This window comes from Spermophilus citellus, assembly GCF_964194105.1.
Source record: "Spermophilus citellus genome assembly, chromosome: 4".
Taxonomy (NCBI): domain Eukaryota; kingdom Metazoa; phylum Chordata; class Mammalia; order Rodentia; family Sciuridae; genus Spermophilus; species Spermophilus citellus.
Genome location: NC_138185.1, coordinates 96,377,940 through 96,522,118, shown reverse-complemented (window position 1 = coordinate 96,522,118; position 144,179 = coordinate 96,377,940). Strand labels below are relative to the sequence as shown.

The 144,179-nt window shown below is 34.6% G+C and overlaps 1 protein-coding gene and 1 long non-coding RNA gene across 9 annotated transcripts; one reads left to right on the top strand and one right to left on the bottom strand.

Moving 5' to 3' along the window:
* Positions 1-30,304: 30,304 nt before the first annotated feature.
* Positions 30,305-31,115, bottom strand: LOC308647507. Its single transcript, XR_014021640.1, has 2 exons — positions 30,977-31,115; positions 30,305-30,390 (listed from the first exon to the last, which is right to left on the bottom strand). It is a non-coding gene; the product is annotated as an uncharacterized lncRNA (long non-coding RNA).
* An 857-nt stretch (positions 31,116-31,972) lies between these two features.
* On the top strand, positions 31,973-126,035 carry UBE3A (ubiquitin protein ligase E3A). Of its 8 annotated transcripts, none has more exons than XM_081291601.1 (13): positions 31,979-32,111; positions 56,656-56,720; positions 59,159-59,278; positions 61,952-61,996; positions 95,388-95,689; positions 96,668-97,914; positions 104,476-104,620; positions 107,790-107,995; positions 108,838-109,002; positions 110,216-110,371; positions 110,478-110,551; positions 122,980-123,123; positions 124,106-126,035. In XM_081291601.1, exons 3-13 carry the CDS (start codon positions 59,259-59,261, stop codon positions 124,224-124,226), a joined length of 2,625 nt encoding a protein of 874 aa, XP_081147727.1. In that variant the 5' UTR covers positions 31,979-32,111; positions 56,656-56,720; positions 59,159-59,258; the 3' UTR covers positions 124,227-126,035. The 8 variants fall into 8 exon arrangements, with proteins under 8 accessions (XP_081147729.1, XP_081147728.1, XP_081147733.1 ...); XM_081291604.1 differs by lacking the exons at positions 56,656-56,720; positions 59,159-59,278 and adding exons at positions 48,598-48,667; positions 73,131-73,277 and having other exon boundaries at positions 31,997-32,111; XM_081291603.1 differs by lacking the exons at positions 56,656-56,720; positions 59,159-59,278 and adding an exon at positions 73,131-73,277 and having other exon boundaries at positions 31,973-32,111.
* The last annotated feature ends 18,144 nt before the right edge of the window (positions 126,036-144,179 follow it).

Genomic DNA, 144,179 nt, shown 5'->3' with positions numbered 1-144,179 from the left:
CTTCATCAGTTGAGCTTAAAATTCTAACTTGATCTCTGACTTCCTTCCTGCATTTTGTCCAGCTATCTGATCAATCACCTACACTGGTGTTTCTTCCATCAAAGTGATCTTTGTGTCTTTTTCTTCAATCATAGAGCTCCCTCCCTAATTTGGAACCACACTGTTTTACTCCAGTGTCATTCCCTGAGTAGCATTAACTCTAGGCTCTCCTTTAAAATGATTGCTGTTATTTTCCTCACACCCTACATCAAATATCTGAGCTTAGTTTCCACTCTTTAAATGTACATTCTTCTGCTTAAACCAATCCTACCCTGCTATAGTTTGGATGATTGTCGTCGGGTTTTTTTTGTTGTTGTTTTTGTTTTTGTTTTTTTCGGTACCAGGTATTGAACCCACAGCTCTTAACCACTGAGTCACATCCCCAGCCTCTTTTTATTTTTTTATTTAGAAACAAGACCTCAGGTGTCACTAAGTTGCTTAGGGCTTCACTAAGTTGCCAAGGCTGGCTTTGAATTTGCAATTCTCCTTCCTCAGCCTCCTAAACTGCTGGGATTATAGGTATGTGCCATCACATTCAGCTGTAGTTTGCAATTTGAATGTCCTTCTAAGGCTCATGTGTTAAAGGATTGGTTTGCAGCTCACAGTGCTAACAAGAGGTGGTGGAACCTTAAGGAGGGAGGAACTTAGAGGTCATTGGGCTGTGCTCTTGAGGGGAATATTGGTACCCTGTCCCTCCCAATTGCTTCCTGGCTGCCGTGTGCTCCTGGGATGATGTGCTGCTTTTTCATAGGCCCAAGGCAATCAGACCAATTGATCATGGACTGAAATAAAATAAACCTTTCTCTTTTAAATTGATTCATCTCACATATTTGTTACAGTAGCAGAAAGTTGACTAACAACACATACCTCAGTCTGATACAACTACTTAATATTATTTCTTTCCTACTCTGCAACATGCATGCTCTGTTGTAATCAGTCTAGTCACAATCAGTGCTCATTTTGCTTCCTCCTCAATACCTCATATGTTTGCATAGCCTCTGCCTTCATTTTAACCACTGCTGGCCTGAAATTCTCCATCTGATCCAGGGACAATTGTGTCTCTCCCTGAGAAATTAAAGGAGTTCTCAGTCACTGCCCAGCAGATTATCTTTAGTCCACCCTGCTGCTCACTCTTGTCTCATCTTTCACTTCCTCCCTGTCTGTTTGAACTCTTTCTTGTCTTTAACCCAAAGCTGTTTCGTATTTCAATTCTAAAAATCACATCCTTCTCCTGTCTTCCCCCAGAATTTCAGTTTTATTTTCTTTCCATTCTACTGTCACTTCCAGCCCTTAACGGTTTGGACAGCTGCAAATTGAGGCAGCCACAGAGGCAGATAGATCCAAGTTCTGCTCCCTGAGCCATGAGTCTCTGCCCTCCACATGCTAACAGAACCTCTTGGATCACCTGCCCAGCTCTTGGACCTGTCAGTTCTCTTGGCGGAGTGATTCCCCTTACCTGGGATGAGTTTCCCTTCCTTCATCCATATCCCAGTTGCATCCACCCTGCCACAAGTCCGACCTCCTCCAGATGCCTGTCCTCTACACCTAGCCTCCAGGGAATTCCTTTCCCTCAAAACTGGTATTTATAAGTGGTGCTTATCACCTTATTTATTATAGAAGATGTAGCAAGTGTATTTATTACATATGTATTTGAGATGAGTCACCATGTAAATCACCAAAGGAGGGGGAAAAGGCCAATGCTACTTTGTGAAACTATAATTCTGTAAGAGAAACTGAAGTCCACAATCATGGCTTGAATGACAAGATAATGGAAGTTTGTATCATGTTAACCTTCCTGAGCTACCATCCACACCAAGACCAGAACCTGAATCAACAGAGCCTGCCCCATATACCACAACAGCGTCACAACCACTTCAACACATTTTCTTAGAATTTCTGGCCACCCCCAAAATCTAAATTCTTCACCTGTAAGGCCTTTCATATTGGTCCCAGCCTGTGTTCTAGCATTATCTTTTGCACCTGCCCTCACACATCTGCATCCCCCTAAACCACTGAAACATACCACTTTCCATACGCAGAACTGTGTGACTCTGTACCTTTGCATATGCTTTGCCCAAAGCAGAACTTCTTGCACTATCCTTCAAGACCCAAGTTAAACATCTGCTCCTTGTAAAACTTCCCCAAATACTCCAGCAGAACTTCCTTCTTTGTGCCTCCAACATGATACTTGCTCATTTGTGTTGCTGCTTACCTGTGGAAATAGTTCTCTATCACTGGGCTGTGAGCTCTTTGGGGACCAAGGATATGGTGCTTATTACAGTTCTGGAAATCTAGATAGTGTTTAATAGGTTAGGCCATGTGAGAAAGAAATAGAACCTGGAAAAAATATGTGTCCACTCTAGCTGTGATCAGTGTTTCTGAAGTGTTCTTATAGCTATTCACTATGAAACAGGCTCTCATTTTCAAGTATGGGAATAGTACTTATCTGTAGTTCTGGTCTTAGAACACTTCAATGCACAAGAATATGTTAAAAGCTCTAGAAAGTCTCATCTAAAGAAATATACTTAAACATAGCTACACATCTCCCATATTCATTTAATCACCCCCTGCCAAGTACCTAGTAACATTCTGGAATTGTGTTTGAGAACCCTGGATTATATAATTTAAAGTGGCCTGGCTTTGGAGGATTGAGGGCAAGATACTGGGTATGGAAAGTCTGACATAAAGTAGATGGTGGTTCTGGCAGCTGGTCCATGCACTGGAGGTCAAGGACAGTCCTTAAAAGCAGGCAAACAGGGTCATGGGGAGATTGGACATAGGCATTTATGCAGCTGCTCAAGCAGGTGCATGAGGCAGCATTCTCAGCTGCTGTTCTATGGTTCTGGCAGAGAATTTCAGACTCTGAGAGAGAGCTGCCAAAAGGAACTGGGTGCCAGTCCCTGAAGAAGTCCATAAGAGGGAGAGGTTAGTCACCAAGACATGACAGGAAACCAGGTACAGGACCTGCAGCACAAAGTTAAAGGAAAACCGCAACAAGGTCTTGCCAAGGATCGCAAGGGGTTGGACAGTCTAGATTCTGAGCCAGAGTAGGACCTGATTGGACACATAGGAAGCCAGATAGATTATTCAAATCTCCAAGGATGATCATAAATTCCTTTGGTGGGTCTGTAGAAAACCATTCTTCCTGAGGGGTCATTTGGCTGCTGTTCAAGACAAGTTGAGAAAAGCTGGAACTAATAATGAAATAGTAGGCTGAAGCCACTTCATGGGAACATGGATTTTCATCTGTCCTCTGGAGGTGGAGGACAGAAGCTGTAGTTGTCTATAGAATCATCTTGTAGTGCATGAGGACTTGAAGTGAGGAAAATAGTGATTCGCAGATCAACAAGCTGAAGGTAGGTGAACTTTAGTTAGGTGATAAGAAGAAACAATAGAAAGTTTTGGGGAGATAGAATTGGCAGAATATGCCAACTTTTAAAATGTGGAATTAAGGTTTTAAACTAGAAAGTTGTAAGAAGCATTATCGAGTAAAGGAAGTCTACTGACTTAGGCATCAGATGACCAGTCTCAGCCACTATGAGTTGTGTGACCTTGGAAAATCACTCCTTAGGCTTCTTCCTCATCTGTAAAATGATAGTAATAAGATACACATGACAGAACTGCTGTGAGAATCAAAAATATAAAGCTCTTGGCACAGTCCCTGGAACACGGTAAACCCCTGATGCTGAAAGTTTAGAATAATCCATTGACCAAAGCATCTCCATCATAAGTACAGCCTACAGAGAGATTTAAAAAAAAAAGTGTGTGTGTGTGTGGGGGGTGCAATTCTGAGTTTGGTCATTTTGAATAGGAGGTAGTGGCTGTATGGAGCACACATCTGGAAGTACAGGCTCAATACCCAGTAGAGAAATTAGAGGGAAAATATAGGCTGGAAGGTTATCTTCACCAATGAAATTGCTAAAACCTCAAAAGGAATGCCAACCCTAGAGCAGAGATATAATAAAAAAATCTAATAAGCAGATGATAAAAAATCTAATAGCAAAAAATGGTGTCTAAATTTAAGGGTGATAAAAGACACTAGGAATCAGAGATGATTTCCATGATTAGCATAGAATCTGCATAGAAATCAAATTACACGAGGAACTGAGACTGAGACACTGTCCCAATGAAGAGAGGCATTCAAGAGTATTAAAATATGGATCAGTTACAAGAAGATGAGGGCTGGAGAGGATAATTAAGATTTAATTACTAAGATGCTACTGGTAAGCTTTGGAAAAGCATTTTTGCTAAAGTGTCTGAAAAGTAAAGGATTAAGGAACAATTATTTGGCAGAGAACAAGAGGCTTCAATTAGTGTGTAATCTTGAGAAGTCTGCTGCCGTAGGAAAGAAGGAAGATCAAGTAGCAGTAGCTCAAGAAGGTTAAACAACAAGTCCCACCCAGGAAATTGTGCTTATACTTTATTGGTCAAAGCCATGTCGTAAGGCTATACCTAGTTGGAAGGGAAGCTGGGAAATGGTGGTTTAAAAAAAAAATTTGGCACAATACTGCCGTAATTAAAATTGGAGTTCTGAAAATAAGAAAGGGTAAAATTGACATTGGGTAATTACTATGCAACTATGTTTCACTGTAGAACCTAGCATGTGCTGTGATTACAATTCATGCTATAAAATTTTAATACTTAATTCCTATATTTCTAAAAAAAAAAGAAAAGAAAAAGAAAAAACTATTCTAACATTAGGTAAAATGGATTCAAATTCCTTTCATTCTACCAGTTGGTCCAGATCACGCTACATTTAATTACTTATTTTCATAGTATGATCTATAGTTTTTGTTTCCCTGGAATCTGTTATTGTCTTCTCTTTTTCTTGTTTCGAAGACTTCTGATAACTCTTAACATTTTCCTTGTTTCACTTGTTTCCATCGTTTCTCTATACATTCTTCTGGGATCTAATTAAATCTCAATGTGGCCTGATACCTTCTTCCTTCCTCTCTCCCCTCTTTCCTTTATTTCCTATTTATAATTCTCTACTCTCTTCTCTCTCTCTCCCTGCCCCTCATGTTCTCTCATATTTAGAAGGATCTCAGAGCCACAGAGTTGGGGAAATCTTGGTTTATGACAACTTGGCTTATTTATTTATTTGGTTGTTTGTTATTTTTAATAATAATCATCTACAAACTCATCACTCAGAACAGAAACTACCACCTTGAAATATTATTCATTCGTCCATTTGGACACTTCTCATTGTCCCCATGTAAGGTAACCTAGAACCTGAATTCCTGTGCATAATTCCCATCCATTCCATTTAATATATTTTCATTTCATTTCAACACATTCCTTATCCAAAGAATATACTGCCTTCATTTGGTTTTCCCAATCTGTGGAACAAAGGTTGAAGTGAATATAGATTATTAGATAAGTGAAGTAGTATAAATCAGGGATTATAGTAAATAAAGGGTGTGCAATTGTTCCAGCTCTTCCAGTGGATGAATGAAGCTTAATCCTATGGAAGGCTGAGAAATGTTTGTATAAACACTATCTTTGAATTATTCTATTCAAAGAGTGGAGACAGTTGATATATTTAAGCACTAACTCCAAGAAGTTTCTGTTGGGGCAAATGGTGCTGGGAAAAACTGGAAATTCATTTGTAGTAAGTTGAAGTAGAACCCCTATCTCTTATCTTGCACAAAACTCAACTCAAAGTGGATCAAGGACCTATGCATTAGACCAGAGATCTTGTGCCTACCCAAGTAGGCCAAATTCTTCATCACGTTGGCTCAGGAATCAACTTCCTCAGTAAGACTCCTCAATCACAAGAAGTAAAATAAGAATCAATAAATGGGATTGTATGAAACTAAAAAGTTTCTTCACAGCAAAGGAAACAATCAAGAACATGGACAGCCAACAGAATGGGAGAAAATCTTTGCCACCTGCACCACAGATAAAGGATTAATCTCCAGGACACAAAAGAACTCAAAAAACTTAACACCAAAAAGCTAAATAACCCAATCAATAAATGGGAAGAATAACTGTACAGGCACTTCACAGAAGAAATATGAATGGTCAACAAATACATAAAAAAATTTTCAATATCTCTAGCAATTATAGAAATGCAAATTAATAACTATACTGAGATTCCATCTCATTCCTGTCAGAATGGCAATTATCAAGAATACAAGTAACAATAAATGTTGGCAAGGATGTGGGGGAAAAGGGACATTTATACATTGCTGGTGAGACTGCAAATTGGTGCAATCATTATTGAAAACAGTATGGGAATTCCTTAGAAAACTTGGAATGAATCCACCATTTGACCCAGTTATCTCACTCCTTAGTTTATACCTAAAAGACTTAAAATCAGCTTACTACAGTGACGCAGCCACGTCAATGTTTATAGCAGTTCAATTCACAATAGCGAAGCTATGGAACCAAACTAGGTGCCATTCAAGAGATTAATGGATAAATAAAATGTGGTATATATACAAAATAGAGTATTACTCAGCCATAAACAAGAATGAAATCATGGCATTTGCCAGTAAGTGGATGAAACTGGAAAATACCATGCTAAGTGAAATAAGCTAGTCCCAAAGGACCAAAAGCTGAATGTTCTCTCTGACATGTAGATGCTAACCCACAACAAGGGAGGGTAGGAAAGGAAGAATATAAGTTCATTGGATTAGACAATGGGGAAGAAAGGGAAAGGAGGGGGGACGGTAATAGGAAAGTCAATAGAATGAATTGGACATAACTTTCATTTGCTCACAAATAAATATATGCCCAGAGTAACTCCACATTATGTACAACTACAAGAATGGATCCTAATTGGAATGGGTTGTACTCCATGTATGTTTAATATATCAAAATACATTTTACTGTCATGTATATCTAAAAATAACAAACACAAACTGATTCTCAGGATTTAAAATTGTAATAGCAATAACACTATTAATATGTTTATAATATATATAATATATAATATAATTGTAATATTATTGATAGTATTCATATGAAAATATAATATTACAATATTAATGTAATAATAGTCTTAATAATACTGGTCATAGGAGTTTCACTTAATGGTGTTGATAAGAAGGTACCAGGCTATAAACTAAGTGCTATGGCATAAAACAAACATATCTCAGGGATATATTATCCTCTATTTCCACATCGGGAAAAAATATTTATTGTAAGATAATATTCCCAAAGTAGCACAACTCTCAAGTAAAAAACAATTAACACCCCCTCAAAAAAGAAATTTCTGTTGAGGGTTGCTCCTATAGAAAGATAATTCTTCAGCAGTTTTGGCCTCATTGTGTGAGGAAAATAGTATTTCACCATGTCCTTACTTTGCATGTTTTCTCACCTCACTATAATGTCAATATTTATTGTCTGTTTTGAGTGCTCCTATGTGTTTCCCTTTTTTTAAAAAAAAAAAAACATGTCACCTATTTTTCCTCTTGGGTTGTTTATATTTTTCTTATTGATAAGTAGAAGCTCTTTAATACCAATTATTTACTAATTATGTATGCTGCAGATATCTCCCAGTTTATTAACTTTTAGTTCCTTTATGTGATATTTTTTAATATTTAATTTTTAGCTTTAGGTGGACACAATATCTTTATTTTATTTTTATGTGGTGCTAAGAAACAAACCCAGTGCCTCACACATGCTAGGCGAGCGCGCTACCACTTGAGCCACATCCCCAGCCCGCTTTATGTGGTATTTTGATGAATAGAGTTCCTATTTTACTTTAGACTGCATTATCAATACCTTGTTTTAGCTAAAAATTTTGTTTTTCATTTAAGAAATCTTTACTACCCCCAAGATGTAAAAGAAACTGACCTATATATTTCCCATGTGTATTTTAAAGTTTTGTTTTTACATTAAAGTCTTTAATGCAAATGAAGATTATGTTATAATGAGGTGAGATAGAGATATTCATTCATTAAGATGACCACTGCTTTCAGCTCCTGTACCTACTGTTCATATGCTGCCTTCTTTTCACATCCCAAAGTTCCAAACATACCAGGGATCTATTTCTGGGTTCTGTGTGTACTCTCATTTATCACTGTATCTACCTCATACTCCACTGTGGTGTTAAACGCCCTAGTTTCACAGGGAATCCTGAAAATTGATAGAATAACTCCCTTCCTTTGAAGAAATATCTAGGTACTTTTAGCTCTTAATGCTTCCAAATAAAATCATCAAGTGACATGAAAAACCCTATCATAGTTTTGGTTGAAATTATTGTCAATTTACAGATCAATTTGAGAAGAATTAAAATATTATTCTATCAAAACTCCTTTTGAAGAACAGAATAGTTACCTATTTACTTGGGCCTTCTTTTAGAGTCCATAATCGAGCTTTATAATTTTCTTTATTAACAGAGCCACATTAATAAAGTTTGCTCTATGATCTTGAAATTTCAGTGACTTATATAGCAGTAAGTATTTATTTGTATGCAAAGTTCTCTGATGCTGTTACAATAATAATTTACCTATTCTAAAGAGTATTTCTCTTTAATTACATTCTCTAGTTGTTTGTTATTTGTGCATAGAAATGCAACTGAAATGTGTATTTTGAATAACATCCATAGATTATTTTAGACTGATTATGTAAGTGACCATATCATCTGCAAATAATAACAATTTTATTTCCTCCTGCAGTCACTCCCTCAATCAGATCTTTACCCTTGTCCCCAGGAAGAAATACTATTGGTTTTCTTGTAATCATTTTGTGTGAGTGTGTGTGTGTGTCTTCTTTGGGTGCTTATTAAAAACCCAGTTTTCTAGTCTCTGGCTCCCATTGATTCAGACTATCTGAGTGGAGCTGGAGAAGCTGAATGTTAAACTACCTAAGAGACTCATATACCTATTAGCAATTCAAAGTCATTGCTAGTTCTTACAGTTACTCTTTCCTCTATAACAGTTTTATTAAGGAAATTCCAGAATTTATAACATATGACTAAATTGTATGACTTACAAGAGATCTTAATGTGTCATTGATATGACAGATCTGTGATATGCTTGGATCCTGTTACTATAAATATGCAGAGACAATCTAGTGCAGTTCTCCAAAGGGGCTCAAAGGACTTCAAAAATCTTAAATCTTATTAATCCTCCTAAGATTATCTCTTGGTAAACATGTATTGATAGAACAAGAAGGAAAGCGAAGATTGTTTTTGCATTGATGGATCATACTGTCTAGTAAAAGAATATTGTCAATCAAATGGTCAAGGTCATATGACAGTTCAGTAATTAGAAAACCTGGAGAACTTGGGAAGCTGTTTCTGTGTTAGAAGAGTACTTTGTTCACAATTCAGAAAGCAGCAAGTACATTCACTTCAAGAATTTTCCTAGTAGTATAACTTGTTATGTCCAAAAAAATAGGAAAGAATGCAAATGCCCATCATCAGCAGATGGATTGCTAAATTGTAGTGGATTAGCATTACATAACAATGAAATGAACTTCACATACATGCTACACCATGGATAAATCTCACAAACGTAATTTTAAATGAAAGAAGGCAGACACAATAGAATACATGCTATATGATGTCTTTTACATAAAGTTCAAAAAGTAAGGAAAACTAAAGTACAGTACAGTATTTAGGAATTCAAACTTAGATGGTAAAAGTATAAAGAAATGCAAGGAGAACTTTTCCACGAATGTCTCCTTTAAAGAAGAGAGAGAGGAATAAATCAAGCTCATCCATTACTCCACATTAGCCTTTCCTGACCAGTGATTTTGCCTGCGTATGCTAACAAGAGAGCTGGGAATATAGTTGGGGCTGTATCAACAATTCTCAGAGAGTGGGAAGGCAATTTGAATCCTCTCTTTCTTGTTTAAAGAACAGCACAGGTTTAAAGTAAGCAGTCAAAGATCTGCCGGGGCTTACTCATCATGTCCCACATCTGATCCCATTATGCCACAGGAATTGATTGACTGTGATTATGGGTAACTCATCATGCACATAACTTAATATCACTTATGGAACTTAGGGATTTTTGACTTTGAGTCCTCTTCCCTATCGCCCATTTATAAGAAATAATTATGAGCACTTACTTTATGCCAGGCAGTGTTCTGGGTGCTGAAGAAGATACAGCTCTATAGAATTTGCAATTTAGTAGGTGAAATGGAAAGATATTTTTTAAAGTAAATAATAAAAATTTTAATATAATTTAAAACAATGGTTGGTAAGTACTAGAAAAAATATACCATGGAAAAGAAATGAAAGCCATATTATTTTGATATATAGAGGACAGAGAAGGACTCTTTGAGGAGGCAATGTTCAAATAAATACTTGAGGGATATATACCATCACAGAGAAATGAAAGTTTTCCACAATTTTCTTGCATAGACTATGATGTGATTTCATGCATATTTTCATCATAGTCTGTGTAGCATTGCTTAGATGAACTACTTTTTTTTTACCAGATCTAAGGAGCATATATTATTTATAGTCAGTGGATATGTGAGTGAGTCGTATTCAGTCTTGGTTACTGAGTATCGCTCCTTTTTCCTGTCTCACTCAAGGCACATGGGCCAGTCATCTGTTTACTGAATGTCTATGGATGCTTTCACTCTACCCTGGCAGAGGTGAGTAGCTGGGACAGAAACTGTATAATCCCCAAAGCTAAAACATTTACTATCGGACCTTTCATAGAAAAATTCTGTTGATCTCTGGTTTAAATTCATTTTCTTTTCTTTTCTTTTTTTAATTTATATATGACAGCGGAATGCATTACAATTCTTATTACACATACAGAGCACAATTTTTCACATCTCTGGCTGTATACACAGTATATTCACACCGATTCGTGTCTTCATACCTGTACTTCGGATAATAATGAAGTATTATTATCCCCCCTCCCTTCCCCTTCAACACCTTTGCCCTATCACATGAAAAAATGTTCACCATCACTATCAATTAGAGAAATGCAAATCAAAACCACTCTAAGATTTCATCTTACTCCAGTCAGAATGACAGCTATTTTATATACAAACAACAATAAGTATTGGTGAGGATATAGGGGAAAAAGTATACTCATTCACTGCTGATGGAACTGCAAATCAGTGCAGCCAATATGGAAAGAAGTGTGGAGATTTCTTGGAAATTGGGAATGGAACCACTTGACCCAGCTATCCCACTCCTTAGTCTATACCCAAAGGACTTAAAAACAGCATACTACAGGGACACGGCCACATCAATGTTTATAGCAGCCCAATTCACAATAGCTAAACTGTGGAACCAACCTAGATGCCCTTCAATAGATGAATGGATAAAAAAATGTGGCATATATACACAATGGAATATTATTCAGCAATAAAAGAGAATAAAAGCATGGCATTTGCAGGTAAGTGGATGGAGTTAGAGAAGATAATGCTAAGTGAAGTTAACCAATCCCCAAAAACCAAATGCCGAATGTTTTCTTTGATATAAAGAGGCTGATTCATAGAGGCATAGGGAGTGGGAGCATGGGAGGAATTAAACTCATTTTCAAACTTCATCATATTTAAAGCCAAGTTTCCCTTTAAGCATTTCTTTAGGTCTGTATAAATGGGTTTGATTGGATGTTCTACATTACCAGTCAGTTTAAACTATTTTTTAACATTAATTATACTTTCTTCTTTTTACCAAAAGGCTATTTAGAAGTGTGTTGGTTAAATTATTGGAGATCTGTCCATTTATCCTTCTGTTCTTGATTTTTGGTTTAAGTTCATTGTGCTCAAACTTTTTTCAATTATTTAAAATTTTTTTGATACTTTAATTAGGGACTAACATATGGTATGCTTTGGTAGCTGTTCATGTACACATAAAAAGGAAATTTGGTCTCAATTGTTAAGTGTGGCATTTTACATGTATCAAATAGATTAACTTGATTAATCATGTTGTTCAAGTATTTCATATTCTTGATATTTTGATTGCTGTTGTAATACTTAAACATAGGTATGAAAATCTTTCTACATAATACATGATTTTAGATCAGTTTCCTCTTATAATTCTGCTACATTCTGAATTATATATTTTGAAGTTATTTGATTCTCATATGAGTAATATTAGAAAAAATTTTATAATTTTTATTTGTTTAATTGACAATATATTTTATAAAATGTACCTATTTGCTTCTAATGATTTTTGTCTTAAAGTCTATTAATATGATATTTTATATTAATAATCAAGGACTGAGGGTGGAGCTCAGTAGCAGAGCACTGAGCCTAAAATACATAAAGCCTTGGGTTCAATCTCCAGCAATGAAAAATAAAACCAAACCTTTCTTTTGAACATTGTGTGCATGCTGTAACTTCTTCTTTTACTTTTCATTTAATGTTGTTTTTACATTGAAACCACTTCTCTTATAAATAGCATACACTCAAGTCCCACTCTTGTATCCAGTGTGACAACCTCTGTTTTTAATTGAAGTGATTAGTTATATGTGTGTGTGTGTGTGTGTGTGTGTGTATATATATATTATATGTTTATATACATATATATGTATACATATGGATATTCATAACCAATAAAAAGTAGATGCAATTAGATCTCTAGTCTTGTTATTGAGTTTATATTTGTCCTGTCTTTTCTTTATTCTAATTTTCTCTCCCTACCTTCTTTTGGATATATCAACTTTTTTGTTATTTTATTATTCTCTTCTGTTAATTATTCTTAAATATTTTAATAGTTACTTAGAGACTCAAAACAAAAGCCTCAATCACTGCAAACTACCTTAAGTTTTTCTTACCACCTCCTGATCAATGAAAGAACATTACAATATATTTAATCCATTTAATGTCCTCATTCTTTGTGCTATTGCTGATGTGTGTGTATATATACACCCAGGGGTGCTCTACCTCTGAGCTACATTCCCAGCCCTTTTTATTTTCAAAACAAGGTCTTGCTAAGTTGCTCAGGCTGACCTCAAATTTGCAATCCTCTGGTCTCAGTCACTGGTATTACAGGTGTGTGTCACCTTGCCCAGAACAATTGATGGCATATATTTTATTCCTATATGTCATAAATCTCACAGTACAATTTTTCTTCTTCTTCCTCATCCTTCCCCTCCTGCCCCTCTTCCTCTTCTTTTTGGTACTACGGATTGAACCCAGGGGAACTTTACCAGTGACCCACGTCCCTAGGCCTTTTTCATTTTATTATTTTGAGACAGGGTCTTGCTATGTTGAGTAGGGCCTCGATATGCTGCTGAATCTGGCTTTGAACTTATGATTCTCTTGCCTCAGTCTCCAGAGTCACTGCAATTTCAAGCATGTGCCACTATGCACAGCACAATAGAATTATTTTTAACAGTTATTATCTGTTTGTAGTTTTTTACATATATTTATTCTTTGTAGTGCTCTTTATTCCTTCCTGCAGTTCTATGTTTCATCTGGGATGATTTCTTACAGCCCAAAGTATTTATTTTAGATCTTCTTTTAGAAAATACCTCCTATCTCTAAATATTTTTAACTTTCTGCTCCAAAACATGTAAATTTTACACTTATTTATGAAAAATATTCTGATGGTAGATTTTTAGACTGGCTTCATTTTTTTTTCTTTCAGCTTTCAAAAATGTCATTATATTGTCCTCTTGTACTCACAATTTCTTATAAAATGTCAGCTATCAGTCTTATGGTTGATTCTTTAAAGAAAATGTATTACATTTTTCTGGCTACTTTTAGGATCATCTCATGACCTTAGTTTCTGATGCACTTCAAGTGGGGTTTTCTTTGCATTTATTCTGCCTGAGGTTCAGCAATCTTCAGTTTGTGGGTCAATAGTGTTCAACAGTTTGATGAAATTGCTATTATTTTATTTTAAAATATTCTTTCTGCCTCAGCTCCTCCTCCTCTTTTGCTGGAATTCAATTTACACATTAGATTATCTGATTATTTAGATAATTTAGTAATTTATTTTACATATCTTTTATGCTCTCATCTTTCTTTCACTCTTTTTTTCCTTGTGTTCTTCAGTTTGGATATTTTGTATTGAACTTTTTTTATGTTCAGTTTTCTTGTCTTCTGCTATGTCTGTTCTGTTGTCAAATCCATACAATTAGTTCTTCATTTTAGGCATGGAATTTCTCATTCCTTAGAGAATTCATATTTTAGAGTTCTAGGTCTCAGGTGGAGTTATTTATTTTATCATTTCAGTTCATTTTGAACATTTCCATTTCTATGTATTTAATTAATCTTTTCATATCTCTTTAAAAACATACTAATCATAGATAGTTCTCCTAGACCTTTGAATAAGAGAATAAAATAATAAATATTTTACATTTTCTCAAACCTGGAGGTTTCACACTTGGAGATTTTGAATGCACTATTTATCTACTACATGCAAGTTTAAAATCCAGTAAATGTTTTTAGAGTAAAACGGTCACCTGCTTGTAGCAATCTCTAACTGAAATTTCATACCATGTGATCATGTAAGACTTTACTCTTCCTTTCATGCTCAGCTTTCCAACCTCACACATTTTTTCAGAATTCCCCAATGTCCTGTGAGGAAAACTAACACATATATCAGTTAGGCCTTGTTTGTTAATTGTGTTATTCAAATATTTCATGATTTAACCATTTTTTGTTACTCGTTTTATGAATTACTGGGAGAAGCACATTAATGTGTTCATTTTATATATAATATATAATCTCATTTTATATATAAGGCAAACTCCTAACTATGTGTGTGTGTGTGTGTAAGTATATATAAAGAGAGTTTATTTTGTAAACTTTCTATTAATAGACAAATTACTATGTGTATTAATATGAAGTTATTATGGACTATGTAATATATAAGTTATTATGTAAGTTTACTTTGTAAAATCTGTATGAATATGATAATTTTAGCTTTGTTTTGATTAGTATATATAATTTTTATCCTTTAACTTTCTCCTTCTTCTTTATACTTCCCTGTATGTTTGTGTGTTTGTTTTGGTTCCGGGGATTGAACTCGGGACACTTGACCACATTCCTAGCCCTATTTTATATTTTATTTAGGGGGGGTCTCGCTGAGGCGGCTTTGAACTCTCAGTCCTCCTGCCTCAACCTTCCGAGCCTCTGGGATTACAGGCATGTACCACCACACCTGGCTCTACTTCCCTGTGTTATTATATTTAAATAATAGCATGTAGTCTACTTTCATTTTATCACCTGAACTCTTTTTCCTTATCTGAAATATTTATGTCATTTTATTTAATGTATTTCCAATAAAATTATTCTTGTTCTTCTTTCTTATGTGCATTTTATTTTTGCATCTTTGCTGTTTTTAACCTTTCAGTTTTCCTTGTGTTGCACTAATTATTTTTACTATTGCATTTCTCACTCTACAATTTTGAAATATTTTAAAACTGTAAGTAGTTATACTGAAAGCTTATCTTTCATCTTTGTCTTACAACTTTTTAGAAACTTTAATCTTCTTGGATTACACAGGGATTATGGAACACTTTAATACATTAACTCCTCCCCTCCCAAACTATAGAAAATTATTACGATATATTTTAATTCCACGTGTTAAATCCTACTAGATAGTACCAATGTTTTATTTGTTCATCGCTCATTTAAATTTTCCATTTGCTTTGTATTAAAGATTTCCCCCCAGGGGGGGGCTATCAGTAATCTAATGTCACTAAACTAAATTTCAAGCTTATAATTTTTGTGTGAATTGCCTTGTTTTAACCTTTTTTTTTTTTTTTTGTACCAGGGATTGAACTCAGAGGCACTCAACATTGAGCCACATCCCCAGCCATATTTTGCATTTTATTTAGAGAGAGGGTCTCACTGAGTTGCTTAGTGTCTCGCTTTTGCTGAGACTGGTTTTGAACTCATGATCCTCCTGCCTCACCCTCCTGAGCCCCTGGGATTACAGGCATGTGCCTGCTCCTGGATTTCTGTTTGATCTTATTTGTAAGATTTCATCATTCAGAGCCTGAAAGCATGAAGTTTTGCCAAGGACCCTCCTCACTTAGGCCAAGGATCCCAAATTTTGTCTCCTTAGCCTATTAGTATTTTTGAAGCATCAGTTACTTCTTCTGATATCTATAAAGTCTTCTATAAGAAGATCCATGTGCTGGTTTCGCCTATCTAGATTTATGTTTTCTGTCAGCTATTTCTTAGCTTTCTGATACTTTCAAGAATATGCTCTTCCACTATTAAAGAGTTTGAGGAGACTGATACAAGGGTTAAAGATTATTAGAGGAATTTTGAGGTGGGTGCTGGTAAGCTAGGGTTGTTGCTTTCCATTTTTCCTCAAGTCAGGATATAGAACTTTGGGTGATCATTTGGGGATCTTAATGTATATCTTTGTAGTCTTTTATAATGAACTGGTAGCTGATTATTTGTGGGTTAAGATGTCATTGCCCCCCCCCCAGTCTTTCAGAAAGATATCTTGAAGTCCTAACCCCAATTACCACAGAATGTGATCTTATTTGGAAATAGGGACATTGCTGATGTAATTAAGATAAGGTCACACTGGAGTAGAGCAGGCCCTATCTACATGAAGGTGGTCTTATAAAGATAAAGAAAACAGAGGCAGTAATTAGATTATGTTGCCAAGAACCAAGGAACTGCTAGGGCTACCAAAAACTGAAAGAAACAAGGAAGGATCTTTCTCCAGAGTACTTGGAGAGAGGATAACCAAGCCAACACTGGATTTCAGACTTCTAACCCCCTAGAACTGTAAGAGAATAAAATTGTTATTTTGAACCATAGTTTGTGGTCTTTCATTATGACATCCCTAGAAACTGTGGGTTCATACCCAACATCTTAAAAGGGAAATGGTGACAGTTGACTGTGTTGGATAACCTTCAGTTCCACATTTGTCAATGCAAATAATGCACTAACATTATTAGAGATGGGCCATATCTGAGAATGAGCCAGCATGGAATTCTCTCAGATCCTATCTAACAGAGCCACCAAGGTGTGAGGAAGATGCAACAACAGGGAAAAATTCTAAAATTTCAGAGGCCAAGAAAGAAACCCAACCCAACAAGTCAGAAAAAAATGCAGTTACCTATACTGAGGGCAGTAGAGCGAATAGATCCTCAATAATGGATAAACGGAGGTTTCAAGACAACTCATTAAAATGCCCCCAAAAAGGGTCACCTTTTAACACATATCCAGAAAACACACATGGCTTCTCATAACACCATTATTTGGGTAAGAATTTTCTGTCCCTTTTCTTCCAAAGAAATTAAAAGAACTGGGATTTATGAGATACAAGGAGGAACAGTAGAAGTTCAACAGAGGACATACAAATCATAATTCTTTTCCCTTTATAGTTGGTCAGTTTGCAATAGACCAAAGTCAAAGACGAAGGAGAAAAATGCATGAACATTAAAGTTTAAATTTTCTAATTATTTTCCTGTGTCTTAGTACATTTTGTGCTGCTATAACAGTATACCTAGACTGGTAACTTATAAAGAACAGAAATGTATTTTCTCATAGTCCTAAAGGTTGGGAAGTCCAAGATCAAGGGTACCTGGTATGGGTTTTCTTGCTGCAATGGCTGAAACAATAAAGAATCAACTCCCTCTGTCAGATGACTTTATGGGTGCACCTACTGCCATTCACAAATAAGGAGCCCACATGACATAACCTTAACTCTTCACTTCTTAATACTTTCACATTGGTAACTATTGAATTTTGAAGGAAACACATCCAAACCATAGCACATTGGATCAGACATTTTAATTCCTGAGCAGAAATGTTTGGGAACTGGAGCAATCAAGGTCTATTTTCTTACATAAGAACCAAAAAATTGAAATGAAAAATTGTGCTCTATATGTATAATATGAATTGTAATGCATCCCACTGTCGTAATAAATAAATAAATAAGCAAAACATAATTCTAACTTAAAATAAATAAATATAGAAGTTTAAAAAAGTCATTGACTCTTCTGAAAGGTTATCCAGAATCAATCCTACCCTTTAAAAAATTGTGAGGAGAGGGAACAGGGACTAAAGTTGCCTGCTTCTTTGTTTAACAGTACTTGAAACAAACAATCTTCAGTAGAAAATACTATAATCAGTCTATAGAGAGAAGCAGGTGAAAGATTTCAGCAGGATGTTTGAGTCACTGACTCGTTCTGGTTGTTTCTCTTTTCACCTTGTGCCCCAACCACATTACATTCAAGAGACCCTGTCAGCTAACAATAATTGTATAAGAGGGTTACAAATAATCTATATCTCTACCTCTTTGGGAAAAGATTCTTTTTATGTTATGGGATAAAATATTGTGAATTTTTGTTATGTATCTGTGGCTGATTCATGGGCAGGGACCAACCATTTTACTGCACATCATGAGCTTGAAAGAATAAAAACTGGATTGGTGTCATGGAGACTTGCAGGGAAAACATACAGAATGACTTTTTAAAAGGGCCAAATAAAAGAATGAATGTGATTACTTAGGAAGTAGGTGAGAAAAAAATACATATATATATGTGTGTTTGAAACATCAAAATATTTTTCATATGCAAAACTAAAAATTAATAAAGATGAAAGAATCAAGCCCTAAAATTTCTACAGACAGAAACAAATAGACCTAACTATATATCAAGCTGATATGAATCAACTCAAGAAACTTCTGAACATAATACTCTAAATACTTTTATGGAAATTTAGTTTACGGGCAAAAAGAACTACAAAGAAATCTTGAACTTAGTAAAATTTGTGGATAGTGATGATTTCTGTGTATAGATCAAATGATAAATATGTTAGTGTGGGAGAAAGGAAAATAAACATTGAATTGGAGGATATGAGAAAGAACTCAGCAGTGTTGAATATGAAATATCATTATAAACAAGTGATTTTAAAATGTTATTTATTCATTCATTCATTATTTACTCTACAAATGTAGCCATTGAAACAATGATAACTTGTATGAAATTACTACTGCCCAGATTTATTGGAAGGTACCAGATCTCTGAGAAATGGCAGAGTTCAGGTCTATGACAGAATGAGCCTAAACATATTATTGTGCCAAAAAGCAAAGCAAACTGAAGGGGACATATCAAGAAAGCAAAAACCGACCAACAAACAAAAAACTGACTTGAAAGAGCCCCAACTGGGGCTAGGGTTGTAGCTCAGCGGTAGTGTTCTCTCCTCAAATGCAGGAGACCTTGGGTTCGATCCTCAGCACCACATAAAAATAAAATAAAGGTATTGTGTCCATCTACAACTAAAAAAAAAATTTAAAAATGAAAGAGCCCCAACTGACCAAATCTGAACAATTTAAGCCCTGAAACAAATAATGATATATTATGATATGTTGAATAAAAATTGAAACTATATTAAGGAAAGTGGTGGGTAGGAGGAAAAGTTCTTCTTTATTAAATATATATATATATATAGTTATTGATGGACTTTTATTTTATTCATTTATTTACATGTAGTGCTGAGAATCCAACCCATTGCCTCACACATGCTAGGCAAGTGCTCTTCCAATGAGCCACAACCCCAGCACAGCTCTTCTTTATTAAAGAACACAGCTAGTACATATAGAAAGAATGGGGGAAAAATATCATTGTGCAACCACCAATATAAAGTTAATTCAGACAATGTTTGTCAATGGGTGTCAAAAAATATTAGGTAAATTCTTGAAATGTTCACTCAGTTCTCAAAGTATCACCACTCAGATTACTTACTAATTAAAATGTACATTTATAATGGAGCAATCTAACAGACACATGTTAACCAAGCAGCCTAACCAATGATAGAACAAACTATCGCATGAGACTTTTCATGCAATGCAATGATCAATACATAATATCACCTCAGTAATGCCAATTCCAAACAATGTTCTACATGGATATAATCACAGAGAAACAATCAGATTAATCAGACTGTGGGAACTTCTATAAAACTACTGCCCTGGAATCTTTTTTAAAAAGTAGCATGATTGTATAACAACAAAAAAAATATTCTGGAGATATTTCTAGGTAAATGAAGACTATAGAAATAAGACAAAGATATTTGTGATATTTCATTGGATCCTAGATGAGAAAAATATGTAAAGAACATTATTCAGCTCTTACTCTCTTTCTCGTACCCTCTTGCTCTCCCTCTCTCTCTTACTCTCCCCTCTCTCTCTCCCCTCCTCCCCTCTTTCTCTCCCCCCCTCCTCTCTCTCTCTTCCCCCTCTCTCTCTCTCTCTCTCTCTCTCTCTCTCTCTCTCTCTCTCTCTCTCTCGGCCCCCTTCTCTTCTGCAACTGGCCGCTATGGTCCTGCTAATAAAATCTCGGACAGGTAAAAATAAATAAAGAAAGAAAGAAAGAACATTATTCAAATGATTGGGGAAAATGACCAGATATTTTATTAGGTAATGTTATTGAATCAATGTGAAATATCAAATGGTATTATGGTTTGGAAGCTCACATGTGAGACAATGCAAGAAGGTTTGGAAAAAAAATGATTGGGCTATAGCCTTATCCTAATGAGTGAATTAATCCCTGATAGGATTAACTGAGTGGTAACTGGAGGCAGGTGGGGTGTGGCTGGAGGAAGTGGTTCATTGGGGGTGTGGCTATGAGGTATATATTTTGCATCTTGCCAGTGCAGTGCATGTGTGTCTCTCTCTCTTTTTCTCTCTCTACTTCGAGCCCTCAAATAAACTCTTCTTCTATCATTGTGCTGGCCAAATCTTTCAGTCACGGCAGCAAAAAAGCTTACTAAAATAATAGTTGTGTTAATCAGCTTTACTTTGTTGTGACCAAAATACCTGTCAAGAACGTCTTAGAGGAGAAAAAGTTTATTTAGGCTCATGGTTTCAGAGTTTTAATCTATGGTTAGTTGTGTTCATTACTCTGAGCCCCAAATAAGGCAGAACATCATGGTGGAAGAGTAAGGTGGAGAAGTGCTGCTGCTCCATTTATGATGGCAAGGAAGGAGGGGCGGTGGTGGAAAGGGGCTGCAGAGAAGATGAACCCTTCCAGGGAATGCCCCAGTGACCCACCTCCTCCAGTCATGTCCCACCTACCTATAGTTACCACTCTGTCCATTTCTCAGGAAAACATGCCAAGGTGTTTAGGAATAAAGTGTTAAGAAATCAGTAATTGGGGCTGGTGATGTGTGGCTCCGGTTGGATCCTCAGCACCACATACAAACAAGGATGTTGTGTCCGCCAAAAACTGAAAAATAAATATTAAAAAATTTCTCTCTCTCTCTCTTTAAAAAAGATCAGTAATTTATGCTAGATAATTCTATAGTTGGAAATAACAGAGGGATGACTATAAATATGGCAAAATAAGAACTATCAGGAAATCTAGGTGAGAAATATGTGTGGTTATTATGTTATTATAATTTTTTTTTTTTTTGGTACCAGGAATTGGTGCTTAACTGTTAAGCCACATCCTCAGTCCTTTTTTATTTTTATTTTTTTCATTTTGAGACAGGGTCTCACTAAGTTGTTTAGGGCCTCACTAAGTTGCTGAGGCTGGTTTTGAAATTCTGATTCTCCTGTCTCAGCCTCCTGAGCCTGTATTGTGCTATTTCCTTTGGGTTAAATAATGACTTGGAAATGGAAAGGTAAGAATAAATATGTTTCATATGAGAAATAATTGACATGAAAGAGTAATAGAAAATCTGAGGAGCTAGTTGGTAGTTTTCATAGATTTGAGGGGCTCAAAGTTCAGAATCAGCAGAAAAGACTTCTGGATGAGAAGAGAATACAATCATTCAGGTAATAAAGTATAATATTGTTGGTTCTTGGCCTCTACAATGAAAAGCTCCAAAAACCAAAACAAACAAACAGAAAAAAGAAAAACAAAAAGAAGATTGCCTTTTGGATGGTAACCTTTCAGATTAGTAACATAATGCCACAGAACAGAGGTTGACATAAAGTCACTTTAAAAACAGAGAATTGGCTTCCAGGCTTGCCAGGTATAATTGAAACCTGACATTTCTCAATGAAAGGGCTAGTCACCAGTGGATACAGTGGATAAAGTTAGATCAGGAAATACTGACTGTGACTCTCCCAGAGAATGTTGGCCAAAAAGTGTCAAAATTTTCTCTCTCCACTCTCTTCCCTCTCTCTCCCTCTCTGTCTCTCTCTCTCCCTCTCTTTTTGTGTGTGTGGTGCTTGGGATTGAACTCATGGCTTTGTGCATGCAAATGCAAGTACTCTACCAACTAAGCTATATCCTCAGCCCAAAATTTTCATTCTTTTATCAAGACAATTCTTAATGGAAGTTGGATGCATAGGGATGAAAGGGTAATCCCGTAATTCTCAGAAGTTTCTTTTTGCTTCTGTATGCTTTGTCTTTTGCAGATAAACTGCACACTCAAATCATATAGAAATTCGTAAAAACCCTCCCTTCCTAGCACTCCTTAGTCCCAAGTCATGGGAGAAGGTCACATCTGGAAGTATGTTTGCCAGGAACACTGACCACAACTAAGACCAGTCATAGTCTATTGTAATCAACACAGAAACTTTCATTATTTATGCCTTCTGTAGAACCACAGGATTGCAACTCTAGCTAACCTATGTGAAAAAGATAAGATGTACACAGCGCACTCTCCAGAGAGGTTACTTTTTGAAATAGTGAACAAAGTGCACCCACCTGTCCAGGACCCTGAAAAATCATATAAAAGATTCTCCCTTAGGGCAAGGGAAAGATGGTCATTGAAGGCAAAAGCAATCATCTTCCAACACTACTGGTTTGTTGCTAATGAAACTTTTTCTCTGTGACTCTGCTTTTCCATACATTGTTTACTGACTATAGCTAACTGAACCTCATGCAGTTACAAGTTATTTAAGCTTACTGTCATCAAAAAGTCAGTTCCTTTAAATTCTTTTCTCTACATTTCAATCTTCATGAGGAAACAACTGCTAATTGGGGGTCCTGTTTATCTTCTTATAAGACTGCTTTGATCACATATCGTCCAGCTCTTATGACAGTTCTCAATTTTAATAAATTGGTCTTTTGAATTATAATTCCACCTCTTGAGCATGGTTAATGTGCATTACATTGTTGGGATAGCTAAAATAGGTTTCTAAGTCTGGAAGCATGAAGTCTAGACCTAAACTATAGTACATTCAACAAGTGTGACTGGTTTGATCATTATTTTCTGTGCAGGGCAAATGTTCTTGCCTCCCTAGATCTTACCAATGTACTGCATGCCAATTCTAGATCCAGTGGCCAGAATTTCTCTTAGGGCTTTTTCTGACCAGATGAAGCTTCCATGATCCAATTGCAGCAAGCCAGTAGGATTAGATTACTGTGTTGTACACTCAGGATAACCTTAAAGTGAGTGTTCTGCACTGGCTTCCAGAATTTCTCAGCAGAAGTAAATTCCAGTTATTCACAGTGGGCACTTGATTGGTAAGACACTTGTTTGTTGTTGTCTCTCTGCCCGAAATCACTTTTTTTACTAATTTTTTGAGGGGGGGCTATTTCCCAAATAATCTTGTGTTAAAGCATTATCTCAAGATCTGTTGTGGAACTTGAACAAAAGACAATCTCATTCATTTATTCATCAAAATTTATTGGGCATCTATTATGTTCCAGGCACTGAGTTAAGTTCTTAGCAATGCATTATCTCTTTAACAGTTATATTGTCTACTTAATCATCACAAAATCATCCTCTTGTTGAAGAAATCAAGGTTTAAAGAAGTCAAGCAGCTGTTCTAACATTATATGATTAAGGCAGGGTACTGGAAAGGGGTTATGGCAGATCAGGCAGGTTAGGTGTCCCAAATACCACTGAACTAAACAGTATGAAAAAAGAGCAATTTGAAAGTATTATTATGGTATAGTACATGAAGCGATGAAAAAGATAATATTCAATGATTAATAAAATATTTCAGTGGTGGTGTACACCTGTAATTCCATTGGCTCTGGAGATGGAGGCAGGAAAATTGTAAGTTCGAAATCAGCCTCAGCAACTTAGCAAGGCCCTAAGGAACTTAGTGAGACCCTGTCTCTAAACATATTTTAAAAAGAGTTGGGGATGTGGTTCAGTGGTTAAACACCCTTGGGTTCTATCTCCAGTATGAGAGAAGAAAAAAAAAACATTTAATTTCATTGAAACATTTTTGAAATTAAAAAAATTATCTTAATTAAATTTATTCAAGAAACTTTTAGGTGAAGCAACATGCTACAACAAGAACACATATGTATATATGTGAACATGAGTACACATATGAACATACACAGGTATTTGTAGGCTTAAATTCTAGCCCTATTAGTTTTTAGCTGTGAGACAGGTATGTTACTTACCTATTATTCTAAGCTCAGTTTTTTTTTTTTAAGAGAGAGAGAGAGAGAGAGAGAGAGAGAGGAGGGAGAGAGGGAGGGAGGGAGGGAGAGAGAGAGAGAGAAAGAGAAACTTTAATATTTAATTATTTATTTTTTAGTTTTCGGCGGACACAACATCTTTGTTCGTATGTGGTGTTGAGGATTGAACCCAGGCCACAGGCCTGCCAGGCGAGCGTGCTACCGCCTGAGCCACATCCTCAGCCCTAAGCTCAGTTTTCTAACCCATAAAATTTATAATAGCTAAGATTGTTGTAATAATTAATTAAACTTATTCAAGAAACTGGCATTTAATGAGTACACAAATTTAATCTGTGGAAATATACTATAATTTCAGGAACTTTGTGTTAAATACTGACAGGTAGATGCAGTGATTATTATGCTTAGCAGGAACTTAAAAACAAAGAGGTAACAAAATATTTTGTTATAAATAATATCCATATCATTATCTTTAAAGATCTTGGTATTTAAAATTTAAAAGCAAGGTTGTTCTTAAAATTCTGTTTGAAGCAGTGTCAAAGAATCTACATAGTAAAATTTATTCTGATAATAGAATTTTGTATTTTATATGTCATCGTCAAGCAAGACTAAAAAAATTTATTAAATACAAATGATATTCATGATTCTTCCATAGCTAGATGTCTTTTTTAGTTGAGAGACCATGAAAAAAATCCCAATAGTAATAGTTGTTGCACTATCTTTAATACCAAGATTTTATTAAGTCAGTGCCCTTCCTTAGGTTAAAAAATATTTTGTTACAATCCTGTTAGAATCAACAAATGCATTTAAAATATTATTAGACATATGGATACAGCATGAATGAATTTAAAAATCTCAAATGATGCACTTGTCAAAAGGAAAACTATTTCTAAGTGTTGCTTCATCTATTTGAGTGGAACTTTTGTATCCAGAAAGCTCAGAAAACTGTAGCAACAACTGATGTTCAATGAAATGCTTCCTTTTTCACCTTTTCTCCAGCTGAGTTAAGGCAGGCACAAAGAGAGAGAGAGAGGAGGGAGAGATTTGATAGAAAGCAAATCAAAGCATGATTTGATAGAACTTCCAGGTTTTTGCTTCAATAACTTTGTATGTAGTCTGGGATGTAGGAGCAATTAGTGGTTGAATTCATTATAGGTGAATTGGTAGTTGAGTAAATCATAGATTCACAAGTACTTTCTCTTAATTTTATACATGATATACTAAGGTTCCAAAAGATTATTCATTGTTGCTTACCTTGTTACTGGAATTCATGAGAATTTTTTACAGTAAATTAATTTGCCTGGTTTTTCTGTCCCCAACTGAATTCCATAAGCAAGCACCTGTCCACCTTATATAACTTGACATAGATGAAATGTGAAATATCTAAAGATACACTACTTTGTCACATGGTAGCTTAGTAAAGGGTCCTTTGTTTGACACACTGGTCTCAGTTCTTAACTTTCTCCTTTTCTTTTACCCCTTTTACATTCACAAGGGCTGATTCACTCATTCATTTGAACATTTTTTGAGGAGCTACCCACTTTCATCCATTTGCATGCAGAATGACTCAAGTGTGTAAGTACTGCTTGGGCAATGAGTTCATGTTGATATGGGGAGATGGAACTGGAAGGGAGGCAGGGGCCACATTTAATAAGCCTTGTTCTTGGATTTTAGACCATATTCAGAAGCCATGGAGAGCCATTGATAAAGAAAAGAAGTAATATAGTCATAGTTGTTTCTTTAAAAAAAGATTCTGTGTTAAGAACATACAGTAGTAAAGTAGTATAATATAGACAAGAATTTGCTGAGTGTTGAGTATAAAACAGTGAATGAAATATTATGGCCTTGCCCTTGTAGATCTTACAGTCTAGTTCTGAAACATTAAGGGTCTAAATTAAGTGAGTAACAAAGCCATTATAGAGGAGAAAATAAATGTTACAATAATGGTGATAAAAATAATGATAAAATCAGGAATCGTCATGATAGTGCTTATTACCATTTACCGGATACTTCCCATTTGTCAGATATCAAACACTTTATATGCTCTATTTTTGATTCTTCACACTGTAGCTATGTAATTTCTACAGGCTATATTTTTTAAAACTTTCTCAAACTCTTCCAGAGTCTTCCCACATAATTTAGTGGCTATACCCACGTTCTTAGAATAATCATCAAAGCGCTCCAGGCTGTGACCCAAGGTGACTTCTTAACTTCTGCTTTCTCTGCTCCAGCCATAGTGTATTCCTACGTTGTCTGAGGTGGCTCTAGGCACCTTTTTGTCTCAGTGCTCTTTATGTCCAGAATGTTATTTTTCCCATTATATTCCCCGCAGCTCATTCTCTCACTTATGTCAAATCTCTGCTTGAATGTCATATTTTCAATGACACCTTCACTGGCCACCCTTCATGATATAACTCCTATAACGGTCTCTATTCCCTTTTTATTGCTTTATGGTTGTCCTTGACATTTATCATATTCTGACACACCACATATATGTTGATTTTCTTTCTCTGTTAGATCATAAACTTCATGAAGGTAGTCTCTTTGTCTTGTTGATTGCTCTATTCTTGGCACCTAGAATAGTGTTACTACATAAGATCTGCTCAAAAGTAATACTGAATGGAAGAACGAAGGCTTATGAAATCATTACTATTATTTTTCCTACTTTACTGGTAAGGAAACATATCAATTGAAATACCAAAGATTCTGTATCTGGCAGAACTGAGATTTGGGATTTAAAAAAATTTACATTTTTGTACTATGCGCTGGGCATTCTTCTGAGTGCTTTATGTACATTAATATCTAATCCTCAAAACAACTCTTTTTATACATGAGGAAACTAAACTGAGGAGGGATTATGATCTTGCTTGGCATCTTGTCACATGCAGGTAAATTGGGGGCCTGTGCTCTTAACTATTTTGCTACATTACCTGACATGAATTCTGGAAGAAATATGTGACTTTGCCTCTTGGAAGAAAGAACTCTAGGATTTCTAAGATTTATTTTGATTGGGAACTTCCACAGATGGTAGAGTAATCAAGTAAGTCAAGGATGGTAGGATGATTTGGTTTCATTCTCCCCTAACTCCATACTCTTATATTAGGATACAAGTTCAGCTGCAGTAAAAGGGATCTAAAATAATCATGGCAGATTACAAATGTTAGCAGCTGATTCAAATTGAAGTTCAAACTGATACACAGACTTTGCCTAATGAAGGCCTCAGGACCCTCCTTATTGCTCTGTGATAATGGGAGTGCCTTCCCCATCTTAATTTGTGCTGCTATAACAAAACACCTGATATTGGGTAATTTACAAAGAATAGAAATTTATTTTCTCACAGTTCTAAAAAGTCTAAGATCAAGATACTTCATTGGTCCAGTGTCCAATGAAGGCTTCTCTCTGCTTCCAAGATGATACCTTGTTGCATTCTCTGCAAGAGATGAATGCTATTCACATGATGGAAGTGAGGAAGGGCAAAGGAGGGTCTAAAGTAGTTCTTTCCAGGACTTTTATAGGCGCAGTAATCCACATGCATAAGGGCGGAGCTCTCATGACTTAATCACTTCTCCATAAGGTTTTACCTCTTAGTACCACCATTAATGGGTGGTAAGTTTCAACATAAATTTTGGTGAGAATACCATCATTCAAACCTTCCAACAAAACAGCTCACCACATTTCAATCCTCAGAGGGATGAAGGGAAACAGCATGTGAAATCCCTTTTTCTTCTTCTTCTTTTTTAAACAGAGGGTCTCATTATGTTATGCAGGCAGGCCTTGGAATCCTGGGCTCAAGTGATTCTCTTCCTTCAATTTCCTGTGTAGCTGGGATTACATGCATGCACCACTGCACTCTAGCATCATTTCTTTCAATAGTGTGATCCAGAAGGTACAAATATCATTTTTATTCACAGTCTATTGGCCAGAATTTAGTGACATGACACACTAAGGGGTCTGTATGTGTAAACTGATATGCACATTAGGGATCAACGAGCAAGCAGTCTCTACTACAGCTGTCCAATAAGCTTTTCAAATTTATCATTGTCAAAACCGAATTCCTTCTTGTTATTCTAAAATCTGCTCCTCTGCACAGATATCCCCATCTCAGTTAATGGTGGAAAATGGGACAGTGCTTGGGGTGTTATAGAAATCTAGTTCAAATTCCCTACAAAGGGTTGAAAACTTAAGTGTCTTAAGTTTCCAAGTGAGGTCTATGTTCAATATTCAGACTTGAACTCTGACCAAAATGACAGAGAAAGAGTACATGTAAATTGTAATATGGAGGGCAAAGAGAACCAAGGATGGAGAGGAAGAGTGGCCCAAAACACTCGGGAAAAAAAGCCAGAGAACTTAAGGTGATGGAACCAAAGAGCAGTTTCCAGGAGGCATTGGTTATCATGTTGAAGGTTGCAGAAAGATAAGATACTATGAAAAGTGAGAAGCAACCTTTGATTTAGCTATTATGTTATAGTGACATTGATACAAGGAATGTATAAAGTAAAATGGAGGTAGGTGCTAAATTTTAGTAGTTGAAGAAGGTTTTGGAAGGAAATGGTAATCTGAGTAGAGATACCTTTTAAAACACAAAAGACAAAGTCAATAGAGGGAGAATTTATGAACAGGAGAGGGGAAAAACAGAGGGAGTTAATTTTTTTAAAGGGGTCTTGAGGTGACCCCTTTTAAAAAATGTCTGTATAAAGGAGGAAGGATGATTCATACTTGACAGGTCAGGAAGAAGGCAAATTTAGCCCTGTATGAATGAAAGCAGGGCACTAAGGAGTTCATACTGGATATATGTAACAGTAAATAACAATATTAATAATACTAATATTACTATTGTTAGTAAGCACTAACATTTATTGTGTTCTTTATTTATTGAAACTAACATTTATTGGGTACTTATCACATGCTTCTTGGAGTTAATTTTGCTTCAGAAGTACTTGTTAAATATTGGGACCTACTCATACACCAAAATCTTAGAATCTTTCAAGAGATGAGTGTGTTATATTTTGATGCAGCCTAAAAATAGCAATTGTGAATATCACCACATCTGAACTTTCTCCTTCATGCCCTCAGATTATTTCTGATTGTGGGGCATGCTGTATACTAAAAAATTGTGGTTTTGTTTTTTAACTCATCTGTTGTAATTCACATCAATAAGAAATTTTGAGCACTGAAATAGCCCTGTCAAAAACTCCCACTTCACTGGCAGATTAGGGAAAAATATTTCATTTTCAAAAAGTATATTAGTATTAGTACATATTAATAGACAACTCTACTCCACAATTACACAACCAGTGTTGTGTTACTATGAAAAAGTGTTCAGTTTTTACAGGTGTGATATCCTCCTGAACTGCCTTCTAGAGGGGAGGATAGAGATTGTTGATCTTTTATTGATTCCCAAGGCCTGGCACAGTTCTGGGTAAACACAAGTTCAAAGTTTGCACATAGCATTGATATATACACTTATAAAATTATACTGCTTTTTACTTTTTACCTGAAATGGGAAAATTATTAGAAACTACTGGTTCTCATTTGGACTAGAATAGTCTAAAGAATTTACTGCAAACTTAGATATGAAGTTTTTTCTGAGAAAACATACTTGAAGAGAAATAAGGGTCTGGTTTCAGATAAACATTTTCTTTTTCATCAAAACTTGTATGTATGGAAATGGAACACTACTGGTAATCTGAGGACTCCTGATAATATTCATTGCTGACAATTTCTATCAATCAACATTTCTTAATTTAAAAATGGGTAAACCAAAAAATAGAGTTCCTGTGTCAAGTTTAACACTGTAGTCACACACAAGAATATATATATGTAACTCGAAGAATTAAAAGGATAAGGGTAATTTTTTCAGATTCCCAGGAAGAATTAGGTTTTTTGTTGGTCTTACTTAAAACCAGAATAGTCATTTCAACATCTAAAAGTAGATTTACTTCCCTCAGTCTTGAAACTCTTTTAGAACTCATGGATTTCAGCCACATTTGAAACTTCAGTCTATTATAAAATTAATTTCACTTACTCAGACAATTCCTATTTAAGAGAAAATAAAATAGCTAAAAGTATCTTCATATGATAAATCTAGTAGTAAAATTTTGCTTTATTTATTCTAATAAAGTAATCAAAGATTTTCATTCTCAGTTGCCAGTAGCTTCCAAATGTGAATCTGTAACGGGGGAGAAATGGAAAATGAATAAAGATATTTTAAAAATATCTTACAATCAGATATAGCTTAATACTTTCATTTATCATCAACTGTCCTAGAATAACTTACTCTTGCTTTTTTTTTATAGTTAATTTAATAATTGATTATAGGTGGGAGGTGGATTATTTCTATCCATATATACACATTTATGTATAAAAATGTCAATTACCTGATTTTTTATAAAAAAGATGATGTTAAGAATTGCAATGTAAAAATTCACTGCTGATTAATGACATTAACATTTTCTGAATACTAGATGACTGGTGTATCACATAGTACTTAAAGGCTTATCCAAAAAGTGGAAAACCTTAAGACTGAATTAGTGATTTTTAAAATAACTTCGCTAGCAAAATCCCCCTTAAGCAAAACAAAAAAAACAACAAACAATCCTTTTTAAGTCGCCCTAGTACCAAGTATGACACATGGATTTAAAAAGGCTAGGCTGTTATACAGATTAAAATTACCCTCTACCCCCGTGGAGTCAACTAAGTGACCACTTACTTTGACAACCCACTAAATGTCAACACTATGGGAGGTGGGCTTTTACCTTCTAATCACATCCTGTGTTGTCAAGTGGCCTAAGCAGATGACCTTGGTCCTTGAACACTGGCCCACACTCTCGGGACATCCCTGAAATGTTTACAAGGGCAGCTCTGGGAGAAAAGGAATTCGGGTCGGAACCTAGTATCTGTCGGTTCTGCCTTGCCTCGGGCCTGGGGGCTATCAACACTGCCCAAGCTGACATACGGAATCAACATTCCCCAATAAAATCGGAGGCGTTTCTTGGTTGGGTAGGCCCGGGACTCCAACCCTTCTGGGGATCGCTGGGGTTTCCAGAGTGTACCCAATTCTATTAGACGACAGAGAGCAGGGGCTTAAAAGGGAGATTATTCTTTTTGCCCAGTCTCAAGATGGCGACCAACCCTAAACAGACTCCGCGGGACCGCGGGCCATCTCCCCTTCCCACGGGCCCCTGCGCCGGCGGCGACGGTAAGCGGGAGGTGAGGGCAGAGTCGCACGGAATTTCGCCCCGCCCTCCCGCGCTCATCCTAGCACCGCCCCGCGTCCCCGCGTCCGGCTTGGAGTCCTCGCCTGGCTGGGAGGCGCGCGCTGCCTGCCGGGATACTCGGCCCGCCCAGCTAGTCCTCCCGTCTTGCGCCGCGGTCGCGAGATCCGCGTTTCTCCCAAGATGGTGGCGCTGGGCTCGGGGTGACTACAGGAGACGACAGGGCCTTTTACCCATCGCCAGGATCCCGTCGCATCACACTTCCCTCGCTCGCGCACCCTGCCACCGCGTAGTTATCTGCCGACCCGGGCGCCTGCCACCCGCTCCGACTTACGCTTCACCTCTACCGACCCCGGTCGCGGGCAGCGGCGCCACCCTCAGCTCCTCCTCTCAGTAGCTCGCGGCCTGTAGCCCCTGCCAGGAGGGCCTCGCAGCCCCCCAGTGTGGACAGACAGCGGCGGCTAGCGACGAGTGCCGGGTTTTCGGCGGCCTAGGCGCCCCGTTTCCCGGCCTCGGTTTCCAGAGAAGGAAGCGCGGGTCCCGCATGAGCCCCGGCGGTGGCGGCAGCGAAAGGGAACGAGGCGGTGGCGGGCGGAGGCGGTGGGCGAGGGCGACGACGACCAGTGAAGCGGCCGCAGCTGCGAGGGCCGCAGCCCAGGCGCGGGGGCGACGACAGGTTAGTGTTGCTGCGGACGCGGTCTGGGCCCGGAGGCGCGTTCTCCCCTCGGTCTCCTTTTTTGCCCTCGCCATCCTTCGGGACCCTTCTGGCAAGGATAGGCATCCCTTCCCCCACCCCCACCTCTGCCGAATAGAGTGTTTGGGGGCGCGTGGTATTGAGGGGCCGGTGCCAGGAGTAGGCCCCTGGTGGCCGTGGCTGCTGCAGCCTTAACTGTCAGTCCTGGATATACGCTGGTTTTGTCGTCCAAGGGGACTCGAGAGGGCCCGGGGCGGGGCGGACGTGCTGGGCGTCGAGATGGGGCCCTATTGGAGCTAGGATCGCAGAGCCGGCCAGGGCCTAGAGGCTAGCAAAGGATGCCTTTTCATTCAAAGGGGAGCTCTTTCTCGGCGTTTTCGGCTCTCTTGGGGAAGACATATTTAATCGTGTGCATAGTGGGTTGGGGTTTTGGGGGTGGATTGATAGTGAGGGAGGGCGGATGAAGTGGTATGTCAATCCCAAGGATTGTGCTCACAGATTACTCATGTCTTGTTGATCGCCAGGTTTCTGGATTTGAACGTGAGTTCTTGGGTTTGTTAGAGCTGACTTAAATATAAATGCAAACCTTAAAGCGGGTGGCTTTTTTGTTTTTTTAACCTTTTTAGTTAAAGAGTGAAAAAGATGTTTTCCTCATCTTGGGGTAGAGGCTTTTGTTGGTAAAGCCAGAATTAAGTGTGCCAGATATTTTTTTAATATGTAAAATATAAAATATAAAATATGATTTTAATGCAGACACTGGTTAATCTTAGAATTCTAGAAAGATAATCTAGTCTATAATTTTTGGTTTCCTGTGGTCGTATTAAAATAGAAACACCGCAAAATCTGTTTGAGATTATATTTATTTACTGGCTAGGGTGCTGTTGGAAATGTAAACTGAATAGCATATGGAATTTACTGGCCAAATATGGATATGGCCCATAATTTTTGATCATTCCACTCATGCAGTATTGGGGAAAAAAACCCAAATGGTTTATTCTATAGTGTTTTTTGTTTCTGTTTTTTTTTTGGAAAGGGAAGGGAATTTGAAATAAAGACGACCTAAAGTTTAAGGTTTAAGAAATAAAAATATTAAAAGTTATGTCAAAGAAACGTCGGTACCCAGTAAATCTTGGTGGCTAAATTGAACAAGTGGCATCAGAAGTGTTTTTCTTACACATCTGACTACACTTAAATACACTTACTTAAGAAATTATTTGGTAAATCGTGTAAAATTTAGAATTTGGGAGAGAGAAAAAAAATTTGGTCTTGGTATGTGTAGTGGGAATAGTTTTGGAATTAGATTTTAAATATAAGCTACTTATCATGCTTTTAATGAATTGAATACAGTATTAATGTTGCTGTTAATAAGCTTTAAGGATGACTCCTAAACATTAAAAAGCACCACAAAAACCGACTTAAAAAAAAAAAAACACCCCAAAACAACATTCACAACAGCAAAAAAAAAAAAAAACTTCAAGAAATAATTTATAATTTTTACATATTTGTGATATGCACAGAAGGATGCAAAAATATGATAGAAATAATTTGTAATCTTTATTTATAAAAATAGAATGTATAAGCTCTGAAAATAAGCTATGAAAGTCTTATTTTGTCAATATTTAACTAGCATTAGTGTGCTAAGTAGTGTACACACCATCTTTTGGACATTGCCCTCATGCCCTGAGGAGTTTAACCTATGCAGAGATACAACATACTGTGTTTTGATTTCAGAGGTTTTGTAGTCTGCTTTTGTTTTATATCTCTTAAAATATACCCTTATTATTATTTTTTTTTCATAGCTTAAAAAGTAACTTTGTAAGTAAGGGTACTTATTAGACATCCCACTTGCCTAGTCCATTTAACAGGATTCTTTGGGTACCTACAGTGTCTTTGGCATGTAACCTTTAATCACTTGTATTTCTTAAACTTTGGGTAATTTCTGTGTCAGTCTCCTTTCTCAAAAAAATTGTAATAATTTATTATTTCAATATTGGAATCAGTGGTATGATCCAAAACTATAGATGGATCATATCTCAGTTTTTCTTCCTGAGCACTTAATGTTTCCAAATTTCTATTTTTTAAAATGAATATTGGCTGTATTATCCAATCATGTTGTATACTTTTTATTTAGACTTAATAAATTGTACAGGCTTAAATGCAGGTGCATTTAAGGTGCATATACAGCTATTAAAAGGTACAGTTTTCTGATGTTCATGGGTGAAGAGAAATCAAAAAGTGATCATTCAAGTAAGTAATGCATGTGCCACAAGGTTGTATTTAAAAAAAAAAAAAAAGTCTTAAATGCTCTTTTCATCATAATTCAGGATGATAATTTTGAATAGCTTTGGAAATTCCCCTCTCAGACAAGTGTAAAGATAATGTAATCAGAGATATCTTGGTACATATAGTGGAAATAGCTTTGCCATTAGAACCTGTTTTTAATTTTGGTGAATCACAGTTTTGTTATCTGTAAGACAGGATGGTGAAACTAACTCAGATTTGCAAGCATGTTAAATGCTTAATCCATGGGCACTCAATAAATGTTACCTTATAGTCTACCTCTTCAGTTTTTTTTGAAAGGTCTGAAGTACTATATACATAGTGACCTATAGCATTTTATGCTTTATACTACTTGTTTTCTTTCACAGTGTGAACTCAACTTTTAGAGGGCAAGGACTCAGAGGATTCCTAGTGTTTACCTGAGAGTATGTTACTAGGTTCTTAGTCTCTTCAGGCTGTTATTATAGAATATTGGAGACAAACAATTATTTAAAAAAATTTATTTTTCACAGTTTTGGAGGATGAGAAGACCAAGATCAAGGTGCTGGCAAATTCCTGTATGTTTGGTGAGGGCTTTCTTCCTGGTTCTTAAGATAGCTACCTTTTCACTGTAACCTTTTGTAGTGAAAAGGGTAAAGGGGTTTTCCTTTGGGCCTCTTCAGTATGGGCATTAATCCATTCATGGGGGCAGATCTTCCCCAAAGTCCTGCCTCCTAAAAAGTAACTTTGTAAGTAAGGGTACTTATTAGTCATCCCGCTTGTCTAGTCCATTTAACAGGATTCTTTGGGTGCCTACAGTGTCTTTGGCATGTAACCTTTAATCACTTGTATTTCTTTAGGTAATTTCTGCGTCATTTAGGCTTTCAGCATAGGAATTTGTAGGGGACACAAATATTGAGACTGTAGTTTTTAGAATATGCTTCAGTTAGTTACCAGTGAATTAGCAGGGGGTCCACTAACATCTCTTAGGTACCTACTGTGGCTACTATGAGCCAAGATACATTACAGAGGCCACAAAGACATTTGGAAATTGATGAGTCTAGTGATTTTCTCCATAAAACACATTAAAAAAATTTAGTAAAGCCCTGTTAAATATGGAACTTCATTCTCCATTCTCTGCCCTTTTAGCTTTAGGGCAGATTTCTATAGATTTAACACCTCCCATCCCCCACCTTCTACTCTACCTGTTTTACTTTTTACATCCCTTTGGCATGTTTTTTTACTTCAGGTTTTGGTCCTAGCGCACCATTCAATTTTTGGGCATATGTGTGTTAGTGTTTCTAGATCTGTGTGTGTGTGTGTGTGTGTGTGTGTGTGTGTGTGTGTATAATTTAAAGAATTTAGTACTTGCCTATCAATATTCCTTCTTTTCGGGGGTGGTGATTATCATTATGTTTTCTAGTAATAGATTCTTAGATGTTGTAAACCTGAGTAGGATTATCCTCCTCTGTTTCATTTTATACATAATTGAAGTGTAAAGATGGTTTTCTTAATGTCTCACAGGTGGTGGGGCCATAACCAATATCTCTGGACTATAGTTCAGATTCTAGTTATGACTTTGCATGTAGTTAGGTCTTTGCATGCTCTTTACATGTTTTGTCTTATCGTTGTGAAGAGTAGTTAACACTTTGTAATTATCCATCAGCTTGTGGAGTTATTTTCTACACCATTAATAGAAGCAAATGAAGTACCACCAGTAGACCTTTTCTTTTACTAAAGGAAACAAAGTTTAATAGAAATAATTAGTACTAATCTTGTAGAAACTTATATTCTATATCCAAATGTGAGATGTTTGAAATACTTAAATATGCTGTATATATTTCTTTAATAAAGGGACCTATTAAAATATATAGTGAATATCTTTGCCAACTTTCATTTAATTTAATCTCAAAAATGATACTAATAGTGCTTTGATGTAAGTTATCTTTATCAAGTAAATTCCAATATGGATAATAATTTGGAAAGGTTATTAATAAGTATTAGTAACCTGAGAATGAAATAAGATTATTTTTTAATATTGCTCTTTGTGCTTGATATTTAGCTAGAAGTCAGCTATTACTGTTTGCTTCTAAGATTTAGGATTTACCCCTCTAAAATTATATAAGATTTTAAGTGCTTCAGCATTTCAACAGGTTCAATGAACAGAAGCCACCCTGGACCATTGAAATGGAGAAATGAGGGCTTTGATATCAGAAGATCTTGGGCTCTTTTGTTTTCTCTAGCTTCTCAACTGGTTACAAGCAGGTCATTTAGTTTTCTAAAAGCCTTTGTTCCTTGAAGTTCCTTAATTGTTTTGTTTCTGAGGACTTTTATATATGTATGTATAATATATATTATATATGTGATTGTTGAAAAGTGAATTAATAATTGACGTAGTGATTTGCCTAAGAAGATTGGTTTGTGGTAGACAGGTAGGTGACTAGAATCTTGGTACATACATTTTCATGTTTCTTTTTTTTGTTTGTTTGTTTATTTGTTTTAAACAGTTAACCTGTATTTAGAAATATTATTTGGGGAAATGTATAGTATGTCAATTTACTTTAAATATGGTAAGTACATTTGAAATGAACAATAGATCCTAGTAGTACATCTATTGTAGAAAAGTTATTAATACATCATTTAGTGTGACTGATTTGAAGTCAGATTCCTTTTGTGATTTTCTCTATTTGATCTGTAGTTTTAATTTGATAAATGGCAAGTGAGTGGATTGACCTGAGAAGAAGAGAGGTTTTAGGGGACATAGAATCCTATGGAATCAGATTATTCATAAAGTTCAGTTCCAGGAAATCTGAACAGGAATCTCATGTAAGGTTTTGCCTCTAGATCATAGAACAGAATCCTATGTAGGACTTTATTAAATTCAGCATCTGTATCTCAAGCAAAAGCATACAGGTGCTATATAAGTTCTGAAGACTTACTAATACAATTAGGATAAAATCTTTTCATGAAACTCTTGGCTAGTCAGTAGAGTCTAATGCTGTTAACTCTTGGCAGCTCAGAGTGTTCCAGAAGTTGGTCTTCTATACTTGTCAGGACAGTTGAGTAGTGTAGCATAGATTCCATTAAGCTACAGAAATCAAACATGAAAAAATTTTTTTGTTCTCTTTGTAGGCATCATTCACTATAGACAAACCTCATATTTGCTACTTCCTTACACACTCTAGTTCTCCCTATAAAACAGATTCTTTATTTTCTTCTTATTTATTGCCTTTATTACTGTAGCTCTTTTCTAGTTTTTAATGTATACCCTATGTATGTATGTATGTATACATTCATACATACATATTTTGAGAAATTGATGTTCTTTTTCATGTTTGAGATAAGCATTGTTGCACAAAACTACATAAATGTGGACTAAATGAAGACGCTGTTAGTGTATGTTTCCACACATATTCTGTTCATACATGACTATTTCCTTGCCTCAAAAGGGATGACTTATCCATTTCAAGCTTCTAATGGACTTTTACAATCAGCATTATCTTCTCAAATATGAAGAACTAGTCTTAGAATTGCCCTTGTAGACTGTAGCCACCATCATGGCTTATATATTTGTATATTCTTTGTGATAATAGAATTAATTTTGAACCCCCTCTCCCAATTAAATATACAGACAACACAGAGAACAATAACAACCAGCCAGGTGTGTGTCATTCACTATAGACAAACCTCATTTGTTACTTCCTTACACACTCTAGTTCTCCCTATAAAACAGATTCTTTATTTTCTTCTTATTTGTTACCTTTAGCACTGTAGATACCACTAAAGGAATTTCCTACCCATTATCAAACACTTTCCTATCTATTATCAAATGTCATGCTTTGGAAAATTAATGATGAAATGGCCAATAGTGTTTTCTATGTAAAGCTAATATATCATGGGGGGAAATATGGGTTATTTCCAGTTTATTAATTATCTTAAGAAACTTAAAATATTGTTCCTCTCTCTGTATATAGAGCAGTTTTGTTAACCATACAGTGAGCCATAAATAAGGAAGCTTAATTTTCCTTTGTTAAGTATTTAAAGTTTTTTGGGGGGTGGAATTAAACATTAGTCTTTTGAGCACCTATTGTATGCAACATTTATGCTAATAGATAAATCTTATTTCATACAAAGATTAATGGGAGTAATATTTTTCTTTCCTAGTTTTTTCAAGTGTGCTGACAGTGTTCTGTGATAGAAAATACGCTGTTTAAGATAATCCAAATGCAGTTTATGAGAGATGAAAGTGTCCCTAATTACTTAATCTGCGTCATTCTCACTCTGTCTTAAGCATTTTGCTGTCATTGTAATATATTAAACAGATTTAAAGAACAGAGAGGGAAATTGGGGAATTAAATGGATACAGTTGGATAACTAATGAATCCACTGGGCTCGATTGGAAGTATTTCTTAAAAGTAGACTACAGTATTGAAATAAAATTCAAATATAATAATGTATTTGAATAACTTATTAATTTTAGTGGGGTTTTTTGGGGGGTGGATACAGGGATTGAACTCGGGCACTCCACTACTGAGCCACATCCCCAGCCCTGTTCTGTATTTTATTTAGAAACAGGGTCTCACTGAGTTGCATGGTGCCTCTCTTGGCTTTGAACTTGGGATCCTCCTGCCTCAGCCTTCTGACCCTTGGGATCACAGGTGTGTACTACTGTGCCCAGCTAATTTTAGTTTTTTTACACACAAGAAACTAGATTTCAGCATTTCAAATTATGTTGTGTAATTATTGCTCAGTGTATCATATTTCAAATTATTTTAGAAATGATGGTCTTGTTTTATTTAATTCAATATGGGATCATCCTCATCACCAATCCTGAAAATTACATCTTTTGGCATAAATTGAAGATAAGGGATGCATCTCAGACTGGTTATATAGCTCAGTGGTAGAGCACTTACTAACATGCATGGGGCTCTGGATCCAATCCCCAAAACCGCAAAACAAAACAGATGGATGGATCTCAACTGGAGAATAGAGTCACTTATCTCAATTGAAATTAAGTAATTTTTTTTTTTTTTTTTACTCCTGAATGGAAGAGTCTATGAGACCAATAAATGTTTGTGCACAAACTTTTTCCATATGCAGATTTAGGAATTTGTGAATGCTGGGATGAGTGAACTGCTTTTCTAGTTTGTTCAGGCTTGCTTTATTGCTATGGGCTCATGAACTATGTGTGAATGATGAGGAACAATCAGCACTCCAGGCTTGAGAAAATAAAGGAGTTTTAAGTGCAAATAGGCAAGTGATCTTATTGTACAATGTATCACTTTATTCTTGTGCCTGTGCTGAATTTCAGCTAGTCATTCAGAGACAAGGTGGAGGTGTTGATGTGTGTATGCATGTGTTCTTATTGCGAGTTAAGTCCAGATTTTCAGAAATGGGCGTATCTCTTCAGTGATGAAGATGTAAAGTATCTATACTTAATGCTAGCATGCATCTAAATTGCCATGTTGCAATAGTATTTATATTAATTATGTTTTTAGTAGTGTATCTTTTCTTAGTTATAAGAAGTTTGATGATCTCCAAGACTGTGACATTTTAAGCTAGGACATTATATACTAATGCATTTCTAAAATATATGTAGATATTTTAATTCCCAAATATTTAAAACATAGAAAATAATGAATATCCATTTACATACCACCCCCAAATGGAAATTATGTCAGATTTGATCTTTTGGAGAAAAAATGAGTAACCCTATAGTGACTCACTTGTAGCAACTCCACTCCTCCAAGTGTTAGTGCCCTCTCTTCTTACCCAGAATAACAACTGTCTTGAGATTCTTGAATACATTTTATAGTTTTGCTTTGTAGATGTGTCATAAGTGATATAAGGTGTTTAAATTCTTGCAGATATGTTTTGTATATCTTTCAGTAGATTATTAGTGTTAGTATTTGAGATTGAACCCAGGGCCACTTAACTACTGAGCCACATCCCTAGCCCATTTTTAATTTTGATACAGCTTCCCAAGAGGCTGAGACACTGGGATTGTAGGCAAGACCTACCACGCCTTCCTTTCATCAGGTTTTTAAAGTCAATATTGGGCTGGAGATGTAGCTTAGTGGCAGAGCACTTGTTTAGCATACACAGGTCCTGGGTTCAATCCCTAGTACTTCCCAAAAAGTGTGTGTGTGTGTGTGTGTGTGTGTGTGTGTGTGTGTAGGTGTCAATATTAAGTTTTGAGATAACATACGTTGGTACAGGTGGAGCTAATTTGGTTTTATTGCTTTATGGTCCTCCATTGTATACAGATATAAAATGTTTATATCTCACTATTGATGAGTATTTTTAGTTGTTTCCTATTTTGCTTTTATAAATAATGCTTATGCATTTTTTTATACATGTGTCTGCCTCTGCAGATGTTTCTCTTGGGAAGATCCATAAAAGAGATTGGTGGGAAATAGGATCTGAGTATTTTTAATTTTATGATATTGCTGAATTCTGTTAAAATGGATTAGCCAAATATACTTTGTTAGCAGTGTGTGGGCATTTTTGTTTTTAGAATCCTTCCCTGGTTCTTGAGATTGTCAGATTTTAAAATATTTGCTAAAAATGATGGATATGAAATGCTATATAGTTTGCATTTACTTCATTATGTGGAGTGCTTGGTAAAAAGATGTGAATTTTATTATTTTCTGTATGTTTTAAATATTTCATAAGTTAAAAAGTACTTTTCTTCTAAGAAAAGAGACACCATTGTACATTTATATTGAAAAAGATCTTAAAGGTCATCTCATCCAACCTTTTTACTTTACAATGTAGCCAAGGAAAGTTTTCAGAAAAATATAAAATCTGGTCCTTGTATTCTTTTTTATCCTATGGAATTTCAGCGTTTTAAAAAATATTTATTTTTTAGTTTTAGGTGGGCACAGTATCTTTATTTTATCTTTATGTGGTGTTGAGGATCTAACCCAGTGCCTCCAGCATGCCAAGCGAGTGTGCTACCCCTTGAGCCACATCCTCAGCCAGGAATTTCAGTTTTTCATGTCAAAATAAGGAGTTGTTCTTAGGATTTGTGCTTTTTGTTTTAAGGAATTACTCTAATAGAACTTTTTATTTCTAATTATTTACTTTTTTTTTTTTGCATTTAGGTCCATCTTAAGAAAGTTAGGAATTTATTTTTTAACGTGTGAAAAACTAGTTGTTCCAACATTATTAATTCTTCCCCCATATATTTTTTAAAATGTCACTTGAATCATCTCCCATATGCTTGGGTATGATTTTAACTTCTTCATTCTTTTTTGTTTGATTAATTATTTCCAAAAAATGGTCCCACTATACTACTATTGTTTTATTTATAATAGCTTTATATAAAGCTTTGAAATTTGGGAGTTTTCTCAGCTTCCGCCTGTATTATTTTCCAAATTCTTGGCTCTTCTTGAACCTTTACTATTCCATAATAATTTAAAACTAGTTTTTCAAGTTCCTTTGTGGAATTCATACACTAGGTGTCCTTTCGTGTGGCTTCATTACTTAGCATGGGGTTATTGAGGTTCATTCTGTTGTATCATATTATTGCATTTCATTTCTTTATGAATGAGTAACATTTTGTAGACATACTCCATATTGTTTATTCCATCAGTTGGTTATTATGAATACTGTTGCTGTGAACAAGCTTTTGGGCTGTTCAGTGAAACTGCTAGGTCATACGGTAACTCAAAGTTTAACAATTGAGGAATTGCTTACCAATTTTATAGTTGTACCAGCAATATGAGGATTCTGATTATTCTATTTTCTTGTCAGTCGTCTCTGTCCTTTGTTCTTGTATTCATTCTTGTAGGTTTGAAAGTGTCTTAGTGACTGTTATTTGCAGATTCTTGATGACTTAATGAGCATCATTTTATGTGCTCATTGCCTATTCTTTTGGGGAAATATCTGTTTAAATCCTTTAAATTTTTTTTATTGATGGGTTATAAGAGTTCCTTATGTATTCTGTACATAAGACTCTTTTTTTTTAAGAGAGAGTGAGAGAGGGGAGAGAGAGAGGGAGAGAGAGAGAGAGAATTTTTAATATTTATTTTTTAGTTCTCGGCGGACACAACATCTTTGTTGGTATGTGGTGCTGAGGATCGAACCCGGGCCGCACGCATGCCAGGCGAGCGCACTACCGCTTGAGCCACATCCCCAGCCCCCATAAGACTCTTATCAGAGATGTGAGATTGTAAATATTTCCTTCCATATTCTGTGGATTGCCTTTTTACTTCATGAGTTTCACTGGAAATACATATTTTTAATTTTGGTGAAGTCTAGTTAGATTTTTCTTTTGTTGCTTGTGCTTTTGGTGTCATTATCTGGGAAGCCACTGGCTAATTTGAGTTACAAAGGTATATACTTGCTTTCTCTAAGTTGTGTAGTTTTAATTTTTATATTTAGGTCTATATCTGTTTTAAGTTAATTTGCGCATGAATGTGTGCTCCAGCTTTAGGCTTTATTCTTTTCCTTGTAGATATTCATTTGTCCCAGCACCATTTGTTGAAAAGACTATTCTGACCCCATGAATCAACCATAAATATAAGGATTTACATTTTGAATCCAAGTTATATTCCATTGGTCTGTAGGGTCTTATGCCAATTTTAATTATTATATCTTTTATTATATCTTTTAGTAAGGTTTGAAATCAGAAAATGTAAATATTCAAACTATTGTTCTTTTTTATATTTTTTTGACTATGGGTTGTAAAAATTTCCATATGAATTTTAGAGTTATTTTGCAAAATATGTCCCTGGTATTTTGATAGTCCCCCAACTTGTATTCTCACTGTATTATAAATTTCTAGAGATACTTATGACATTTATTTTTACATATGCCTGGTGAAGTTGTTTTTTAAATAGCTATAAAACTATTCTTTAGTCAGAAATACCACCTTCACCATTTAAGAGAGAATTTTTTTAAAAAAATATTTTTTTAGTTGTAGATGGACACAATTCCTTTATTTATTTATTTATTTTTATGTAATGCTGAGGATCAAACCCACACATGCCAGACATGTGCTCTGCCACTGAACCACACCCCCAGCCTAAGAGACAATATTTTGTTACTAGGTTTTGTTACATATCTAGTATCTGGCTGATTTCTGTCACTTATAGAAATTTAGATATTTTATTAAACCTGGATGTCATTAAAATTCCATGAGAGACAATGTTAAAAGAGCCACTGAAGATTAAGGTATTTTGTGTCTTAACAGGAAAGTGAAAGGAGCTAACCAACACACACAAAAAAGGGCTGAGGTTCTAATCATGGCAACTCTTTATTTCTAAAGTACCAACAAGAGTACCCTACTTACTGCATGGCTTTTCTGTTAGCCCTAAAATAAATGTAATGATTTTTATTCTGTCCATAGGCTTACTTTACCAGGAAATCAGTTGTATAATTCCTATAAACCAAAAAATTTACCATCCAGATTTTGTAGAAATATATTTTGATGAAACAAATCAGAATTAATTCTATAACTGGTATCAGTTTAAATGCAGTTCTCTTTCTCAGACTGAATCATCTTCTTTTCAATCCCTAATTTTTTTGTCTTCTAATATTGTTATTACTGGTGTGTGTGTGTGTGTGTGTATGTGTGTGTATATATATATATATATATATATATATATAGAGAGAGAGAGAGAGAGAGAGAGAGAGAGAAAGAGGGAGGGAGAGATAGAGATAGATACATATCTATACATGCCCCTGAGAAATCTATTAAATACAGGTAAAATGTCAATAGTGATTTCTTTTTTGGAGGAATATACTTGCAGGTTTCTTTGATAGGGTTTTTATTGTCTGTAAATCTGTTTTATATGTATATGTATGTCTATATGTGTATATAGAGCTATATAAATATGCAAATATTTATGCATTCAATATATATGATTTATATACAACATATATACATAAATGTATTTACATGAGGGGTATTGGTGGTTTACTATTATATCTTTTTTGATCTCTGGGTATGAGATATCTTTCCATTTATTTCAATTGATTTATTTTGTGGTGCTCAGGAATACATGTAGGGTTTGTGCATGCTGGGTAAGCATTTTACCACAGAGTTTATAATATATACCCCCAACCCTCTTATGTTTTGTAGTTTTCAGTGTCCAGGGTTTTCTTTTACTTATTTAGTACCTTTTTATGCTTATTCCTAAGAATTTTGTTCTTGCTGTGACTGCAGATGGAATTGTTCTCTTAATTTCATTTTCAGATTGTTCATTACTTATACATAGAGTTTTGTATACTACACCTGTGTTCTATATAACTTATTTTTTCTTTTAACAATATTATAGAAATAAACAGTTATATGTACGTCTGTTTCATTTATTTATAGTTCATTGAACACTGGTGTGGCTGGTATTTTTCTAGATTTTGATGGTGGCAGCAGTGTCCAGAATCCATCTAAACCCCTGCCAAAGGCACTTGTATGCTAGAAATGGAAAGATAATAAATAAAATATATAAAAAATGGAAAGAAATCACAAACAAGATATGCAAAATAATGGTACACGATACATGGTCCTAAACAGAAAAAAAAATAAAGGAAGTGGGATATAAAGTTTTTGGAAATGGGAAGAATGAGGGGAAATTTTAGATAGGGCTATCAGGGAAAACCTCACTGGAATGTAATTTGGGCCAAAAATTGAAGGAGATAGCAATGTGGATTTTGGGGGGAAGAACATTCAGGCAAAGGTTGTGGTGAATAGGAGACCCTAAAGTGGAAGAGTATTTATTGTGTTTGAGAACAGGGAGATGGCCAGTGTGGCTTTAGAAAAATAAATGATGGAAAATTAAGAGTCAGATAGTGGAGGGTATAGGTCCTTTGGTCATAATTAGGAGTTTGTTTTTAATCTTCGAATGATAGGGAAATTCATTGGAAGTTTTTGAATGGGAGAGAAAGATATGACTTAGGGCTTTAGTAAGATCACTTTGTTTTTTTTTTAATATTTGTTTTATAGTTGTAGTTGGACACAATACCTTATTTATTTACTTTTATGTGGTGCTGAGGATCAAACTCAGGGCCTCACATGTGCTAGGCGAGCACTCTACCGCTGAGCCACAACTGCAGCCCCTGGTTGCTGTTTTGATCATGGACTGAAAGAGGACTAGGGCAGAACCAGTTAGTATGTGATTACAATTTCATTGGACAGGTGATGCCAATGAGGGTGGTGAGAAGTGGTTGATAATTGAGTACATAGGATAAAAGTGAACTAAAAGATAGCACAAAGGTTTTGACCAGAAACAACCAAAGAATAGAATTGAATAATTCTTTTTAATTACTTCATTAAATATGTATATAACATCACATGCCTACATGATTGGAGGGGGGATTTAAACTGTGGGAAATCGTGTTAATGAACATTTATCCTGAAGTAAATTTGAGATGGAAAGACTTTAACCTGTGTTCTGTCAATCTTGAGAACTGAACTAGGAACCCTGAGAGGTCATAATATATTTTGAAACACTTTCCCATTATGGAAGTTAGATTACTTTCAATTTTGCCTTTACAAATAATGGTGCCTGTTATTTCTGTAAGGTAGAGTCCCACAAACAGGATTGTTAGGCCATTAAGCTATGTCAATTTAAAGATTTGGTAGATTTTGCCAATTACAGTTACCTTTTAAAAAGCATTTTTAGCAAGTTTCGTACATTCAAATGATGCATGAAGCCACTTACTTAGCTCATTGCTGTTTTATTTTATGTGCATATAAAAGTCTTTAAACTATTTATAAGTAGCTTTATTTATTTGATATTTATTTGATAGTCCCTCTTTTGGTCCATTTTTTATAATGATTTTATTTATTATTTTAAAGCACTCTTATTTAATCCTTTACTATTATTTGCAAGTATTGTTTCATCATCCATCATTTACCTTTATGGTATTTAATCAAGTGAAGCTTTAAATTCTTTATGTAAGTAAATCTGTGTTTCATGGTGCTGTTTTAGCATGCTTACAAAGATTATGTATTAAAATATTGTTATGTTTTCTTTCATACTTTTATGATTGTACTTTGTTGGTTTAGATTTATAAATGTAGATCTGAAAATTCATAATTTTGTATATGGAATGCTATGGTTTAGATAGGAATTGCAGGTGACATTTTTGGATATGGTATAAGAGCAATGTCAATGTCTACCTTTTATTGTCTTTCACTTGGGTATCTGAGTGTCTTGATCACTTAAAGGATCTTTCAATAATAAGTTTTCACAAACTTTGAAAAAAATCAAGTTTTCTTGAATAATTTATATACCCCTATTATCTGTACAGTTGGATGTATTTTGACAAATGTGAATACTAATTGCCACCATGACCATAAGATAGAATATTTGATTCCCCTTCAAAAGTTCCCTTGTGTCTTATTGAAGTTGTTCCTCTCTTGGTTCCGGGCAACTATCTAGTGTATTAGTTTAGTTTGTTCTAGAATTGCAAATAAGTAGAACAGTGCATTTTTACTCTTCTGGCATCTTTCACTTAGTTTTTGAGATTCATCTATTTTGTGTGTATCACTAATTTTTTTTAGGATAGTGTATTTATTCATTCATTTTTTTTTTTGATGAAACTTTAGATTGTTTCCAGTTTTAAGCCTTTGTGAATGAAGGTATATTTTGTGTACATGTCTTTATAACACATTTTCATTTTTCTAAAGTAAATCCCTTAATTTGGAATTAATAGATCACACGGTAGGTCACTAGTTTCGGTTTAAATGTGTAGGGAACTGTACAGTTATTTTCCACATGGTTATACAAGTTTATATTTCATCCAATGGGTGAGAGTTCCATTTTCTCCAAATCCTTGTCAACATTTTTATATTCTGTGTCTTTAATTGCAGATAGGCATGTTTGATATTCCTTGGCAGTTTCTTGTTTTAATTGTGGTAAAATATGCATAACATAAAGTTTACCATTTTAACCAACTTTAAATATACAGTTAGATAGCATAAAATTCATTCATGTTAATTGTGCAACTATCACCACATAGTTGGTAATGGATAATGGTGATAGTTGCACAATTTTTCTTTCTCCCAAATTAAAACTCTGTACTCATTAAACAATAACTCCCCATTACCTCTTTTCCCTAGCCCCTGATTATTACTATTCTGATTTCTGTCTCTAAAATTTGACTATTCCAGGAACTTCCTGATATTGGAAGTAGTGATACTTGGACTGTGTCTGGCTCACTTCACATAGCACAGTACCCTCAAGGTTCATCCAGGTTGTAACGTGTCAGAATTTGACTCTTGAAGGTTGAATAAATTCCATTGTGCATACCACATTTTATCTATTCATCTGTATTTGGTTGTTTGCACTCTTTGGCAGTGTGAATAGTGCTGCTATGAACAATGTACAAATATATTTGACTCTGTCAATTCTTTGGGCTATGTATCCACATATTTTGGGTAATAATATTATACTTTTAAATTTTTTGATGGACCAACCCACTGTATTTGAAAGTGGTTGCACCATTTTAACAGGGTTCTAGTTTTTCCACAGCCTTGTTAAGACTTGTTAGTTTGTTGTTTTTTAAAAATAATTGCCATTATTGTGAGTGTGAAGTGTCATTATCATTTTAATTTATATTTTCCTAATAACTAAATTTTCTTCTTTTGTGAATGTGTGTTCACATGTTTTACACATTCTATTCTTTTTCAGAACATAAGCCCTTTGTCAAATGTATGTATGTATACTGCATCTTTACTGATTTTTCTGGCTATTTATTTTATTAATCACTAAGGGATTAGTATTGAATTTTCCCAACTGTGATTTGGAGTTTGCTGTCTTTCCTTTTGTCTGTTTTTACTTTAAATATTTTAAAGCTGTGTTAATAGCTAAATTCATATTTGGAACTATTAGATCTATTTGATGAATTGATCCCTGTTATCTTTATAAAATGTCCTAGATGTTCCTTGTCCTAAAATCACTTTTGTCTAGTATTAACATAGGCACTCCTCCTTTCTTAGGTTTGGTTTTTGTATCTTATACCTTTTGCCTATCCCTTTACTTTTAACTTATCTATCATCATAGTTAATATGCCTTTCTTTTAGACAACATAGTTGAATCTTGCTTTTTGATTGGTTTTTAAACTCTACCTTTTGAGTGTTGTGTTCATTTACATTTATTATATTATTGTAGTTAAGACACTACTTGTTTTCTATTTGTCCTATCTAAATTTTTTTTTAAAGAGAGAATTTTTTTTAAATATTTATTTTTTTTTTTTAGTTTTCGGCGGACACAATATGTTTCTTTGTATGTGGTGCTGAGGATGGAACCCGGGCCGCACGCATGCCAGGCGAGTGCGCTACCACTTGAGCCATATCCCCAGCCCCCTATCTAAATTTTTAAAAAACAAATTTCTTCCTTTCTTTTGGATTGAGTTTTTTTTGGGGGGATGAGGTAGGGGGTTTGTTTTGTTGTCATATGGGGAATTTAACCCAGGACCACCTCATTGTATGCTAGGCAAGTTCTCTACTACTGAACTACATCCCCAGTTCTTTTCATTTTATTCTGAGACAGGGTCTTACTGCATTACCCAGTCTGGCCTTGAACTTGTGATTTTCTTCCCTCCACCTCCTGAGTGTCTTGGAATACAGGTGTGTGCTACTATGACCAGCTGGATTGAGCATTTATTTAAAAGAATTTTGTTTTGTCTCCATTCTGAGCTTATAACTCTGCTCTTGCTGCTCTAGGGTCAACTCTAGAATTTATAAAATACATATTTAACTTATTTCTATCTATCTTGAAAAACATATCTCTTAGTGTATAGTATAAGAACAGTAGACTAGTATACATTTGTTAATCCTTCCTTGTTTGTTTTGCTGTTGTGATTTTACTGCTTCGTTTTATAAATTCCATAGTAGAGTTTATAAATATTTCTTAAAAAGGAATTTTAAAACTAAGAATAACAATTTTTTCTTATTTGTCATTTTCATTTCTGTTGTAGATTTATGTAGATTTCTTTTTTTAAATTTTGATCCAAGTTTCTGTTGTCACTTTCCTCCTATTTGAACAACTAACATTCTAAAGTATAGCTTTTCTGGCTACAGATATTCAGATTTTTTTCTTTTTTTGTATGGAGATAACTTTATTTCACACATAAACATCAAATTACAAAAGTTTTCAAACTTACGTAGACTTTAAAATAATTGTGGCATATAAGTGTACAATTAACATTGTTATAATTCCTTTGTTTCATATTTATTCATACCTATCCTTCTATTAGTTTGTCTTTTTTGTGCTTTTCAAGGTAAGTTACAGATGTTACACATGTTTTTGTACCACTCCCTTAATTTCATCATGTATATTAACTGGAATCAAATGTATTGTTCCATTTATTTTCTTCTGTGTAACAGACCACCTTAAGGGGACAGTTAAAAATCAACATTTACTTTACCTCTGAAACTGAATTTGTGCAAGAATTGGCAAGAGGAGCTTGTCTTGGCTTTAAGCATGTTAGCTGGGTAACTTGAAGACCAGAGGCTAGCATTACCTTAAGGTTTGTTCAGTCATACATCTGCAGATTGATGCAAACTGTCAGGGCTGGAGCTCTGGTCTGGAATGCTTCATTTTGGTTTGACATGTAGCTATTTGGCTCCCTTGCAGTGTGGCTGTTTTCCTCATAGCATGTTTGACTACATCCCAAGAGTGCAATGTAGATGTCCATGGCATTTTTATGACTTACTATCAAAAGTCATAGAGCTCATATGTCTACTACACTGAAAGTTTATAGGGAACTTGAGCAAATTTGTAATACTGTTTCAAAGTCCTTATTTGCTGATTCCTTCAGTCCTTTCACTTTATCTGCTGATTTTTTTTTCTCTTAGTTATGTGTTGTATTTTCCTGTTTGTTTGTGTAGTAGCAGTTTCTTACAAATTCTGGATATAGTAATATTTTGTTGAATTTTATTTTGGCAGTCAGCTAAATAACTTGCTGGTCAGTTTGATCCCTTTAAGGCTTTATTAGGGTGTATCTAGAGGAAGCATTTACTTTTAAGAATAGTAGCTACTGCTAAGTCAGGACCTGTTTTGAATCTCTACTGAATGCTCCAATGTCCATTTATTTTCTTTTCACTATGGTTGGAAAAAACACAGGAGTTTGCCAGTCCTTTCTAAGCACTGGGAATATTTCAGCTCATAATTCCTCTTTTTTCAGCTTCACGGAGTATTTCACTTATGCAATGATTATACTGCAACAGACTCTCAAGTGGCCCGTATTTTGTAGCTTTTTCTCTGCATAGCTCCCTTCCTCTCTATTATTCTATCATAAATTTTACCCACTTTTGGCCCCCTCAACTGTGATATCCTGCCTCTCACCTCAGTGAGATTGCTGTCTTATGATTGGACTTTCCCGACATTGACTATTGGTTGAAAAGTGCCTCCAGGTAGAATTCCAAGAATTAGATAGGTAATTTCATTCCATTTCCTTTTCTCTTGATTGAGTTACAGTCTTGTGCTGCCTATTATCCAGGTTTGAACATTCGTGTGTGTGTGTGTATGTGTGTGTGTGTGTGTGTGTGTGTGTGAGAGAGAGAGAGAGAGAGAGAGAGAGAATGTGTATTTGTAGATGGACACAATGCCTTCATTTTATTTATTTGTTTTTATGCCATTCTGAGGATTGAATGGCATAAGTGCTCTTATCACTGAGCTACAACCACAGCCCCACATTCTTATTTTTGACAAGAAGTACCTGTAATATATTTTTGAAATTTTCTCTAGAATTAATTTCTTGTTCGTGTATCTGTTTGTCTACTGCATATGCCACCCTAGTTTTTAAAATAAACTCTTTGATTGTAGTGTAGTATACATACGGAAGAGTGAGCTTATAAGTATATATAGCTTGTTAAACTTTTATATATTAAGCATGCATATTCAGCCAGGCCAACAAGCATTAGCATATTCTCTTTACTCCGTCACTACCCATTTCCCCCCAAGGGTAACCACTGTCCTATTTCTAAAAGCATAGATCAGATTTGCCTGTTTTATTATATATATAAACTGGAATCAATCATGTTTATAGATAGTCCCCAACTGTGTTTCAGCTTACAATTTTTTGCCTTGCATATGATGGTGCAGAAGCCATATGCATTCAGTAGAAACTGCTTTGAATTTTGATACCCCCCACCCCCAGGCTAGTGATACACTTGTGATACTCTCTCATGGTCTCATGGTGCTGGGCAGTGGCATTGACACAGCTCCCTGTTAGCCATGAAATTGAAGGTAACTTATATTTTACAGTCTCTCTTGTTGAAGTTTTAGTTATCCGCAGTCAGCTGAGATCTGAAAATATTAAATAGAAAATTCTAGAAACAATTATAAGTTTTAAATTACACCTCATTCTGAGTATCATGGCTATTGGCTCCTTGGGATGTGAATCATCTCTTTGTCCAGCATAACCACCATATCATATGTCCAGCCTACTACCCACCCCATTGGTCAGTTAGTAGCAGTCCTGGTTATCACGTCAACGTTTGCAGTTTCATACTGCTTTTATTCAAATAACCCTTTTTTAATTTAAAAAGACCCCAAAGTGGAAGAGTGGTGATGCTGGCAATTTGGGTATTATAAAGAGGCATAAATGGTTTCTTTAAGTGTTGTTTAATATCAAAAAAAAGTACAATAAGATATTTTGAGAGAACTTCACATAATTTTTATTATAGCATATTGTTATAATTGTTGTTTATTAGTGTTGTTAGTTTCTTATTGTGCCCAACTTATAAATTAAACTTTCTAGGTATGTGTGTAGAAAAAAATAAAGTATATATAGAGTTTTGTATTATGTGTGGTTTCAGGGATCCAACTGGGAGTGTTGGATCCTCTGAGAATGAGGAGACTGCTGTTCTGCATTGCTTAGGCATTTTTTACTTACCATATGTTCAACTTATAGGTTTTATCCTTCATCACAAGTTGAGGAACATCTGTAGTTGTGTCTGGTTTCTTCCATTTAATATATTTTTGAGAGTTATTGTTGGTTTTAGTAATTGGTTATTGTCATTGCTGTATAGTGATTTTTTTTTTTTAAAGGCATGTACCTCATTTTGTTCTGCCATTGATGGACATTTTTAGTCATTTTTGATTTGGGGCTATGAAGAATAATGCTCCTGTAAACATTTCAATGGATGTCTTGTCAAAATATGTATTCATATCTCTTATACATAGTGAAATTTAGTTATTAGATATACATATATTTAGTTTCAGTGTATACTGTTCAAGTTTTTTGAAAAAGGTGTACTGATTTTAATACTCTTTAAATGAATATAGTATGCTTTAATATTCAGCAAAGCAAGTTCCCTGAAAGACAGGGAATTTTTCTGTTAGGAACAAACTTTTTTTTTTAAAACATAATCTTTGAAATAAACTTTGGTAAATTGACATTAGATTAAAGTTATGTTAATTTGAAATGAATTGTTCATTCATGAATGCATTTGGAACTAACTTAACATATTTTTTTTTAGTCTGTAGATCCTGATTCCACCCCCATCTTTTTTTTTTTTTTTTTTTTTTTGGAGGGGGAAAGCATGGTAGTTACCATAACTGTGAAAATAATATGGAAGAGATGATCCCTGCCATCAACCATATAATAACCAGAGGCACTGAGAGATGTATACAGATAACTATAGGGCATAGAATAATAAATATAGGGTGGCATTAATAAATTTATGGTATTGGGAACATGTAAATAAGAATCAAAGGAGACAGTGGTTGTGTATGGAGAAAAGTTTAGAAGGCTGTATTTTTGTGCCATAAACCTTTAGAATGAATAGGGTTTTTTATAGGGTTGGAGAAATGAATGGGAGATGGAAGTTGCAGAGCATAGGGAAGTATTTCTAAGTGAAGTTTCCCTGAGAAGCAAAACCAGTGAAATCAGAAATTTAGATGGCTAATATGCGATAGCCAGTAATTAAGTGATAGGACTAAATCTGGGAGTTGGTGATGGTGTAATATAAGGAGCAATAATGCTTAGATGACCATGTAGGGGCCTTATGGCAATGGCTTCATATAATATGTAAAGGAGTTTGAAATTTATTCTATTGGTATTTGGAAGACAAAGAATTTTCTGAATGTGGAAGTATAGGACCAAGTTCTAATTTTGAGGAGGATAATTCTAGCAGTTGAATTGAAGGTAAAAATAAAATAAAATAGAAACCAAATAATGAGGCTATGTGGTAAGACAGTGTTAATAAGCATGGGGAAAAAAAGAAATGAGATTTTAAAGACAAAATTTATAGGGTTTGAGTATAAATTGGAATGGGGTTCAAAGGAATGAGTGTGGCCTTTAGAAACAAATTTGATTTTGAATTTTAACCTTACATTTACTGTGGACCCTAAAGTAACCTAATTTGTTCCTCCTTTGTGAGATGTTTATTCCACGAACATTTTAAAGCACTGGAATTATAAAACTGAATGATACAAATATTGTCTCAAAGCTTTGTCTAGTCTGGAAGAAAAGGCTGGACTAGTATGTTTTGGCCAAGTTGAGTATAGTGTCATGTGACATGATTTTGGGGATTTGGTTTATTCTGGATGCAGCTAAAAACCATTAAAAGAACTGGGGAGAGTTTTGGAATATGGGTAATTCCTGACATGGAATTGGTGGCACCTGGTGAGTGATTTGTTATACCAGGAGAGAACTTAGACTATGACTTTTCTAATTGGAGTGACTGTACCTATAGTGCTACCATTACCTCACAGGATTTACTTATTGTGTCTGTAAATATTACTTATTCCTCTTGAAGGATGTCTTTTCCCCAGATTAAGTCAGGATTATAAAACAGTACTCCCTGTTTTTCTCTTGTAAAACACTTAGTTATGCATTGTTATTACATAATTTACTCTAGTTTTTATTATCTGTGCCCATCTCCCCCTACCCCAAATAATGCAGACGAGCAATTGTGTCTACTTTTTTACCACTGCATTTTCATCTATCTACCTCATAAGCACTCAAAATCTTGTTGACAACGAATGAATAACTTTTAAGAATTTGCATACTGACAAGTGCTGGTTAGGCTAAATAAAAATGAGAGAAAATAGGGAATGGTCCCCGATTTTTTGTCTGTAACTATGATAGTAAAATTAGGACTATATAGAATAGAATGAAATGAGTCTTGGGGAAAATAACTGAGTTTGATTTTAAAAATATTTATTTTAGATGTTAACGAGACATTTAAGTGGTTGTGTGCTTTTGGTTATTGAGAATTGTAGGCTTATAACTAGAGACGAGGGTTCAAATATATAGAGTTAGGGGTTGTAAGTATAGAGGTGTAATGGGAATAGATGGCATTGTACTGAGATTAATTTAGGTTAATTGACTATTGACAGAAACTTCAAGAGTGGCTATGTGTGAGAAATAGGAAGATGAACTAGCAGAAGACCTAATTGCTCTTCCAGGAGTACAAAACAGATGGGCAGGAGTACAGCATTAGGGAAGCCAGGGGAGTTAAGGGCTAGTTAGCAGTGTGAAATGCTGCAGATATTAAACAGGATTAAAGGGACATAGGATTTGGAATATATGTCATCATCATCATCATCATTACTGATGATGACTTTTGTGAGAAAAATTATAGTTGGTGGAAGATTTTATCCATCAGCATAGGCTAAGCTAATGTTTATTAGATCTTTCTGGTAGTTAAGGGAGAGTAAGGTTGGAGCAGTCTTTGATCAGTTGTGAAATTTGTAAATGGACAAAACTTAACAATGAGTTTTGATAAGTAATTGTACCTGTAAACATGGTACAAAAGAAGGACAAGAATGGTAGATGTGAAAATAAAATGTGAAATTTTATCTGAGGGTGGAGCCTAATATAACTGCATTTTGACATAGGTTTTGGATGGAGGTAAAGGAAACAGGCTTTTGGAGAAGAGATCGGGGATGTATTCTATTAATTATGTATTACATATGTGTATATATATATATATATATATATATATATATATACCCATATATATCACCAGGGGAGGAGTGAGGGGTGGAGATTGTTGGCAGATGGGACTGTTTTTAAATATAAAATAGAAAATGAAGAAAATAGAAATGAGTAAAATGAAAAGTTTTGGAGGAGATGTTGATTGACACAGGCATTTTAAATTTAAATTACATTTATTAGTTTAATTTATAGACTGAGCTCCCTCTCGGACAGACATAGGAATAAATAAAATGAGGGCACCATGTTCCAGACTATAGGGTTCTAATGGTTAAATTTGCTAAGTAAATGCACCTAACATTTCTGGTGCTTACACTTTTTGTTTCTTTTCTGGTATAATATAGATTTTAGATTTTGTATATTTCCTCTGTGATATGTGTTCCTAATCTATAATTAGGAAGACAAGTTTTCTCACATTAGGCTCTGAGCACCACCTGAAATACATGTTAAAATACCAATTCATGAGTCCTAAACTCATAAACTGAATTAGAATCTCTGAGGGTGGAGCCTAAGTAACTGCATTTTAAAATTCTCCAGGTGATTCTGTTACAAAGTTGAAGACTGTTCTCTAAAGTTTTAAAATTGGTTAATTTGATAAAAAATATTTAATGCATTGTATTCATTTGCTGCCTTTAGCCGGTAGAACACCAAGAGGATTTCTTAAACCTTTGGGTTTGCCTTTTTTCATTATCATAAAATGACACGTATTACAAGATTTTAATTGCAGTTCCACTAGAAATGCTCAGATTGTTTACAGAGGAGTTATGCATTTACAGAGGTCTCACTTTAAGCTTCAGAGTAAGATTTTTTAAATAAGAGTTAAATTTTGATAGATTAAATAGTTTAAGACATAATGTCACAGAATATGAAGACCCTGTTATGTGCAGACAGGCATTATCTTACATCCTTTTAGTACACTTTCTCTAATCAAATAGTTTGACTCTTAAGACTCAGAGGTCAAAGGATCTGCCTATACCCTTATTTTTACATGGCAGATGCTCAGCACATAGAATTTAGTTAAAAGGAAAATTATTAAAGGTATCTGAAGGCATGTAGTCAGAAATTTTTATAAATTTCCAGCCTATTTGTAGAGAGGGTGATGAAATGGAAAGCACTAAGCTTTGTGGTTGAAAATGAGAAAGCACAGTTTTGCCAGCTGAAAGCATTCAGGCTACAAGGGCCTGCCTGACTACCCTGCCACTTGTCTTGGCAACAACAGTAGGGTAATTTTGATATTTTTTGTATATTCATAAACATTACAGAAAATTGATTCACTTTTATTTTATAATGAGTTTTAGTAAATTTTTTTTGCAAGTTTATCCAGCTGTCTATATAAAAGGAATTGAGTGAGGTGTTTTATATTTTAGGTTAAAAAATCTGTAAGAGCCTGATTTTAGAATTCACCAGCTCCTCAGAAGTTTGGCAAGATATGGTATGTTTCTGTTTTATTTTTTGAAATTCATATTGCATGAATTATCTTAATGTCATGATTAGAATGACAAATGTGTTCCACAAATTTGGGCACCTGTCATTTTTAAAGCAGTTTGCTAGGTACTACAGGTGGACTGTATGAGAGACCCAAGTGGGGTGCTGAAAGAATTTGCAAGAAATTAGATGCTGTGGGATGGAAAATAATACACACAAGAAGATTGAGGGGATAGGTTTGGCTGTTAGGCTGTGAATATTTATTAATCACTCCCTTTTGTGAGCACATTATATACAGGCACTGTTCTCAGTTGTCCAGGTGTTAGCTTGCTAATCCTCGTAACAGCCCTTGATATTGAAATTCTACCTGTAAGAATTAAGCTTCAGAGGTTAAGTGACTTGCCCAAGATTTCCTGCTTCTAAGTGACCAAAGGGATACCTGTTTGTGTTTTGTTGAGCATCAGAACTCACAAAAAAAGGGACTGGAGGGCTGGGGTTGTGGCTCAGCGGTAGAGTGCTCGACTAGCAGGTGCGAGGTGCTGAGTTCGGTCCTCATCACCACATAAAAATAAATAAGTAAAGGTATTGTGTCCAACTACTAAAAAGAGTGGGGGGGGGGCTGGAAGGGAGTATTTAACTTAGTAATTTTCAAAATACATCTAGTTCGTTATTTGATTAATGATGTTGATTAATTAAGTCCATTAAAAAGATACCTTAACTTCGCATTTTTGTGTTTACAAGTTGGAAAGTTAGACTTATTTTGGACCTTTTAAATCCATATACACTGAGAACCCAAGAAGAATGGTATCATGATCAGTCAGTGTTTTTTATTTCCAGGGTGCAATTGTCTCTTTCCATATTACATCAGCAGTACCTAGGTTCTTAACAGGAGACATATAGTTAGGATAGGGAAACTGAAAAATTGACTTATTTTCTTAAAGGAATTATAATTCCTGTTTATTGGAATCCCAGGTTACTTATGTATTCTCAGGCTAACCTTAATTCTCTCCTAGATTTGAAGCTCTTTGTTTATAACTGTAGTGGTGTTCCATTGATGTTTCAGTTCTTTCCTTGGGGTTCTCGGATACTTTGCTGTTTTATATTGGATTCTGGGTCCATGCTGTTAACCACTTTCCATGCTTTTCTGTTGTTCTCCCTCTTCATTTTATCATCTTTCTTTAGTTCCCTCCTTAGATTTGACCTGGATATAAAGTTCATTAGGGCATCATTGAGGGGGAAAAACTAATTGAATGAAATGATCTCTTGATACTGGATGTTTCATATGTGTGATATCTTTGCCAGAATTATAATATGGCTTAAAAGGCTTGCTAAATTTGAATTATAATAGTCAGGAAAATTTGGTTAAGACCATATATGGGAGTAAAAAGATAATAGGTTGAGGGAAGAAAGATGGACTTTCTTATCTTGCTATAATTCTTTCATGAAATTGAATCTAATGGGTTGATGACAGAGAGTAGAATATATTTTCATGTAGAAGCCAAGGAGATCTGGCTAATGTTAGATGACTCAAAGAAGGAATAAGTAGAACTAGACTTTGGAGTATGTGTTTGTGTGTGTGTGTATACCCGCGCATGCACACGTACGCTCACGCTTATGCATGCATGTGTACCTGCATGCACATATATAGGTAGAGCTATTTTATTAAGTATTTGTCTACTTGGTGACTTATTTCTCCATCTGTGATTAAATTAGTCCCATTTAAACTCCTGCTATAATTGTGAGTTAATGGTCCATGTTCTAAATCCTTGCTCCTTTATATATATTTAAATCATGAAATTCTATGACAAAAACTAACCCATCTCCCCAAAATATTCCCACCCTTAATAGAAAGTCTGTAGGTCATTGTTTTAGTTCTGATTTCAACACTAATTCTAAAATCTTGGGCAAATGAATTAATTACTCTGAGGCCAATTATTATTGTTATTATTTCTTATAGTATCTGCCTTATTTAGGTAGGTAGAGCCAAAACTGTCCTGATATTTAAGGCACCATTGACCAAAGTACTTTATAAACTCTAATACTACATAAAAAGTACAGATAGTGTCTGTTATCCAAAATGCTTGGGACGACACATGTTTCAGATTTTAGAGTTTTTTTAGTTTTTTGGAATATTTGCATAAACTTTACTGGTTGAGCATACCTAATCTGAAAATCCAAAATCTGAAATACCCCTGAATTTAAAACTGTTTGAGTTGGTGACATGAAACTTAAATTGTTTTAGATTTTGGAGCATTTTAGGTTTTTGGAGAAAGATATTTTAAGAAAACAAAGTGCTGGGAAATATTCCTTGAAAACTTTCCTATAAGTATTTTTCTGATAAATTTTGTATTGAAACCTAATTTGAAGCTTTGCAGATTTCTTTTAAACATTGAATTGAGTTTATATACTAAAGTGTTCTAACCAAAGGTTTGTTTAATTTGTTAGAATTATTAAACCTACGCTCAGATCAAGTTAGCAGCTAGACTGGTGTGACAACCTGTTTTTAATCAGTGACTCAAAGCTGTGATCACCCTGATGTCACCGAATGGCCACAGCTTGTAAAAGGTAATTTTAAATGTTATTTTACAGCCTTTAAGAGGCTGTCATCATAAAGTGAAATACATACTGTAAAAATGAAGAAAATGTCTAGTTGGCAGGAATACTGTTAAGAATAGAGTACCTAAGAGTTGACCTGTTTCTCCATTTAATCTCCTTCCTAATGTATTTCAGTTCATTTCCTACCTGCTTTATAAGGTCAATAGCCACCACCAGAGACTTATCTATATGGATAAACAAGAAAGTATTATTTCATGGTTTTAAATAAACATTTTAAAGAAATGCAGAAAGTTTTTTCATGTGCTTTTTAAAGTATGTTTTTTATGTGGTGGAAGTTTACTTTTCTAGAAGTTTTGGCAACTTTAATAAAATTAGTTTACTTTTTTGTCCTAGAGAGTTATAGTGGAGGCAAAAGAGTAGCTTACAGGATAGAGAAGCTGCACCCATTGGAAATGATCCATCATTTGAATTTGCTAAGTCTTGTTGCAGTATTTAGAATAGTGGGCATTTTTGTGTTTGTTATTTTCTGCAATTCATATCAAGACCTAAAATTGAGAGTCTCCTAGGATTTATTTTTAATTTTCTAATGTTACTTGCCTAATATGTAGTTTTAAAATTATCTAATTTGTTATTCTCACAAACTTTAGGTTAACTAAAATCAATAGTTTTAAAAGAAATTTTTTCCCCCTTGTGTTATATGTTGTGAATTGGGTAAAATTAGGAGTGTGTTCTGAATTTTGTTTCTAACATTTTGGCAATAAAAGTGAATGAGCTTTTTAGGAGCCAAAATAATGTTGGGAACTGTTACTAGATGTTTTACACACACACACACACACACACATTATAGTTTTGAATCCTCACTTGAAGATATTTTTCGGTAACTTATTTAGAATATTATAGAAATATACTACAAGGGGGATAATAGAAATTTATTCAGATATTCATTGTTACTCAGAAACAATTCTGCTAATTCTGTATATTCACTTTTCTTTGGATTAAAAAAGTTTGCAATTTGAATGAAAAGCAAACTATTATGTTTAAGAGACCCAGCAGAGATATTTATTTTAGGATAATAGTATTTCAGTCTTTTCTTACTCTCATCCTTCTGGACTGGATTATTTTAGAATTATTTGGTTTGACTTACAAATGATTTTTAGTAGCTTACTTTAATATTTGTAAATATTAAGTATAATCTTGTATATTTATAGTAACTTAGTAACATTTTGATACTAATGTTTACATATTCTTGCTAAGGGAACAGAACAGAAATTGGGAAAATAGATGTAGTTACCATTTGATGATATATTTAATCTCTATACCATTTTTAGGGTTTCAAAGCTTCTCAACATGTTATACTTCCAAGATTTGGTTTTGTTTTCCTTCTCCTTGTAGCTTACCTTTCTGAAGTAATTTTTTTAAAAAAAATTTTGTCATCATGTTCTTGCTTTTTTTTTTATTCCCTGTTAATTTTTGAAAATTTTGCTGCTTAACTGTTTAAAAGCTTCTAATCTGCCTTTCTTCCTTCAGTGCCAGCAGGTTTATTTTTTTGTTTTGCAAGCCAGCTCTGTCTCTTTACAGTATGACATCTGATGTTGGAGGGTCGCACTTTCAAAAATGAGTCAGCTGGTACATGGGGTTATCATCAGTTTTTAGCTCTTCTGTCTGAGAGACACACATTTGGAAGCATTCTTGGGGTACTTACCCACAAGGCTGGTGGAGATCAGGTGTGTCACAGATGATTTGCTTGCTCTCTGGGGGAGAGGGTGGAGAAAATTTTTGGATTTATGGTGCTGCCAAATCACTACCTCCCCCAGCATGCCCCAGTTTTTAGTTCTTAAATAATTTTGTACAAAATTGAAAGTTTAAACTGCAGATGATCTGACAAATATTTGAGCTGCTGGAGTCTTTTTAAAATATTTATTTATTCTTGCATTCTTGTCTTGGAATTTGAATGAACAGCAGTGTGTGTAAATTTGAAAGCCTGATAACAAAGTGAGATTTTTTTTAAGTTAAGGAATTTAACAAACATTTTTCCCCCTTTCTGGTGACTCTGATTTTCAGATTTTTTGTTAGTAAATTGTTTGAAATTGGAAATTTAAAGTCAATGATAAATTCACAAATCAAAGTTCTTGAATGGCAATTTGAAATTTTAACTTTTGATGTTAATTTTTTTTAACTATTTTGGGAATCTGAAAGTGTTAGATATGAATGAATGTGATCATGTTCCTCTAAAACATTACATATAAAATTATGTGGTTGGCCCAAGCTTTAGTTTTGTCTGCTCAGGTTGCAGTTTGCTGAACCTTGATCCAGAATTTGAGACCATGAATACCACTTTCTTAATATGGATAAGCAATATTGAGATATAAAAAGTTTCACAGTTGTATTGTTGTATTACATGTATTTGACTTGATTTGTCTGTTGGTATCTAACTCCAGTGTTTACAGTTTCCTTTCCTTAAATACATTGTGTTGAGATTTTTATTAGTCCACCCCTTCAAATAAATGTTTTGTATGCAATCTGATTGGACTGCTTTTTTTCTCATGTTGAAATCTTGATTTTTTTAAAAACCCTTATTTAGTGCTTAAATCTTGTTTTCAAATCTTGCTTTCCCAAGTGAAGTTTTATTCCTTTTTTGAATATGGAATATTTTGCTAACTTTTCTTCAATTGCATTTTACAGATCACCAGGAGAACCTCAGTCTGACAACATTGAAGCTAGCCGAATGTAAGTATAATTTGGTTGAGGCTGTGGTATATTTTATGTAGTCCTAGACTGTTTTCAGTGGTATCACGTTATTTGAAAATGATTTCCAGGTAAAAGTAAGTAATGATTTAAAAGTATATATGAAAATGTCTACTTTTCCCTCTACCAAACACCTGTAAACTTTTGATAAGAAATCACTAGATGTTTACTATTAAATAGATAATTGCTTATTCCTGAATTCTTTTGTCATTTGCTCTCCTAGAAGTTGTGAGAAATAGGGAGACAGGGCAGATGAGTTTGACATTCTTAATCCCTACTATGTGAAAGGCATTGGGTTTTGTTATGGATACAAAGATTCAGAGTTAGTTCCTACCCTGGAATAACTTAAATTGAAAGATGCAGAAGCAAAGTTTTCCAGTTATTGAGGTAAAATGGTACTCTGGATACAGTGGGAACACAGAAGAGTACCAGAGTACCCAGGTGTGCAGCAGGAACCGAATCCAGATGGCAGGAAAATTGAGTGACTAAGTAAGGCTAGGATCAATCTTGAAATGTGACTGGAGTTAGGCAGCTGAAAGCATGAACAGATTTCTTCTAGGTAGAAGCATAAGCAAAGTTATGAAGCAGCATATTGAGTATAGATAACAGTAGTCAGTTAAGGACTTTTATATTATAGATTGATCAAAAGACAAGAAAGTAAAGATAAGACTTGGTAAAAAGGACTAAGTCCTTGCATGCCACATGAAAGGTCTTGATTTGTATCTCATAGATATTTGGGAATTGTAAGGAATTTGCTTAACAGGCAGTAGCATACCTGTAAGACATATTTTCAGTAACTTTAGTAGCAGAGAAACAGGTTTGAAGACAGACACGTGGACATGGTAACCAGGGATTCAGTAGTTCAGTCAATGGGAGCCTTAAAAGGAACAATGGTATAATAATGAATTCAAAATCAGTTTTTCTGGACTTAAGACAAATACTTAGAAAGTGAAATAATGAAGTCTTCAGTGATTTGTTGTATGAATTTAAGAATTTTAAGACAGTAGAAGTGCACTATAGTAATTATCCAAGCAAAGTTTTCAAGACAGTAAATTGAAATGAAAAATGTTAGTGCAGAATTTGATCTTAAGTAAGAGAAAAGATCCCCATCTTCTGAAGATAGGAGGAGATAAACATGTGATTTTAAACTTTTAAATGTGCATATGGGTAAGATTGAGAAAGTCAAGGTTTTCTTTACTGAAAATAGAGTAAATCCTTTCACATGCTATGTACACTGTGAAACTTCAAGAGGGAACTGTAAAATGTATTTCTCAGACTTATGTGACCATGTAATTTTTCTGTTAACTTAAAACAAAAAAAAAAATCCTCAATGTTTTCTTTACTGAATGGAGGAAATCTTTTTAAAGACTTGATGTATATGTGACCATGTAATTTTTCTGTTAATTATATGTATACATTATATTAACTGTTATATAACCATGTAACTATAATAAAATAATATAAAAATTGACCATCTTGGGGTTGGGAGTGTAGCTCAGTGGTAGAGCGCTTTCCTAGCATGTGTGAGATGCTGGGTTTGATCCTGAGCACCACATAAAAATAAAAAAAATTTATTTATTGTGTCCTTTTACAACTAGAAATGAAAAAAATCTTAATTAACCTTTTTAAAGTGTGCGTTTCAGTAGTGTTATGAGTGTTAACATTGTTACGTAGTCATAATCAGAATTCTCTTCATTTTGCAAAACAAGACCCTATACCCATTAAACAGTAACTCCCCATTCCTACTGCCCCTAGCAACCACCATTTCACTTTCTGTCTGGTTTTTGGCTACTCTAAGTACCCCATATAAGTATAATTATACAGTTGTCTTTTGAGATTATTTTATTGTACTTTGTATAATATCCTCAGGTTCATCTATATTGTAGCATATATCAGAATTTCCTTCTTTTTTCAGGCTGAATAATATCCCATTGCATGTATGTACTATAATTTGCTTATTCATTCATCTGAATGGGCACTTGGGTTGTTTCTATATTTTAGCAATTGTGAATAATGTTGCTATGAGCATTGGTATACTTTTTCAGACCCTGCTTTAAATTCTTTCAATATATATGGTAATTTTGTTGTTAATTTTTTTGGAAACTGCCAGACTGTTTCCACACCATTTTAGATTCCAAACAAAAGTGTATAGAGGTTCCAGTTTTTCTACCTCTTTACTAGCATTTGTTTTTATTTAATTTTTTTATATTTGTCATCCTGTTGGATGTGAAATGATATTTTATTATAGTTTAGTGACCATGTAAAGTTTTTTTTTTATTAACAGTGTTTTGTGGAACATTATACTTAACACAGGTTAGTTAGGGGATTTGGGAATATTGAAAACTTAGAAAATTATTGAGGGTTATTGAACTAAAGGTCATTGAAAATCATCAATTGAATGGTTCAAGGTTAGAAACATTATCACATTTGGAACTTAAAGACTTTTCTCCAATAGCCAGAAGATTATTCATGGTATTCACATTGAATATTAGCAGTGTAGAGGGGATAATACTAAAGCATTGTAATAGTTAAATTTTTATGCTATTTATGATGGCCAATAGAACTGTGTGTTCCAAGGTTCAGATGTGATGGTGGGTTAGGACTTTGCAGCACTCATTCTACTTTAAAAACATCAATTTGAACAATTATTCATGGACAAAAATACCTTCACAAGTGCTAAGGAAACCAGGTAATGCACTGGGTGTGGCACAGAAATGAGTAAATGTATTGAGGGTAGGCAAGACAGTTTTACATTATTTGTGTCAAGTCTCCATCAACCCTGGACAGGACAGTATGTAAAGAGATAATCTCCTTGCAGGAAGGAGAAGTAAGTATGCACCAGACTTCATAGAACTCAATACTGGGCCTGCCCCGATAAAACCCAAGGCTGAGCCATGTCCTTGGTTGTAGACCCTAGGCTGGTACCAATACACTGAGTTTCCAGGTGCACCTCAATGCCAAGCCACATCCAATAGTCCCAGGTTCCAGGCTTGCCCAGTGCTAAGCTGGCAGCTAGAATCCTACCCTCCAGCTTGGCCCCTGGGGTCCCACACTCCAGCAGGTTAAGTGTTTAGGCCTTGTTCTCCCGGTTTCAGTAGATTACAGTGCTTAGCCATACCCCTTGGATTAGGTTGCATGAAAGTCCTTGTGAATCCAGGTACTAGGTTAGCCTCTGTGGCCTCGGGACCTATTCTATCTCCTGTGGACCTAGCTTTCAGGCCAGTACTCTCACACTTGGCCTCCAGACTGACTCCTCTGGACTCTGGCTACATACTTACCTCAGAACCAATCAAGCCCTAAACTTCAGATTGTTCCCTGTGACTCTAGGCTTCAATGGACTCAAGAGTGTAGACCCACCCCAGTGGACTCTGTTATCTATATTAAGGCTACACTTCCTCCCTGTAGACCTAGGCTCTAGGCATACCCACCCCAGTGGACTCTGTTACCTATACTAAGGCTACAGTTCCTCCCCTTAGACCTAAGCTCTAGGCTAACCTTTGTGAGCTCGATCTTCAGGTTTATCCCAGTGAATGCAGATGCCAGGCCCACCCTAGCACTTGATTGTCTTCTGCAGTCAGATTCTAGGCCCAACTCAGCATCAGGTCAGCCAGTGTGGATATAGGGTCTAGATGCACCTTCACAAACCCCATCAATAGGTTTACCACAGTGGATCCAGGCTTCATGAAATTCAGCCTTACAGATACAGGCTCCAGTCCTGCTTTCTTGTTGACTTAGGGACTCCCACCACCCTGCTCGTGGACTACAGCTGCAAGTCCTCCCATGGGCTACAACAAATGGTGGCTCAAAACCTGTAGATAGGCAGACTGTTCAAGGGCTTTTAAGACAAAGCCAGTCTGAAAAGACAGGAATAAGTCCGTACTTTTTTCAAATGTGCAGATACCAACACATGGCCATTGTGGATCAAGAACAGTTAGAAGTAATTAAAACACCAATAATCAGTCCTAAAAAAGTAGAGATTTATGAGCTGCCTAACAAAGAATTCAAAGTAATTGTTCTAAGGAAACTTGGTGAATTAAAAATAAAACACAAAGAAGTAATTCAGTGAAATCGGTAAACAGTAAACAATCATAATGAGAAATTCAACCAACAGATTGAAAATATTTTCTTAAAGAAAAATTCTTTAGTTGAAAAATAAAGTGAATGAAATGAAAATGAATACAAGAGCATAAGCAGCAGAATTGATTAAGCAGAAGACTTTGAATCTGAGGACAAGTTATTTGAAAATATACAGTTAGAGGATATAAAAGGAAAATGATTGAAAAGGAATGAAGAAATCTTGCAAGGGAAGCTCCAATAAGGTTCGGTCCAGTGGTTAGGGTTGTGGCTCAGTGGTAGAGAGCTTGCCTAGCATGTGTGAAGCACTGGGTTTGATTCTCAGTACCACATATAAATAAAATAATGGTGCCTTAACAACTTATAAAAATATTTTTAAAAATTCAGTCCAGACCACATTACTTCAGGGTATGAATGAATAATCAAAGTCAAAAAGGATATAGAAAACAGGAAATACTTTACACCTTAGGGAGTTCTAATAAGTCTAGGAACAAAAACCTTATATGCCAGGAGAGAATGTGATAGTGCATTTAACCTGTTGAAAGAAAACACAACAACAGGAATATTTCACCTGGCAAAACTATTCTTCAGAAATGAAGGGAGTTTATTACCACCAGACCTGTCTTATGAGAAATATTACAGAAAATTCTTAAAGTTAAAAGAAAATGATGCTAATTAGTAACATGAAAACATAAACACAGTCCAATTCTTCCAATTTTGTATCAATGGCATATAAATTACTTACATTAAGTATGAAAACTAAAAGACAAAACTGTTCAAAATTGTAATAAGTACAATATTTTGTTGAACTGTATGGTATGAATTGTGGCATCAAGAATGTGAAATGTGAGCTGGGTGTGGTGGTGCATGTCTGTAATCCCAGTGGCTCTGGAGGCTGAGATAGGAGGATGTTGAATTAAAAGCCAACCTCAGCAACTTAGCGAGGCACTAAGCAACTCAGTGACACCTGTCTTTAAGTAAACTACAGTCTAGGGCTGGGGATGTTGCTCAGTGCCCTGAGTTCAATTCCTGGTACCCCCACCCCCTAAAGTGTGGGGGATGATAGAGAAAAAGTGATTAAAAAAATGCGACCACAGTTGTTAATCTTAATATAGCCTGTTATAACTATAAATGTTTTGTCAGCCTCATGGTAAGCATAAAAGTGAAACCTTATAGTGGTTACACTGAAGATGAAGAGTAATAAGGAGTCAAAAGCCCAGCAGTAGAGAAAGTAATGTAATCACAAGTAAGACAATAAAAGAGGAAGAAAAGGACAAAAGGTTTATAGGACAGCTAGAAAACAATTAACAAATTATAGTAGTACCTGCTAGTTATTACTTGGAATATAAATGAATTCAGTTTCACCAGTCAAAACACATAGAGTGGTTGGATGGATAATTAAACAAGAACTAACTGTATGTTGCCTATAGGAGACTCGCTTCACTGTTAAGAACACAAATTAAAAGTGTTCTTAACTTTTAATTCCATGTGTATGGAAATCAAAAGAGATCTGGGATAGCTGTACCTATATCAGATAACACCAGATAAGTCAAAACTAAAACAAGAAAAAGAAGGTCATTGTATTATGGTAAAGTGGCCATTTCATCAGGAGGATATTATAATTGTAAGTATTTATGCACTTAGCATTAGAGTATCTAAATATATAAAGCAGATAATAAGTGCCCCCCCCCCCTTTGTGGTGGGATTGAGCCTAGGGCCTCACATATGCTAAGTATACATTTTTTTTGAGAGAGAGAGAGAAAGAGAATTTTTATTTATTTTTTTAGTTTTCAGTAGACACAACATCTTTGTTTGTATGTGGTGCTGAGGATCGAACCTAGGCCACACGCATGCCAGGCAAGCGCGCTACCTCTTGAGCCACATCCCCAGCCCACTAAGTATACATTTTAACATTGAGCTACAACCCTAGCCCCAATAGATCTTATAGACTGTGATAATGATAATAGTTGGAGACTTCAGTACCCCATTCTCAGCAATGTACAGACATCATAATTAAATTACACTGTAGTCCAGATGATATGTAACTGTACAACAGTGGTAGAATACCTTCTTTTAAATACAGGATGGGTCATGTGCAAGAATTATCAAATGTGTTGTTTGAAATTGTATCAGATATCTTTTCTGATCACAGTGGTATGAAACTAGATATCAGTAATAGCAAGAATTTTAGAAAATTCACATACATGGGAATTTAACATAATACTGTCTGAACAACTACAGGCCAAAGACAAAATTAAAACTAAAAAATACCTTTAGACAAAAATGGAAACAGAAGGTATCCAAACTCATGTAAGGCAGCAGAAATAAATTTTAAGAGGGAAATTTACAGCAATAAACACCTGCATTAAAAATAAAAAATAGCTCAAATGAATGAGCTAATGTTACATCTGAAGGAATTAGGAAAAAATAACTTCAAAGTTAGTTGATGTAAGAAGGAGTAAGATATAAATGAGAGTAGATATAAATGAAAGGGAATGACAAGATTCTTAAAACTAAGAGTTTTTTTGTTGTTGTTGTTTGTTTTTAAAGATAATATTAAGAAAGCTTTAGGTAGACCATGAATAAGTTGGCTTAATCAAATCAGAAAAAAAAAAAGAAGAGCCATTACAACTGAAATAGGTAACTAGAAAGGATCACAAGATACTACAATGAACAGTTATGCATCAACAAATTATTCAACCTAAAATATATTTGGTTTTTCTTTAACCTAGAAGAAAAAAATAGATAAATTCTTGCATGCATACTGTCTACCAAGAATTAATGTTGAACAATAACAACAACAAAAAATCTGAACAGATCAATAAGGAGTGAAGACATTGAGTCAGTAGTAAAATCCTCCACCAGATAAAAGCCCAGGACCTGATGGTTTCACTGCTGAATTTATTGAATATTTGAACAGAAGTAATATCATTTTTTCTTTTTCAAAGAACTGAAGAAGAGGGAATATCTCCAAATTTATTTTATGAGGCCAGCATTAAATTGATAACAGAGTCAGACGGAAACTCTTAAAAACAAAAAACTAAAGCCCAATATCCCCGATGAAGTAGATGCAAAAATTGTGAAGAAATTACTAGCAAATTGAACTAAATAGCATGTTAGAACTGTTCATCATGATAACAAATTTATCTTAAGGATGTAATGAATGTGTAACATAACTAGATCTATAAATGTGACATCATTAATAGAGTGAGGGGAAAACATTTAAAAAAATTCAACATCTCTGATAAAAAGCCTCAATAAATAAGGCATACAAGGAATGTATCTCAACACAATGAAGGCATATGTGACAAACCTACTGCTAAAGTCATACTTAATGGTGAAAAGTTGAAAGCTTGAACAAGGCAAGGGAACCTGCTCTCACCATTTCTATTCAACATTGTGCTTCAAGTCCTTATCAGAGTAATTAAATGAAATAAATAGAAGGTATCCAAATAGGAAAGGAAGAAGTTTAACTCACTTAGTTTGTAGATGGCATGGTTATTAGAATTACTAAAGAGATATGGTAAAGTTGTAGGATTCAAAATCAAGGTATGACAATCATTGTTTCTATACACTTAAAGAGCAGACTAACTAAAAAAAGAAATCAAGAAAATGTTTCATTTAAAATAGCTACAGAAAAATAAAAGCATTTAAGAAATTTAACCAAGGAGGTGAAAGATGTCCACAGTAAAAACAAGAAAACATTGATGAAAGAACTTGAAGAGGATACAAGTAAGTGAAAAGTTAGCCCATATTTATGGATTGGAAGAATCAATATTGTTACAAATTTCCATACTACTCAGAGTACTCTTAAGATTCTGTGTAATCCCTAGGAAAATGTCAATGACCTTTTTTACAGAAATTGAAAAAAATATACTGAGATTTATATAGAACCATAAAAGACTAGATAGCCAAAGCAGTCTTGAGTAAAAAGAACAAAGCTGAAGGTATGGTATCATACTACCTACCTTGAAAATATACCTAATCAGTAAGACATAAAAACAAACATGTGTACAAATAGAACACAATAAAGAGCATAGAATCTTGACAAATTTGATGAAAGCAAATGTGATCTGACAATCTGTTCAGTAGTTGATGTTGGGAAAACTGGATGTCCACATGCAGAAGAATGAACTTGGAACATTAGCTCATACCATATAGAGAACTCAACTGAAAATGGTTTAAAAAGTACGTGTACAATTTGAAATCGTAAAAGTACTAAAAGACGACAAAGGAATACATCTCTCTTTTTTTTTTTTTTTAATCCAGAGAAGGGCAACAAAAACAAAAGTAGAGAAATGAGATACACCAAACTGAAAAGCTCTGCACAAAGGATAAAATCAACAGTAAAAAGAACACCTATGAAATGATTAGAGAAAACATTTGTAAACCACACCTGAGAAGGGGTTAATAAATGAAATATATAAGGAACTTAGTAGCAAGAAAAAAATAACCCAATTAAGAAATGAGCAAAGGACCCCAATAACCATGACATGCATGTGCATGCACACGCACCCCCACACATTCAAACACAAGCAAATACCCAAAGGTAGATGAAAAAAGTACTCAGAATTGTTATTAATCCAGGAAATGCAAATACAGACTATAATAAGATGCCCCATTAAAATAGTTAATATAAAAAATGAGACCTTTCTTGTTGGTAAGGATGTGGGAAAAAAAGGGAACCTCTGTATTCAAGATAATAGGAATGTAAATTAGTACAGCTATTAGGGAAAATAGGAGGACTTATTTAAAAAATAAAAAATGGGACTGCCAAGATTTAGCAATTTCACTGCTGAGTACATATTCAAAGGAAATGAAATCACTGTGTCAAAGAGATAGGAAGGGCAGCAGAATAGAATAGACATTATGGTTGCTGTATGTATATAGGTGACTGTATGACCAGTGTGATTCTGCAATCTGTACAATCAGAAAAATGAGAAATTATACCCCAATTGATTCAGATGTATGAATTGCCAAGATCATTGTAATGTCATGTGTAGCTAAAAAAAAAAAGAGATACGTGCATTGTCATGTTCATTGTATCATTATTCACAGTAGCCAAGATTTAGCGTTAAACTGAGTATCTCATTCAGTTTAATGAATAGATTAAAGAATATGGTGTATATTGCAAATGGAGTACTATTCAGCCATAATGAAGGATGAAATTCTCTTTTTGGGGCACAGGGAAACAATATGGATGACACTCAAGTCATTATTTAAGTGAAATAAGCCAGACACAGAAAAACAAATATTGCATGATGTCAGTTATATAGGAAAAGTGAAAAAGTTTATCTCATTGAAGTATGGAGTAGAATGGTTGTCACCAAGGGCTGCACACATGATACTTAGAGGATGCGAATTGTCGACATTTATTCAACTTGTTAACAGGTATTATCTTCTTGGAAATTGATCAGAAAATTTTAAGTGTTCTTACCACAAAAATTTTATGTATATGAGGTATTGCATATATTAGCTGGATCTAGCCATTCCACAATGTATTCATATTTCAAAACATGTTGTGCATGTGATAAATATATCCAATTCTCATTTGTCAACAAAATAAATGAATACAAAATTTTAAAAATGTCTCGTGTCTTTATGTCAATGATCATTCTATATGAGTGCAAATGAGGGTAGATGGTAATGATCAGAGGTTTAACATGTCTGGAATGAAAAAAGAGTTTAAAAAAGCTGTTTCAACTTAAGGCAGATATTTTAAGGGACTATAATATTGGAATAGAACAGAGACACAGACCTTGACATTGAAGTCACTTTGCTAATGACCTAATATATATCAAATAGAACCTATCGTCTGAGTTTAACAGCAGAACAGAGGAAAGTCATAAAGAATTCAGGTAGATTATATTAGTTTCAAATTAGAAGTTTTTTGTTTTCTTTGCAGTGGGGGCATTGTTTGTTTGTTTTTAACAAGGGTATTAGAAGAATAATGGGGGACTTAGGGCTTTAGGAGTCTTTTCAAGTTCATATAAAAGTGTTGCAGGATAAGCGCCTTTGGGAGGAAGCCAGGCTTTAGCGCGATGTAATATGTTGAAAAGCCATTATATAAAGCATTTGAAGATGATGGACACCTTATAAGTGGGTTTTTAGAAATCTTGGTGGAATTTAGGAGAATGAATCAAGATTAAAGAATGGAGAGTATAGATGAAACTTCATTGGTAGTAAAAATCAAGGATGATGACATTGTGAGGCATGGTAAGCTGTTTGTTATAAGTTTCTGTATAAATCTTTGGTGTAAGTCCAGATTGTGTTAAGAAAGCTCTCATGCTTTTTAACTTGACCATGTTAAAATAGAGTTAACAGAAAATTAGACCTACCATGATGTCTCAACAGAGCTATGGTCCTAGCCATAATATCATGGGAAAATAGCTCTTAAGCCTTCACATCTGCCACCATTTCTCAAGTTCCTATACCTGTAAAAACCATAACAGGCAGCACTTTAGTAAGGTGAGTAGGTCCAGTTTTGTTGTACCATAATATTGTATGTCTTAATTTACAAAATAACTAATGAAGGATTCTTGCTTTCCCCTAAGAATTAATGAGGGTAATTTATAAAAGACAACATTCCACATATATTGAAGCATGATTTTAAAATATTTGTGGTACTTGGGTATACAAGTTGGATTTTGGTGTAACTCAATTATGTTTTAAATATACATTTAGAGAAGACTTCGAGTACATTTTAAATAGTAATTTTTATATACATAGAGACCATGCCTGTTAAGGAATTCTTAATATTTCCTTGGAAGCAGAAAAGCATAGCAAAGATTTTTAACAGCTGGATACTATTTTGTAATTCAACCTAAAATTAGAAGTAATAGTAACCGAGATCTTTTTTGATCATATGTTATTCTGAGTTTTGTTTAAATTTTGTAAGTATCTTGTGGTAGAGTCTTTTTATATGTATTTAGGCTTCTTGATATCTTAATGATTTCAAAGCAGTTTCTTAGTAACTTCAGATTTCTCATATTTGGTAATTACTCCCTATACCCCATCTCTAACATTAAGGCTATATTTTCAGGTGTATTACTATAAATGGAGCAAGGGTAAATGTATCAAGTGATTTATGGCTCATTAAAGCAAGATTGTTTAAATAAATCCTCAGTTTACTCTAAATGTTGGAATGCCCCAGACCAGTCCTAAGGCCATCTTTATCCTTTCTCTCCAGGTAAGAGATTTATTATCTGTACTCTTACAACTTGCATATTTCCATTCCAACTCTGACTTACCCTCTGAACTGTAGATTTATTTATCCAGTAATTGGATGGTTACTTCTTAATGTTAACAACTAAAATACAAGTTTAGCAATCTTTTACTTAAATAGATAGAGCTCTTTATTTTCATCCTCTCAAATCTAATTCTTTTACATTCTTCTGCCATCTCATTCAGTAGCAGTCTGCCCTCCATCCCTACTCCCTTTAGTTAAAACCTTTGAAGTCTCTAGATTTCTGTCTTACATAGTTCAAAGGATTTACGTATGAATACTGTTGTTTCAACCTTGAAGCATCTGTACTTTAACCCCTTGTTATCATTTCTACTTCTATTATCCTGATTAAAGCCCTTCGTCTTTTGCCAAAAAAAAAAAAAAAAAAAAAAAATGCCCCTTACATTGTATTCTTAATACCCAGACTGGTCTTTTTGAAATCTTAATCTGTTAAGTTCCAAGTTTTCATTTCTATGAACATAATAAATATATAAATATTATTTCAGAGTTAACTCAAATGGTATGAATATTGATTAATTGAAGTTTTTATTGGTGTTACACATCTGGAAGAATGAGACAAAATGGGTTAAACCCCTTCAAAGTCTCCCCCCCCCCCCAAAGTAATACTTAGAAATCTATGTTGCTCTATTATTGGCTCCTTTTTACTTCTGTGACCTCTGTACTTCCTTTTTTCATCTCCATCTATGCTAGCTTTATGCTCTTGCCCACATATCTTTGTGTTCTCAAGGGTTATTTCTGTTGTCTATGACCCTTCTCTTTGATGTCCACATGGTTTCCTTGTTTACTTCTTTCAGAGGTCTCTGTTTGAATGATACTATATCAGAGAGCCCATGTTGTGGCTTCTATAGTCCTCTTACATCTATTTTTCTTCACACAATTTAATGTCATTTGACAACTTTCATGTTGACTTTTTTGGTGTCTTTCTTCTTCATTATTAGAATGGAAGCCAAATGAGACAATAAATAGGTACTCAATATTTATTACATGAAAGAATGAAGATGCTAATTTTATGTAAAAGGTTTCTGTCTTTTTAATTTCCTTGTGAAAACATAGGAAGAATTTTTTAACATCAGTTTATATGCTAATAAACTGACTTATATTTTCATAGCTGTTGAATGTGGGGAATGCCATCCGACATCTTGAACATTTGCCATATGGCAAGTTACTGTGTTCCATGCTACTCATGAATTCTCTCAAAGTAGATTTGGAGAGCTGAACCTTTTAATTGAGTTGACTGTGGAGATAGAGTGTGGATGCTTTTAGTTTTTCCATGAATTATAGGTGTATTTTCATATGTGTAAGCACTATGGATTGGACTAACTAATATCAAAATATTTCCTGAAATAAAGATAGAAATCTCTTTAATCATGTACATGGTTCTTCTGTTGCCATGATTTTTCTCATGTGGAGAAAATTTCCTGTGGAAAAAATCTCCTTGTCATATTCTTGTTCTGCAGATTGAGACTTTGTAGGTTCTTTTGTATACTTACAGTATACCCCAGAAACTGGGAGATATTCTGACTTTTCTCTTCCCTTCAAGGTCATATAACTGGAAAAGATAGGGTTGATACTATTATCTAATCTAGACAGCATCAGAAGAGAACCTGAAGAATCTTTATTGAGGTTCTGTAATTTGCTAAGAACACAATAATAAATTACTGGGTTATGTGACTTAGGGTACTTACCGTTTAATAAATGGCAGTTATAAGAAAAATGTAGTTTAGTGATAGAGTAAATATAGGTTGCTATGGGGAGCATACAAGAGGAATACCTAATTATCTTAGAAGTGATTATCTAAGCTGAAACCTCCAGCTTGATTGGGGATAACTAAGACTATAGTCCTCAAGGCAGGAGGAATAACTTCTAAGATCTGGAATCAAGGAAGACATCAGAAGAGGTACACTGAAAGGCCTTTTGATGTATGGCAGGATGAGGTGATGGGAGGAGGTGTGAAAAATGTAGCCATAAGTAGAAAGCCATGATTAGATTGTGAAAGTTCTTGCAACAGTAAAGTCCTTGGTTCTCTCCTGACACACAGGGAGTCACTGAAATGTACTGGGCATATTAATGACATGAGTCATAGTCTATCCACTTTTCTACTGTATAATGCATCATATTGACTGGTACCATCTGCTATAAATAAAGGAAAACATACTCTTAGTAGGGATGGTTGAGGGAATGACTACCTTGCTCTATTCTCCCCAAAATAATAAGAGCAGAACTTAGGATTCCTGAAGTATCTAATGGACATACATTGTTAATTAAATCTTGATGAATGTTCTTTTTGTTAGCATATAAGCTTTGAACCCTGTTGCACACACCAGAAGCCTGGGCGTTATCTTTAGTTCCCTTATTGTGGATTACCTTGTTTGGCATAGCATAATCTTTACAGAGTATGTCTTTTAATTATTTCTTATGTAATTTTCTTCATCCTCATTCTTGTTGGTACTTCCTTCTTGGCCTGTAACATTTTCAGTATTCACTACCTAACTGGATTGCCTATATTCAGTTTTGTGCATTTTGGTCTTAGTTTAGATTATGGAATTATTGTAAAAGCAAATTCTTTAGACACTTATCTGCTTAAAATCTGTTAGTGACCAACTTATTCGTTCGTATATAGTGATTTATGAATCCTGGGAATTTCTGGCAATATGAAACATGCATTTTTTTTCCTTATCTGTGTCCATACTTTTATTTTTGTGTTTATTTTATAACAAAGTTAATTTACATGGAGAAAACAGAAGTTATATAAGCTGTTGAAGTGTTTAGGATACCGTCATGTTTTTCTCTTTTTTTAAAATTTTTTTATTAGTATGAAACATGCCTTTTTATGGGGGGAATGTCATTAAATTTTACTCTTGATGTTGGCTAAAATTAGAATTTTGTATCATGAATATGAGATTTTTCTTGAACTCTCTAGGTTTTTCCTGTAATACCATTTTTTTCAGGTCCCTCTTAACACATTTTTTTTTTTTCTGTCTTAAGCATTCTTTGTACCTTTTAATCATTGGCTTTCCAGTCACCTTTAGAATTTGTTTCTATTAAATTGCCTCTTTATATTGTCATACCTCTCTCTGTAGGCATCTTAATGATCTCTAGAACTTTCTCCTCTTATAAAGCAACTGAAACTATATCCGTTGAATAACTACTTCCATTTTTCCCCTTCTCCTAATCCATTGGCAAATGCTATTTTGCTTTCTGTAAATAAATTTCTTTGAGATACTTCATGGAGTATTTGTCTTGTTGTGGATTACCTTGTTTGGCATAGCATAATGTCCCCAAACTTCATTCAAGTTATAGAAAGAATATTACAGAATTTCCATTTTAAAAGCTGAATAAATTGCATTGTATGTATATTCTACACTTTCTTTCTCCAACCATTTATTATTAGACATTCCATTTCTTGGCTATTATAAATAATGCTACAATAAATATGAGTGTACAGATATCTTTCTGGGATCCTATTTTAAATTTATTTAAAAAATATATATATAACCAGCAGTAGGACTACTGGATCATATGGTAATTCTATCTCTTTTTTTAAGACTTTTTTTTAAAAAAAACAGTAGTTTTAGGTTCACAGCAAAATTGAGCAAACTTTCCCACATATCCACTGTCCCCTAAACATGTGTAAATTTCCCCATTATCCAGTTTTCCAACAGAGTGATAATACATGTTAAAATGCATGAACTTCAATTGACATATAGTATTCACTCAAAATCTGTAATTTACATTAGGATTTGTTCTTGATGTACATTCTATGAGTTAGCACTAAGAGTAATGGCTCATACTCATCATTATAGTATCGTACATAATATATTTATTGTCCTAAAAATCCTGTATTCAGTTTATTAATGCCTCTCCCAAAATCCTGGCAACAACTGATTTTTTGCTCTTTCCTTAGTTTTATCTTTCCCAGAATGTTATATACTTAGAATCTTAAATTATATGCAGCCTTTTCAGTTTTGTTTCTTTTACTTTTGTGCACTTAAGTTTCTCCTAGGACTCTCGATGACTTTTTAGTACTAGGTAATATTCTGGTTTTTGGTTGTATCACAGTTTAGTCATTGACTTACTGAAGGACATCTCGCTTGTTTCCAAGTTTTAGCAATTAAAATAAAGCTCCTAGTTTCATTCAATATATGGATATCCAATTTTCCCAGCACCATTTGTTTAAAAGACTATTTTTTCACCAACTGTATCTGGGTTTGTGTCTGTGTCTTCTAGTCTATGATATTGGTCAACATGTGAGTTTATGCTAGTACCACACAGTTTTTGTTACTATAGCTCTAAGTATAATTTGAAGATTGGAATTATGATGCCTTCTTCATTGCTTTTACAACTCAAAATTGCTTTGGCTATTCTGGTTCTTCTTTCAAATTAATTTTAGGTCCCCCCCCCCCCCCCCGTTAAGAATGTTATTGGGCACTGCATTGAGTCTATGTATTGCCGTTTGACAGTATTAATTCTGTCTACCTAATATGGGAGATATTTCTGTCTTCTAGTATACTCTGTAATTCTTTCTTCAATATTTTATAATTTTTATTGTAGAGGTCTGTCTATCTTTTTTTAGATTTATTCATTCATATATATAAATATGCAGACATTTATTCCTGCATTTATTTATTAAAACTACTGTGAAGGAGTTTTTGTGATTTTTTTTTTCAGCAGTTTCATTATTGCTGTATTTAAAAGGTGTTGATTTTTTTATGATGATTTTATGGTCTAATGCTTTGCTGTATTTATTTCCAAAACTTGAGAAGTCTTCAGGTATAGGATCATATCTGTGAACAGTGCCAAATTGACTTCTTCCTTTCCTCTTTATATACGTTGTATTTCTTTCTCATGTAAGTGCTGTGGCTGAGATTTCAAGACCTCCTTGTTTTTGATTTTAGAGGAAATGCTTTCAGTATTCCCTCATTTAGTATGATGTTTATTTTGGGTTTATCATTTATGTCCTTCAAGATGTTAAGTTCCTTCTGTCCTTAATTTCTTCAATGCTTCTAAAATGAGTTGGTGCTGAATTTTGTCAAAGGCCTTTTCTGTATCTAATTAGGTGATCATGTGATTTTTGTCCTTCCTTCCATTTATGTAATGAAGTTTATTGTTTTGCCTGTGCTGACTTGATCATGAACTATAAGCTTCTTAATGTGTTTTTGAAGAAGAATTACTCCTATTTTATTGTGGACTTTTGTTCAACAGGGATATTGTTCTGTAGTTCTCTTTCGGTCATGTGCCTTTATCTGGTTTTGGTAGAAGGTTGATATCTTCATACAATGATTTGAAAATGTTTTCTCTTATCTATTTCTGTGTCCCCTAATTTGAGGATCACTGACATTGTTTGTTCTTTAAAGGACTGGTAGAATTCAGCTAGGCAGTTTTTAATATTTATATTTTAGTTGTAATTGAACACAATATCTCTATTTTATTTATTTATGTGGTGCTGAGAATGGAATCCAGGGCCTGTCACATGCGAGGCGAGCGCTCTACTGCTGAGCCACAACCCCAGCCCCTAGTCTCATTGTTTTTTTGCTTTCCTGTTCAGGCTTTCTTTATCTCTTTGGTTCAATTTTGATAGGGCATCAGTATATAAGAATCAGTCTACTCCTTCTAGATTTTCTAGTTTTCAGAGTAGTCCTAATGATCCTCTGGAATTCAGAGATGTTTATGGTAATATCTTTTTTGCATTTCTAATGTTATTAATTTGGGTCTTCTCTTTGTTTCTGGGATTAGTTGGTTTATCATTCTTATCTTTTGAAAAAACTATTTCATTAATTTTGGCTCTGTCCGTAATTATTTTCTTTATTCTACTGGTTTTGGAAAGGTTTTATTGTTGTTTTTCAAGAATCTTGAAATGTATAATTGTTGTTGGGGATTTATTTATTTATTTATTTATTCATTCATTCATTTTATTTTAATGTAGGCACTCATAGCTGTAAGTTTACCTGAGAGCTGCCTTCATTGTGTCCCAGAGATTCTAATATGTTATATCTCCATTATATTTTGAATCTAAGAATTTTTAATTTTCCCTTTCATTTTATTATATTATCCATTCATTGTAAAAACCATATTGTTCATTCTCATTTATTTCCTATGTAATTTCTATGAGTTTTCTTGATTTTAATTTCCAGTTTCATTGAGTATGGTCTGATAAGATGGCTGAGATAGTATCAGGGTTTTTATTGTTTTTGTTTTTTGTACTTACTATGATTTACTTTCTTTCCTAAAATATGATGTTTTAGAGATGATACCATGTGCAGTTGAGAAGAAAGTGAATTTTGGATTATTCTATAGATGTCTTTTAGGCCCATTTGATTTATAATATTTTTTAGGTTTGAGACTCATTTTGCGTTTGTGTCTGGATGACCTCTCTTGGTAAGAGAGCAAGCAGCATATATTTGGGTCTTGTTTTTTAATCCATTCTGGTTCTTTTTTTAATTAGATTTGGGGCAGTTTATATTCAGTGTTATTATAGAGGTTTTTATTATTATCTGCCATTTTTATTTATTTCTGAACTTAAATTTGATCTTAATTCTTATTTGGTAGCTACTCTTCTCATGAAATTGATCCATTTGTAGGCTCTGAAGTTTGTTTTTAATTTCTTATGCATGTAGTGTTCTTCTAAGTATTTTCTTTAGTGTTGACTTAATAATCATGAATTCTTTTAGTTTTTGAGTATCTTGGAAGACTTATTTTTCCTTCTAATTTGTTGAGTTTGTGGTCATGAAGGCATTTTTTTTTTTTTTTTGTCTTGTTTCCCAAGTAGTGGAAATATATAACCCAGGACTTCATATATGGTGAGCAAGCAGTCTACCACTGAGGTACATCCCTAACCCTTTTAAATTTTATTTTGAGAGAGTGTCTAAGTTTTTCCCAGTCTGTCCTTGAACTTGTGGGCCTCTTGCCGCAGTCTCCCAAGTAACTGGAATTATATGCATGTGTTATTGCACCAGGCTGGAATATTGAATTTCATTGAAGCTTTTTCTGCATCTGTGGAGATGGTTTTATCCTTTTTTCTGAATCTGTGGAGATGGTTTTATCCTTCATTCTGCAAATGTATTATGTTTGTTGATTTGCATATGTTGAACTTTTCATGCAGCTCTGGGGTTAATCTCATTTTATCATGATGTATAACCTTTTTAATGTGCTTTGATTCCACTGTAATTGATATTGGCCTATGATTTTTTTCTTTTAAATTGATCTTGTCTGCTTTTGTTATCAGAGTAATTTTGTAGAATGAATTTGGAAGATTTCCCTGCTTATAAATTTTTTGGAATAGTTTGATTAGGATTAATTTTTAGAAAATGCATTCGGCAATAAAGCCACCTTAGTCATGAGCTTTTGTTTTTTGGTCGACTTTTTATTTCTGATTTAGTTTCTTTGCTTGTTATTGATATGTTTTGGTGTTCTGTTTTTTGTAGTTCAGACTTCATAGCTTGTGTCTGTAGAAATCTATCCATTTCTTCTTGATTTTCTAATTTGTTGATTTACATTAGTTAACAATAAGCCTAATAATCTTTCTGTGGTATTAGTTATGTCTTTTTTCTTCTGATTTGATTCTTTGTTTTCACCAAACTAGCTGAAAGTTTCTTGATTTTATTTGTTCTTTGAAAAAGCTACTTTTGGTTTCCTTAATTTTTTTATTGTGTTGCCTGCCTTTGTTTTATTTATTTCTGCTCTGATCCTTATTTCTTTGTTTCATGGATTTTGCTTCATTTATTTTTGCTTTTCTTGTTTTTTTTTAATTGATTGTCGTAGGTTTGAAATCTTCTATTCAGATGTAGGCCCTTATTATGAGAAATCCCCCTCCTAGAATTGTTTTTGCTGTATCCCATAGATTTTAGTATGATTGTTTTCATTTTTAAGAATTCTTTTATTTTCCCTTTTAATTTCTTCATTGACCCATTGGTCAGGAGTATGTTGTTTAATTTACATGTATTTTTATCATTCTCACAGTTACTGTTGTTGATTTCTAGTTTTATTTCAATGTGATTGGAGAAGATATATGCTTTAATTTCATTTTTTTTCATTTATTGAGATCTGTTTTGTGGACTAATGTATGGACTTATCTTGGTATATGTCTCATATGCTGATGAGAAGAATGCATATTCTGCAGCTGTTGTAGCAGTCTGTAAATTATCTTTTTTTAGGATAATTTAAGTCTGATGTTTCCTTGTTAAATTTATATGTGCATAATCTGTATGTGGATGAAAGTGTCATATGAAAATCTCTAACCGTTATGGTACTATGGTGTGTCTTCCCCTTTAGATATGATATTTGCTTTATGTATTGAGTGGTCTGAGAATTACTACATAAATGTTCATAGTAGTTATATTCTCTTGATGAATTTATCCCCCTTATATCCTTATATAATGACTTTATCTCTCTTTTTAAAATTTTTAATTGACATGTAAAAATTGCACATATTTATGGGTATCATGTAATTTTTCAGTACATGTATACACTGTGTAATGTTCAAATCAAGGTAAATATATGTATCTCCTCAAACATTTATTATTTGTATATGGTGAAAACATTTTAAATTCTTCTTTCAAAAAGTATATACTGTTTTATAATTATCTACTGGTATCCTAAAGTGTAGTATACCACTGGAAATTATTTTTCTAACCTTTTGATCAACTTTCCTCCATTCCTCCCTCTACTTCCCCCCTAGACTCTGAGAACTACTATTCTATTGTCAATTTCTAGATCAACTTCTTTGTATTTCATAGGTGAGTGAGATCATGTGATATTTGTCTTTCTGTGCCTGGCTTATTCACTTCACATAATGATTCCATAAATGTTGTTGGAATGACAGGATTTCATTCTTTTTGTAGTTTATAATATTCTATTTTATATATGTACTACATTTTCTTTATCTGTTCATTCATAGATGAAAACTTAGTTTAACCCCATATTCGTAGCTATTGGGAATAGCCCTGGAATAAACATGGGATGTTTCTTCAATAGTCTAATTTTGTTTCCTTTGCATATATATCTAGGAATGAGATTAATAGATTATATGATAATTCAATTTCATATTTTGAGGAACTTCCTTAATACTTTTCATGATTCCTGTACTAATTTCCACCACTAGTATGTAAGGGTTCTCTTTCTTCCACATTCTTTCTAGCATTTGTAATCTGTTTTCTATTTGTTAGTCATAGTTCTAACTGTAGTGAGTTGATATCTCATTGTAGTTTTGATTTGTATTCCCTTATAATTAGTGATACTGAACAGTTTAAAAAATGTACTTATTGGCTATTTGTTTCCTTTGTCTATTATCGTGTCTAGTTTGGTCTGTTGATCATTAAAAACATTTTTAGGGGGTTATTGATTTATTTGAATTCCTTATAATGTCTGGATCTTAGCCCCTTCACAGGTACTGACTTACAAATATTTTCCACCATCATGCAGGTCATTTTTTCATACTGTTGTTTCCTTTGTTATACAGAAGATCTTCAGTTTATGTAATTCTGTTTGTGTTTGCTTTTGTTTTCTGTGCTTTTGGGTTCTTATCCAAAAAATTCTCTCCCATTCCAATGTTTGAAACTTTTTAGCTTATTTTTCTTTGAGTAGTTTTATGGCTTGTAGTTGTTTTTAATTCAATGAGTTGATTTTTATATATGATAATAGAGTTAGTATCTAATTTCATTCTTCTTTATGTGAATATCCTGTTTTCTTAGTAGTACCATTTATTATAAACAATGTCCTCTCTCAAATACATGTTCTTAGCACTTTAACAGAAGTTTAGTTGGCTGTAGGTATGTGGGTTTACCTTTAGGCTCCTTTTTCAGTTCTCTTGTTCTATGTATTTGTTTTTATGCCTATATCATGCCCTTTTGATTTCTGTTGCTTTGTAGTCTTGGTAAGGACTTTCAGTACAATGTTGACTACAAGTAGTGAGAGGGCATTCTTGTATTGTTCTTGGTTCTAAAAGAAAAGCTTTCAGTTTTTCACTATTAAGTATGAAGATAAGCAGTTGATTTTTCATATAAAGTCTTTATTTTGTTGAGGTACATTCCTTAGATACTGAATTTGTTGAATTTGTATTATAAAAGGATATTGATGTTTCATAATATTTTTCTGTATCTGTTGACATGATCGCATGGTTTTTATCCTTTATTCTGTTGATATGGTATATCACATTTATTGATGGGCACCTGTTAGATTATTCTTACATCCTGGGGTGAATCTCTTATATTGAATAATCTTTTAAATGTGATTTTGGATTTGGTTTGCTAGTGTGATGTTAAGGAGTTGTATGTGAAGGATATTGGCCTCTAGCCTTTTTCTTGTGTCCTCCTCTGATTTTGGCATCAAGGTAATTCTGTTCTCAGAAGAGCTTGAATGAATTTCTTTCTCCCTCTTGCATTTTTTCTGAATAATTTCAGCATTGGTATTAATTATTTTAAAAATGATAATATTCAGCCATGGCTCTTGTTTGGTAGGAGGCTTTTTTTTTTTAACACTACTGATTGTCTCATTATTCGTCTATTCTGTTTCTTCATGATTCAATCATTGTAAGATGATGTGTCCACATACTTGCCTATTCTTCATTAAATTTTTGAAGTGCTACTCATCATAATCTAATGAATAAGCCTTTGTATTTCTGTGGTTTCAATGTTAAAGTCTCATTTTTCTGATTTTATTTACTTTAGATTTCTCTTGGTGTAACTAAAGATTTATCCTTTACATACCTATGTTTTTTTTTAAAAAAAAAACAATTTTCATTATACTGATACAGTGTTTTATGTCTGGATTTCCTTTATTTATATTCTTTATATTTTTACTTCTAGTTTTGAGTTTAGAACTTGTTTTTGTCATTCTTCGAGGTGCAGTAGTATGTTATTTTATTTGAGATCTTTCCGGTTTCTTTCTCTATATCTTGTTTTAATATTAGTGCATTGTAGTTGTACATAATAAATTTTAGTTTGACATAATTGTACATGCATGAAATACTTCAATAAATCCTCTTTCCCTCCCCTTCTTTCTACTTCTGTTCTTTTTCTATACTCTACTGGTCTTCCTTTTGTTTATCATTTTTTAAATCGATAGTTGATACACATAGAGACATGCACACACACACACAGGTGGGGAATTCAGTGGCAATGCTCGCTTTTCTTCCCTATTTCACTCTAGCTTCTGCATATGAAAGAAAACATTTAACCCTTGATTTTTCTGAGCCTGGCTTATTTCACTTCATGAAGTTCTCCAGTTGCATCTATTTATGAGAAAATGCATAATTTCAGTCTTCTTTATGGCAGAGTAAAACTTTCTTAAACTATGTGTATGTTGACAGGCACCTGGGATGATTCCATAACTTGACTGTTGTGACTTGTATTACTGTAAATATCGTTACATGCCTATATCACTATGGTACCCTGATTTTTAGTTCCTTTGGATAAATATCAAGGGGTGGAATACCTGGTCATATGGTAGTTTTATTACTAATCTTTTGAAGAATCTCCATACTGCTTTCCAAAGTGGTTGTAGTAATTTGCAGTCTTACCAATAGTGTGTGATTGTATCCTTTTTCCCTACATCACTGTCTGCCTTTATTATTTGTATTCTTGATGATTGCCATTCTAGCGAAATGAGATAAAATCTCAGTGTGGTTCTGATTTGTATTTTCCTGATTGCTTGGGATATTAAAAATTTTTTTCGTATATTTGTTGGCCATTTCTATTTCAGTAAATGTCCATTTATTTCTTTTACCCATTTATTGATTGAGTTTTTTGTTTTGTTTTTGGTATTAAGTTTTTTGAGTTCTTCATGTATATTCTGGGTATTAATCTTCCTATCAGAGGAGTAGCTGGCAAAGATTTTTTTTCCCCACTATATAGTCACTCTCTTCACTCTCTTCTTTTTCTGTGCAGAAGCTTTTTAATTTGATGTCATCCCATTTATTTTTCTTGGTTTTATTTCTTGCACTTTAGGGGGATCTTGTTAAGGAAGTTGTTGTTTGTGTCAATATTTTGAAGTGTTTAGCCTATGTTCTCTTCTAGCAGTTGTTAAAGTTTCTGGTTTAATTCCTAGGTCTTTGATTCACTTTGAGTTGACTTTTGTGCAGGGAGAGAGAGAGGGATCTAGTTTCATTCTTTTACATGTGGATATCCAGTTTTCCCAGTACTATTTGCTAAAAAGACAATTTTCTCCAATATACGTTTTTGACACATTTGTTTACTATCAGATGACTGTATCTATGTGGTTTTGTCTCTTTGTCATATGCTCTGTTTTGATGTCAATACCATGTTGTTTTTGTTACTACAGTTACATAGTATAATTTTAATGCCTGCAGCATCCTTTTTCTTGATCAGGCTTGCTCTGGCTATTCTGGGGTCTTTTATTCTTTCAAATGAATTTTAGGATTCCTTTTCCCCCCCCCTTCTGTAAAGGATGTCATTGGTATTTTCATGGGAATTGCATTGAATTTGAATAATGCTTATTTTAGTGTGTCCATTTTGACAGTATTAATTCTGCCTATGCAAGAACATTGGAAGTCTTTTCATCTTCTAAGATCTTCAGTTTCTTTTTTCAGTTTTCATTGTAGCAGTCTTTAATCTCCTTGGTTAGGTTTATTCCTAGGTTTGGATATTTGTGTGTGTGTGTGTGTGTGTGTGTGTGTGTGTATTGTGAACAGGATAATTTTCCTGGTTTCATTCTCAGTAGGTTCATTATTGGAATATAGGAAAGCTATTCTTTTTTATGTTGCTCTTGCATCCTGCTGCTTTGCTGAATTATCAGGTCTAGAAGTCTTCTGGAGTAGTCTTTTGGGTCTTTTATAAAGAATTATGTCATCAACAAATGGATCATTTTATAAAGAATCATGTCATCAGCAAATGGATCATTTGCTTCTTTTCCTACTTAATATCCCTTTAATTTTCTTCTTTTCCCTGATTGCTCTAGCTAGAATTTCAAGAACTAAATTGAATGAAAGTGGTGGGAGGGTATATCCTGTCTTGCTCCTGATTTTAGAAGAAATGCTTTCAATTGTTCTTGGTTCAGTATTATATAGTCCTTAGATTTGTCATATGTATCTTTTACAATGATGTGTTAAGTTCCTTTTATACCTACTTTCTCCAGCATTTTAAACTTGAATGGATGCTAGATTATTGTCAACTCTTTTTTCTGCATCTATTGACATGATCATGTGATTCTTGTGTTTAACTCTATGTGGTGAATTATGTTTATTAATTTGTATAACGTGAACCAACCTTATATCCCTGGATGAAACCCACTTAATCAGCATGTATTATTTTCTTTTTTTTAATGATCATATTTTTTTAATTCTAATTAGTTACACATGACAGCAGAATGCATTTTGACTCATTGAACACTAATGGAGCACAACTTTTCACACCGTTTGTGTAATCATACCCATACATAGGGTAACAATGTCCATCTCATTTCACCATCTTTCCTATACCCATTCCCTTCCTCTTCCCCTACACTGGCTCTCCTCTGTCCAAAGTTCCTTCACCACCCCTCCCCCCAATTATGGATCAGCATCCATTTATCAGAGAAAACATTTGGCCTTTGGTTTTTTGGGATTGGCTTACTTCACTTAGCATGATGTTCTTCAGCTCCATCCATTTACCTGCAAATGCCATAAAGTGATTCTTCTTTATGGCTGAGTGATACTCCATTGTGTATGTATAGCACAGTTCTTTATCCACCATATTTATCCACTATATTTTTTCTTCATGGTTATAGTGAGACATATTTTTTAATTATAACAAGCTATTTTGAAATTATTTCAATTTAACATTCATCATATAAAAATGAGAAAAACTACTGATAAATTCTACTTAATTCCTCCTTACATTTTGAATTTTTTTGGGGGGGTACCAAGGATTGAACTCAGGGGCACCCTATCATTGAGCCACATCCCCAGCCCTATGTTTTCTGTATTTTATTTAGAAACAGAGTCTCGCTGAGTTACTTAGCGCCTCACTTTTGCTGAGGCTGACTTTGAACTCGCAATCCCTCTGCCTCAGCCTCCTGAGCCACTGGGATTATAGGCATGCACTGGCATGCCTGGCACATTTTGAATTTTTGATGTACCATTTTAGGCCTTTCTTTTTCCCATCTCTTAATATATTAATGTTGTTCTTGTTTTTAATCATTTTGTTTTGTAGTATTTAATCTGAAGATTTTTGAAAGGTTTATGATTTTTTTCTGTTCAGATATTTACAAATAGGTTCTATACCTTCCAGTGTTTTCTTTCTTACTGGTTAGCATCTCTTTCAGTTTGAAGAACTCCCTTTAGCAGGGAGTAGGGCAGGTCTGCTGGTGAGAAATTCTCACAGCTTTTGTTCATCTTAGAGTACCCTTTTTTCTAATTCATTTCTGAAGTGTAACTTTGCTCTCGATGCAGTATTCTTTGTTGGTAGTTTTAAACAGTTTTTCTTTAGCAGTGTTAAAATATCAAACAATCACAGCCACTTCATTCCCCCCACTTTGTGTAAATTTTTTTCTGAGAAATTTGTTCTCAAGTAATTTTTGGAATATGCTTATATGTTTCTTCTGATTTCTTGCTCCTTTGAAAATACTCTTAAACTTTATCCTTTGAGAGATTAATTTAACATGTTAGATTTATTTTGAGTGGAATTTGGTGACTTGTGACCTTCTTGTATCTGGTTATTTGTATCCTGTAGATTTGGGAAGTTGTCTCTTATTATCTCCTTGAATAAACTTTGTACTCCTTTGGCATTCCCAAATTCCTCTTGAATGTCAGTAAGTTTAATATTTGCTGTCTTAATGCTGCTCCAGGTTTCCCATAAACTTTCTTGATTATTCTTCATTCTTTTCCTTTTTCCTACTCTATTTTCAAATAGCCCACTTTTAAGCTTACAGATTTTTTTCTTTCTTTTGATTTCTTCTTCTATTAATGCCTTTGATCATGTTTTAAGTTTGTACTTTTCAGCTTGAGGATTTCTCTGATTTTTTTGTAAAACTGCTCAACCTCAGGTTTGTCTGATAGACTATTGAACTCTTTGTTTTGCAAAAAAAGCAATTTTTAAAAAAATGAGTCGTCTCATTATAACTTTCGAATTCTGTTAGGCATTTGCATATGTCAGCTGCTTTATGGTTGGTTCCTGTTACTTTCTTAGGTTAGGTCAAGGTCCCTTAGAGTTCTCAGGGCTTGTTGGCTTCTAATGTCATATGCTCATTGAAGGATTAAGATTACTCCATTCTTTATAATCTGGGTTTTGTGCCTGTCCTTCTAGAAATATTAAGCAGGGCGCTTATTTTCCCTGTGCCTGTTGTTACTTTTACTATTTTAATACAAGATTACATCCAAGTCCAGGTTTGCTGCAAATCTGTTTTTCCAACCTTCCCAGCACTAGTGGGTGCTCTAAACCCAAATTTGTCCCAAATCCATAGTTGGTGTGTTATTTAGAATTAACTGGTAGAATACCCAAAAATGGTAGTCTGTCCCCTCAGGCTTCTGCCTATGGTTGGGATGGGCCCAGAATCCTCATCTATAGCCAGTGGCTTGTGGACAGGCATTACAGAATTCTGCTTGCCTCTGGACCTCACCAGGAGGAGATTGGCCTCTGCCTCCTTCTCTTGCCCCACATGGACAATTACTCTTTCCACGTTGTGCTTTCAGTTATTGGGAAAGGGATGGGGGTGGGAAATAAAATGTTAATTCTGTATCATACTGGAGCCCACAGTCCACCCAGACCAGTGCAGTACACAGGTAAGACCAAGCTAGCTTTGTGCATAAACAGCTGTTTAAATTGATAGTTCTGTGAGAGACAATGCTGGAGGGCCTTTTATGCCTTTTCTTTATCTTCCCTCTAGAGTTTTTGACTTAATGTCTTTTTTTTTTTTATATGAGTATGGCTACTTATACATGCTTATGGCTTATATTTACATTGAATGTCTTTTTATCACTTCACTTTCAGTTTGTATGTATTTTACCAGTGAAGTTAATTTCTTGAAGGCAGCATGAAGTTGAGTCATGTTTGGTTTTTTTACCCATTCAGCTAGTCCATTTGTTTTGATGGGGAATTTAATCTGTTTATAGTCAAGATTTTTACTGATGAGTAACAACCTACTCTTGTACTTTTGAGCAATAATTTTTTCATTATTTTGTGTATCCTTTGTTCTTATCTTACTCTTATTAGTCTTTGTCATTTGTTAGTTTTCTATACTGATTCTCTTTCATTTTCATATCTCTTCTAGTAGTGAGTTTTATACTTGTATGTGTGTTCATAATAAGTCTTTGTCCTTTTATTTCTGATGTAGGAGTCTCCTAATCATTTTCTCTAAGGCTGGTGAAGTGGTACTGAATTTAAAATCTTATTCAATTTCTGCCTCCTAAATTGGTGGTGGTCATTTTAATGGTTCGGACCCTCATGCTTAGTCATTTATACAGGAATAGTAAATACATTTCCCTATTATATGTCTCCTTTTTGGGTAACTTAAGTTGTAACTTATAGCAATGGTAAGATTCTAACTCCTTAATCAGTCTCATTTTAATTTTTTTCTTCTATGTTCTGGACTATTACAAAAACTAAATTAGAAGTCAAAAAACATGGTATTGGTGGGTGCCATAGATGACACTGAGGTTGTATTTCCTTTTTTTGCCACTTGTGGTTGATATCATTCTGCAGATTAACGTACTTTCTTGAAAATTGGAATATGGTGACAGCATTTTCCTCTCAACATTTTATTATAAAAATTGCCAAGCATGTTGCAGAGTTGGAAGAATTTAACAGCTGATATCTACAAGTCTTGTTACCCAGAAGCTGTTATTAATATTGACTTTGCTTTGCCACACATCCTTTTATTGTCAGCTCATCTTACTGTTTTTATACTTCACAGTTAATTACTGACATCAGCACACTTACCAAGAAGAAACCAGTTTTAAAAGACTTGTTGTCCAGATCTCCAGAGTAAACTCTGACCTTTCAGATATGATTTAGTCCATAGAACTTTTTATTTTTAGGACTGTCTAAATAATTCAGTCATAGAAATAAAGTATTACCTGTTTTAATTGGATAAATATTTTCAGGTGTCTGCATTAACTTTTAGAGATCTGTTACTGGAAATTCTCACTTGATCTTTATTATTGACTAAATAAGAAAGGTATACCTTTTTTGTGGGGGTTGGGGGGATGTACCAGGGATTGAATTCAGGGGCACTCGACCACTGAGCCATGTCCCCAGTTCTGTTTTGTATTTTATTTAGAAACAGGGTCTCACTGAGTTGCTTAACACCTTGATTTTGGTGAGGCTGGCTTTGAACTCGCAATCCTCCTTGCCTCAACTTCCCAAGCCTCTGAGATTATAGGCTTGTGCCACTGTGCCTGGTGAAAGGTATACCTTTATTTAACAAATATTATTATTATTGGAGGACTCTGTCTTTTGACATAGTAAGAGCAATGTGTGAAAGCTGTAGAAAGTAAGCTATAGATCCTATTTTGGCCATTTTGATTATGAACAGTAGGTAAGGTGTTACTAAAGGAATCTAATCAGGGCAAATGCTTTACTCCATTTTTTTCCCTTTCTTTTCCCTTTTTCCTTTACACCCTTTTTCCTTCTGAATTTTCTTCTTCCCTTTCTCCTTTCCTTCGTTTCTTTAGTAATACTGGAAGAAAGATACACATTATATATAAATATATATAATAATGGACACAATACATTTATCTATTTATTTATTTATCTACCTATCCACTTATTTATTTCTATTATTTATTTGATCTACTGGGGATCAAACCCCAGTACTTCACAGGTGCCCTTTAAGCGCTCTGCCGCTGAGCTACAACCTTAGCCCAAAGATACACATGTTATTACATTTATGTGCTCAGGAGAAAGAGAGGAAGGAAGACAAATGATTAGATGAAATTGTCAGGGGAGAGAGGATAGATCCTAAGGGTTGGCAATTTTTTGTGTGTGGTGTTTCAAGGTAGTATTTATTTTAGGCTTTGCAGGCCAACCATAAGTCTGTTCAACTCTGCTGTTGGAGTGTAAAAATAGTCATAGCTAATAGATAAATAAATGAGCTTGGGTATGTTCTAATAAACTTTATGAATACAAAAATTTGAATTTTGTATTATTTTTATGTGTCTGAACACCAAATATTCTGTTCACATTCTTTTAAACCATTTAAGAATGTAAAATATTCTAAGTTTTGTAAACTCTAAAAAATAGGTGATGGGTTAGGTTTGGCCCTATGATTTGATGACTGCTGCTGTACAGATGTTAACTGTGGACAGGAAATTTATTAAAACATTATGAGTAGTATTTACCTTTATATTATTAATATGTTAGCTTTTCTGTGCTCTATAATTTGTATGTTTTTTTTTTAGTCTACTGAGGAAAGTTTCTTTTTTAAAATTTCTTGCTTTTTAAAAAATTATACATGATGGTAGAATTTGTTTTGACATAGTTATAAAAATGTGGAATATATCGGTTCTAGTTCAATCCCCAATACCTCTTCCCCCCTTTTGCCATTTGCCCAGTTTTGTTTTTTAAATTAATTTCTTATACACAATGGTGAGATTGACCATGGTGTATTTGTATGTGTACATAGGAAAATAATGTCAGAATGATTATACTGTCCCTTTTCCCATCCTCTCCTTCCCTTCATTCCCTTTACCTACTCCATGGAATTTTGGTGGTTCTTCTTTTTTTATGCCCTAAATTAGATGGGATACAAATGTACTCAGATAATTCAAGGCATCATTGGGGTGAAGAAAAAAATAATGCTTAATATGGTTGATTTCACCAGTAACATAGAGTTTTGGGGCATGACCTCTTTTTAGTCCTGTTTTATCAGTGCACTTTGTATCTTTTACCTGGCGACAGAGAACCAGATCAATTTGAGGTAGTAACTCACTCTTTATTCTCCTCTTAGTAGTTGTAATAAAAAGCTCAAGTTCTGCAGTCAAACCTGGATTCACATCTCTTATTAGATGTGTGATTTGTTAGATCTAATTCCTCAGAGCATCAGGAGCATGATGGTTAAGGTAGCTAATCATCTCAATGTATACTTAGGAGGGTAATAACAATAGCACAATAATAACTGCAGCTAATGCTTATATAGTGCTTAGTATGTGCCAGATGATATTATAAGCACTTTATATACATATTAGCACATTTAATTCTCACAGGCATGGTAATTCTTACACATATGACCATCTTAATAAAGAGGAAACTGAGGCAATGGAAAGGCCAAATAATTTATTCAGGTTCACACAGTCAATAAGGGGTAGAGCCAGCGTGTAAACAGGGGCAGTCTAGCCTCGGTTCTAGCTTTGAAATGTTAAGGATTACTGTTTTCTAAAATGGCACTGTCTATGAAGTGCCTTAGCATATACATCTTAAACAAATTAGCTATATATTAGCATTAAAGAATACATTGGTACCATTTCCTCAGGAAACTCAGTCTCTATATATGGTACCAGATAACCTGCACATTCAAATAACTATGTTTTTTTCTTTTTTAAATTTTCTGTCAGTTACACATTTTTAATGGGATCTTTTTTTCCCATAAGATTTTTTAGGACCATTAATGTTAGCAGTTAGTTATGAGGAAATGAATCACCTTCTGTAAAATTACATTGTTCTACTAATCAGTGAATGACTTAGACTCTGAAGCTGGAAGACTTTTGGACTCTTTACAGTCCTGGTTATATACTTTTCCCTTGTGTGATCTTAGGTACAAGGTTCAACTCCTCATTCTTTCATTGACAGTAGACTGAAGAGGATCTTTGGATTCATAGGTTTTACATTCAATAATCTTTATAAAAGTTCCTGGCAATGTGTTGAGTTTGTTACTAGGCATTCAGTAAGTGCGAGTTTATTGCTCACTTTTCCTATTCCATAGAATAACTCAAAATTGAGAACTGAAAACACTCTTAAAAATGGGAAAATGGAGATCTAAAGAATCATCTGGTCAGTATCATACAGCTCCTGAGATAAAAGGAGCTAACACTTAATGAGGGTCTTTTGATTTCTCAGAGTTATTTCATTGTTCATATTCCTTCTTTATTCAGTACTTACAGAAGTATTATATATATGAAGAGTTTTTTGTTTATTTGTTTTTGGTTACTTTAAGACAAAACCTGTCATTTTCACTAAGAAAAAACAGATCATTTTGGCATTTTGAATTTGATAAATAATTGTTAAAAATTTATGGATACTCTAGTATAAACTCTGGGGCTATTCAGGTCGTGTACATAAAATTTTGAAACTGCTAATGTTCTCCCCATTCATATTTATTAATTTTTAATAACAAGTAGCATACTTAATATAGAAAAGAAAATATTAGAAATAAACAGATGGAGATATTTTAGAAAACCCATTCAGTCATATCACACAGTGAAAATTACTATTAACACTTTGAAACAAAAATGGGTTCATCCTAAACCTACTGTGTCATAGCTGACTTGTGAGTTGGTGATGTATCAGGAAGATGGTCGCCATGTTCATATTATGGGAATTATATAAGTGGAATCTCTAATTGGTAGGATATTTATATTTTTAAGACTTTTGATAAATGTTTATGATTGCCCTCCAGAATGGAAATACCTATTTCATGTTCTTGTTAGAGAAATCTACTTCCATTTGAGAGAGCAGGTCTTATACGTCCCATTCTTTACTGAAGAATAGCAACATATGCTTTAAGTCTTCTGTATTCTGTTATTCCTTTTACATGTTTTAATTTTCATATTTTGAATTTTGATATCTGGAATAATAACTTTTAGTATCCAAAAGTGGGATTGTATGTACCTACATATAGATGGTTCATGCATTTTTAAGTGTGTTCTGTGGGTTTTTCTTCTTTCTCTGTTTGCATGCCATGAATGGTAAATTTGCATGGAACATTTTGAAATTGAAAAAAGCACTAGAATGAATTGGATGTGTTGAATTATCACTCTTTTTGTCTTTCTTGATAGTTTAGAATCCTACCTTTTAAGACAAAATTAGACTTAATTAGTGTGCCTTATCTCCTTGTTTGCCACTTTTCTTGAGTCTCTCATGATGAACAAACTGTAAACTCCAGTGCCATTTGACTTTTAGTCCTATGTGTTAATAAGATAATTGCAGGAATGTTTTGAGATTTAAATTAGTTGAATTCCTTTTTCTTATAGGTTTGATTCTTTATAGTTATTCCACACATAAAATTTAGGACCAGAGAGAAAAGCTTCGAATTATGTTTCTTTGGATCCAGTAGACTATTTCTACTTAACCTCATATTATCAATGGAAGCATAGAATTGAGTTGAATAAACCATAGAAATAGATTCTATTTGCTTAATGAAATATTCCTTCCTCAACATTCTCGGTTCCTTTGCTGGAACAGCCATAATGGAAAAGTAACCTGCGTTTAAGTTTATCAAACTAGGAGGAATATAATATTTTGTCCTTATGGAACTTAAAATATTCCATGTTGTTTTGATAAGGAATTAATGAGGAGGCTTAGTGATAAGTTTTGGTTTCAAGATTGTGTGCTCTGGAACCACTTTCTTGTAGAAACACTACCTTTCAATATTTTCATTTGTAAAGTTACTCTTTATTTTTTTATTCTCTCACTTAGTTGATAACTAGGAAAAATGTTTTTTAATTTTAGATAGAGATTCTGTGAAAACTAAAAATTAAGTATTTATAAACTTGATTTGGTGATTATATAAAGGAAAACTGGGTTGATGCTCTAAATAGACTCTCTTTTTTTTAATTTAAAGTGATAAAATGATAAAACTCTTAGCTTTCATCCTTGTGGTTTTCCGGCTGTTGTGCTGAACAACACAGCAACAAGAAAATTCCCCCCCCCCCCCCTTAACCAAAAGAAAACTGTGTATTAAGATGCTTTCAGAAAGCATTGACATTTTTTATATTAGTATCTTAGAAAATATCAAATATTTCACTAGTCAAAAGCTATGGGTAAACAGTGGATTTCCTGTTTTTACATCTCATCTTAATATGCAAGTTTATTACTTCAATGCTTGACTAACTTTTGCCTTGATGATCTGTTGAGCTTTGTTCCTGAGCTGTACTAATCACTGTGCTTATTACTGTTTGAATGTTTGGTACAGGAAGCGAGCAGCTGCAAAGCATCTAATAGAACGCTACTACCACCAGTTAACTGAGGGCTGTGGAAATGAGGCCTGCACGAATGAGTTTTGTGCTTCCTGTCCAACTTTTCTCCGTATGGATAACAATGCAGCAGCTATTAAAGCCCTCGAGCTTTATAAGATTAATGCAAAACTCTGTGATCCTCATCCCTCCAAGAAAGGAGCAAGCTCAGCTTACCTTGAGAACTCGAAAGGTGCCCCTAACAACTCTGAGATAAAAATGAACAAGAAGGAAGGAAAAGGAGCTAGGATTGATTTTAAAGGTAAGATATTTTCTTTTTAATTGAGAATTGTGATTGATTACCATATTAGAGATTTAAATATATGAATTTATTATTTTGTCATATTGTATGAGCTTAGGACATTAAGTTTCTAATAGGAAAAATGTTTTAAGTTGTAGTTAATCTCTTAAATTGGGCTACAAACTTGTAAAATTATAATATAACTGGACTAATTATCTGGTATGAGCTCTGAAACCCCATGATCGTGTGGTAAAAGAAGCAGAAAAATGTTGGGCGTGGTGGCATATTCCTGTAATCCCAGTGGCTTGGGAGGCCGAGGCAGGATGATTGCAAGTTTGAGGCCATCCTCAACAATTTATTGAGGCCCTAAGCAACTTAGCAAGACCCTGTCTCAAAATAAAGACTAAAACTTGCTGGGGATGTTGCTCAGTAAATCCCCATTACCCCCCCTCCCCCCCAAGAGAGAGAAATGAAGCAATGTTTTTTTTGTTTTTCCTTCTGTTTTAGAAGGGAAAGCAAAATTTAGTAAAACTTGTCTCAGGAATAATTCTACTTTTCCTTCTGATGTATTCTCCCTTTATCCTATCTACTCTCCATTTGGTACAGACTTGCTGGCCAAGGATCATGCCTTAGTGGCAGTTTTCACTTAAGTCTATTGTTTTTTAAATGGCTCTAAATTCTAAAAATTGTTAAAACTTTTCCCTCAGAAAAGATAATTAATATTAGCAATAAGAAAATAAAATTTTTAGATGACTGACAGGGCTTACACCAGTAGAGGCAATTATATTTTCAAAGAGAAATCTTTTTGTTTAAGGCATGTGTTAGAGAATGCTTCCAAAATTTTCAATAACTCATTTGAAACAAGTTTAAATTAATTAGTGAAATAGAGTTGTGTTGTTTTCTACAATAAAACATTTCATAACTAAGTTCATGAGAACTTATTACAATAAAGTGCATGTTTTGAAATTAAATATTCTCTTTTTTCTTCTAACTTTGTAGATGTGACTTACCTAACCGAAGAAATAGTGTATGAAATTCTTGAATTATGTAGAGAGAGAGAGGATTATTCCCCTTTAATCCGTGTCATTGGAAGAGTTTTCTCTAGTGCTGAGGCATTGGTACAGAGCTTTCGGAAAATGAAACAGCACACCAAGGAAGAACTGAAATCTCTTCAAGGAAAGGATGAAGACAAAGATGAAGATGAAAAAGAAAAAGCTGCATGCTCTGCTGCTGCTATGGAAGAAGATTCAGAAGCATCTTCCTCAAGAATAGGCGATAGCTCACAGGGAGACAATAATTTACAAAAATTAGGCCCGGATGATGTGTCTGTGGATATTGATGCTATTCGAAGAGTCTATACCAGATTGCTCTCTAATGAAAAAATAGAAACTGCCTTTCTCAATGCACTTGTGTATTTGTCACCTAATGTAGAATGTGACTTGACATATCATAACGTGTACTCCCGAGATCCTAATTATCTGAATTTGTTCATTATTGTAATGGAGAATAGAAATCTCCACAGTCCTGAATATCTGGAAATGGCATTGCCATTATTTTGCAAAGCAATGAGCAAGCTACCCCTTGCAGCCCAAGGGAAACTGATTAGACTATGGTCTAAATACAGTGCAGATCAGATTCGGAGAATGATGGAAACATTTCAGCAACTTATTACTTACAAAGTCATAAGCAATGAATTTAACAGTCGAAATCTAGTGAATGATGATGATGCCATTGTTGCTGCTTCAAAGTGCTTGAAAATGGTTTACTATGCAAATGTAGTGGGAGGAGAAGTGGACACAAATCATAATGAAGAAGATGATGAAGAGCCCATCCCTGAGTCTAGTGAATTGACACTTCAGGAGCTTTTGGGAGAGGAAAGAAGAAACAAGAAAGGTCCTCGAGTGGACCCATTGGAAACTGAACTTGGTGTTAAAACTCTGGATTGTCGAAAACCACTTATCTCTTTTGAAGAGTTCATTAATGAACCACTGAATGATGTTCTGGAAATGGATAAAGATTATACTTTTTTCAAAGTAGAAACAGAGAACAAGTTCTCTTTTATGACATGTCCCTTTATATTGAATGCTGTCACAAAGAATTTGGGATTATATTATGACAATAGAATTCGCATGTACAGTGAACGAAGAATCACTGTTCTCTACAGCCTAGTTCAAGGACAGCAGTTGAATCCATATTTGAGACTGAAAGTCAGACGTGACCATATCATAGATGATGCACTTGTTCGGGTAAGTTTGCTGTTTAAAATCAGCACTAAATAAGAAACCTAATAATGGGGATATTGTAATGCAGTTCAGTGAATTCATTTAGTATCATATAGACATTGATATTTCTGATTTTAAGTTTTAAGTATTTTTGTTATTCCTGACCAAGTTTATAAGTGTATCTACATTTTATTGTCTTACCTAATGAATACTCTCTATTTGAAAAAGGATGGATTTTCTAAATCTTGAAAACTAATCCCTAGAGTTTCTTCATTTAGAAGAGAAGAGATTATTAGGGAAAGACTGAGACATAGGAACAAGGAAAATGTGGAGATATCAATATTAAATATGAATATGAGTTCTTAACTGGGAGACGTAGTACAGTAAATTTATACCATAAAGTTGTAAGTGGTGTCCAAAAAATTCCATCATGTAAAATTTAGATTTGCATCATTGTGTTATGGTAAGTTTGATAAAGTGACCAGGGCAAGTTGGTGTGTATTGGAGTTCTATTAAGCCATCAAAATGTCCCTGTATGACACTGTGGTTGTGGTAGTTTTTCTCCCTTAAATATTTATAGGGACAACTTTGGGGCTTGAAATAATCTTGGAAAAGAGCAGCTATCCTAAGAATTTATTGATTGTACCTGTATCATCAGCCAAATTCAGAGAGATTAAGCTGGGAAAATGCTGGGAGCTTGGGTACCCATCTTCTAATTCTGTTTTTTTTTTCAGATGGGATTGCCTCTAGTTACTACTACTTTTCCTCCACAGAATAAGAATTTTAGTGTCACTACTTTAAGAATGTTGGCTTTGCCAGAAGACAGAAATCAATTGCCAGTCACATTTTACAAAATTACATTTGTTAGTGTGCTTTAGTATGCTTTTATTATATTCATAGCATTTGGTATCCTTGTTGTTGATAGTTTTTTCTTTAACTTGAAGTAAAATTTAATGTCAGCTAAAATTAGTCAACCTTCTGTACTAACAGAATAAGAAACCATGATATAAACAACTACGATATAGTGATATGTATTTAAAATGTATTTTTAGAATAGATTTGTCTAACTTTGAGAATTCATGAAACTTTCAACCAGTGGAAAATTTTGTTACAACATCTCAGAATTCAACCTTAATGAACTTCAGAGTTTGTGCCTCTTTTCTGTTACTGGTTTTTAATAATGTCAAATGTTTATAGTGTTGAAGAAAGATTCTGCATTCTCAAGAAAGTCAAAACAACTTTTTTGGTGGAGACAGAAAGGGGCTTTATCTGCCTGAAGAGATTACTATTGCTTGCTTTTTGCCTCTTATTTATGTAGCTTTGAGCAACATTAATAATTAATACATTTAGTAACTAATCATCAAGCAGCCAGCAACTTATTTTGCGTAGTTCAACAGGGTGGGTAGGACATTTTGTAAGAATGAAAATGAAATCTTATGAAAAGCACTTTGAGGTTTATATGCATATTCGTTGTTGGAGCAGAGATTGAAATGCTGAAACTACACACTATATGTGACATGTCCCTTCAGCTGATTTCAGCAAAAGTTATGCCCGGCGTGGAAAAAGCAATGATTTACTGTCTTTTAAGAGTCCATTGAGGATTAAACAAAATTATCTGCCTCCCCTACTTGTCTTCTGCTCAAATATCTACCCAGCCTTATTTTCTTCCTTATTCCCAGCCCCTTTTTCCCTTTTAGAGTAATGCTAAGATCCAGTAAAAGTTTAGGTCCTTGATACTCACTTCACTCTGTGTTTTAAATTTATCTTTAAGGATTTTGAGGAAATAGCCATTTCAGATTTTAAAGCCTTCTCCTAAGCAAGTGTCAAAATAACTATTAGCTTTGTAGTTGCACTAACAAATATATGTGTATTTTAGTGAGTTCTGCTTATTTTATCAAACTCAATTTGATTTGACTTATTATAAATTGGGATTCACTTAGATGATACCTCTACTTGATTTTTACCTGTCCATAAAACCATTTCATTTCACTAATCCTCTGTGTTGGGCACGCTGATAAGAAATAGACACAAGGACGTAGAGCCCACTGAGACTTCTAAGGGGCTCTTGAATGCTCACACTAAGCAGATGGCACTCTTTATTTTCTTCTTCCCTTTTCTTTGTTGTTTCTTAGGATTTATTCTAACTGAAATGAAGAATTTTATGCTTGGTTTATATCCTCTAACTAATTTCTTAATGAAAGAATTAAGTAGTTAGCATCATGTAATAATTTAAAAGAGTGAAACTTGACAAATTCCTTAGTATTACGAGAGAAGAAAATGAAATCTAGAGACATTTTTACCTACAGAAATGAATGGCAGAATTAGAAATAGACTCAGAAATCCAGGTCTCATGGACAAATGTAATTATGTGATGTGGCTTTTACACTAACTTTTCAATTTTCTATTTAAGTGATAACAAGCTGTTCTTCATTTGCTTATAGAGAACGTGAAAAAATTAAATATATCTGAATAATCTGAGAATTGCTTTCTAATCAATAGTTTAAGGTTATTCACCACCAAACTTCTGTCCATAGAAACTAATGGGCAGAAATAGTATAAGCTAGATTCCTTAGAGAATGTAAGTATTATTAAATATTAGGCTGAGTTTATGTGAGCATTACTCCTTAAATATTCATACCATTAAGAAATCATTTTTCAGTTATGGATAAGGTTGGATTTTATTTAATAGCTCAGGCTATTAAAGTTTTTAAGTAAAGGGCTTTCCTTTTGATTATTATAAATCTGGTAATACAGTATTTTTATATTGAAATGCCAACGTACCTAGGTGTTTTGGGAATGCTTTCATGTTGGGTCAGTATTTTTTAAATGACCCCTAGAATTTAGTCATCATGTCTCGTTAAATGTTTAGAAAATAAAACTGATTTTGTTCAACAATTGGTGAAATAAAAAGTTTTGGTAAGAAGAGGAAGTTATATAAGAAAGAGGTTCATGTTGTTCGTTATACCCAGTCTGTTTTTGTTTATCACCCGTCTCCATGGTCTCTATTATATTTAAGTATAAAATATATCCTCTACTGTTTGGTTCTTACATAATTCTCTCATTAACTAAACAAAAGTATTCAAGGTTGTTATTTTTATGAAAGAGGAAGAATAAATTCAGCCCCTGTGTAACAATGACCATTGTCAAAATGATTATTGTGAAATTTTCCTTTCTTTATCTGTACTGTAATTCAATTTTTTAAAAAAAGGCTACCCATGCAACTTTAAATGATAAAATATTTTACAAAATGACCTATATATCTGAGAATCATACTCTAAAATTGATAATTGGAAATTTAGTTGACAACTATTTTTTAAAGCATTCATTGTAAAACAATAGAAAATATGGAAAGCCAGAAAATAAAAGACACATTATAGAGAGGCTGTGAAGCACAATGATTCAGAGCTTGTTGCTGGATTAGAATCTCTTTATGATTTACTAACTTGTCTTGATCAAGTTTTTAACCTTTCATTAAGTTAACCATCTGTAATTGAAGTTAAATAATATTACCTACCTGATGAAGTTGTTGTGAAGATTAAATGGTTGCAATGTGTAAAGTGCTTTTAAGTTGTATATGTTGTTGTTGCAGTTATTCCTGGGATAGTTTGAAAATGACATGATGGCTGGAGTTTAACATAAACCTGGAAAAAGTTTTAGAACCAATAGAATAGTAATAATAGCAACAACATACTTTTATAAGCACTGATACTATGCAGAGAATTCATCCAAGCATTCATACATATTAACTTTCAATATGTTATTTTGCTTATTTTATAGATTGAAACTAAATCAAAGAGGTGAGGTTACATGTTTTCATTTACCATAACAAATACTGCATTAAATTCTTTTGACACCCAAGGTATACATTCAAGATTGGTGGAACTTGACAGATATATATTTTTTTAAGAATGAGGACAAATTCTGTCTCATTTGACATATGACATTTCTTAGGTGGAGTTAAGTAAGACTCAAATATAGAACTCTGTATCCTATAGAAACTCTCCACCAAATTCTTTGAATAAGGTTTCATGTTGATAAGTAGTCAGTGCTCATTTATGAGTATTAGTGGGGAAAACTCTAGGATATGGTCTGAATATCAGATTTTTTTTTTTCACTTTGGAATTCATTATATTAGATGTATAGCATGTTTGCCTTTGTGATAGAAAAACAAATAGAAAAATATACTTACATCCATTAACACCTAGCCATTTGAGATCTGGGAGAATAAAACTAGGAATGGGTTACATAGCAATGTGGGATATTAAATACATACTAAATGTAAATTTAGACCTCAGAATCCTATATAGTCTATAGATTGAGGCTGGATATCAACTGGAATTCCGTCATCCCCCCCCCCCCCCCCCCCGTTTATTTTTAAGTCTATATTTATTCGAGTCTAGATTTTTGAAACTAGTCTTTCTCCAGTTCCTTTGAGGACATAAATGTAAAGGACATAAATGTTTGAATCTTTTGTTTGGAGAACAAAGTTTTAAAAGATAACAATCTGATGTGTTAACGTCTTAATAATATTGCTGCTCTGTAGAACTCTCTCATGTATTCTTTTAAGCCTTCATGACCTTGTAGTATGAAAAGTATTGCTTTTTTTTTTTTCCTTTGTGGATAAAGAAACCGAGGCTTGAGTCACTTGCTAAATTTAAAAGTTAAAAGTTTTATTAAGTGGCTGGGGTTGTGGTTTAGAGATAGAGCATTCACCTAGCATGCGTGAGGCCACTGGGTTCCATCCTCAGCACCACATAAAATAAAATAAACACATTGTGTCCACCTATAACTAAAAATAAATATTTTTAAAAAGTTTTATTAAGTGACAGGGCTAGTATAGAGTATTCTGAGTTTTAATATTTCCACAATGAAATGCTGTCTCAAAAATAAATCCCTGATTTTTTTTTTAATTTTTTGAGATTGCTTTTGAACATTTTTCAAAGCTTTAGACTAAATTCACAGAATTATAAAATCTTTTTTTAAAAATTATATCCCTTAATAAGAAATAGTTTACTTAGCTTCCCAGTACACAGTGGGTATCCATCTATATACATCTAATTGAAACAAAAAAGTTTCATGAAAAATAGGTTCTGCTACTATGTGCAGTGCATTCTTATTTTTTCCCCTTTGCTGGCTGTAAACCACTAAATGGATTTGACTACCCACTAATGAGTTGCAGTTGGCATTTTGAAAAACATGGTGCTAGAGCCATCATGAATTGAGATTTTTAAAAAATTGCTGTAAACAAACAAGAATGTCCAAATGAGTGTTGTTACCTAAGTAATTACTTTAGGACTATAAGATACTTATTCCAGTGATAGTTGCATTGTTTAAAAACATTTTCTAAAATTCCATTTGGAATAATTGGAATAATTTAAACATTCTTAAATATTGTTTTGGCAAATTTTGATCTTGAAGAGTAAAAAACAATTTTATTTATTTATTTATTTATTTATTTATTTATTTATTTATTTATTTATTTATTTATTTATTTATTTATTTTGGTATCTGGGATTGAAGGGGGCACTCAACCACTGAGCCACACCCCCAGCCATATTTTGTATTTTTCTTTACAAACACAGTTTCACTGACTTGCTCAGTGCCTGGCCATTGCTGAGGCTGGCTTTGGTGCTCCTGCCTCCAGATCCACTGAGATTACAGGTGTGCACCACCGATCCCAGCTGAGTGAAAAAGAAAATTTTTTTATTACCATTAGATGTTTGGAAACAATTCAGCAAATAAGATGGATAATTAATCAGACATATTCTGTGTAAATTTTTGGCATAGAACAAATTATATATAAACATTTTACATTAGAATCTAGTGTTGATTTGGTGATTAATCTCACAGTGACTGAATAATCAATTTATGTACATTATTCTGTAGATAGAAAAAGTGTTTAGTAAAAGATCTATAGTTGAAGAAATGCTAGATACTAGGATTTGTTAATTATAAGTGTATGTTTTACCTGCACTCATTTCAATACATTTTAAAAGATTAATTTATACTGAGTTCCATTGTGAGAGACCATAAACTGTTTTTCTGTTTAGCCAATTTATTTTTCTTAGTTGAAATTATTTTACTTATGACTTAATGGGCAGTGAGACTTAATTCTTGAGTTTTTATTCTAGTAAACATGAAGAACTATTAGTAAATAATTTTGAAGTTCTGCTTCTTTGCTCCATTGTTTTTGCCAAACGATTTAGAGCAGTCACATAAGCATTAATCTCTCTTAACTTCTATGTCTTTTGAGGCACAAATTTGTTAAAAACAAGTAACAGAAAAATCTAATTCTAACTTTCTACTATGTATTATTTTTATAAAACATCAGTAAAATTAGAAAGTAATCTTAAATATTATGCTTTTTTTTTTTTCCTATTCCACTTTTCCATTTTCTGTGAGACTTAATCTGTCTTTGACTTTTTTTTTGGGGGGGGGGTGTCTGCTTCCTGTTTACATTTGAAAGGAAAAAAATAGAAAAAATTTTCTTTATTATTTGTTTTTGTATTGCTTCTACTTATTTTTATTTTGCTTGTATCCTGATAGCTGACAATCATCTTTTACATTTATCTTTTCAAAAACTAGTTAGAGATGATTGCTATGGAAAATCCTGCAGACTTGAAGAAACAGTTGTATGTGGAATTTGAAGGAGAACAAGGAGTTGATGAGGGTGGCGTTTCCAAAGAATTTTTTCAGCTGGTTGTGGAGGAAATCTTCAATCCAGATATTGGTAAATATTTTGATGATATGAATAATATACATCATATATTTTTGAATTAAGAATTTGCCTTTATTAATATTCTCAGCTCTGAAAAGCAGAAATGAAGGATGATTTTTGGTATGGATGACCTGTAATCACAGATAACTGACTGCATTGTGTAAATCTGTGCTTTAGGAACAGATTTGCATCATTCATTCAAGTTCTTATTTAAGATTATGTAACCAGGGGGCTGGGGACATAGCTCAGTTGGTTCATTGCTTGCCTCACATACACAAGGCCCTAGGTTCAATCCCAAGCACCATCAAAAAAAACTGGGGGTGGGGGGCAGTGTTGTTCAGCACCCATGTGTTCAATTCCCATTACCAATAAAATAAAAAGATACAGCCAAATGTTTTAATAAAGGTAATTATCTTTTTAGTAAATTTGATGGAAACATCTAAGAATGTTGTAATTTGGAAAAATTGAAGGAGTTTCTTTGTATAGTCTGAAATGGTCGAAAACTCGTGGTGTTAATGAGAGAAGTCATTTGAAGAATGTCAAGAGAATGTCTCACAAGTGTATCATACTCAAAGTTCAGAAACTAGTAATATCAAATTAATTAAATTAGATTTTTTTTTTGCGCTAAGATTTTTCTGGATATAAAAATATACAGAAAAATATGGGCTGGGATATGACTCAGTGGTTGAGCATCTGCCTAACATGAGCAAGGCCTGAGGAAAATATTTTTTTTCTTAGGTTTTTGTATAGTAGCAATTCCTCCAAACCACTCCAGAATCCTTTTCTTACCTCATATCTAATAGTACTTGCCAGTCAAAAGAATTATTGTTTGAATGCTGTTTGTGAAATACTTATTACATATGTTGGTCTGGAAAGTGAAGGATATGAATCTGATTGTATCTTTGTTGTGAAAAGTAGGCAAAGCAGAACAGGGAAAAGACTGCCTATTAGCATGGTCTGCTTAACGGAATAATTCTGCACTTGTTCAATTTCTACAATGTAACCACTTAGTTATTGGGCTTGCTTGCATTAAAAATTTAATAAAATTATAGGAAAAAGTTTCAACTAAAGATACCATTAGAATTGTGAGGGACATGGCATAGAATCATGCACATCATTTCCCTTAATCTTTGAGTTAAACTGTTAAAGCCTATGGATTCTTAGTACTGTAGGTAAATTGAATTGATGATGAATTAATGCTATTGTCCTTAGCCATTCGTGTGTGTGTATAAATAGAAGCAAACATTTTAGGTTCATGACGTACAGTTAGGATAAGATCTATAATAGTCTAGCCAATATTTTGTTATTAATCAGAAGTCTAGGCTCTTAGTATGTAATTTCTTCACAGTAAACCAGAGACACACAAAACTATATCCTTTTTGAGAAAGGAAATTAATTTATGAACTTCATAAGGAATTGGTTTGTAGGCTTCATAAATTTGGCAGACCCTTCACTATGTAGCTTCTGATGTATCTGGAAATGTTAAACGTTAGATATAAAATATATTTGGACTATATGCAAAAATAACTTTTAAGAGAAAAAATACATTAAGCTGTTTCAGGTGATAAGATAATGAAGTGATGGCAGTAGGAATCTTAAAGAATATCTTACAAGAGGCATCCTTTATGGGACTTTTCTTCTAGCCACAATGTTTTGATTTCATAATTGCTATTTTTTCGTATATGGAGATGAAAGTAATGTCCTGTGCAATCTATGCTCTGGTTAATTTCTAGTTCCTTATTCTTAAGCCTAAGGACATGCATTTGTGATATTTTACCACATTTATTATTTGCCATCTGAAATTTTTAGCACTTCCATAGATACTATAACTTGTCCTATAAATAAAACATTTTTTAAGATCTAAATTGTGAGCTGGGAATGTGGCTCAAGCTGTAGCACGCTGTCCTGGCATGTGTGGGTTCGATCCTCAGCACCACATAAAAAATAAAGATGTTGGGCTGGGGATGTGGCTCAAGCAGTAGCGCGCTCGCCTGGCATGCATGCGGCCCGGGTTCCATTCTCAGCACCACATACCAACAAAGATGTTGTGTTCGCCGAGAACTAAAAAAATAAATATTAAAAATTCTCTCTCTCTCTCTCTCTCTCTCTCTCTCTCTCTCTCTCTCTCTCTCCTCTCTCACTCTCTCTTAAAAAAAAATAAAATAAAAAATAAAGATGTTGTGTCCACCGAAAACTAAAATAAGTATTAAAATTCTCTCTCTCTCTCTCTCTCTCTCTCACTCACTGTCTCGCCCTCTTTTTTTTTTAAAAGATCTAAATTGTGAAACTTAAGTATGAATTTGATAATTTACAAAACATTATTCCATGAATTGAATTTAGAAAAATAACCTGTGTTTAATGTATGCTTTTAGTGGTCAAGGAGGCATTTTAAAATCCCCGTTATTTTTAACTTAAAGTAAAAATGAATGACTTTTTTAAAGCTTTTGAAATTATTATTATTGATTTAAAAATACATTTTTATGCTATGTTATTTCTGACTTCTGTTCTGTTGGAAATTACAGATTTTTTTCAGATCTAATTTTAAAAATATTTTTATTTAGTTTCACAGTAGTAATTGAAAAACATTTAGTAAAATAAAGAGAAATTGTAAAACCAGTTATTTTCATTCGCTAGTAATGCTTTTTCATGTACTAAAAATGAAAGAGTTCCGTTTTCTAAGGAATGATGCTAAAAAATTCTCTAACTTGATTTTTTTTAAATAACCACCACATGAAATTGAAAGATTACAAAACTACTTTTGTTATATATTGGTTCAATTAATATGTGTATTAAATGGCTTTTACATATAAGCTTTTAAGGAAATCTCACGTTTTGGGGTCATATGACTTTGCTTTTGCACTTAATTTTCAGTGATTGAATAAATTCAATGTAAATTCACCCTTTGAGTGTTTTAATAGATTATAAAACTTGGATTTAACGAAATACTCTACGCTTTCTAGAAATGCTACCATTTCATATTACCTTGTTTCTTTACTTGTTAAAATTAACATGCCAGCATTTGCCATATTTATATCAATCAATTATATTTGGGCATTAGTTTCTCATGTTCAAATGTGAGTTTTTTATGTGTAATGATTTCAGTTTTACATTTATGCTATTGTTCTTCACCAGTCTTTCATAAAATAAAAAGTAATGTATTTTTAAAAATTATTTCTTGTAGGTATGTTCACATATGATGAATCTACAAAATTATTTTGGTTTAATCCATCCTCTTTTGAAACTGAGGGTCAATTTACTCTGATTGGCATTGTATTGGGTCTGGCTATTTATAACAACTGTATCCTGGATGTCCATTTTCCCATGGTTGTCTACAGGAAGCTAATGGGGAAGAAAGGAACTTTTCGTGACTTGGGAGACTCTCACCCAGTAAGTTCTTTTACATTTAAATAAAACCTAAGAAATTAAATATAAAATGACAAAGTAGTTTAATTTACATAAAATGTTACTAGAGGTTTTCAATATTTTTATCTAGTAAGATAAAGTTATCTTAATCTGAATTTAAGTATTAAGAACACTTAAAAAGTCAGAGAGGGAAATTTCTATGTTACTGACTACAGGCAGGTTTTTTTTTTTTTTTTTTTCTTTTTTTAGACTAATTCCAGAAGGAAGAGTCTGTAAACATTTATTTTTTTAATGTGATCATATAAATCTGCCAGGTGAAATCACAGTTGCACTGGCTTAGGGACTTGGTGTGTTCAAGTTTGTGTGTCTGTTTCTCTCCCTCTGCTCTGTCCTCCATACTTGACACTGTAGATATTCTCATAGAGCACAATGTGAAATCTGTTGCTGAATTGGTAGTGTGAGGTTTCTTAGCAAAGAATGGAACATCATCAATGACTGACAGTCTTTCTAGATTATGAACTATTTAGGGGACAGGAAGAATAGATATCGTTATGGTCCACTTCTCTCTGACACAATTTGTATTTTTTGTTTTTATTTTTCTAAAAAGAGTTATATACAGGAGCCGGGGTTGTGGCTCAGTAGTAGATGGCTTGCCTAGCATGCGTGAGGCACTGGGTTCATTCCCTGGCACCACATTATAAAATAAACAAATAAAATAAAGGTATTGTTTCCATCTATAACTAAATCTGTGTGTGTGTGTGTGTGTGTGTGTGTGTGTGTGTGTGTACACACACACATATATATATTAGTTATATACAGATAATGTGTTATATTTTGAAGTTAATTTTTCCATTTCTCATTATTAGGTTCTATATCAGAGTTTAAAAGACTTACTAGAATATGAAGGAAATGTGGAAGATGATATGATGATCACTTTCCAGATATCACAGACAGATCTTTTTGGTAACCCAATGATGTATGATCTAAAAGAAAATGGTGATAAAATTCCAATTACAAATGAAAACAGGAAGGTAATGAATGTTTTTATATTGTCATTGTTTTTGTCTCTTTGATAACAATTTCAAAACCTGTATGCTTGTAATTTTTAAAGAAGTATAAAAGTGTTGGAACCAAGAACAAAGGAATTAAGTAACCAAATTCATGCAAATGGTAGAGCTACAGTTTTCTAAAACTTGGATTTAATCTGGTGTGTGAGCACACAGTTGAGTACTAAATTCCTTTATAAGAGAACATTTGGTAGGAGAGAATGAGTACCTAAACAGGGTTTTTCTACCTTAAACTTAAGAAGCAAATAGGACCTTGTGATTAAAGTTTTTACCACACACAAAAAAATGATAATTGCATTTAATGTGTATGTGTATTTCTCATTTGGTATGTAATTGTACTTCTAAAGCATTCTTTACATCAGATTTGGATTTTTGTTGACCAAAACGTTATTTGTCTGAAAACAAGTAGCAGGAAAGTTATATACATTTGTAGTATACCTATAAGGACATTGCTTATATTAAAATATTACACTTATTAAGTTAGGATATAAAGTTCCTTTTATGATTCAGTGTAGTAGCTTAGGCATCAAGCAAAACACCAGATTTTTTATGAACTAGATGTGTAGGCAGCTTATCAATATTCTGTAGTAGATAGCATGAGACTTTCTGGTTTGCTCAAATTCAGTACATTATACTGTATTAAAAGTTTTGACTATTATAAATATACACACGGTTTAAATGTAAGGGAACCTAAAACATTATATTAAGGCCTCAGCTTTTTTATTTTTTGATACCAGGGATTGAACTTTAGGGGCGCTCAACCACTGAGCCACAACCCCAGTCCTATTTTGTATTTTATTTAGAGACAGGGTCTCAACTGGGTTGCTTAGCACCTTGCTTTTACTGAGGCTGGCTTTGAACTCTCGATCCTTCTGCCTCAGCCTCCAAGCCACTGGGTTTACAGGTGTGTGCCACCATGCCCATTTGAGGCCTCAGCTTTTATATTCCGTCTTGTTTAAAATACTATGAAAATTGAAACATATATAACCATTTTATGCACATGAACTTTTAACAGCTTAATATTGATTATTGTAGAGAATTATGAAATTGTAAGATATTTTCCTTTGTATAAAATTTTAATTTTGAAAAGTGTTCTTGAATGATTTGCCCACTAATTAGGTTTTTTTTTTTTAAATAACATATTATAAGACATTCTTGTGGTTAATGTTTTCGGCAGGAATTTGTCAATCTCTATTCTGACTACATTCTCAACAAATCAGTAGAAAAACAGTTCAAGGCTTTTCGCAGAGGTTTTCATATGGTGACCAATGAATCTCCCTTAAAGTATTTATTCAGACCAGAAGAAATTGAATTGCTCATATGTGGAAGCCGGGTAAGAAAGCAAATGTCTGCCCCCACAAAAATTGTTTTAAAACATCACGTATTGTTTTAATGGTGTAATGTAGAAGATATTAAGACATATTTTCTTGAATTTGCAGAATCTAGATTTCCAAGCACTAGAAGAAACTACAGAATATGATGGTGGCTATACCAGGGACTCTGTTCTGATTAGGTGAGGTACTCAATTCTTAAGAGGACTTTTGTCTCTAAATATTACTTACCAAATAAGCAAACTTGCAATTTCTCAGCTGCAAAATTAGAACTGTATTTGTAATATAATCATCAATGTTTATAGTATGATTTATTTCCCAAATGAAATATTTATGTGCATTGTTTTCCCCTGTATTTTGGTTATAACTTACCTGTTACTCCTGGTGATGTGAAATGGTACAATTTTATTGAAATCCGTATGGCAAATACATACATATTAGCATGTACTTCTACTAGTATATAAGTAAGCATTTCCAGTTAATTTCAGGGTAGAGGTTTCCAGTTCTGTCTGCTTCTGGCACATGCCTTTGCTACCATATTCTCTACCTCTCTATAATATCCCATTCAAACCTGAAAAACACAAGACTTCCTTATTCCCGGTTGAGATTGATAAAAGAGACAGAGATGACTTTTGGCATCCACTGGTGGGGTGGGGTGAGGTGAGAAAGTATACAAACAGGTACCTTCCTGGAAAGTTCTTGCTCTGGAATGCAAATATGTAAACATCAGAATAAATATTAACTTTTGTCTAGCAACAAATTGTATTTTTTGTTATTTTATGTTGGTTATTATTAATTCTTATTGTCATTTTGTTCATCTTGGTTTTATCTCCTCTTTCTGGTGCACTATTGGTCATTTCTAGCTGCTGCATTTACTGCTAGCGGTCATTATATTGGTACTTGGAGTTTAAAGGTGATTCCTGTCACATGGTGATAGGAAAACCCCAGTTGCCAGTCCCAAGATGTATCACATCTCTGTAATACAGATAATACTTAACAGTTGTTATGAAAAACGTAGCATCTTAGTGTTTCCTTGAAAATATTAGAAAATATCTATATTTTAAAATTTTTAATTTGTTATGTATGAAAATAGAATGCATTTCAATTTATATTACACATATAGAGCACAATTTTTCATATCTCTTGTTGTACACAGAGTGGAGTCGCATCCTTTGTATCTTCATACATGATACGATAATGATGATTATTGATATGGTAATGATGACTATCGCATTCCACCATTTTTCCTACCTTCCTTCCCCTTTTCCCCTTTGCCCTATCTAGAGTTCATTTAATACCTCCCCGCTCCAGCATAATATGAATCAGCATCCTTAAATCAGAGAAATGATTCGGCATTTGGGTTTTTTGGGATTGGAAAATTTCACTTAGCATTATATTCTCCAACTTCATCCATTTACCTGCAAATGCCATGATTTTATTCTCTTTTAATGCTGAAATACTCCATTGTGTGTATATACCACATTTTTTTTTTTCCATTCGTTTACTGAAGGGCATCTAAAATGAGATGGATTCAAACTAAAAAGCTTGTCAGCAAAAGAAACAATCTGTGAGGTGAATAGAGAGCCTACTAATTGGGAACAAATTCTTAACACACGCATGTCAGATACAACACTAATCTCTACAATATATAAAGAACTCAAAAATCTTAACATCAAAAAACCAAATAACCCCATCAATAAATGGGCTAATAAGGAACTGAACAGACACTTCTCAGAAAAAATTATACAATCAGTCAACAAATATATGAAAAAATGTTCAACATCTCTAGCAATTAGAGAAATGAAAATCCAAACTACTCTAAGATTTCATCTCACTCTACTCAGAATGGCAGCTATTAGGAATACAAATAATAAGTGCTGGCAAGAATGTGGGGGAAAAGGCACACTCATACATTGCTGGTGTGACTGCAAATTGGTGCAGCCAATATGGAAAGCAGTATGGAGATTCCTTGGGCAACTGAGAATGGAACCACCATTTGACCCAGCTATCCCACTCCTCAGTATATAACCAAAGGACTTAAAAACAGCATACTACAGGGACATAGCCACATCAGTGTTTATAGCAGCACATTTCACAATATCTGTGCTGTTTTTTAATGGAGAAATTGCTTCATAGGTTTTTGAGTTGTTACTTCTATGTAGAGGTACTTAAAATTTGACAATTTCTTTAAGGAATTTTTATTATGGATCATGATTGCCTGGGTTTACTAATTCATTAAGCTTTGTAATATGGTAATATTCTAATTCTTTATTTCTCCTTCGTTATTACCTGTAACATTTCTTAACTTTTACCTATAATACTCATCTACTTTCTAGTTTCCCAGAATTATAAATCCACATATATGATCCGTGTACATATATATATATATATATATATATATATATATATATATATATATATCAGCATAAATGCTTGAGTCTTATTAGTTACTAATTTTCAAGATAACATGATTCCCTGTTTCCTAATTGTTCCCAGTACTGTGTTGATGATATTGATGTTATATGAAGTTAGATTTGAGTACAGTGAAGTATGTAAAACTTAACTGGGCCGTTCAGAGTTTTAGAAAATTATATCCATATAACACATCTAGATGTAGACTGTGTCCATTATCCCCACAGTACCCGTGCATTCTCTTCTAGTCAGTGCTCATTCATCACAGGTAACCACGTTTTGTTTGTTGTCACAAGTCTTGTCTGTTATTGAATTTCATGTAAATGAAATCACATACTTTTTATGGCCTTTGTACTTAGATAAGCAGAATATTTTTGAGATGCATCCGTGTTGTTGCATTAATTTCTAGTTCATTGTTTTTTATGGCAGAATAAGGTTGCATTAGATGCATACACAAAATTTGTTCATCTGTTCTCCTGTTGGAGAAAAACTGGATTGTTGGGGCACTTATGAATAAAACTGTATGCACTCTTACTGTAGAAGTGTTTTCTTTTTTCTGCACACCATTCTACACCTCCACCAGAAATCTCAAAGTTCATTGTTTCATATCTTCTTCAGTATTTAGTGGAGGTAGTAGTCTTTGATTTTAGTCCTTCTGGTGAGTGTGAAGTGGTACTTCATTGTAGCATTAATTTGCATGTCTCCGATGACTAATGATGTTGAGCACTTAATATGTTATTTTGGCTAGTCATACTTTTGTAAAATTTCTCCCCCCTTTTAGTTAGTTTTTTCTTTTTGTTGTTTATAGACTTTTCCTTTTAAAATACATTCTAGCTGAAAGACCCATTTCTAATATGTATTTTGTGAATACGTTCTTCCAGTCTATAGCTCTTCTGTGGCTTTTCTGAATTACTTTGGCACTTGAAAATCAGTTTGTGTGTGAGTCTTTTGGACTCTATTCTGATTTACTAATTTATTTGAATTTTTAATTTAAAAATTTTTTCTAGTTGTAGGTGGATGTTGTACCTCTACTTTATTTATTCCTTTTTTTTTTTTTTTTTTTTTTTTTTTAATGTGGTGCAGGATTGAACAGTGCCTCACACATGCCAGGCAAGCACTCTACCACCGAATCACATCCCCAGCCCTGATTTATTTGTTCTTTTACCAAAATCAGACTGTGTTCATTCTTTCAGCTTTATAGAGCAGGTAAAGCTTTACAGGGACCTCTTTTTGATTATACTAGGTTGCTTTGGTTATTTTATTTCCATATAAATATGAGTCAGTTTGTTAATTTCTACAAAGAAAAGAAAAAAGCCTGTTATTTGGTTTGCTTTCACTGGTGTAGGTCAGTTTGGAAAGAATTGTAATTTTAACAGCATGGAATCTTGCAAACCTAGAACATATTATATCTCTCTATGTAGATTTTTATTAGTTTCTATTAGGATGTTTTGTAGTTTCTGAAATTATGCACGTTAGGAATAAGTTTGAGTATTTCACGTGTTTGATACAGTTGTTAGTGCTTTTTATTAATTTCATTTTTCCTTTGCTTTTCTAGCATATGGGGAAAATTGGATTTTTATGTATTGACTTTGTATCCTGTGATCTTTGTAAAATCACTAATTCTAGCATTTTTAAAATAGATGTCTTAGGGTTCTCTTTGTAAATAGGTCATCCACAGATAAAGTCATATTTACTTCTTTCTTTATGAACTTTGTGCCTTTTATTACCATTTCTCTATAAAACTGACTAGCTGGAATCTTTGGTAAACAGTATTCTTAACTTATTCCTGATCTTACTAAGCAGAAAGAATACAGACATATCTTAGAAAGATTGTTGGTAAGTACTGACGATTATTTGAGCCATCAAGTCCTAACTTTTTTTCCGGTGAAAGATTTTTTTTCAGTGTTGACATTGACAGCTCTTGTGACTGATCACGGTTGCTAAAGGCTAGGGTGGCTGTGGCAATTTCTTAAAATAAGACCACAGGGGGCTGGGGATGTGGCTCAAGCGGTAGGGCGCTCGCCTGGCATGTGTGCGACCCGGGTTCGATCCTCAGCACCACATACCAACAAAGATGTTGTGTCCGCCGAGAACTAAAAAAAAAATAAATAAATATTAAAAATTCTCTCTCTCTCTCTCTCTCTCTCCCCCCTCTCTCACTCTCTCTTTAAAAAAAAAAAAAAATAAGACCACAGGGAAACTTACCACATCAGTTGATTCTTCCCATTCACAAAAGATTTCTCTGAAACATATGATGCTGTTTGATAACATAATAGAGTTAGTTCTCTCAAACCTTGCCTTTAACTTATCAACTAAATTTGTATAATATTCTAAATCTTTTGTTGTCATCTCAACAGAGTTTATAGCATCTTAACCAGAGTTGATATCATCTCAAGAAAATGCTCTCTTTGCTCATCTGTAAGAAACAATGTCACATTCATTACAGTTTTATTACAACAGTTAAGTCATATCTTTAGGTTTCACTTCTAATTCTAGTATCTCTTGCTTTTGTCCCCTACAACTCTTTTTTTTTTTTTTTTGCCTCCACTGAAGTATTGAACCCCTTGAAGTCATCTATGAGATTTGGAATCAGCTTCTTCTCAACTCCTGTTGAGGTTCATATTTTGACTTTTTTCCATGAATCACAAAAGTTCTTAATTTCATCTATCAACAATTGTGAATTCTTTCTGGAAGATTTTCAACTTTTCCCCCCACTCTGGTGGTGATAGGAATCAAAATCAGGGCTTCCCACCTGCGTGGCAAACATTCTACCACTGAGTTATACCCACTGCCCATCTTTGAAGATTTTCAGTTTACTCTGTGCAGATCCATCCAGAGGAATCATTGTCTGGCAGCCATGGTATAATGAAGTATATGTCTAAATAAGACTTTGAAAGTACTCCTTGGTCCATGGGCTCTAGAATGGATGTTGTATTAACAGACATGAAAACAACATTAATCTTATTGCACCTCAGAGCTTTTGGGTAACCATTTGCCCTTTGCAGTTAATCTTTTCAAGGGACACTTCTTTTACTGAGCAATAATGAACTTAAAATATTTAGTAAGCCATGTTGTGATAACAGATGTGTTATCATCTGGGCTTGGTTTTTCCATTTGTAGAACACAGGTATCATAGTTTTAAGGTTATTCTTAAGGGTCCTAGAATTTTTGGAAATATAAATGAGCAGTGGCTTCAACTTAAGTTACCAGCTGCATCAGTCTCCCAAGTTTTGGAGCCAGACACACTGTTCTCTTTAGCTATGAAAGTTCTAGTTGGGATATTCTTCCAATATAAGGCTGTTCTGTCCATATTGAAAATGTGTTGTTTAGTGTAGCTAACTTCCTTAGTTAGATCTTCTGTATAACTTGCTGTGGCTTCTACATCAGCACTTGGCTGCTTCACTTTGCATTTTGAGTTTTGGAGATGGCTTCTTTCCTTAAACCTCATGAACCCATCTTTGCTAGCTTTAATTATTCTTCCGTAGCTTCCTGATTCTTTCTGCCTTCACAGAATTAAAGAGGGTTAAGTCTTTGTTTAAGAAAATGTGGCTGATTTATTCTATCTACACCATTAAGAATTTCTCCTATTTCACTTTTTTGACATTTCTGTTCATTTGAGTAGCAATTGTAATTTCCTTCAAGAACTTTTCCTTTGCATTCACAACTTGTGTAACTTGTACTAGAGGGTTAGTTTTCAGCTTATCTCAGCTTTCAATGTTCCTTTCTTTTTAAACTTAATCATTTCTAGTTTTTAATGTGGAGATATGAGACTCTTCATCTGAACACTAGAGGCTTTTGTAGGCTTATTAGTTGGCCTAATTTCAATATTGCATCTCAGGTAATAGGGAGGTTCAAGGAGAGAGGGGAGAGGTGGGAGAATGACTGGCCAGTAGAACAGTCAGAACATTAAGTTCACTGTCTTATATAGGCATGGTTTGTGATTCCCCCAAATAATTACAATACATGAAAGATCACAAATTACCATAACAGACACAGTAGTAAGGGGAAAATTCAGAATATTTTGAGTACTACCAAAATGTTATACCAGAGATACAAAGGGGGCCAAAATCAAAGCAGTTGCAAAAATGACATCCCTAGGGGCTGGGGTTGTGGCTCGTGGTAGAACATTTGCCTAGCACCTGTGAGGCACTGGGTTCAATTCTCAGCACTACATAAAAAAATAAATAAAGGTATCTTGTCCATCTACAACAAAATATTTTTTAAAAAAATGACATCCCTAGGTTGCTTGACTGAGGGTTGTTTTAAAAAAGAAAAATGTAGTATTAAAATACAGTAAAGCAAAACTCAATAAAATTGGTTATGCTTGGGCTGGGATTGTGGCTCAGCGGTAGAGCGTTCGCCTAGGACAGGCGGGACCCGGGTTCGATCCTCAGCACCACATAAAAATAAAGGCATTATGTTGTGTCCATCTACACCTAAAAAATAAATATTTTTTTAAAAAAATTGGTTATGCTTATACTTGTTATACCATTAAAGTTTTTGTTTCTCTGGGATAAATACCAACTGTGCACTTGGTTTTTACTGTTGAGTTTTGAGAGTACTTTATGAATATACCACTTCTCTCCTTCCTCCATTGAATTGGTTTTTCTTATAAGTCATAAATCAATTGGGCATATATGTATTGGTCTGTTTCTGAGATTTGTATCTCTTCATTGGATTTTGCTTCATGCATATTTGAGGCTTTGTCACTTGGTAATTAACCATTTAGAATCAGTATGTCATCTTGGTATACTTGTTCTTTATCATTATTTAAGGTCTTAAGTCTTATAATTTTCTTTGCTCTAAATCTGATGTAACTATAACCATTCCTTTTTTAAAACGAATGTTTGTTTGATGTTTTCCCATAATTTTCTTTCAATCTGTGTTGCTGCACTTGGAATCAATTTCTTGTAAATAGCATATAGTGAGGTCATTTTTTTAAAAACCTAGTCTATCAGTCTCTGCCTTTTAATTGGTATACTTAGACTATTTATATTTAAGGCAATTATTGATATGTTAGAGCGTCATTTTGTTACTTCATTATTTGTTTTCAGTTTCTTTTTCTTTCATTTGTTATTGTTATCCATGTTTACTTGGTTATTTGAACTTTTTTATTTTGGGGAGGGTTTGTCTTGATGTATTTATAATGTTCTTTTTTTATGTGTTTTGCCCTGTGTCATTTTCTTCATGGTTACTGTGGATAGCACTTTATACATATGTGACTTACTGTTGTTCACTGATATCAGCGTTACTTTGGATAAAATGCAAAACCTTGCTTTCATTTTTGGTCTTTTTCTTCACTAATATTTTTGTGTTGAGTGTTAATACCATCATAATTTTTATATCAGTTGTCAAAAATCCTTTATAGAACTTGTGAGAGTGGTAATCTGTTTCATTATTTTTTCCAAGATTCTACCTTTTAACAGTTCCCCTAGCTGATCTTAAAAGTCAGTTTGGTAATGACAAAGTCTTTTAATTTCATGTATCTGAATGTGACTTTATTTTCCCCTGTATTCCTGAGGAATAGTTTCATTGATGCTATGGTCCTGTGTCTTTGCCAAACATGGAAGGTTTTCAGCCATTATTTCTTCAAATACTCTTTCAGCCTCACTCTCTTTTCTCTTTCGGGGCTTCTAATGATACAAATGTTGAATCATTTGTTATTGCTCTACATGTACCTGAAGCTTGGTTCATTTTTCATTCTATTTTTTCTCTATTGTTCTGTTCTTCTGTCATCTTCATTTACTGTTGAGTCCATCCAGTGATTATTTTTCTCCTAGTATATTTTTTAGGCCTGTAATTTCCATTTAGCTCTTTTTTAATTGTAATTTGTATTTCTTTCCTGACATTGTCTATTGTTTCATTTTTGAAACAGAACTTGTAATTGCTTGTCAAATCATTTTAATCATGATGGTATTAAAAGTCTTGTCAGATAATTTCAACATCTTATTCATCTCTGTGTTGGCGTTAGTTGATTTTCTTTCTTTGTGATTATTCTGGTTTCTTATGAAAGATTTTTTCTTTGTGAAGGTATGACAGGTGAATTTTTATTGCATCGTGATAATTTTGGCTCTATATTAAGAGACTTGGGATTTTTTACTTTAGCAGGCAGTCGTCCTGTTTAGGTTTAACACATGTAGATCCTGGTGTGCTTTTTGAGTTGTGGTTCCAATGACAATTTTAGTGTTCAGAGGTTTTGTGGTGCTCTTATGGTTTAATTCATTTATTTCATTCCACTGGGGGCTTCCACACACTGGTCCCTGATGGTGCTACTTGAGGGGCTTCTCTGGGCTAAGCTTCCAAAAAGCATTCCATAATGTTTTTTGAGTGAGGGAGGAGCACCCCACTAGCTCTCTCTGGGCTAGAGAATGCTTCATAAACTGTGGTCGGGCAGTGCTCCTGACCATGTGGTACTTTGGGGCTGCAAGGAACTCCTGAGGCTCACAGCATAAAGTAGTACTTCCAGGGCCAGAACCCATCATAGAGCAAAATTCCTCCTGTTAGTGCCAACAAACTGTCTCTAAATAAAGAAGGAATGCAAGGCATTGTTTCATTGCTTCCCCCGTCCCTAATTCTTAAGATTTTCTTATTTCTATTTTGTTTGAGGGGTATTGCTTTTGTCTTTATTTCTTCCTTTTTTAGTTTAATTTTAGTTTCTTTGTATTTGGCATGATTTTTTTCCCATTTTTTCCTAATTCCTCCTTAGTTTAATCATATCTTTTGAGACTTTTTCTTCAGTCTGCTTTTCTAAAGTTTTTAAGTTTTGATATGGTTCTTCAATAACTTCCATTATTTTAAAATTTGTTTTAGCTCCGTTTGAAATTTGTTTTCGTTTTTCATCTGTTTTATTGAGATCTTTTGTTGTACTTTCATTCCCTAAGGACATTGTTTCATGAACATACTCTAATAATAACTTGGGGCAATTTTCACTGTGATCCTTTTGTTTTCTGTTCATTTTCATTTTAAGTGAAATGACTTTCCCATACTTTCAAGAGAGAGAGAGACAGCCAATATAGCTTCCCCCAACCCACCACTTCAGAAGGGCTCTATGTTTGTTTGTGTAAACTGATAAAAAGTAATGGTGTTCTGCTTTTTCAAATTGTCATCTTTACTACCTCATCCTGTATATATTTCAACTTTCCTTTATCTGTTTTATCCTTGACCTGATTCATTTGGATGTTGTTCCCAGCAATATCTCCTCAGCCCGGGTTTGTTTTTGAAAGGTGTTTTGATTATTCAAGAGTTTTAAGGGCCCTGACCCATCATTAATCATCTACAAACTGAATTTTGTAGAACTCCCTTCAGCTTTTAACTGCTGTTCTCAGATTGACTTGTGCTTTTAAGTGGGTGTCAATTTTGAGAGTCTCTTCCTCTCAGTGCTATCAGAAACCCAGAAGTTAACTTCTCTTCTATTTGATGTGTAGATGTTGATACCAACCAGGTCTTCCAGCTGTAGTACTTGTTCATGTCCACTTACGTGCAGGAATTCGTGGAGAATACCTTATTGCCTAATTTTGTTGTGGGTCTTTGGTTTTTTCATTCAATTTGTACTTTTGTGTGTGGGGGGCCCTATTTTGAAAAAAATGAAAATTAAAGTAAAGATGTTATTGCTACCATCATCTTCCTAAAATAACTTATTTTTCACTTGAAGTCCCTGTCTTATCAGTCTTCCCTTTAATCGGTTACTTCAGTGGAGGTTCAAAATGATGATTTGGAATTTTTTTTTCATCTCTTTTTGTACACATATACCATATGTCATCTTTTTTCTTTATCAGTGGGTGCTATTTGTTTACCGCAAAAAACAGTTCTAGTGAAAAGGAAGCATGATAAAATATACTTAAATATTTTAAAGTTTATGTGGTCCAGTGCCTTCTGATTCTTGAATTCCATCTTGTTTAGTTAAAGCCCCCTTATTACCAGTCATTTCCATCTGTTTGTGGCCAGAAGCTACTTCCAAGGGACACCTTTGTTCCCCTTCCCTTCAGGCACAGTGTCATTTTCTGGTCTAGGTATTTTCTTGTTGCCTGTCCTGATTTGTTTTTTCTTTTCCTTTTCTTCTTGCAGTACTGGGAATTGAAGCTCAGGGCTCTGCCACTGAGCTACGCCCAACCCTTTTTAATTTTAATTTTGAGACATGGTGTTGCAAAGTTGCTCTAGCTGGCCTCAAACTTGTGACCCTCCTGCCTCAGCCTCCCAAGTGGCTTAGATTACGGTTTAGTGTACCCAGTTCTGTGGCCTTTGCTTTTAACCAACCTGTTATCAGTGCTCTAACCTGCCCTCAGTAGTTCTCTCTTAGGGTGGGGGTAAAGCTCATCAGTGTTAATCTACACACCCTGCTTTTCCACATAGCACTTTGCTAGTGTTGAGTTCATGTGCTAACTGCTGATCAGGAGTGTTCATTATCCCACTCAATTGACATTTGGATTTCTTTTCCATTTCCTTTTTTTACTCTAGGTATTCGTTGTTTATTCTGTTTTCTGTCCTTTTTAATCTGTGTAGATTTTCAGAGATGTGAGTGGAGTCTGATCCAGGTAACTACCACTTTTATGTAGAAACCTGGAAGCTTCATCTTCAGTTTTCTAAATAGAGGCATTCTTATTTAATTAGAGGTTTAACATTGCACATCACATAGGAAGTGAATTTTATTGAATAAGTGTTTCCATTATGTTGAGTTGATAGTAGTCTGTTTTTTAACTTCTTAATTAAAAAATATAACCAAAGAAATAACTTTTTAATTATAAAGCTTGACTTGGTCACTGTCACCACTGCCTATCTTCCACTTCAGTGTCTGTCTTCCTCGCTGGCAGCTGATACTCTAGCTCCTTAGGAGTAACTGATTACAGTGTGGGAAGCTTTATTATTACCCACTGCAGGGCATCCCCCCCCCCCCGCCCCGCCCCCACAGCCCGCTGGAAGAAGGCTCAGTGCTTTAGTAGACATGTTTTCTCTTGCCAGCCCCCCAAAAGTACGTAAACTGGGGTGTGATTCCTTTACTTTTTAACTGAGAGATGGTTCTGCAAGTTACATGTCCAGTTTCCTTTACTTTGTATATCTTTATTATTTCATTTAGGCAAGTGATAGGCTTGCAGAAACTGAGGATGGGAAGGTCATTAATGGTGGCAAAGAAAGGAAGTGGAAGGAAATTGAATAAAGTGATGAAATCTCATAAGGCTTTTGGAAAAAGCCTTGGAAACAGTGTGTTTTGTCAGAAGAATGGTATTGTAACAATAAAATCACCAGTATTTAGTAGTAAAAAAGAATATAAAAAAAGTAGAATTGTAATTACTGATTTGGGTAGTTTGACATTCTCTGCCAGAATTCTGGAAAGAACTTTTAAAGTGAATTTTACAATGCATTCTGTACCCAAGTAAAAATACTCAATTTTTTCTTTTGAAGTCTTAAGTTTTTAAGTTGTGAATTAATGTGTATATTAGTTTTATTGATATAGCTGATTATTTAAACAAGCATGCCAAGATTGCTTTTATGAGCTTTCATTTTCAGAATAACCTAAGTGTCATGCGACATTGCACTTATTACATAGGTTTTAGAAATACGATAAAATAATTTTCTTAAAGTAACTGCATATGACATAAATACCATGATAATATATTCTCTCCCTTCTTATACAATACATACTACTTGATCAAGTATTCTAGTTCATATAAAAATTGTTTATGTTTCTATTACTGTTAATAAGTAGGTGGTTGTTCTGTTGGTTTATTTGTATCATTTTGTGGTTTTTCACCCTTGTTCTCCCTTACAAAATTGAGTAAGGAGTGAATGAATGGACAAGGGAAATAAGAGAGGAAGGATAGATAATATACTTGAAAGCATCTGAAGTTAGTATATTACAATTTAAATCTTTTTCAATTCTGACAATTTTGCTTTTTGCTTTTTACTCAACATATATTATGATTATACCATTGTATTCAGCCATTTCCTTGTGCTAGGAAATGTTTTGCTGTTTTTTTACTATTGCAGATTATATAGTCATGAACTTAAATTTTATGTATTTAGAATTGTTTACTTAAAATAAATTTGCCTAAGTAAACTTACTAAATAACCAGGAATGAATATTTAGAGTTTCTGATGTTACTTTAAACTTGTCCCTTAACATTGTTTTTATACACAATATAAGCTTATATTGTTGGTAAAGTGAATGTCAAACTAAAATCAGTCCTGTATCTTTTCTCATTAGGGAGTTCTGGGAAATTGTTCATTCATTTACAGATGAACAGAAAAGACTCTTCTTGCAATTTACCACGGGCACAGACAGAGCACCTGTGGGAGGACTAGGAAAATTAAAGATGATTATAGCCAAAAATGGCCCAGACACAGAAAGGTAATTATTAAATTATCACTACATGACTACTGAAAACCTTGCATTACATATCACACACATGTGACCTATTGTAGCTTTTGAACACTTCTGATTTTTATATAGGAATTTCCAAATCACATGAAGCATTAGATGAGGGAATATTTTGCTGTTATTGTTAGGAAATTTTTGGAAAAGTGCCTCATTAAAAATTATTAGGGGCTTGCATTGGTTTAGAATTTTTTCAAATTAGTATATTTCATTCCATTTTGGTTCACTGTTAATTGAAAACCATACTATATAATAATCTATTTAGAATGGTTAGATTAAGGTTTAGAAGATTATCTGTACAGCATTAGAATATGCTTGAAACTTCAGTTTTGGCATTTCATTGTATTCTTTCCCCATTGTATAGCTTCACATTTTTGTGGGATAAAGACCATTCATGAATTAGCATATTTAGTGTTTTAAATGTATACGCACATTTCCATTAGGATTTATTCTACATTATTGGATACATCATGGTGTTAATGTAAATAAATTTGTTTGTTATAAAACATTTTCATAGTTATATTACCAACACTGCTTCTAATAAACATTAAAGAGCACAGACTTTTTAAATCTTAAAACCAGTTCTGAGTATTTTCTTCACCTTAGAGTAAGTTGTCTAACATCTCAGTGAATTCAACTCTTAAGGGTTTAGTGTTAATCCACTATATATTTCTTGTGAAAGATTTAGTTAATTAACTACCTAAAACAATAACTCGTTATGTTGTAATAATATAACCAATACAAATATTGTCATCATCATCATCATATTATCATTAATTTATAAGGTAAAGACAAACTGGTGGTTGCAGAACAAAAAGTTATATTTACTATGATGTATAGCCTTCATTGCAAACCATCTCACCTGTATATACCATCTAAAAATAGGAGCATTTAATACTGAGCATATTTCCCATGACTTATTATTTTCCTGTTTTTCCCCTTTCTCTCTATTTAGGTTACCTACATCTCATACTTGCTTTAATGTCCTTTTACTTCCGGAATATTCAAGCAAAGAAAAACTTAAAGAGAGATTGTTGAAGGCCATCACGTATGCCAAAGGATTTGGCATGCTGTAAAACAAAATAAAAACAAAAACAAAAAAAAAGGAAGGAAGAAAAAAATGAAAAAAAGAAAAAAATTTTAATAAATATAATGAGGGATAAATTTGGTGGTGATAGTGTCCCGGTACAAAAGGCTGTAAGATAGTGAACCACAGTAGTCATCTATGTCTGTGCCTCCCTTCTTTATTGGGGACATGTGGGCTGGAACAGCAGATTTCAGCTACATATATGAACAAATCCTTTATTATTATTATAATTATTTTTTTGCGTGAAAGTGTTACATATTCTTTCACTTGTATGTACAGAGAGGTTTTTCTGAATATTTATTTTAAGGGTTAAATCACTTTTGCTTGTGTTTATTACTGCTTGAGGTTGAGCCTTTTTTGAGTATTTAAAATATATATACCAACAAAACTACTCCCCCAAGGAAAACATTGCCACCATTTGTAGACCATGTAACCTTCAAGTATGTGCTCTTTTTTGTCCCTGTATCTAACTCAAATCAGGAACTGTATTTTTTCTTTTTTAAACGATTTGCTTTTTAAACTTGAAGTCTTGGAAACAGTGTGATGCAAGTACTGCTGTTCTAGCCCCCAAAGAGTTTTCTGTGCAAAATCTTGGGAATCAATAAAGATGGAAGGGAGAACTCGTAATGTTTTAACTGCAGCCCTCAGAACTTGACTTTAGTAACAGCACAACAAATTAAAAACAACTCATGCCACAGTATGTTGTCTTCACGTGTCTTGCAATGAATTGTTTAAGTAGCCAATCCTCTTTCTTAGTATATGAAAGGACAGGGATTTTTTTTTGTTGTTGTTGTTCTTGTTGTTTTAAGTTTACTGGGGAAAGTGCATTTGGCCAAATGATATGGTAGTCAGTAAGTTTGTTTTATTATAAACGAAAGCATGTGAAAGTGCACTTAAAATAAACTTTTTATTAATTATTACCTAGATTTTAAATAGACAATCCAAAGTTTCCCCTTCATGTTGCCATCATTTTGTTTAATCTGCTATTTTATCAAGGCACACGATCAGTGTTGCAGCGTAATGGAAAGGATGGCTGCTGTGCCTTGTGTTACTTAGTCATATAGTAAGAAGGCCTGGAAATGAATGGAAATATTACTCCTAAGAATTACATTGTATATCCCCAAAGATTAAATTTTACTTTAAAAAGTAAGCGTTAAAGATTAATTTCATGTACTACAGAAAAGTACAGGTAGATTTAAGTTTCTGGATATTTAATGTAGTAGTTTCCCTTTTCCTAGTATTCTGCGTCTGTGATGTTAATTTCTTTTATTACATTATAAAATAAAAGATTATGTATTTTTAACTAAGGAGAGACATATCGATATATCATTTTACTGCAAGTTACAGCTAATGTGCTGAGCTTGTGCCTTGATGATTGTTTTAACTGATTACTGGAGATCAACCTGATGATTTGCTTGAAATTGGCAGGAAAAATACAGCTTTCAAATCATTGGAGGGGAAAAAGGATGTCTTTCAGGATTATTTTAATTCTTTTAGTAATTGAGACAGAATTGTTATGTATTGTAATGCTAAATAAAACAGTGGTATTTTTCACCATAGTTTAGTGGAAAAAAGAAAATGCTTTCCATATTGTGATAAGGTAACATGGGGTTCTTCTGGGCCAGCTTATGAGTACCCTGTTAAGGTATTTGTACATTACCTTGATGCAAGGGACCCTCATGTGACTATAGTCATTTTAAAGGCCCTCTCATCCACTGTGCTTCTTATGTATTGTGAAAGTGAGGAGAAATTAAATGCTTTGGGGACATTTTATATAATAAATTCATGAAGAAATTTGTGCTCTTTACTTCTCAAGTTTTCTTATCACAACAGTATTGAACTTCTACAATTGTAATAGCACGTCTGTATGAAAAGTTTTAAAATGATAATCATATATAGGTTATCAGATTCATAATTCACATCAAATAGAGTTAACAAGGAGTCAAAAACCAACCTATCCGTAAAAAATTTTTAAGAAAAAAAAATGATTGTAGAAATTAACTGCTCTTATTACTTAGTAATCAATTATTCTGTGCATATTATCACTTCTGTTATTATTTCCTTTTCACTATTGATTATTAGAACATCACTGAACAATGTTAAGAAAGAGGAAAAACAATATAAACTTTTAGTGTAAAAGCTACTCCCTATACCCCAGATGTTAAATTATTATAAAAGTACTTTTCTTTGAATTGGCCCCCAATCTCCAGGATGCTCTTGGGTGTGTTAAATTGTAAACTAGTTGGTTTTTAAAATAAAATGCAAACTTCTTTTACCTTTTAGTATTATTGTAGAATATTTCAAACATAAAGCATGAAAACACAGCCTTCAGCCAGACTTTTGTGGAGTCTGGAAGTTCCAGCAAATGAAATGGGTATCCTGACCCTGTATACTACATTCCTGGGCTGTGGTTAATTGTTTGATGAAATCCAGTTACAGTTTCTTTAACTTTAGTTTGGGATATATGAGTATAGAGGGAGATACATACCAAAAAGAAACTTGAAATTGAGGCTTTAAATAAACAAAATTTGCTACAAGTGGTTGTTATGGGCAACATCACTTCCTTTTCCCACAGGAACTTGGCTGTGTTGAGATTCTAAACCCCTTTTAAGGATCTTCCCAAGAATCTATACAAACTGTCAGAGGAAGAAGTGTCTCCCCAAAACTATTCTTTCTGTTATCTTGATCCCCCTTTAACTGCTTACCTCAAAAATATTTTTCTGTCCTTCCATCAACCTCTAAGACTATCTGTACTTTTCCTACCCCTCCCTAAGGGCACCAAAGAATAAAAATACACAACTTTCACTGGTTCCTTTTCTTGTCTTGCATCATTTTATCCACAGTGTTAAGTGTGTAAGAATTGTCTGGGGAGGGTGGGGTTTATAAGTATAGAAAGTTTCAAGCCTTTTCTCCCTTCCCTGTTCCAAGATGGTGGATAGATACTTGTAGCAATCACTGCAAGAAGATTCTGATGAATATATGGGCTGGATTTAATTATGAGAAAGACTTAATCCAGTGCTGTTTCATGAAAATGCACTGCTCGAGGATATTCATAACTTAATTGCCAAAATCAAGAACTCTTATCTTTAAACACTGGCAACACCCTGTACTTGAGCTGCTGCTTCTCTAACTGCAGCATGAGTTGCAGTTCCATAGCAACTTATCCAAATCTTGAGTTCTTATCTGAATCTTTTCCATTCTCTTTGGTCAGCCTCAGCCCTTCCTAAAGATTCTTCTCTACTTCCCTGTCTTCTGCTCAGACTTCTAGCTCTAGGTTATATTTTTGGTGTTCAAAGTCAGTATGCCTAAAAATGAAACTCTTAAATTAGCATCTCTTCCAGCCACTTTCTGTTGCTTTCTTAAAAGTGTCACCTTTGTACAAGTCATCAAAATCTCTCATTGTTACTCAATTAGGCTTCCTTTCAGGCCTTGCTCCTCTAACCCACCTCGATGTTCTTATTTCCTTCCTAACTTATCTACCTGACTCTAACTTCTTTATTGTAAACCTTTTCTTTCTGCCAATACCCTCCACCCAGAAACCTGTTCTCCTTTGAATAAATTCCCAGGTCAGGCATCCTCTGATCTCCACAGACTGAGCCCATCCTACCTTTTCAGTTCTTCCTAGTACAGGCACCTCTCTCCACGTGCACATTTCCTACACAGCATCTTCACTTGTCACAGACCTAACGATTTTATATTTCTCAAATATCCTTCAAAACCAAATTTTAAAAGCATCTTGTCCATAAAGACTTTATTGATTACCCCCTGCCTCGCCCAAGTGCCTCAGTAACCTCATAGCAGCCCACACATCTCACAGCACAGCATGGTGGAGTATTATTTGAACAGCGAGGAGTTACAATTGTTAAAGGAGTGTTTCAGGCTAATCTTAATACGATCCTTTCCATGTTTTAGCTTTGTTTCTGAAGCTTCTGTTAACTTGGAATATAAATAAATTCCTGGTGAGGATTGTCTTTTTAAAGTCTTTGTCTTTCACATATAGTAGGTGCTTACTTTGTTAAAGATTTGAATCCATCTTTCCACCATCTTGACAAAACTTCTTATTTAAAAAATTTAAAATATTTTAATATTTAGTGGTTAAAGATTTGTTCCCCAGTGAGGAGGCTCCTTGAAATTATTGGCTCTGTCATTTTGGCCCATGGAAAGGAAGATAAATAGGAGGTATGAAAATGCCCTTAAAAGCAAGATTTTTGTGTAACATTTCCCATCTTCCGGTATACTGGCAACTAGAAGCTTCTGCAGCTACCCTCTCTGTATCCACATTCTTCCCTTCTCTCTCAGTGGAAATAGAGGCTGACAGTCATCTTACACCGTTGTGCTGTTGCCAGCCACTCATGCTTATCAAGGAGCGATTCTCAGATCCTCAACCTCTCAGCCAAACACTGCTCTCTCTACTAAATGAAGCATTCACCATGGTGAGTGCCTTTTGTATGAGAGTCATATTTAGCATTTTCTTACACTCATCTAAGTTGAATTCCTTTAGATTATGGAGGGAGTTAACTTCTAGTGCACAGTCTTGTATATATGATCTTTCATTTCACCTGCCCAAAGCCCTACACCCAGTAAATAGAGAAACAAAACAGGTCCTGGGCCAACATGAATCTAAAATCTGTCATTTTCCCATTGACAAAAATTAAACATCAAATCAAGATTCTTAGACAACTGAGCAGTACCTGGGATAATTATTTTAATTACCTTCTCACCCTAGGAAACCATACAAAGTGGGATTGGATGTATCTGGGAAACAGTACACAGTGGTTGAGGGAGCAGCCTTCAGAGTTAGATGACTCTGGTTTTCGGTCCTGGCCCTGCCATTCCCTTGGCTTGGATTATACCCAATCCTACCTTATCACTGGTTGTCAGGATTCAGTGAAATTGGGATATGTATTGCTAGTTAACATCTTGCAAGACATCCTGAGAGACAGATGGGTTCTCCCAATGTTTGCCAGAAAATAAGAGAAAGGGAAGTCTTAAATGAGAGGTTGGAAATGTTTGTAATAAAAATTTGTTGAGCAAGAATTGACCTTCCCTCATCCATCTGAAAAATGGAAGAGGAGTGCTTTTCCTCATCATTGTTTAATTAAGATATAATTCATACACCGTAAAATTCACTCTTTTCAAATTGTAAAATATGTGGTTCTTAGTATATTCACAGAATTGTGCAATTGTCATCATTATATAATTCCAGAGCATTTTCATCACTGTTCTTAATCCCCAGCCCCTGGCAACCACTAATCTACTTTCTGCCTATGGATTTGCCTGTTGTGGACATTTCATATCAATGGAATTATACAATATGTGGCCTTTGTGTCTTTTTTTTCTTCCTCCCGCTTGGAGTAATGTTTTCAGAGTGCATCCATGTTGTAGCATGTTTATCAGTACCTTGTTTCTTTTTGTGGCTGAATAATGTCATTGTATTGATATATTGTATTTTTTGTTTATCTACTCAGTTGATGGATACTTGCGTTGTTTCTGCTTCTTGGCTATTATGAATATTACTACTATGAAAATTTGTGTACAAGTTTTTATGTGGACCTAAATTTTCATTTCTCTTGGTTGTATCTTTTAAGCATCTTATGGTTTTAATTCTTATATTTAGGTCTTTGACCCATTTTTGCATGTGGTGCATTGTAGGGATCCAGTTTCATCCTTTTGGTGTGTGGATATCTAGTCAAATAAGCAACAACTGTTGAAAAGACTATTATTTCCTCATGAATGGTCTTGGCACCCTTGTCAAAAAACAATTGACCGTAAATATAAGATTTTTGGACTCTCAATTTTATTCCATTGTTCTGTATGTCTATCCTTATGCCAGTTACCACAGTGTTTGGATTACTATAGCTTTATAGTAAGTTTTGAATTTGGGATGTATGAGTTCTCTTACTCTGTTCTATTTCAAGATCATTTTGTCTTATTCTGGGTCCCTTGTATTCCACATGAATTTTAGGATCAACATGTTAATTTCTGCAAAACAAGCACCTGGGATTTTGGTAGTGATTGTGTTGAATATATAGATCAGTTTGAGGAATGTTGCTATTTTAACAGTATTAAATTTTTCAATTCATGAATGTGGAGTGTCTTTCCATTTGTTTAGGTCTTTAGTTTCTTTCAATGATGTTTTATAGATTTCAGTGTATATGTCTTGACCTCTTTGGTTAAAATATTTCCGAGTATTTTATTCTTTTTAATGCTATTACAGAATTGTTTTCTAAATTTTGATTTTTGGGTTATTCATTGCTAGTGTCTAGAAATATAATTGATTTTTAAGTATTGATCCTGTATGCTGTAGCTATTCTGAACTCATTTATTCTTTTTTTAATTCCTTAGAATTTTCTATACACAAGATCATGTATCTGTGAATAGAAATACTTTTACTTCCTTTCTAATCTGGATTCTTTTTATTTCATTTTCTTGCCTAAGTGCCCTGGCTAGCACCTCTGTACAAGATTGAATAGAAGTGGCAAGAGTGGAAATCTTTTTCTTGTTCCTGATTTTAGGGGGAAAGCGTTCAGTCTTTCACCATTAAGTATGATGTTAGCTGTGGGTTTTTCATAGATGCTTCAAGTTAAGGAAATTCCCATCTATTCCTAGTTTATTGAGTGTTTTTATCAAAAAAAAAGATATTGGATTTTGTCAAATGCTTCTTCTGTATCTATTAAGGTTGTCATGTAGTTTTTGTCCTTTATTCTATTGATATGTTGTATTACATTGATGGATTTTTGTATATTGAACCAACCTTGCATTCCTGGAATAATCCCACTTGTCTATGCTACATAAACCATTTTCTATGCTGCTGGATTTGGTTTGCTAGTATTTTGTTTAGAATATTTGCATCTATATTCATAAAGGATATTGGTCTGTAGTTTTCTTGTTAAATCTTCGTGTCTGGTTTTGGTATAAGAGTAATACTGGTCTCAGAATGAATTGGGAGTTTCCGCTATTTTTAAGCCCAGCAGCATGTTTCAAAATAACTACTTCAGCACCTTGACCTGCGAGATCTTTAGATTTTGGGGAACACAGGAATTGTACTTGACTCTGAAAGGGTCCCAAGGTAAGACATGTCTGAAGTGGCCTGTGGGAGCTGAATAAAGGGCACTTTCACCAATGATGAGGTCAAGGTGGGTGTTTCCCATAGGTCACACATGATTACTGTAAGAAATGAGCCATAAGCCATCTTGAAAATAACCCTGTGCAAGTGGCCTTCCTGCCTGAAGCCAGGCACACAGCAGATGAGTGCCATCCAGTGTAGAACTGTCAGGGGAGGAGAGTTTGGAAGCTAGTATCCAAGCCAGGGAATCTCAGTGGGGGGTTCCCAGAAGGCTGTATTCCAGGAAAGAAAGTCATTACCGCCCCCCCCCCCACCCCAGCAAAATGTCATACTACAACTACAACAACCTGATGAGGCAGATCCTCTTCTCTAATTCCCTCTCCTGTAGAAGGGCCAGAAACACCTGTTGAGTGGGAAAGAAGTGGTAGGAAGAAGAGAAAAGAAGCAGGTTGCACAGACTCCTTAGTTTTTCTACCCACAATAAGACTTGAGAGCAAGAGGCAGAACTTTGCCTTCAATTTAGAGAGTTTGACATTTTGATAATTCATTACTATGGACTTCACAGTACCTCCCCCTAAAGTTGCTTTGTTTATTTCCTGAATATGACCAGAAGAGTTATATGGCTTAAAGTTTCATCAGTAGAAAAATTTAAAAGCAGGCTTGGAAAAAGTAGAAAGTTGTGTTCTGCATCTACCTCTCTCACTACCACTACACACATATCAGGTCTTCATGATTCAATAAATCAGACCTAAAAAGGACTTAGGACATTTAGGATGGTATTTATGATGAGGAATTATGGGATATTTCCAAATTGGCTTGGATCCTTTTTCAAGTGAAGTGTATTTTTTTTCCCCTTTCATTAACATTTTTGCCGGGGAAATGCCTATTGAATACTAGCAATTTTGCAGGGTCCTGGAGGTTTCAGGTTCATTCATTCAGAGGTGCTTTGTTGAACTAAGGAGTTATGGGAGATGATTTAATTAGGGCAGACATAAACACAAAGGGAATATTATAAAAGTACGATTTGGGCTGAAAATTCAGATCCAGAAATTTTTCATACAGATGAATGTTTAGTTAAATCTTAGATGGGTAGTTGTACACTAGACAGATGGGTAAAGTGTGTTCACTACACCTGAGTGTAGGGCTCAAAGGGATCATGGTGGGATTAGAAAGGTCAGATCATGGAGGGCCTCATAGACCATACCAAGGACTTTTGGACTTGACACGGTAGACACAGAGAAGCTAAGGCATAATCAGGCTGGCGTTTTTGTTATTATTTTACAATATGATCTATAAGAGCATAAGTGCCCACATGGTATTTGCATTTAGATTATTAGATTATTGCTATAATTCTAGAAAAGCAAATAGCCTAAGGGTAGAAGGAAGGGGACAATTTCAGGCAAGTTCAGAATTAGGACTGGGTGACTGATTAGATGTTTTTGCAAGGGAGAGTAAAGTCAAAGACAACTGCATGTCTGATTTTAGCAACTGGATGGAGAGTGGTGGTACTGGATCTACAGAGAAGAGGAGCAGATCTTAGAAGAAAAATTGGTACACTTGGGGCATGTTTTAATTGCAGTGTCACGGGCAATGGGATCTGTCCCTATGCAAATAAAAACACAGGAAGAAGCAGCCTCCAGAGAAGATATGTATGACTCCAGCCTGTAGAAATGCCTATTGAAATGCTAGCCGTTTTGCTAGCATTTACACCATTTCCCTGGAGTATTGTCACCAGCAAAAGGGAATACAGGAGAGAAGGTCAAGAACACACTTTTTGGCAGTGCTGAAATTTTGAGGGTTACACAAGTTACCCTAATGTAACTTTTAAAAGAAGGGCGGATACATATCTGTCATCACATGAAGACAAATCTTTGAAACATAAACTTCAAAATAATTATGTCAGTTATCCCCTTTTTGATTCCATTCCTATGCCTAATTTTGCTGTGTTTGACTCACTTCTCATTTGATCTAAAAGAGGACAGTAATGAGGTCAAATCTATTTCCTGAGACACATAAGGTATCCTTGTCCCAGAGTTAATCACCTAGGCAGAAGATAACTTGCAGGTACTTTGAGCTGAGAATACGTAGGAGGATCCCAGTTCACAATTTGATGTTTTATATGTGGGCCCTTGTAAAATGGAAGTTGTTCCATTTCCTAAGAATGCATTTCAGAAGTTGCCCCCAATATGCTTGCATCCAGCACTCATACCCAATGAAAATGCCATTCTTCAACACTTAGAACTGATATATTGCCAAATTTAAATTATGTTCCCCCAAAATGTACTATAATTTTTGTAGCCTCTAACAGTCTTTACTTCATTATTGCCTAACTTCTTCCTTAAATTATAAGCTCTATTAGAATAGGAATGCATTTGTTTTCTTTACCCCAATTTCCAGCACAGATTTGTTGAATGAATGTATGAATGAAATTATGATTGCTAAGTCAAAGAGTCTTATTTGTCAACCAGAGTTCCAGATTTCTACAAATCTACCAGTAAAAGGTAGTAGGAGTCTTGTTCCTGCATGTGAAGAGCCATCTTGAAAGAAGATTTTATGGCATTGAGAGGTTCCTTACACCTTCCCACTGTGCATGGATAATACAACCACACATTGCTCTTAGGAGCACATCTGGTTTCGGCAAAGCAGTAAAAGGAAAACCAGCTTGTGTTTCAATATATTCCTAAGACGGTGGTGAGTAAACCAGACATGTTTTCCTAAGTCACTACTTTCATGAGTGCTTCTGCATTTGCTCCCATTCCTTTATCCCGGTCTCTTACTCCCCATTTCACACTTGTAGTCCCATTATTCACTTAATAGCGGCTCTTTGTTTCATCATAACAATCTGTATGCTTTCATACAACCAATCCCTATAGGAAATAAATATAATGAATACTGAATTCATATGAAGTAGAGTTAGTCATGAGGGCCTGCACATGCCTACTCAAGGGGACAGGCGTAGCCTCTGCCTGCAGGTTGGCCTCACTTCAGTAATCTAATTCCACATACAATACTTGAAACCTGCAGTTATTTGGCTGTTTCTTTACCACATGAATTCTGCTTTCTTACGTTACTTTTATTGTCATCCATCATGGAACTTTTATATATCAGATATAAAAGTACTACCATTATTCTATTAAAATGTCAGTGCCACTGCACACACGTGCATTTATATATATATATATATATATATATATATATATATATCACTTTTATGACAAGTTATGGATTTTATGACAATAATTGGATTGTGTAAGGTGGTTAGGGGTTAAAAGTAAAATCATTTTGCCCAGTGCACATTTTAGAGGATTTAGTGCCAAGCTGTGTATCAGTTTGCCCAAGATCACTCTGGCCATTGCATTTATATAAATAAAGTTAAAAACCAGAGCCTCTGCCTCCCACTCAGCTCATTCCACAGTAGCATGCCAATTTAGCCTCAGCTTCCTTCAGTGGGCATTGTCTTGACTTAATTAGATGTGAGGAACTTACCTTAAAGGTTTGACTTGGGAAGGGGAGGCTCTTTATTCTCTAGTCAATCAGGTTTGATTTGTTAGATTGTTTTTATTATGAAACACTGAGAAATTAGAGCCAAACTCCCATTTCTGTTCCCTCCCAGCCCATTGAAGAAACAAAATTTGCTAATATTCCCAAATTATTATCTTTTATTCTCTTTTTTTTTACAGTAAGCAATACTGCCAAAAAGCTTCCCAGAGTCATGTTCCTCTTAGATATTTCTCCTTGAAAACTGTTGTGTGGTATGAAGATGAAGCCTTTTCAAGATGTGCCCTGCAGGGTCCCAACCCAGACTGCCCTTTGCTGTCCATTTTTGCCACTTGTGTCCACGTGTCCATTTGAAAGGCTACGGGACCGGCCTCAACCTGGGTCCACTGTCTTAACTGTTTAAGTCCTGCCTTGATTGCTGTGATTTTATAGAAGAGGAGGAAAGCATTTTTCTCCCCGAGTTCAGGGCAATCTTGAGATCGGGGGTAAGAGTTTTCATTGGTAAGTATTAAGAAACAGTTGCTAAATAAATGATAAGTCGGTGCACAGGGGAGGGATACCTTAGGAAAACAAGTGTCCATTGTTTGTGGTGATAGAATTGCTTCCAGTCTCTTCAAGAACTATTTTCTGTCTTCTTCCTGCAGCATAACTTCTGATTCCTGGAGCATTCAGTGCTCCCTCACTTCCTTTCTTGGAGGGGCTCTTGGAAAGGGAATCTGAAAAGAGAAAATATGCAGGATGTGGGGGACTTGTGACTCCATCCACCAAATTGGTTGTTTTATTCAGGAGATAGTCTTGCCCTAACATGACTTGGATCTCAGTCAGCACAGCTGCATCTATTTGCACATCCTCTGGGCCATAGAGATTATTCATTGGCCTTTTCTTTTGGGGGTGCTCCACATTTCTGTTTCCATGGACTGTGTATTTAAGAAGCTTACCTTTTGATTCCCTGTCAGTGACTGGATCTCTAAGGTCACTAAACACAATGTTTGAGTGCCTGCTGAAATTGCTCAGGATCCCTTCTTCCCCCTGTAGTGGTAGACTCTTTTCCATAGGAAGCTTTCTCTGTTGTGCTCCTTGTTCTGGACTCTTTAGACTAGACTCTAAAGATAAAACCAGAGCTTCTGACTTGCTCACCTGTCTGACAGGGAATGTTCTTTTCATAGTTGCTTTTGGGTCCTCTTCTTTGGAGTCTGCCTTTAGGGTCACCCTGGGAACTTCCTGGGCCTCTGCCTTCTTAATTAGACCATTCCTGTGAGCTGGGCAGTGTCTCTCTTTGTCCAGACAAGATTGAAAGATCATGTTGTTCTCACTCCTTCTCCTGTTCTTGATTATCGCCTTCACTGCTGCCTCACTTTCATCTTCCAAGATGGTGCAGTAGTTGGAAAACATGCTTTTGGAGGTGAGCTGTTTGACCAGCTCCTTGTTGCCCAGCAGTCGGGCATGTGCCAATTCTGACCTTTGGAGCTTTGAGTAACATCGCTTATAAAAGGTTTTCTGCTCCATTAGCCAGGTATTGGCTTCATGTTTCTTCATGGACTCCAGAAAACTCAGTTTCTTTCTTAGCAAGTTCTCTTCTTTCCAGTTGAAGGACAGAGTTGAGTAGTACTTCTCCATTTCTATAACTTTGTGCCTTTTCCAAATACAGAAGAGTGCTTGTTTCCCTGGTTCCCAGAACTGTCCCTAAAACCCTGACAGTTACTTTGCTGGTGACTTCTCCATGAGATGTTCAGTTGGGCCTCTGAATCTAACATATCTCTGCTCACCTCAGGACCTGGCAGACAGTGTTCTGTTAGACCTGTGAGGATGCTTAGTGAACTGTGAGAACTATGAACACAGGATTCTATTCTGGCTTCCATTGTTTGTTTAGAATCTTTTGAGTTGCTGTGGACTTAACAGTATGATGGCCAAGTATTTCTCCCAAAGGCAGGAGTCCTGGGAGACTTGTTCATTGGCCTGTTTGCTGTAAGTGTGGCTTCCACCTGAAAACTGTCCCCTTCGTACAGGAAAGGGGGCTGGAAGGCAGTCTACCATGTCTCTGTGATATGAGCTATTATTAAAAGCTAGAAGATTTAGAGTTTTAAACTAATAGTCTATATGCTCATTGGAAGTGATAACTTTATATAGTTTTATTATACGAAACCTCCCAAGGACAGAACTGGTTAAGTTGTTGAAGTTGGGCCCTTTTTGTAATTGGGATATTTAAGAATAAGAACTTTAGTCAAAGATGAGATTGCCCAGAAGTTAGGGAGGAAAAAAGCCAAAGAAAGTGAATGAAGAAAAAAGAAAATGAGGACACCCTTGCTGAGGGCATGGCATACTTGCTGACAGTGGATGCCAGGTTCAAAATATGGTTCTGGTTAGATGTTAGACCTTCTCTAAACATCCTCTGACACAGTGACAGCAAGATGGGCACAGATTCCCTAGAAGGTGCAGGTATCAGCTTGGAGATACCTACACCTTCTATCCCTGTTATATGTCATCCTTCAGATCATAGCTCCATTGACATGAGCACCTTCATATAACCTGTTGCATTTGTTCTACCAAGAACTTAGGTTATTATGTGATTCCAGCCATGTAGCAAATCAAGACTAACTTGTTAAGGTTTCTTTCTTTCTTTCTTTCTTTCTTTCTTTCTTTCTTTCTTTCTTTCTTTCTTTCTCTCTCTCTCTCTCTCTCTCTCTCTCTCTCTCTTTCTCTCTTTCTCTCTTTCTCTCTTTCTTTCGACTGACCTTTTATCTGCTATAATCATCCTCTCCTAGGGTCCATTGATGTTTTTCTATACAATATGTAACTCATCCATGCTGTCTTCCCCTTCTACTATCTGACTTACTCCTATTTACCAGACTATCCCCAATTCTCCTCAGGTCTAGCATACCCAGCCCTCTTTTGCCTAATCATTGTATACCTGAAATAGAACTGCCCCTTCCTCAGCCCATCAAACCTTCTTGAAGCCTTCTTTCTCTTCTAGTGTTTCACAACACAGTCTCCACCTATGTTCTACTTCCTTAAGGGTTACTTCTTTGCCTATCTCTGCTGTTTAAAAACCCAAAGCTTTGATAGTTTCTTTTTCTTAACAAGGGGACTTACCCTTGGTATGCATTCGGGGTAAAGGGAATATTTTTTAGTGAAATTAAATGATATAAAAGTTATTTCCAAATAGAAAATGTTACATAAATCTAAATGAGTTTTCAAGAATTCAGGATGCCCCAAATATCCAGACCAGTCTTATTCCACTGAATGCCTATCAAGCAGTTTGTTGGGCTGATCCCCAAGTGTATCCCCAGCTATATCCCCAGGGTAGTATCATCTGCCTTGTCACAGATTGACTTGAATTGTGCTGGCCATAACCCCTTTAGGTTATGAGATGTCATACAGTGTGTACTGTGAGCCTGTTTTCATGTGAGAGTTTAGGAAGTGGCGCTCTGCCCAAGCAAGGAAACCTGTGGTTCTAGTTGCTAATGTCAGCCTTCCAAGGAAACCCAGCCTTGAGGTGACACTTATGGATAATTGTGTAGAGGGACAGAAAAGCCCAGTTTTTAAAATCACATCTCAAATTTTCAACTAATATTCTTTTTACTGATAAATGGCTGTAATTGACATAGGGAAATTTTATTTCTTAGCAAAATATCAGATTTCTTGGTTTGAGGAGCAGACTTTGAAAATGAAGGTGGCTTTCCACACACTGTACAGGAGGATCACTTTATGACACAACCAACCTTAAATGGCAGGCAAACCATCTCAGTTGGTTGGGCTGTTTGATTGTTTAATTATAATTGGTGAAGGGACTGAATTTATCCAGTTGTGCCTTTATTGATTGTCTTTCCCTTCCCCTCAGGATTGTAGCTCCTATTCCAAGCACCCACAGATCAAAAATCCTAGTTTGTTTTACAGTTAACATAGTCCAGCACTGTGCTTTAAAACACACAGGGATAATCTTCAAATATTAATCAGAACAAGATGCTGACCTGTAAACAACCACTGCACCTTGAAAACACTGCCTTTTAAATGTGTCAAAATGCTTAAACAATTTTAGAACTTTAAGGGATCTTGGCAATTAGTTTAATCCACTATTATTATGAGAATTAACCTTTTAAATGATTTACTCATGTTTCAAAAGACAGGGAACAGTCAGAAAGCTCTTGGTGGGGATGAGTATGCAGTAAAATGGGAAACTGACAAGTTACAGATGGGTCCCAGTAGTATTGGCCCAGTGTGATTATGGTGGTGATACCCGCACTGTGAACATAGTACCAGACTACATAATTTTCATTAGCTCAGATTTTAGCTTACCATGTCCCTAAGGTTCATGAGGTATAAACTTAAAAATTAAGTCCATGAGTAGTGGTAGTATCTTAATCAATATTAATTCCTCCTAGAATACTTTTCTAGGCCAGTGTGCCAAAAAAGAATAAATAAAAGAATACTTACGAAATGCCAACCGAGCCTTCATAGGTAGTGGCCACAGGTTTGAAACGGGGCTTGGGAGAGACAGTAAGGACCCACCCGTTGCATTGGTCACCCGGCAAAGGGAAACGAACTGTCGCCATTTGCAAGAGATACCACCATGGCAGAGAACTGACATCATCAGACTGCGGCGGAGGAGATAACTTCATTGAAACCTGCGGCTACAGGTGTGTAATTCCCTAGCCTTCCCTCTCCACACATCGGGGAAACCTTAAGGGCCCCTCCCAGCTCTCCCGTAAGGGCCTCTCCCAGCTCTCCCGTGAGCACGATAGCCAGACCGAGGGAATCAGAGGTGGCGTGGGACCCGCGGCGCGGAACTACCGCTCCCACCAGTGCTGACAACTGAGGTCTCTTGCACCAGCTACGGGGAAGTGGATACCGGAGGGCAAGTAAAATCCGCTGAGGATTCTCAGCCCCAAGCTCTACAAACTTAGGGTCTAAGGGAATGGCAAACTGGAAGAGTGTGCCCAGTTGTTCATGAAACAGGGCTCCCGGGAGCAGCAGACCTGGCGTGTAGCCAGTATTGTATGAGCGGCACCCGTGAGAGGGGCCTGGCTAGAGGAAAAGTGGGAAGTGACTAGACACAAGAGGAGGCCCTAGGCACTCAGGATTGGAGACTCGCCCAGTCTGGGAGGAGCTTCTGCACACTGATTGGTTCCCATATATTGACAGGAGAAACTTGGCCTGGTGGGCACAGCGCCACCTACTGGAAGAGAAGTTAATCAAACTCTAAGACTGCATTTATTAGGTTTTTTTTTCTTTTCTCTTTTTTTTTTTTTTTTTTGATTTGGGTTCTTCTTTCGTTTTCATTTTTCTTTCTTGTTTTTTTTTAATTTTTTTTACAATTTTTAAATTTTTTTTCTTCTAATTTTAATTTTAATTTTTTTAATTATTTTTTTGAAATTTTTTTTTCTATTTTTATTTCCTATTTTTTTCTTCTTTTGTCTTTTCATTTCTTTTCAATTATCTTATCCCCCCTTCCTTGAATTCTACCTGCTTACTCTCATTCTCTTTAGTGACTTCTTCCCTTCCCTTCTAATACCTTTCCTCCCAAGCATCTAATAAATTTATAGGAGTAAACAGTAACTCATCAGTCAAACAGATCAAGAAGTAACATGAGCAGCTTTAAAAAGCAAGGAAGAAAAGGAGTACAAACAATGCAGGACAGCCGAAATATTCAGGAGGACCTAGAGTCATCAGAAATATGGTCATATAAAGAACTCAAGGAACACCTTACACAGATGGAATGGAACCTTAAAGAGGATACAAGATAGCAAATTCAAGCAGGGAAAGAGCACATTGAGAATGAATTACATAAACAGATAAAAGAAGTTAAGCATCTTTATCAGGAGATAGAGATTATAAAAAATAATCAAACAATAATTCTAGAAATGAAGGAAACGATAAACCAAATTAAAAACTCAATTGAGAGTATCACTAACAGAGTGGAGCAAGTAGAAGCCAGAATGTCAGATAATGAAGACAAAATATATCATCTTGAAAAGAGTCTAGCCAACTCAGAAAGGCTGGTAAAAAATCACAAGAAAAACATCTAAGAGTTAATGGGATAACATAAAAAAACCAAACTTACGAGTCATCGGGATAGAAGAAGGTACAGAGATTCAAACCAAGGGAATGAGTAACCTGCTGAATGAAATAATTACAGAAAACTTTCCAGAAATAAAAAAGGAAACAGATATACAAATTGCAGATGCATACAGGACACCGAGCACACAAAATCACAGTAGACCAACGCCAAGACACATAGTTATGAAGAAATCCAATATACAGAACAAAGAGAAAATATTAAAAGCTACAAGAGAAAGGAGACAGATTACATTCAGGGGTAAACCAATAAGGTTAACAACGGATTTTTCATCACAGACACTGAAAGCAAGAAGGTCATGGAACAATGTATTTCAAACACTGAAAGACAATGGATGCCAACCAAGAATTCTGTATCCAGCAAAATTAAGCTTCAGGTATGACAACGAAATAAAAATCTTTCATGATAAACAAAAGTTAAAAGAATTTGCAGCCAGAAAACCAGCATTGCAAAGCATTTTGAGCAAAACACTACACGAGGAAGAAATGAAAAACAATAACCAAAACCATCAGTAGGAATTGCCTCGGTAAAGACAGAGGGTGAGGGGAAAGATAATCATGGAGAAACAAACTAAATTTTTTAAAAGATAACCAACCAAACATGGATGGAAATACAAACCATATATCAATAGTAACTTTGAATGTTAATGGCTTAAACTCTCCAATAAAGCGACATAGGCTGGTATCATGGATTAAAAAAAGAAATCCAACAATATGCTGCCTCCAGGAGACACATCTGATTGGAAAAGACATACACAGGCTGAAGGTGAAAGGATGGGAAAAAATATACCACGCACACGGTCCTCGTAAGCAAGCAGGGGTGGCCACCCTCATATCGAATAAAATCGACTTCAAGACTAAGTTAATCAAAAGGGATAAAGAAGGACATTATATACTATTAAAAGGAACCATTCACCAACAAGACATAACAATTATCAATATTTATGCACCAAATAATCGTGCTGCGACATTCATAAAACAAATTCTCAAGTTCAAGAATCAAATAGACCACAACACAATAATTATGGGTGACTTCAACACACCTCTCTCACCATTGGACAGATCCTCCAAACAAAAGTTGAATAAAAAACTATAGAACTCAATATCACAATCAATAACCTAGACTTAACTGACATATATAGAATATATCAACCATCATCAAATGGATATACTTTTTTCTCAGCAGTACATGGATTCTTCTCAAAAATAGATCATATATTATGCCATAGGGCAACCCTCAGTAAATATAAAGGGGTGGAGATAATACCTTGCATTTTATCTGATCATAATGGAATGAAACTGGAAATCAATGATAAAAGAAGGAAGGAAAAATCCTACATCACATGGAAAATGAACAATATGTTACTGAATGATCAATGGGTTACAGAAGGCATAAAGGAGGAAATCAAAATATTCTTAGAGATAAATGAAAATACAGACACAACATATCGGAATCTATGGGACACAATGAAAGCAGTTTTAAGAGGAAAATTCATCGCCTGGTGGTCATTCCTCAAAAAAAGAAAAAACCAACAAATAAATGAGCTCACACTCCAACTCAAAGCCCTAGAAAAGGAAGAGCAAAACAACAGCAAATGTAGCAGAAGGCAAGAAATAATTAAAATCAGAGCGGAAATCAATGAAATTGAAACAAAAGGAACTATTGAAAAAATTAACAAAACTAAAAGTTGGTTCTTCGAAAAAATAAATAAGATCGACAGACCTTTAGCCATGCTAACGAAGAGAAGAAGAGAGAGAACTCAAATTACTAACATACGGGATGAAAAAGGCAATATCACAACAGATGCTACAGAAATACAGAAGACAATTAGAAATTATTTTGAAAACCTATATTCCAATAAAATAGAAGATAGTGAAGACATCGATAAATTTCTTAAGTCATATGATTTGCCCAGACTGAGTCAGGAGGATACACACAATCTGAACAGACCAATATCAATGGATGAAATTGAAGAAGCCATCAAAAGACTACCAACCAAGAAAAGCCCAGGACCGGATGGGTATACAGCGGAGTTTTACAAAACCTTTAAAGAAGAATTAATACCAATACTTTTCAAGTTATTTCAGGAAATAGAAAAAGAGGGAGCTCCTCCAAATTCATTCTATGAGGCCAACATCACCCTGATTCCGAAACCAGACAAAGACACCTCAAAGAAAGAAAACTACAGACCAATATCTCTAATGAACCTAGATGCAAAAATCCTCAATAAAATTCTGGCGAATCGAATACAAAAACACATCAAAAATATTGTGCGCCATGATCAAGTAGGATTCATCCCTGGGATGCAAGGATGGTTCAACATATGGAAATCAATAAATGTTATTCACCACATCAACAGACTTAAAGATAAGAACCATATGATCATCTCGATAGATGCAGAGAAAGCATTCGACAAAGTACAGCATCCCTTTATGTTCAAAACATTAGAAAAACTAGGGATAACAGGAACTTACCTTGACATTGTAAAAGCTATCTATACTAAGCCTCAGGCTAGCATCATTCTGAATGGACAAAAGTTGAAGGCATTCCCTCTAAAATCCGGAACAAGACAGGGATGCCCTCTATCTCCACTTCTATTCAATATAGTTCTCGAAACACTGGCCAGAGCAATTAGACAGACGAAAGAAATTAAAGGCATAAAAATAGGAAAAGAAGAACTTAAATTATCACTATTTGCAGATGACATGATTCTATACCTAGAAGACCCAAAAGGGTCTACAAAGGAACTACTAGAACTAATAAATGAATTCAGCAAAGTGGCAGGATATAAAATCAACACGCATAAATCAAAGGCATTTCTGTATATCAGCGACAAAACTTCTGAAATGGAAATGAGGAAAAACACTCCATTCACAATATCCTCAAAAAAAATAAAATACTTGGGAATCAACCTAACAAAAGAGGTGAAAGATTTATACAATGAAAACTACAGAACCCTAAAGAAAGAAATAGAAGAGGATCTTAGAAGATGGAAAAATATACCCTGTTCATGGATAGGCAGAACTAACATCATCAAAATGGCGATATTACCAAAAGTTCTCTATAGATTTAATGCAATGCCAATCAAAATCCCAATGGCATTTCTTGTAGAAATAGATAAAGCAATCATGAAATTCATATGGAAAAATAAAAGACCCAGAATAGCAAAAGCAATTCTAAGCAGGAAGTGTGAATCAGGCGGTATAGAGATACCAGATTTCAAACTATATTACAGAGCAATAGTGACAGAAACAGCATGGTACTGGTACCAAAACAGGCGGGTGGACCAATGGTATAGAATAGAG

What these genes read in the sequence shown, in the direction of transcription:
- UBE3A (XM_081291602.1), top strand. Translation starts at nt 59,259, where the DNA reads ATGGCCACAGCTTGTAAAAG. An exon ending in TAGATGATGCACTTGTTCGG is followed by an intron (nt 97,915 to 104,475) that starts GTAAGTTTGCTG and finishes TTCAAAAACTAG; the next exon opens with TTAGAGATGATTGCTATGGA. An exon ending in AATCTTCAATCCAGATATTG is followed by an intron (nt 104,621 to 107,789) that starts GTAAATATTTTG and finishes TATTTCTTGTAG; the next exon opens with GTATGTTCACATATGATGAA.